This window comes from Ascaphus truei, chromosome 2, assembly GCF_040206685.1.
Source record: "Ascaphus truei isolate aAscTru1 chromosome 2, aAscTru1.hap1, whole genome shotgun sequence".
NCBI classification, from domain to species: domain Eukaryota; kingdom Metazoa; phylum Chordata; class Amphibia; order Anura; family Ascaphidae; genus Ascaphus; species Ascaphus truei.
Genome location: NC_134484.1, coordinates 195,075,793 through 195,219,971, shown reverse-complemented (window position 1 = coordinate 195,219,971; position 144,179 = coordinate 195,075,793). Strand labels below are relative to the sequence as shown.

The following is a 144,179-nucleotide window of genomic DNA, read 5'->3' as shown; positions in this document are numbered from 1 at the left end:
TACTTCTGAAGCGTACATTACAAAACAATGGTTTCTTGAGAAAGGGAAAATCAGGAATTTTGCTACAGGAAGGAAAATGTCTTGTTTCCTGTGCTGTAATGGGATAAACTTCCTACTGTGTACACAGAAATTTTCAGAGTACCGCATGCTGGTTATATATATTTATTACAATATATAGACTATGGCAAACTAATATTTTTCATAGTATTATTTATATTTGGTAGCTGAATAATCTAAATTCAAAGACACCATAATTAAAACATATTGTAATTTGTGTGCCACCATTTGCACATGCATGGACTATAAAGGATTCTTATCTACTTCCCTTCTCCTACCTTCACTTCTCAGTATAGAGACACAGGGTAACACGGGGTCTTTGATGCCTTCATTCAAATGAATGAAAGTTAATTAATTTTTATATGCACATTGTCCCACTTCTCACTATAGTGATCAGGATTAGAGGTGTGAGTGAATATATAGTACTGAGGTCTAGTAGCCACATTGGTCTTGGAGGATAAACATATGCTGAAGGTTGGAATACCTTTAATTGGATCAACATTCACTTTGGTTAGCGGGTGAAGATCACAGAAATGTTCTCTTCTCCGATTATCTCCATATGATGCACATAATGAGTGATAGATAACAAAAACACCACGTGGTCCATCATCTCTGCAACTCATTGATGGTAAACAACAGTAAACAAAGATGGCCTAATGCACATCAAAAATAATACATTATTTAGGTAACTTATACATTTTTTTAATTAATCAACAGATCTAAGCACACATGTAGTATTAGCCGTAGTCATTGAGAGATTTCTTCCCCCATGGCAAAGGTGGAAATAAATGTTTTATAATAATGTAACACCCTTCCCCCCCCCCCCTTAAAGGAGATCTGCATGCTACGTGTATACCAGTACTGGTTAGCTCACCTGCTGAAGGCCAGGAAGCCTGAAACTTTGCGCATTGTAGTGGGAGTAGCAACAGGACAGGCTGGTACTTCATTAGTGTAGCGCCTTCATCCTGCAGGGTAGCTGCTGAAGGCAGATGATATTCTCTACAGGAACCCTCTTTACACTAATGACACAGAGATTTGGAACGTTTCACCCTTTATTTGGCAGGTCAAGACCAGATTCCATCTCTTGCAAGAGAGGTACTTCTTACACCCAAAAATCATGAAACATCTTCCCTCGCATCTTGCATCACTGTTATTCCCTGACTAGGCCCCCAGGGGCTTGAGGCCCTTGAGACTAGTCGCCAACACCTTACCCCCTGATGGGGTAAGGCAGATTCCGCCTCACTCGCTGGGGAGCATGCTACATCCTGCAATTGTCTCTCTACATTTGGGTCAGGAGCCTCTTATATACCTGGGGAGGGGTTAGTGACCTTGCCCTAAACTGGACAGGTTTAAGAGGATGTCCCGGTGTCACACTATACTACGTGCGACCCATTAACACCCCCCCCCAGGCACTATGCTCCCAACTGCCACCCAGCCTGCACCTGGCTATGGCAACAATCTATCTAGTGTGCCAATGGACTCACATCCTAGCCCATGTGAAAGGGATTTGGCCCTGCCTGCACTTACCACGACTTACATACCAGGGCCAGAGAACACATAGACAGGAGCACTAAGCTACATACTACCCCTGGTGAAATCTCTCATGGCCCCGCTTATGCCACACTATTTTTATACCACCAAACAAATTGTGTGAAACAGGACATACATACTGTACATACATAACTTTATAACTGGGCACTCCTATACAGGAGAACCCATAACCCTTGCAGCACATATCTTGCTCTGAAATCGCACCTTGTTAATTTGCAGTACCGGTCCTTCTGTAATAATATTGGACATTCAGTAGTAGTGTTTTGGGTCAGGTTTCCGGACCAGCCAGACACCCCTATCCTCATTGTAATGAGCCCTACTACTGCAGCGGGTGGACAAATAATCCAGGACCACATCCCTGACCCATTCTTCCCTGTGCTCCTCGGCTTCCCTCATTATAGGCTCTGGCACATAAGGGTAGTCGTACCCATGGGACTTCCTATACGCTGGACCACTAGCCTGTCAGCCCTACTGTTTTTGATGCGGATGTTCTGCCCACAAGCCTGCCCTGGCAATACCCAGAATAAAGGCTCCTCTAATGGGGCCTCATACGTAACCATCCCCGGGCCAGAAGGTGAAATTAGCTCCATAGTCACATCCTTTCTGCGGTTCCTGATAATTTCTGCCTTTTGTTCTGGTGTCAACTCTCCCTCTCCCACCACTGATCTACCACTATGATCATCTACTACCAGCAAACATTGGGTCCTATGCAGCTGCGAGACATACCTCTGGAACCTAGAGTCCCACCAGTGTATCTCTTCCCCCGCATTAGAACTAAGTGACATAGCAGCACAATTAGATTTTACAAGGCCGATAGGAGAGGTGGTCTCTGAGTTAATGACCTGAAGAACCCACCTTCCATGGGTGACATAGTACTATACAGCATTATACTAGGCGTATCATCATCAAAGGACATATCTCTACCGGGACAACACGGCACTACCTCATCCCCATTTTGGGAAGAACCTTTTAGTTAGTCTCTGTGGTAATTAAAATGTTCTGAGTAGATCCCATCTTAGTGGTATGCTCATATGAGTACCCTGGTGTTCTATTTACCTGACGCCGACCGCGCCCAATCACTGACATCATATAAGCCCTCCCGTGCTCAGGAAGTCAATGGAGCTCAGGGACTATGGCCTCAACCACCGCGTCCGCCCACATCAGCTCCCGGGATATCTTCAGCTCTCTGTACCACAACAAAAACAGATCAACAGGAACTGGAGGGCTCACTGAAGCCGGAGAAGCAATCTTGGGATTCATCCGAGGGGATGAATCTCTTGTAACTTCCACAGGCAGCACCGGAGAAGTTGTAATAGTGTCCCCCTGACGAAGCACTCAGTTGCAAAATGTGTAGAGGTCACGTGAGGCTGTTCAGCGCACCTACCCATTGGCTGGTGCCAGATCACTGGGAAGCTGAAGTGGACGGAACATCAGCTGTTGATCGGTGCAGTCTGGACAGTCACATCAGAGCAGATCACAGCCGTCCCACTTTTTATCATTACCGGTTAGTATCTTGGCATCCCCCAGTGTGGTTTATTTGTTAAGTTTATTTTTATGTTTCCAACTGAGTTATTGGTTAGTTGTTTATTTGTACTCACTGTAGTTTTTAATTTTTATCCATCTGTGTTATTGTAGTGTTTGTGCGAGTAGTGGCAATCATCCTTAAACTTTTATTGTTAGAGTGTATTATTTTATGTATTAATAAATATTGTGTAATATTTTTTATATACAGTTTGTTGTCTCTGTTGAGCCTCATTTACATCATTGGTGATTTTTGTATTCACCAATTGGCAATATATATTATATATTTTATATTTGTACACTATACCTCTGAACACGCACGGATCTGCATAGTTCTTTATTAACCCCAGGTGTGTGCATCTCTGTTTTTTTCGTTACAAGGTAAGAATGCCCTAACATAGGATCGATTGAGATTACCTCCATGCATCCAGCAGCAACGGACTTACTTCATTTGACAACGTTTGACAGAACGTGTGTGCCTTCCCTGCTTACATTGTAGTGGTGAGAGAAAAAGTAACGGACGGTATCTCGGAAGTAGTTACCTCTGCGTTTGACAGCTGGGCTGAGGCACCCACGTTGAGCTGCTGGGCTGTTGCACCCACGTTGACCTCCCTACCGGGAGAAGGCATCATTGTTCCGTGCCACAGTTCCTCCACAGTCGCAGATTTCCTTCGCTAGTGCGGGTCGCCCTTGATATCAACGCCAAAGCACGCCGGATCTTCCTCTTGTTGCGGCCAGCCACCCAGACAATGCCGGAGCTGACATGGCGGCACTCCAGTAGTAGCAAGGAGATGGACCCCTTGCTTCAACCTTGGCCATCACAGAATTAGGCACGTTGGAGAGCAGAGCTTTACAGGATGCCATACTCGCACCGGCAGAAGGAGGTAATGGTCTTACCAAAGGCTCCGTAGGACAGGCATTGATCCGCGTGGCAGAGGATGCCGCCCACAGAGACCTCTCCACACAGCGGATGACATCCTGGAGGTAGTAGTCCTGTTCATGCACCATCAAGGAAGACGAGAAAGGTTCTCTCTCTCCGGTCACCTCAGCAGGTAAGTCACACTTATAGTTACAGCTTGGCCCGGCCTCACTCCCCAGAGGTGGGGCTCTGGAAGCGGGGCTAAGACTATAGAGTTCTGGGCCATAAGTGAGGGCAGCTACGCCGGGCATGGGGCAAAATAGTTTGTACAGCAAGTCCATATAGCTGTCTGCTACATCCCTAGATAATCCCCAAGGAGCCTCTTGAGTTGCCAGATCATCCGGAGAACGGTGTGCTCCATTCCCGGTTAAGCCATTGCAAGGTCAGGGCCTCTTGGCTGGAAGTAGGGAATGTCACATTGCTGGCAGCGGGACTTAACCTCCAGTTCCCCTCCAGAGCTATCACAGATGGGGCAAAATAATTGCAGAAAGTCCTTGCCCTACATAGTGATGAGAAGAACCCCTCTTGGCAGCTCAAGCCTTTGGGCTATTTGCTCAATCTTGACGGTAGACGAAATGGTGGGGAATTCGTAGACACGGTTCTTGACTGGGTGGTTACCACGTGTGTCTGCTGGGTGTGGTAGCTACATCCGGCTAAACCCCACATTGCGGCAATTAGATCTTCGTCTCCTCCCCCTGGTGGAACCAGGAGTCCAAGGCATTGTAAAAGGGTGCGGCTATGTCTTTCACGCCAAGCAACACAGACATTGCAGTTGCACAGCTTGCATTCTGCAAACTCTGCACGTGGTTGTCCCGATGTTGGCGGGAACCATGCTCTGACTTCCTCAGGGACCCTGAATTCTCCTCAGTGCATACTTGGAGTTCCATCTTGGGGGTGCTATATTGCAAGTGGTCACACCGGTTGGCATACTCTACATGCACTGTTATCTCCCCCAACTGCAGGTGGATAGTCCCATCTTGGTGGTACTATATTGTAAGTGGTCACACCGGTTGGCATACTCTACATGCACTGTTATCTCCCCCAACTACAGGTGGATAGTCCCATCTTGGTGGTACTATATTGCAAGTGGTCACACCGGTTGGCATACTCTACATGCACTGTTATCTCCCCCAACTGCAGGTGGATAGTCCCATCTTGGGGAAGCTGTCTTTCAAGCGGCCACAGTGTTGAGCATACTACCGCCCCTGTGCATTCTAGGACACAATATTTGAGCACACGCTTGTACTGTAGTCCCATTCTTGGGGTGCTGTCTTTCAAGCGGTCCATACCTTAGGCAGCCTACAACGTGTACTCAGCTGATACCATGAGTTTCAATCACATCTCAGCCCTGGAACATGTAACGATAAGAGTACCCCGCAGATAATTCCAAGTTGGGGGTGCTGTCTTTCAAGCGATCCACACCGCAGGCATATTATCCACGTGCACTCGGCTGATACCATGGGCTTCAAGCACATCTCAGGAAATTCAAAGGCCACAGTATAAAATTGGTAGTTTAGGATCAGAGAACTGCACCTGTACCTGGTTAGCTGCTGAGCGAGGGGATATTTTGTTATATCCCTGTTATATTTGTTGGGCCAGGCATAGAAGGCTCAACGTCTGGGTTTATCCGCTGGGACCGTCCCATCTCAGCTTGGCCTGGGACTGTTGGCCCAGTAATCCACCCCTAATGGTGGTCCTGGTGGTGGCAAAATGAACATATTTTGGCCAAAAGATTGCACTAAAATTACTCATTCTTCGAAGAAAATATAAAATGAACTAAATAATGTTTTATATTGGATGTGCTTTGGGGCTTCCTTGTGTAATCCTTCCTGTCTGGGTTCTATGGAGATTACATTGGTGTGTTATGTATTGCTACTCCGCATGGGTAACCTTGACTCACTGGCAAGATTCAGGTGGCTGGGTGATGACGTAACAAGGTTGTAGAATAAGGGAGCTAGGAACGTTTGTCATACAACAGTCTTTTATTCAGGTCCCCAGGCACAGGGACTGCACACCACACTTTACACAACATTGTATTGTCTCTTTATTTCTTTATTGTTATCAATGCTTTATGCACTTCCTTGAATGCCCAGTATTAACACTCAGAGGGAGGTATATCGCTTAGTTCCCTGAAGAAGTGGCATTGCGCCATGAAATGCGTTGGATTTTCCTATATTAATACTGAATCCTAAAGGCTTAAATTCCATATACTTGGGCACCATTGAAGCTTTTTTCCAGGATAAACTCAAAACCAGCGTATTAACTAGATCTCTTCTGCTCCGATCGCCATTGCTAGGCGTGTTCGAAGGTGAGATTACTGTATCAATGTGTATATGCAGTATACCTGGTGAGCTCAGATGGCAAGCAGCAACTAGTGTTTACCTATCACGTCGACCACTGTGACGTCATCTTCTGACGCCCGACTCGCGGGCTGTTTCCTCGATCGGCACGCATGCTGACAAAGAGAAGGGAAGGGGGGTCCGTGCCCACTTATGAATTTGGACATTGTTTCCACACTACAAGAGACTGTTGCCATCACGGAGAGGAACCAAACTCAAGGGGACTAATCACCAAGGAGGCCGAACGGTGTCATCATATGAGAGATCACCCACCTACCTGAGGTGCATCCCACAGTTCCAGAAGCAGGAGATTGCCATACCGAGGGTGGAGAGAGAGTGATCCCATCAGCCCCGTTCCAGTGTTTGGTAATCTGTGTCTTGGTACACGGAATGCTTGTTTTTTTAATCCTTGATGTACGCATAATTATTACCCTATAAATATAATTTTAATATCTTTACATGCTTCACTATTGCGTTGTTTTTCTTGTGTTTTTTCTGTAGTATAGGCGTGTTGAGCCACCCTAATATCAGTAGCAGCAGCAGACGAAAGCACATGCTCCTATTATATACTTAAGGTTTTGTATTATTATCACTAAAGTGGTGTTTACTTTCACAGTGGGTAATATTCATTCCAAGAATATAATTTGATGGTTTTCTAGTTGCGCACAATATCACTTTATTCTCTATATCTCTTAGTTGCTTAACTGTTTTGAGACCCCTCATTCTTCTTTTAAGGATAACCCGCTGTATTATCCCAGTAATGCTAGACCCATTGGGTATCTTAGCGGGTCCTGTACAAGTGACCCCATTACCTTTTGTCAGTGGGGGAACTGCCCCTTCCCTGCCGCCGCAGAGGACTGTTAATGCAGCTCTACGGTTAGAGACAATCTGCCGACACGCAGGACTCCTCGTTACTGAGGCCCTCTGTGAAATGATGTTTGCATACTTCAAAGCTTATATTGGACTTAATCTATTTATGGGATCCATCTATCTACAACATAATAAACAGGGGGGCCTGGTCCGAGCTATTATTTTATAAACATTACTTATCCACTCTCCACGAGGCTCCTCTACTCTAGTCCTACTGGAAACTAACCATGTCGAATTTTCCCCTCCCCTTATATACTCTCCGTAATATCATGATCCTATGACAACACAGGGTGGGGTGCGGTACACGCTAACCATACTAGGAACTCTTTAGAGGGGGTGTACATTTGTTTACTGTTGTATATTTGAAGTCACATTCCCAGTAACACTTCAGCTAGTATATAAATAAATAATACTGTGAATCTGTATTTTTTAGTTCAGCTAACATTGTTAGATAGTTACATAGTTACATAGTAGATGAGGTTGAAAAAAGATTTCCGTCCATAAAGTTCAACCTATGCTAAATTTAGACAACAGATACTTTATCCTATATCTATACTTATTGATCCAGAGGAAGGCAAACACAAAACCTCATTAAGGGGAAAAATTAATTCCTTCCTGACTCCAATAATTGTCAATCGGATTAATCCCTGGATCAGCATCCTTCCCAGGTATACTTATTTGGTATATCCCTGTATACCTTTCCCATCTAAAAAGATGTCCAACTTTTTTTTGAACAAATCTATTGTATCTGCCATCACAGTCTCCATGGGTAATGAATTCCACATTTTAACTGCCCTTACTGTAAAGAACCCTTTCCTTTGTTGCTGGTGAAATTTCCTTTCCTCCAACCTTAAGGGATGGCCACGAGTCCGTGGGATGAATTGTTCTTTTGAAAGCTCCTTGTATTGTCCCTGAATATATTTGTATATTCTTATCATATCCCCTCTAAGACGCCTCTTTTCTAATGTAAATAAATCTAATTTAGCTAGCCTCTCCTCATAAGTTAGAATGTCCATCCCCTTTATTAATTTGGTGGCTCTTCTCAGCACTCTCTCTAGTTCCATAATGTCTTTTCTTAGGATTGGTGCCCAAAATTGTACTCCATATTCAAGGTGTGGTCTTACTAATGCTTTGTAAAGGGGCATAATTATGTTTACTTCCCTTCCATCCATTGCCCGTTTGATGCAAGATAAGATCTTGTTTGTCTTTGCAGCTACTGCATGACATTGGGCACTATTGCTAAGCCTGCTGTCTACAAGCACTCCTAAATCCTTCTCCATCAAGGATTCCCCCAATATATCTCCATTTAATTTGTAAGTCGCCTTTTTATTCTTGCATCCCAAATGCATAACCTTACATTTATCTGTATTAAACCTCATTTGCCATTTACCTGCCCACGTTTCCAGTCTCTCCAAGTCCTTCTGAAGAAAAATTACATCCTGCTCTGATTCTATTACCTTACACTATTTAGTATCATCAGCAAAGATAGAGACTTTGCTCTCGATCCCAACCTCAAGGTCATTAATAAACAAGTTAAAAAGCAGGGGTCCCAGTACCGATCCTTGAGGTACTCCACTCACGACTTTAGCCCAACCTGAAAAAGTTCCATTTATGACAACCCTCTGTTGTCTGTCCTTTAACCAGTTTTCAATCCAGGTGCATATATTATTACTGAGTCCAATTTTCTTTATTTTGTACACCAACCTCTTGTGTGAAACCGTATCAAAAGCCTTTGTAAAATCTATGTAGACCACATCAACTGCATTACCCAGTTGCCTCCTCAAAGAAACAAATAAGGTTAGTTTGGCATGATCTATCCTTCATATATCCATGCTGACTATTACTAATAATTTTGTTTTCCATTAGGTATTCCTAAATATTATCCCGTATTAAACATTCAAGTAGTTTCCCCACTATTGAAGTCAGGCTTACAGGTCTGTAATTTCCCGGTTGTGATCTAGCTCCCTTTTTAAATATAGGCACTACATCTGCTTTACGCCAATCTTGTGGTACTGAGCCTGTGGAAATGGAGTCCTTGAATATTAAATATAATGGTTTTGCTATTACTAAGCTTAACTCTTGATAATTTAGAATTCATGGTATAATAGGCTCAGTGGTGTAACCACGTCCCACTATACCCCGCAATGTGGGTGGGGCTCGAAAGCGCAGGAGGCCCAGCCCTCCAGCACTGAAGATTGGGCCCAGCAGGAGGTCAGGCCTAACTTCCGCATCCAGCAGCCATGACCTGTTTGCTGCTGGAAAGGGGTCCCGGTCTCATGCCACTGATGATGTTGCACTGGTCGACGGTGTACTTTTCGATGCCGGAATTTGGTCCTGCCTGGAAAACGGGCCCAACTTCTGCATTTGCGCCAGGTGGCCCCATCTTCACTGATGCAGGACCGGTCTCGGAGGCCTCCCACCATCATACAACAGATACAATTCATAGAGGGGGTAGATTGACTGTGATGGGTAGGAGGATTGAGTTTGAGGGTGAAGGGGCTGCTTGAGTGTGAGGGGGGAATGAGTGTCAGGGGGATGGGGGCTTACATGTGTGGGGGGGGAGGGTTGAGGCCACGAAACCGGGGGCCCCGGGGGAAACTCTAGATTTATTTTGCATCTTTTATTTGGGGAGGCCCTTTAAAAAAATTGCTTGGTGGCCAAACATTTTAGCTAAGCCACTGAACAGGTGTCAGAGAAATTATACTCAAAGTGCTATTAAAAAGGAAATGGTACTGTGAATGAATGTAAGAGAGTGTAATTAATTTCTATTAAGACCAAATGTTTAAAACAGGTTTACTATGTACATATATAATAAGAACTGACAGGTTAAAAAATCATTCTAAAACTTTAAACCAGAATTGAAAGTTTAGGTATATAGTCTTACACTTTGACCATTGATTACAATTACTTAAACAAATGCTCAGTAAGCCAATCAAATACAGTACAAATCCTTAAGTGTTTGTTTAACAGAGATTCATTGAGCACTCCATCATAGCAAATTATCTACATGGCAGATGAAATGTGCAGCGAGTTGAATATTGATTTCCCCCCCCCCTTTTTTTCAGTGAAACGTTTAAAAAAGTTTACCTTTTTAAGCTTAGGTTTTTAAACAAGGTAAAAAGAAACTATGGATGTACTTGGTCCCTATGGGACAAGAGTTATTACACAGCTACCTAGCTGATCCACTTTTCACCTTCCACAAATGTCCCTCAAATTAATAATATCTCCATTCAAGCTGTCCCAATATACCATCGGTCACGAACAGCAGACCTGTGAGCACGTGACTTATCTATGTGACTTATCTATGTCTATACACACAGCTATCTAGCTGCCTCACCTTCACCTGCACACAGGTCCCTTGAATGAATAATATATACCCTCAATACGTCACAATATATCTTTAATCCACTGCCACCACCAAATAAATTACCAAAATATTAATTTGCAGAATTTCTGGTCCCTATTTATTAAGAAAACTATGCACTTAACACAAAAAAATCCTTTATCGCAAAATGTGTCTGAAAATGTAAATTGCTCTCTACAAAGCGTGCAACAGTGGAAATCAGAGCCCAAAGGATTACTTGTTTAACTTTAATATTAAAAAAGTACAGTGCTTAGGTTACAGAAAGATTATTACAAGTACATACAGTACAACATTGGAGACAGTTTCTTAAAATAATAAGATAAACAATCAGTATTCTCACATGTATCACGTTCTTCCCAGAGCGGTCGCTGGCGTAGGAAAGATGAGAATTCACGTGTCTGATCCCAAAACACACATCTGTTGAATTCTGATTCATAATCCCAGCTACAGGGTTTATATTCTAAATTCCCTTAATTGAAAACAACATAACCCCACCTTCTGGGGTGTGGTCTCTGATCCCTTTGATCAATCTCTCTACATTACATTTGTATGACTTTAAGGAAGAAAACCTTTCTTTTGACTTTTAAACTTTGCCTCAATATATAAAAGGCTTTATAACTTTGTTTCTATAATACATAAACAACCCAATCTTCACTGTTGTGTCTGTGTACTTTATAAGCACACCCAAATATGACAACCTAATTTCTATTTTTGCATGAGAAACAGATATCTGTTTTTTGCACCTCCTAATCATGAAGTGTTTGGCATCATTTGATTTGTCTCATTGCAACTGTTACAAATATCTATTTGTTATTCTTGCCAATTGCTTTCTATATATTCATATCCTTTGCTCAGCACATAAAACTGGGCATGGACAACGGTTTGTCCTGCCATAAAACAATTCATGTATTTTTAAGACCATTTGTAACCAACATTAACCTCTGATGTGCTAGATCAGTGGTCTCCAAACTTTTCAGTACGAGGGACACATCGTATATTCTACACATTTTCGCGGGCCAAAGAAAAAAAATATTTTTATATATTTTATAAATGAATCAATATGTTTTATTTTGATCTTTTGGGGGTAATCTGCATGATATGATTCAGAACAAAAGAGAAATGTGACAATTACAAAGAAAGGATGCCATGCTTACACTGGGAAATTATATATGATGAGCAAAAATATATATATTTCAAGTTGCTGCAGGCCGGATAAAATCTTGTGGGGGGCCTGATGTGGTCCCCGGGCCGTAGTTTGGAGACCCCCCTGTACTACATTGATCAAACTACCTAATTCTTTCTGCCATATTCATTACACATCTCCTTTCACTTCTTGGTTGGTTCTCTGAGAGGGTGTGCACAGTAAAGTTATGAAGATGTCATCACATGGGTGTGGTCAAACAGGTCTGTAGTGAAGGAAACAACTGATTAACAACTAATTAGACATCCCCTGAAAAGCCAATCTCATTTAGGTCCAGATCCCCAAGGCTCTGTTAAATCAGGGCTCATATTGTAATATTTCCAAAAACAGGAACTGACGTTACGTTCCCTGAATTAACATGGTGCCATCAACTCTTACTACAGTATATGCAAGAAAAGTTATAGGGATTGAGCTTATTAACATAGGTTTAATGAAATGTTATTGTTGCGTTACTTCCAATAACGTGACATTAAGCATGTCTTAGATCCAGACCGTGAAACTGGTCTTTAGCTCCAGTTGAAAAATAGAGGAGAGGGACATACAGTAATGGTATGTTAGTTAACTAATGCTTGAAGTGTTACACCCATTGAAATTCTGTAAAAGCCCTATTTCATGGTCTGGACGTGAGTAACGCCAATTTGGGCATCACCTATCTAAGGTGAAGTTACATTCCTGCGTTAACCTTAGCAGACCTTAGTAAATATACAATGCTATAATGCAACATTTGCATATCATCACGAACACTTATAGTAGTTAACGCTATGCTCTTTATCGGAGAATTGTATACTAAAAGACATGAATGTGGTCACAAGTGGTATTTTTATTTGCAAAATGAAAAGCAAAAAAATATGGGTTGAAAAATCTTTAATTAGTCGAACATGGAACATAAAAAATGAAGACATGTTGTTATATATTAGTTTTGGTCACATGCGGTACTGAAAATTCATTAAAAAAATCCATCCTTCTCTACACCAGGGGTGCGCAAACTTTTCCCCGTGCGCACCCCTGCCTGCTCGCGTGACCCCGCGACGGCATTTGATGCCCGGTTACCATGACGACGCGTCAATGGAAAGGAAGGTAAGCGTGTTATAGAGGCCTCGTGCGGTCCCCCTGGCAGTTATTTTAAATGCCTGGGGGGAGAGTGTGGGACATCTAACTGCTGCGGCTCCCTCCCCCCCCCCAGAAGATCTAGCGCCCCCCAGTTTCCGCACCCCTGCTCTACACATTGCTCTAAAAAAACAAAACAGTACTGTGATCTTTAAATGGGCAGCTGAACATAGCAGGTTAGAACAAATTTATGAAGCAGTTTATCAATACAATTAGTGGCTTTAGAAAGATGTATGTTTAAAGTAAAGTATCTTATTTATTTCTATCTTGTGGGAAATTAGTATGTATTGCTTCTTGTGGGAACACTGGATTCAGGCACTACTTATGTTTATTTGTTTCACTAACGATGACTTCATAATTACTTGGCAAACATAAGAACAGACCTAAGCTAACAACTGGGATGGCTAACTAATGTCTTTTGGTGATTAGAGTGTTTGCCAAATATTATAAAACCCCATACATAGCATTTGCTGTGTGCCTGTTTTTTTAATTTTTTTAAAGGTGTCAGATACATTTAACCAATTCAACATGCCACCATCCTTAGTTTACATGCGTCCTAGACAGGGCTGCCCCTTTAAAAGATTAAAGCACTGAATCCTTTCTCTGTCCAATATGCATTGCGACCCACTGAGGCAGTGAAGATGCCCAAGTGGTTTACAAATCTCTAATTGGTGTCCTGAATCACACCTGCAATTGAGAATAAATTGGTCTGAGGAAGGGACACATTAGTCCTGAAACGTTATCTGTACTAAAGCTCTGATGCTGTGAACACCTTATTGAAGTTTTTCAAAACTCAAATCAAGTCTCCTGTGTGCTCCTCCTTTCCTTCATTTTTGTGCCATTATCAGGTCCAGCCTTGAGACGCCGGGACCATTGGGAGGTAAGCACCAGAAGCAGAATTATACTTGCATGTCTTTATTAACAGTTCAACACCTTGAGAAAGTCCCTATTTTATCTGAAGTTGCCCTTAAAGTAATTTTTTCTGAAATAGTACGTTGGCTGTGCTTCTTTGCTCTACACTGCTTGTTGCTGACTCTACCCCTCAGGATTGCATGCTCTGAAACTTTGGAAAATCGGACTCATTCTGGATACCCCCTATGGGCAGGTAATGGGCATTAGCCCTTATATGCTTACCTTTTGACCCTACATTTGGGGATGCTTATACTCAATAGGGGGTTAATACACAAGGGCCCTTGGTTGCGGTAGTTAAGTGGACACCGCTAGGTCATTTGTACCCCTGGATACTTTTATGGACATTCAGCTACTATGGACAGTTCCAGCATGGTTTTTATTGCTTTGTCTACTATTGAGTGATATACTACTGTATATTCAGAGCACACACTTATATTTGAGCACCATTCTCGCACAACCTCTACATTTTTTATTTTTTTTTGCAAAACCAGCTCAAGCCAGAACCTTGCAGCACAGGACAGGGCTAGGGGAGTGAGGAATTTACCAGGCATTTACAATGAAGTTCTGTTTGTGTGTGTTGAAACCATGTAAAGCAAAAGAGAACTTTGTGTCACTTTGCACCATTTTGCCACTTCTGTACGCTTAAGCAATAAGCACATTTTAAGAGTGATAAAAATTCTTTTTAACAGATGCTTTCAAAATTACTGTCTTGCAAATGTTGGTAATTAGCAGTGGAGCGCATCCCCCCGCAGCAGTGTAGGTACTAAATAAATACTGCACTGCACATTTTTCAGCACCAGAGATTATTTAATTCTACAGTCTAGCCCAGCGGTGCGCAAACTGGGGGGCGATTAACTGCGGGGGGTGCGGGGTTTACAGAGGCCCCACGCGCTTCCCGAAGGCACTTAAATTAAGTGCCGGGGAAGCGGCAAAGGCCTCTGTAAACCTTACTTACCGTGGTTCAGCTAGCATCTGGAGACGCGTTGCCATGGTAATGGGGGGTCATGTGATGTCACGTTGCTATGGCAATGTGACGTCATAACGCCCAGACGCCAGGAACCACGGTAAGGAGTAGGGAGAGAGGGGGGGCGCGCGGAGAGCAGGACAGCCGGCAGGGGGGCACAGCGGAAAAAGATTGCGCTCCCCTGCTCTAGCCCTTCATTCCTACAGTGTCCTGCAGTCCACTGGGTAACATATGTTGGAAGCTGCAATACAGTGGAAGCACTTCACTGAGTGACAATTGTAACATTAGTTTAATAACTGCAGATATGCTGAAGAAAGGATAACCAGATTATTATTATTATTATTATTATTATTGCACGGCTGAAATTATATGGGAAGGGCATGGGTCAGTGCAGTGTTAAGGCACTGGTGGACTCTGGACCAAGTATAAATAACGGCCCAATACTAGTAAATATTGCCTACAGAAGGAGAATATATAATGTAGTCTCACGTAACAGTCTCTCCATTGTTTATCACAAGCACCAACATACTGTACCCTTAGTTGAAGAACTCTTGACTCCAGCAGCATTGTACCTGTTGGAAGCACAATCATTTCCTTTGAGGTTTCTACACATTTCGGACCTCGTTTACTTCAGTATCCCTGCAACAAAGTCTTATTTTCTTTAGGCCACAATGCAGGATCAGTGCATTCATACGAGGGAAGATCTTTATTTTCCACAGTTCCAGGCATAGCACTTACAGCAGACACAGGCACATTTTCCTCTTCACGTACAGTGGGGCTGTATACTTCAGTTTACTTCGGGTTGGAAGCTATTTCTTCTGTTGCCACCACAACCGACACCAAATTGAAATGATTTTAAAATAATCTTTATTAAATAAAATAAATCAAGACTGTTCCTCACACTCCCAATGTGACCACATTGCGCCCTCTCTCTATCGTGGTGGGCCCTGGACAGCGGTGGGACCTGGTCAACTGACAATTTTGCTGATTAGATTAAACGGACCTGACAGGGGTTCAAGGGCCTTGTCAAAAGTCCAGGATCCCAAATGAGCAGGGAACTGTAATGGTATCAATGGCCGCAATGGAACTGTAATGGTATCAATGGCAGCAATGGAACTGTAATGGACTATAAAGTGAGACTTGGCCAATTACTGATGCTTTTCAAATGAAATAATTCTTAGAAACGTTACAGCCACCCAACCAGTACAAATGTGTGTTTTATATATATATAAGACAGAGAACTCCAATGCAACATTCAAAATTACAAATCATATACTGTAGTTAAATACTTATCTGTTCTTTTCTCATAAGTGAGGGTCACTTAGTTTGGCCAAAGCATATGTAAGCTTGCAGACCATGTCAAAGTGTGCCCACTTTCTGCAAGTCTTAACACTATCTCTGCAAACATTCTCTTAATATATAGGACATGACCAAGATTGTGCCAACACTGCAGAAAGAGGGTCGCTGCACATGAGCAGGAAGAGGCAAAAGTCCAACTGGATCCCACAGACTGGGTGCAACCCCAAACTGGACCGGTACATTGAACGTTTTAAACACAGAGCCAAATCCACCATCCTGGATAAAGAAAGGAAACAAACGTATAGTCTGACACAGATCGAGAGGAGAGCCATAGAATCTCTAAAGGCCAACCACAACATAACAATCAAACCTGCGGACAAGGGAGGAGAAGTGGTCATAATGAACACCACAGACTACCTGCCGGAAGCGCACAGACAACTCTCTGATGCAAAGTATTGCACAAAACTGCAGGAGGTTTCAACAAAAAAGTACATGAGAACTCAATAGGATCATTAAAACACCCCCGATTCACACAAGAGAACAAATTCTGGGCCTGATACCAGCTAACCCAGTAGCTGGCATGTTCTACATGCTCCCTAAAATTCACAAAGAGGGTAACCCTGGGCGCCTATTATATCTGGATCTGGAACACTAACTGAGAACATTTGTGGCTGGGTGGAAGGCATTCTAAAACCACTTGTCACCCAGCTATATCCAGGACACCATCAACCTGCTAAACAAACTTAATACCATTGGCCCCCTCCCAACAGGAACACTACTAGCAACCGTGGATGTAGAATCCCTTTCTAGAAAAATCCCCCACGAAGATGGGATTTCAGCCTGCAGATACTTTCTGGGACAGCAGGATCCACGCACAGAGACAGTGACTCAATGCATAAAATGTATTCTCACCCATAACTACTTCACATTTGGAAATGACACATACCTCTAGACAACTGGGGCTGCTATGGGCACTCGGATGGTGCCACAGTATGGCAATCTGTTCTGCGCAAAATTGGAAAGTGATTTTCTTTCCACCTGTCACATGAAACCCCTTACCTTTGGTACATCGATGACATCCTTCTGATTTGGACCCCTGGTGAACAGGACCCCATACAGTTCCATGAGAACTTCAGTACGTTCCACCAGACCATCAACCTCAAACTCACCCATTCCCCGGACGAAGTACATTTCCTAGACACCATCATTACTATAAAGAACAACCAACTACAGTCCTCTATATACCGCAAACCTACAGACAGGGCAATCTATTTGAGGGACAACAACTTCCACCAAGGCCACAGTTTTATGAGCTTCTACACAAGAGAACTCTCTTCCCATGACTGCTAAATCCCATGTCTATAAATACTGCGCTATTCGAATACACATACCTGTGTCTTACACATACAAATGTACAATGTAATTATATCCCTATATACCAATAGTGACGACATAGTATCCACACACATTTATAGTAATGCAACACCCTCTTACATTTCAATACCCACCAACGCCATTGGTATACACTCCCCCTTCACACACACACACACACACACACACACACACACACACACACACACACACACACACACACACACACACACACACACACACACACACACACACACACATCTTTTGTAAAGCGCTGTATACACTGTGGGCAGTTTATAAACGTATATTTACACACATAAACACACACACTCTTACATCACAAACATTCAGGTACCATTTAACTTCTAAAATCATAAATTGCATACTGCACAGGGGGAGGGATAGGTTTCATTCACAGATAACATTCCTGGCTGTTTTAAAGTAAAACTTTTCTTGCTTTATCCATTATAACATCGCCCGAAGAAGAGATCAGTGTATCTCGAAAGCTCGCACAAATAAAAGCATTTAGTTAGCCACAGAACGGTATCGAGTATTTGTTTTTGATTATTAAGCTCGGCTAACATAGTACAGCTATATCTATATATGTATATATATAGTAACAGGGTATGTACAGCTCTGTACCTGTTTCTCCCCACAGTGTATCTGCTATAGTATGTAAGTCCTGTTAAGATCCAGGCATTAGCAGGTTAATCTGTGAGCCCTTGACCCCCCTTTGTTCATCCCCAGAAAGTGAAGGAAGGTAGGTGGTGTCTCATGGCCTCTGTACAGCCCCTTGTAGGTGGGTACAGTCCATGAGCCTGCCCCTTCCAGAAGTTTCTAAGGGGGAGTAGGCAAAAGTTAGTGAGATCCCCTCTACACCTCAGGGTGTGAGGAGGTGGATGGAGCAATTCCTCTTAACTCCTCATGGAGTGAGGAGGTAAAAGAGCAGTCTTCCGCTCCACCTTGGAGAGGATGTGGTGCTTGCCCGCTGCTCCTCCTGGAATAAGGAGGGTGAGTGTGTCCCTCTCTGATCCCTGGCTAGGGTGAAGGAGGGTGATGGATGGTGGGAACTGTGAGTCTTCCCCATTGCGGGGTAAGCTTGTTCACTTGGGCAGGCTAACCTAAGACCACCTGGTGCAGAGAAGTGTACAGACAAAGCATCGTCCAGAAGTCCTGGGGCGTATGCAGAAGATGATACTGCTGAAGTTGCTGTGTGAAGCCCTGAATAAAGCTGCTTGTTCACCCAGACCTCTGCCTAGTTGTTAGTTACTGGGCAGGAGGGAGACATCTGCAGTGATCTCACATCCTGGGATCCTGTCACGGCTGGAGGCGCTGTACTATGAGTGAGTAAAGAAATATGTCCCTAAAGCCTGTCCCATTGTGTCATGGAACAGGTATACCCCTGTCTACACTTCTGTTTCACCCCCCCCCCTTTTACCTCGCAGCCCTGCTTGTCAGCTTTCTTAATGCCAGCTGTATGTGTTTGGTTCTGCACACAAACATAGTGCTTGTGTGGTAAATGCAGTGCCATTTCCATTCTCCCAGCAGCTTGCTGCATTAAAGATGTAGCATTATTGCTACATGTTGTAGCTTCCCCAGACACTCCTGTGAGTTGCCATAGCAGCCCCAGCCTTTCTCTCAAATGGGCTAGTCTGCTTTCTCCCCCTCTGCTCTGCCCACAGATGGTCTGTCCCCAGACTATCTTATTCCCCAGCATACATTGCTTTTTCCTTTTCAACCATTGCTCTGGACTCGTGAGTACCTCTCTGTTACCCCTGTAATGGTGCTGCAGGATTATCTTTTCACCTCCCTTTACTACTAAGCACACACAGAGATTTAGACCTACACCTCTACACAAGAAACTGTTTTTACCTGCTTTCTCCAAAATAAAGTAAGAAAAGAAACAGACCTTGTCGTGCTTGGAAAAGAGGGCGAGTTGACACTATCTGAGCTAAGTCATCACCACGTGACCCTCTGGCTTCCAGAATAGTGAAAAGATATCGTGTGCCTTACAGACACTTACAGGAGCTGCTACTCCAGACTCCATTATATACAGAGCGGCCTCTACAGCAGTACAAGCAAGCAGCTTACACAGCTAATACAGAGCAGCCTCTACACCACACAAAGGAAGCACCAAGTAGCTCAAACTGCAAGCAGCCTGCAGCCTTAACAGACAAGCAGCAGCCTTGCAACATACAGTGCTTCTTACACAAAACCTAACTGCCTTTTTCTCTGTCTGAGTTCACCCTCTGCACAGCCCTATAGTGAGGAGCCACCTTCCCACCTACCCCTGCGCACGTTCCCACGGCCAGCGCCATCAAGGGCCATGCTGCCGGACACCCGCCAGGACACGGGTCAGAGTCAACGGACACCTGTGAGTACAGCTACCCCTACGCTGCACTCTGCAGAACACCGCTCGGCATTATCTGAGACAGACGCCCATCACTGACAAGGTAAAAGACCGCACGCCACACGCACTGGCAAAAGGCCTACACACACCTACAGCATGGCAGAACTCAGAGCCTCACCAGACATCACGCAGGAAAGCGATCACTCAGACACAGAGAACGCCGCGCAACCGCAAAAGGCGCAGGCAGGCGCAAGGCCTAAACGGACAGTCACACTGACACAAAAGGCCCGCGAAAAATATGAGGCTGACATTGGAGCGCACCGCTCTAATTTGGAGTTAGCCTGGGAAACAACCGCATTGGAGTTACGCAATGTTGTTAGTATTAGCGATAATGCACAACAGCTCGCGCAGGCAATTATTCAAATAAAGTCTGATCACTCGTGCTACCAATGGCTGTCAGAAACATACATCACCTACTTGACCAGAACCAACACCGGCGAAAGCCTGCACGAAAGAGACTTACAAAACAACATTGATCTTGCACGTGACAGCCGCGTACAGGCCGCCATCACAGATGCGCAAAGCGTGAGAAAAGAGCTCCTCCTGGAGACCGCGTCACAGCGCTCAAGCACATCCAGACATTCTTCAAGGTCAGCAAGATCAGCGCAATCTAACGCGTCCAGCGCAAGCACAAGCGCTACCATGGCGCGAGCCACCGCAGAGGCCGCACGTGCCAGGGCCGAATATGGTCGAAGAGAGGCAGTCGTAAGGGCAGAAAGAGCGCGCATAGAAGAGGAGGAGCAGAACGCCGCCGCTGCCAATGCCGCTGCCAATGCCGCTGCCAATGCCACCGCTGCGCGCAAAAAGGCCGAATTAGACGCGGATCTAGAGGCACTCAATCAAGAGAAGGAAGCCGCTGCCGCCATAGCCCAAGCCGAAGTCCTAGAAGCAGCTGCGATACAGGACGGCGGGGAGCTACCGTACAGACGGATAGCCTCAGAGGATCCAGCCCGACGCACTGAAGACTACGTAAGGAGCCTCTTCAGCGTAAACACCAGCGCACCATCTCAACACGGAGGGAGTGACACCACAGACACCAAAGACTCACTAGGACCACGAGGAGAAGACGCTGCTCCATCAATGGCACATGCTGCCTGGGATAGCCACAGCCGCAACAGTGATCCACACGCCAGCGCGCACACGGTTGCACCACAACAGGCTCGCAATCCAGGTACACCCACGCGGGAGAAAACAGCCCCTCACACTAGCCAGCAGCCATCACGCATCCACGCCAAGGAAGAGGCGACTGCACAGACCGTCCCAGCAACTACCTCAGAACGGGACAAACACGCCGATGCCTCAGGTCTGACAGACATAGCCAAGTACATGATCCGGTGCGACCTGGTACAAGCAGGGCTCATCTGCTTCGACGACCGCCCTGAGAACTACCGGACGTGGAAGTTCACGTTCAAAGACGCAATCGACAGCTTGGACTTCTCAGCAAAGGAAGAGCTCAACCTGTCAAGTTCCTGGGGAACGATTCCAGAGAGTACGCAAAAAGACTGCGGGCAGCGAACGCGCATCAACCCCAAGTAGGTCTGGACCTAGTGTGGGAAAGGCTGGAAGAATCCTACGGCAGCCCCAAAGCAGTCGAGGATTCGCTCTTCAAAAGAGTTGAAAAACTTCCCCAGGATCACAACTAAAGACTACTCGAAGTTACGAGATCTTGGAGACCTGCTGCAAGAACTGGAGTTCGCAAGGAAAGACCATTCCTTAATAGGTCTCAACGTCCTAGACTCAGCTCGTGGAGTGAGACCCATCCTGAAGAAGCTACCCTTCAACCTCCAAGAAAGGTGGATTTCACAAGGTTCCAAATACAAAAGGGAGAAGCAAGTCGTCTACCCCCCATTCTCAGTTTTCTTAAGCTTCATTCGCGAAGCAGCAAAGACAAGGAACGACCCCAGCTTCATCTTAGGAGCGCAAACCACATCCATCGCCAGCCACCCGAGGAACGAAAGGTCAACAGCGAGATACAAGGACTCCAGAACACCCATCTCGGTCCACAGGACGGACGTGCCCCCCACAACCCACGCGAGTCCCGGCCAGGCGGCTGACAGGAGCAAGAAACCAAGGGACCTCAACAAAGAATGTCCTATTCACAAAAGGCCGCACCCGCTCAACAAGTGTGTCGGATTCAGAATGAAACCCATAGAGGAGCGAAAGAACTTACTCAGGGAATGGGAGCTTGTTTCAAATGTTGTGCCTCCACAACTCATTTATTCAAGGACTGCAAAGAAGCTATGAAATGCACAGAGTGCGATAGCGACAGGCACATAGCCGCTTTACACCCAGAAGCTATGAAGCCCAAAGCAGGCAAGGCCCCTAACCCCCCGACGAAGCAGGGCGGGGAGGAAGAGGTGGGGGACACACCCCCCACTACATCGGTAGCGTCCAAATGCACAGAAGTATGTGGAGAAGGGAACGACGTCAGATCTTGCTCAAAAATATGTCTAAACGTAGAGATTGACGCTCATACAAGTGTATAGACTCACAAACTGTATTACAGCATATAGATAGATAGGAACTTCCATAAATAATTCCAGCAATTATATAATACTAGGTTAAGGGGGGACATGAACATGGGACCTAGCGGTCAGTCAGCGCGACTACCGCAGATATGGTTTACCCTGCTTACCCCCCTTACCATATACACTTCCCTAAATAGGGACCAAGGTAACATAGAATGAGGGCTACTGCCCATTACCTTTCCATTGAGTGTATAGGAATACGAAATCCATCCAGGCGAAGTTCCACTGCGTGCAATCCTGATCAGGGAAATCAGAGTGTAGGGAAGCAAGGAGCACAGCTGAAGTAGGTGTCACACCTTGATAAAGTCCCGTGGGACGAAACATGTCGGTGTGTGGGCTGTGTTTCTGTCCCTGTGCAATTATCCAATAAATCACCCTCAGTTTTAGCACGGAGTTGTGCCCCTTATTCATTTTTTCTACAGGACTCTCCCTGCAGATTTCTACTTCAGCTGTGCTCCTTGCTTCCCTACACTCTCAAAAATATGTCTGTTAGCCGTGCACCCAGAGGGACAACCCCAAAGAGCTAGAAGGATGTACGCGATCATCGACGACCAGAGCAACCGTTCACTGGTCAGGTCAGAATTCTTCGACATGTTCAATATTCAAGACAGTGCTTCTCCTTACACTCTCAGAACGTGCGCAGGGCGAATGGAGACTACAGGGAGAAGAGTGAATGGCTACACCATATGCTCGATAGAAGGCAAAGTGAGCATGCCCCTTCCCACACTCATCGAGTGCAATCACATGGCAGAAGATAGGAGTGAGATCCCCACACCAGACGTGGCGCGACACCAACCCCATCTAAAAGCTATTGTCGATCGTATCCCACCACTAGACGAAGGTGCCCAGATCATGCTGCTACTTGGCAGGGACATAATGAGAGCACACAAGATCCGCGAACAGCGAAACGGGGACCACAACGGCCCAACCGCTCAAAGGCTCGATCTAGGATGGGTGGTAGTGGGAGAAGTGTTCATAGACAGAATACGAGGACCCGACAACGTAGGCGCCCTACGAACAAACTTGTTGGAGAACGGACGCGCATCCCACTTCAAACCCTGTCCGAACCACTTCCAGGTCCACGAGAAGCTCGAGACCAAAAGGAACTATGGAGACGCACCCGTGGCAGGAAAACACCCCAATGGCCTAGGAGATACAGTGTTCCAGACCACAAAAGACGACGACAAACAGGCGCCATCAATGGAAGACAAAGAATTCTTGAGGTTAATGGATAAGGAGCTCTTCAAGGACGAATCAGGCAGTTGGGTGGCCCCACTACCTTTCCGCTCGCCAAGAAGACGCCTCCCAATTAACAGAGACCACGCCATGTCTAGGCTCGCTTCGCTCCGCCGTAACCTACAAAGGAAACCAGAGACCAAGGAACACTTCGTGGCCTTCATGCAAAAAAATCTTCCACAGTGGCCATGCAGAGTCGGCGCCCCCGCTGAAAGAAGGCGAAGAATGCTGGTACCTCCCGTCGTTTGGCGTCTACCACCCCCAGAAACCTGGCCAAATTCGAGTGGTGTTCGACTCCAGTGCTCAGCATCAGGGAGTCTCCCTAAACGATGTTCTCCTCACCGGGCCGGATCTGACGAACAGTCTTCTGGGAGTGCTGATCCGCTTCCGCAAGGAACCTATCGCCGTAACCGCAGACATTCAACAGATGTTCCACTGCTTCCTTGTGCGAGAAGACAACCGTAATTACCTAAGATTCCTGTGGTTCCAAGATGACGACATAGATAATGAAATCACAGAGTACCGCATGAAAGTACATGTCTTCGGGAACAGCCCATCACCCGCGGTGGCTGCCTACGGCCTCAGAAGAACGGCCCAAGACGGAGAAGCAGAGTACGGGAGAGACGCCAGGAGCTTCGTCGAAAGAGACTTCTATGTGGACGACGGGTTAAAATCAGTTCCCACCGAAGAAGAAGCCATGGATCTACTCAAGAGGACACAAAAGATGTTAGCAAAGGCCAGCCTAAGGTTGCACAAAATAGCTTCCAACAGTGCCACAGTGATGAAGGCGTTCCACGCAGATGATCAAGCAAACGATCTCAAGAATTTGGATCTGGGGACCGATACGCCTCCCATACAGCGGAGCCTGGGGATAAGCTGGAATCTTAAAACAGACACCTTCACATTCCAGGTAGCCATCGAAGAAAAACCCTTCACACGTCGTGGAGTCCTGTCCACCGTTAACAGTCTCTACGACCCGCTAGGATTCGTGGCTCCTGTCACTATACAAGGGAAGTCTCTCCTCAGAGAAATGTCCTTCGAAAAACAGGAATGGGACACCCCACTACCTCCAGAAAAACAGAAAGAGTGGGAAACGTGGAAGCACTCCTTGAAGGCCCTCGAGCAACTTCAGATTCCACGCCCCTATTCACCTATATCTCTCACCGCCGCATACAGCAAAGAGCTTTACGTGTTCTCAGATGCCTCCACCAAAGCTATAGCAGCGGTGGCCTACCTAAAAACCACGGACGTGGATGGAAGTTGCCACATCAGGTTCATCCTCGGCAAAGCTAAGCTGGCGCCACAACCCGACCATACTATACCCAGACTCGAGCTATGTGGTGCCGTGGTAGCAGTAGAACTAGCGGAGCTTATCGAGAACGAGATGGACAGCAAACCAGATACCGTCAAACTCTATACAGATAGCAAGTGGTACTGGGATACATATACAACAAGAAGAGGAGATTCTACGTATACGTAGCTAACCGTGTAGAAAGAATCAGGAAATCAACCCAACCAGAACAATGGCACCACGTGCCCACAGATCAAAATCCCGCAGATCATGCCACCAGATCAGTACCCGCATCTCAACTGCAGAATACGTCGTGGCTCACAGGACCAACGTTTCTTACGCAGCCTGCGGAAATGCCACCAACCCCAGTTGGCGACTTTGAACTCGTGGATCCCGAGAAGGATGCGGAGATAAGGCCCCCACAAGTATCCGTGGTACTCACCAAAGTATTGCACAAAAACGCAATCGGATCACATCGATTCCAACGCTTCTCAAGGTGGACGGCTCTTCTGCGAGCAGTAGCCCATCTCGGACATATAGCCTCCTCCTTCCGCCAGACACCAGAGGGTAAAACTACCGGCTGCCATGGCTGGCACATCTGCAAAGAGCTGCGCACCGTAGAGGAAATCACGAGGGCTAAGGAAATTGTTCTCAGTCATGTTCAGAGAGAAACGTATGCGGAAGAGATCAATTGCATTCGCGGAAAGAAGAGTGTTCACAAAAACAGTCTACTTTGGAAGTTGAATCCCTTCATCGACAACGACGGCCTCATGAGAGTAGGAGGCCGCCTCAACAAGTCCCAACTGAGCAGGGAGGAAACCAATCCTCTTATCATCCCTGGCCAACATCACATCGCTACTTTGTTGGTGCGCTACTACCACGAACAAGTCATGCATCAGGGACGACACTTCACCGAAGGCGCTATTAGGGTGGCGGGCATTTGGGTCGTTGGCATGAAAAGGTGCGTGGCAGTAATCTCCACAAATGTGTTAGGTGCCGAATGCTGAGAGGCAAAAGCCAAGACCAAAGGATGGCGGATCTACCTATCGACAGACTCAATACAGAACCCCCCTTTACCCATGTAGGACTCGATGTATATGGGCCCTGGATGGTCATCTCACGTAGGACTAGAGGCGGACTAGCAAACAGCAAACGATGGGCGGTACTCTTCACCTGCATGAGTACCCGAGCTATACACATCGAAGTTATAGAATCTATGGATGCTTCAAGCTTCATAAATGCCCTCAGAAGGTTCTTTGCAGTCAGAGGACCAGTTAAACAAATACGCTCTGATTGTGGCACCAATTTTGTTGGAGCATGTAAGGAATTACAAATAAACACTAAGGATAGTAGAGACAATTGTATCCAAAGATACCTGCGCGACCAAGAGTGCACGTGGACATTCAACCCTCCTCACTCCTCTCACATGGGTGGAGCATGGGAACGCATGATCGGAGTGGTTCGGCGCATCTTGGATTCTATAATGCTAAAAACCGATCTGACTCGACTCACTCACGAAGTGTTAACCACATTCTTGGCCGAAATATCAGCGATAGTCAATGCTAGGCCCTTAATCCCAGTGTCAACAGATCCAGAATCGCCAAGCATTTTGACACCAGCAATGCTGCTGACCCAGAAAGTAGGGAACGTCCCCACCCCAGTCGAAGGCTTCCACTCTAAGGATATGTACAAACGGCAGTGGAGACAGGTGCAGCGCTTGGCCAATACATTTTGGGATCGCTGGAGACGCGAGTATCTGGTGACATTCCAAGAACGCCATCAATGGCAAACGGTAAAACCAGATATCCAAGTGGGAGATGTGGTTCTGTTGAAAGATAAACAGGTGGCAAGAAACGAATGGCCCATGGGACTTATAATCAGAACTATCCCAAGCGAAGACGAAAGGGTTCGCAAAGTGGAAGTACGAGTGGCCCAGAATGGGATCGTTAAAACCTTTTTGAGACCTATTACAGAGACTATTCTCCTAATGCCCAAATTGGACTGTGATAAGGAAAAACTGATTACCAATGCCGTAGACTTTTGAGAGACATTGTGGTGCATCAAGCTAACCAAGAGCTGTGCAACCACCTGGCTTCCCTTACTGGAAGGTTTGGCCAAAGAACTTTGATGCCAGTGGTACCGGCCGGTATCCCCTTGCTATGGGAATATGGACCTTTGCATTGTTATGTTATGTTTGCATTGCACATATGTTCCACATAGCATGTTATATAGTGGTATCTACAGATACCAGACGGGGAGTGTCATGGAACAGGTATACCCCTGTCTACACTTCTGTTTCACCCCCCCCTTTTACCTCGCAGCCCTGCTTGTCAGCTTTCTTAATGCCAGCTGTATGTGTTTGGTTCTGCACACAAACATAGTGCTTGTGTGGTAAATGCAGTGCCATTTCCATTCTCCCAGCAGCTTGCTGCATTAAAGATGTAACATTATTGCTACATGTTGTAGCTTCCCCAGACACTCCTGTGAGTTGCCATAGCAGCCCCAGCCTTTCTCTCAAATGGGCTAGTCTGCTTTCTCCCCCTCTGCTCTGCCCACAGATGGTCTGTCCCCAGACTATCTTATTCCCCAGCATACATTTATTTTTCCTTTTCCACCATTGCTCTGGACTCGTGAGTACCTCTCTGTTACCCCTGTAATGGTGCTGCAGGATTATCTTTTCACCTCCCTTTACTACTAAGCACACACAGAGATTTAGACCTACACCTCTACACAAGAAACTGTTTTTACCTGCTTTCTCCAAAATAAAGTAAGAAAAGAAACAGACCTTGTCGTGCTTGGAAAAGAGGGCGAGTTGACACTATCTGAGCTAAGTCATCACCACGTGACCCTCTGGCTTCCAGAATACATTGCCCATTGAAATATGTCCCTAAAGCCTGTCCCATTGCCCATACCATCGCGCAGCTCAGCTTTTCCTGACATCACAGGTAGGCTTCAGCACCACACAGAAACAGTAACCAGTGTAGTTCCCAGAGGAGGGGGGAAACAGGGTTACATATATATACTCAAAAATAAATAGACGATACCGTTCGGTGGCTAACAAAATGCTTTTATTTGTGCGAGCTTTCGAGATACAGTGATCTCTTCTTCCAGCGATGTTACAATTAATGAAGCAAGCAAGGGTTTTACTTAAAAACAGTGCATCTTGGAATGTTATCTTTGACTGAAACCTATCCTTCCTCCTGTGTAGTATGCAATTTATGACTTGAGGTGTTAAATAGTCTCTGAATGTTAGTGATGTAAGAGTGTGTGTATGTGTGTATGTATGTAAATATACATTTATAAAGCACCCACAGTGTATACAGCGCTTTACAAAAGGTGTGTGTGGAGTGGGAGTGTATATCAATGGTGTGGGTAGGTGTGGAAAGGTAAGAGGGCATTACTAAAAATGTGTGTAGATACTATGTGGCCCCTATTAGTATGTACAGTAGGGATGGAATTACATAGTGTATTTGTATGTGAAAGAGACAGCTGTGTGTGCATTCATATACGTCATTAAGTATAGACATGGCCTTTTTCAGCACTCATGGGAATAGAGTTCTCTGTGTCAGAAGTGACTCATGAAACTGTGGTCTCAGTTTAGGCCACCGCTAAGTGTCCCGAACTATTGCATAAATTTGTATTCATGCAACCGTCTCTCTTCCGGTGTTCTAAAATTACCTTTGAAATATATATATATATATATATATATATATTATATTATTTTGTATCAATGTCATCACAATCTGAAAAAATACACATCAAATAATATAAATATGTTATAAAATAAAATGTATCAGCAAAAATCCACGACCACACAAATGCAGATACGGTATGTATTTCTGTGTGTGTGTGTGTGTATAGAGCGCTCTTCCCAGGTTTTCATTGCTTTGGTGCTCTGCAGCTCTTTGCATCTACTTTATTCATATAGAGGAAGGGTGATACCGTCCCCTCTGTGCCCCCTGAACACAGAGGAGCCTGTGTATTTAAGGAGGGTGCAGTGGGCGGTGCTGGGATCCTCTGCCTCGCACAGGGCATGTGACAGCTCTGAGAGTGTAGTCTTGCTCCTGCTGCTCTGACCTCAGTGTGGAGTGATCAGCATTCCTTGCATTGTAGACCCAGCCTCTCTCAGCGGATACACAGCAGCAGCAGCAGCAGCAGCAAAAGCAAAGTTAGAGACCGGGGAGCCCCCGTCTTCCTGCCAGGGCTCTGCAGTGAGCAGCATGTGGGAGAGAGGGAGGTACAACATTTTCAGTAACACAAGACACCCAGAGTCAGCCAGGGGGTGGGAAGCAAGAAGTTGAGCGGACACGTAGCTCAGCCTGCCCCAGCCCTCATCCTGACAGCAGCACCCCATGCACCCTCCTCCTCCTCCTCCTCTACTGCGGCTCCCTCACATCACAGATCATGGGATCCCACCAGCATCACACCTAAAATCATGTCTTTTTATGGTGATCGCTGCAAACTCTGAAGAAAAACTTCCTCTTGCACATCAATTTTCTTTTCCAAAAGGAGACCACGCCTGCGCATTTTCTGGGACATCTGTATTTTGTTTGAAGCAACAGGATAATTAGAAAGCAATTGGGCTGAGAGATTTCATGATGTGTTTTTTGTTGTCGTTTGTTGGTTCCCCGATAAAGCATGCAATAAAACAAACACACGCAGGCAGGGAAGGGACATCAGTAGGATTAGATGCAGCATTTGGTTTGTTTCCCTAGTACTAAAAAGAGGAGCCTCCTGAGTCTGCAGATTAAGTTCCTGGAAAAGCCACCCAACACCATCACATCACAAGGCAGAAGGAGAAGTTACAGAGCAAGCCACTGAGAAGAAGAACAGACACAAGGGCGGCTCTAGCGTAACCTTGGTGGTAACACTTTATCAATGCAACTGATATGGATGTTTGTTCACTGTGCACAGATCTAGTTACAATCTGATAAGGTCTGAGACTGTCAGTCGTCTGGGAACGGTGTGATCCTTTTTGGGTGGCCCCGGGTTGGTCACTTCTTTTGCATTGAAGACACATGGATTGCATCAGTGCAGAAGTCTCATCTCGGTGCTATAAGAGGGGCCACACACGGCAAATAAGCTAAGTTGCACAGTTCAAAGGGGGTGTCTGGTCCTTCTGTGCCTCATTTTGGGATGTGGGTGCCAGGGTCTGGCAAGGGGTAGCATGGCATCGTCGGTGTTTGAGGGCACCTCCTTGGTGAACATGTTTGTGAAGGACTGCTGGGTGAACGGGATCAGGAGACTGATCATCAACCGGAGAGGGGACGAGGAGGAATTCTTTGAGATCAGGACTGAGTGGTCAGACAGGAACATTTTGTACTTACACAGGAGTTACTCGGACCTAGGGCGTCTGTTCAAGAGGTTGCTGGAGTCCTTTCCTGAGGATCACGGGGAGCTGTCACAGTCATCACTCCTGGAAGGTTTGTCATCCTATGTGTTCAAGGGGCATACACATACATATATACATACATACATACATTACATAATACATACATACATCACACACTGTGTGTGTGTGTGTGTGTGTGTGTGTGTGTGTGTGTGTGTGTGTGTGTGTGTGTGTGTGTGTGTGTGTGTGTGTGTGTACTGTATATATAAAATAAAAAAATATATATAATAAAAAAACATATATATAATAAAATATATATATATATGTAGAGGTATCTGTACCATGTTAACCGAGCTTAATAATCAAAAACAAATAGTGATACCGTTCTGTGGCTAACAAAATGCTTTTATTTGTGTGAGCTTTCGAGATACACTGATCTCTTCTGTATCTCGAAAGCTTGCACAAATGAAAGCATTTTGTTATCCGCAGAAGGGTATCGACTATTTGTTTTTGATTATTAAGCTCGCCTAACATGGTACAAATACCTCTACATACATACATACATATATATATATGTATAAGTGTGTGTATATATATATATATCACACACATATACATATACATATACACATACACACACATATATACAATTACATGGAGGCGGGAGCTCAGGAATCCCAATAAGAATGTCACCCCAAGGTGAGTTGGTGTGAGAGGGGGTTCTTACCTTCTCCGAAGCGGCCCTCCTCCTGAACCGTCGCGCTATCATGGCAACCCGATGTCAAATGACACTGTGATATCACATGGTGATGCGTTGCCATGACAACGTGACATCAAATGACGATACATTCCCATGACAACGTGATGTCACGTGACGCCGCAACGTTGCAGGGGGAGCGCGCGCTATTCAAGGTAAGTACCCCCACTACTTCTGCCGGAGGGGCCCCGCTGCCAGCGTGTTGCCTTGGGCCCTGCAAACGCTATGGCCGGCCCACACACACACACATATATACACACACTAAATACACTCCACTCTCTTGTAGGTACAGTAGTTTAATTTTCTGTACTATATATGTATAATTGCATGGTCAAAAAGTTCTTGTTTTTTAGGGTAATTAGTTATAGGCTAAAACCCATTTTAAAGATGCTCTAAATTGTTTTAACAACTTGAAATGGAGGGTATTAGAAATATATACAATGTGCATCAGCGTGTACGTGCTTTGCTCCATGTGTGCAATTGTGGAAGTCATTACATGGAATATTTGAAGGGATTAGAAGTTAGTTGATTTCAGCCTTTTGTCATCTTTTATTGTATATTTTTGTGCATCAATAAAAAGTAACAAGTATATATATATATATATATATATATATAATAAAAATATTACTAGTGAGCACATTCACGTGTCTTAGACAGATCTGCAACCCTGCTTTTCACCATTATCACCTAGCATACATTGCTTCCACTGCAGCAAGAGATTCTGGGAAATGACATGCAAATGAGCACACAGTGCCACCATTTGCCTTACATCCATTATTACATAGAACCCTTAAGACAATGCTCGCTGTTTTAAACACAGCCTGGGATCAGATGCAAAGCCAGGTAACCCACTCACAGACAGCTATTTCGGCCTTTTGGGTCTCATCAGTGTGAGGTTGGTTGCACTATATATATATATATATATATATATATATATATATATATATATATATATATATATATATATATATATATTTTTTTTTTTACACACACTTATAACTATGTCTCCTATGGATATGTTTTGGTTTATGGTATTTACTGATGCTATATTTACAAAGTTTTGTCTCTGTCACCTTGAAGTTGCTTTGAAAACTTTAATCTGAACAACAAATTGAAGCTGAAGTGATCATTTGGTGTGAGTGGGAATGTACAATATCAAAGGTTGTGCTAATAGTATAGGTGCTGCTCACTTCTGCATATTGTGAAGTGTCACGGTTCTGGGGGTTACAGATTTAGCGCTACATTGTATTTTCAAACACAGAATATCGCAAGCTTGTTATTGACCGTTCCTCTTTTTATTTAAAGAAAACAGAAGGCTGGTATGAATCCCCTCTCACTTCCTGCTTTCTAAGCATACATATAGTTTACATCTTCCAAACAGCTTTTCTTCAATATTATTTTTTTAAGTCAGACACAGTCCCACTAATTTTAAGTCCCTTTGACCACTGCTGGAAATAAGTACCATATTTTACATGATTCAAAATGATAGACTTTGCTGGATTTTTTTTGGTTTTACTTCTACACCCCTGTAGGGTTCCTGTGTGTTGTTTTTGTTCATTTGTGCCTATCCTGAGAATACTTGAATTATGAAGGTGTGCCTGACACATACTACTGTTCCAGCAGAATATATACTCATGTCTCCCTTGACTCTACCTCCCTCCAGGTTCAAAGCAACAGAAACAATACAAATATGGAATGCATTATAACCTTGAATTTAATGTTGAAATAGCACCAGCAGTTCATATTAAACTATGTCTTAAGGGCATCAGGATCTACTTCTTAAAACCTTTACTTTTAAAACGTTAAGAATTAATTATAGATATGTTTGTATAAAACAATGAAAACATTGCTGGAGAAAGGCACTTTTGCATTTTCATCTTATTAGTGTGATTTCTGGATGGTGACCAACTTTGTACAGCTCCCTACTACATTCCAGCCATGTTCAAACAAGACATTCCGTTATTCAACAGTAATCCATACTGCTGGGGATTGAGGAACTCTTTTGATCAACTCACAGCCATAAGATCTACTAGTGTATGACTTCTGTGGTCATTACTCTATGACACTTGATTTCATGTATATTCATTTTTAGTCTTTCCCCGTCTAGTTTAGAAAAAGGCAACTTCTTCAATGGTGACGTTATTGATATGCGCCAGTGTAGTATGAAAGTGTTCTGGTGCAGAGGTTGAGACTCTGGCAGCTGTTCTCTCCGATGCTAGAAGACACTTTACAGAGCCATTGACTTTCAGTACCAGAAGATGTGCTATGAGAGAAGACTGCTTAGTAAATATGGGCCCGTGTGTCATTTTTACTAATGTCTAGGTGTGCACACCTGTGATTCTCAGAGCCACAAACAATAGACGAGGAAGACTTTTTTGCTCTTTTTCCTGAGGCCATGGGGCAGATTGGAGCCAAATGATTGCTACACTAGTGATCACAGGGCACTGTAATTGTAATGGCTCAAACACTCTGGTTAACATTTTTTTTAAGTACAGAAATTACCATTTGCTTTTTTTTATTAACAAGATTATGGCAAAAAAAGCTGTGTGTGCTGTGCACGCGCATAGTAAGTGAAACTTCTTTGACTTTTGTAACAGAAATTGTATTTGTGTTGGTGATGTTTTAATTAAAAATAAAAATACAATTCAATTGACAAAACGCAAATACATTTGACTTATAATGCACGTGCTTGGCACACATCCCCTGTATTAGCTATTTGCACTAAGTGTGAATTCCTCGTGTGTATGTGTGTCAGCCAGTGTGTGTATGTGTCTGTGTGTCAGTCAGTGTGTGTGTGTGTGTGTGTGTGTGTATGTGTGTCAGTCAGTGTGTGTGTGTGTATGTGTGTCAGTCAGTGTGTGTGTGTGTATGTGTGTCAGTCTGTGTGTGTGTGTGTGTGTGTGTGTGTGTGTGCCAGTCAGTGTGTGTATGCGTTTCAGTCAGTGTGTGTGTGTATGTGTGTCAGTCAGTGTGTGTATGTGTGTCAGTCAGTGTGTGTATGTGTGTCAGTCAGTGTGTGTATGTGTGTCAGTGTGTCAGTGTATGTGTGTCAGTGTGTGTGTGTGTCGGTGTGTCAGTGTGTGTGTGTGTGTCAGTCAACGTGTGTATGTGTGTGTATGTGTGTGTCAGTCAGTGTGTATGTGTGTGTCAGTCAGTGTGTGTATGTGTGTCAGTCAGTGTGTGTATGTGTGTCAGTCAGTTTGTGTATGTGTGTCAGTCAGTGTGTGTGTGTGTGTGTGTGTGTGTGTGAGTGTGTATGTGTGTCAGTCAGTGTGTGTGTATGTGTGTGTGTGTGTCAGTCAGTGTGTGTGTGTGTGTATGTGTATGTGTGTCAGTCAGTGTGTGTGTGTGTGTGTATGTGTGTGTGTCAGTCAGTGTGTGTGTATGTGTGTATGTGTGTCAGTGTGTGTGTGTGTGTGTATATGTGTGTGTGTGTGTGTGTATGCGTGTCAGTCACTGTGTGTATGCGTGTCAGTCAGTGTGTGTATGCGTGTCAGTCAGTATGTGTATGCGTGTCAGTCAGTGTGTGTATGCGTGTGTGTGTGTCAGTCAGTGTGTGTATGTGTGTCAGTGTGTCAGTCACTGTGTGTGTGTGTGTATGTGAGTGTGTGTGTGTATGTGTGTGTGTATGCGTGTCAGTCAGTGTGTGTATGCGTGTCAGTCAGTGTGTGTATGCGTGTCAGTCAGTGTGTGTATGCGTGTCAGTCAGTGTGTGTGTGTGTGTGTGTGTGTGTCAGTCAATGTGTGTATGTGTGTGTGTGTCAGTCAATGTGTGTATGTGTGTGTGTGTGTCAGTCAGTGTGTATGTGTGTCAGTCAGTGTGTCAGTGTGTCAGTCTGTGTGTGTTTGTGTGTGTGTGTGTGTCAGTCAATGTGTGTATGTGTGTGTGTGTGTCAGTCAGTGTGTATGTGTGTCAGTCAGTGTGTGTATGTGTGTCAGTCAGTGTGTGTGTGTGTATGTGTGTCAGTCAGTGTGTGTGTATGTGTGTCAGTCAATGTGTATGTGTGTCAGTCAGTGTGTATGTGTGTCAGTCAGTGTGTGTGTGTGTGTGTGTGTGTGTGTGTGTGTGTGTGTCAGTCAGTGTGTGTGTGTGTGTGTATGTGTGTCAGTCAGTGTGTGTGTGTGTGTATGTGTGTCAGTCAGTGTGTGTGCGTGTGTATGTGTGTCAGTCAGTGTGTGTGTGTCAGTCAGTGTGTGTATGTGTGTCAGTCAGTGTGAGTATGTATATGTGTCAGTCAGTGTGTGTGTATGTGTGTGTGTGTGTGTGTGTGTATGCGTGTGTGTGTGTCAGTCAGTGTGTGTATGTGTGTCAGTCAGTGTGTGTATGTGTGTCAGTCAGTGTGTGTGTGTGTGTGTGTATGTGTGTCAGTCAGAGTGTGTGTGTGTGTGTGTGTGTATATGTGTGTCAGTCAGTGTGTGTGTGTGTGTGTGTATGTGTGTCAGTCAGAGTGTGTGTGTGTATGTGTGTCAGTCAGTGTGTGTGTGTATGTGTGTCAGTGTGTGTGTGTGTGTGTGTGTCAGTGTGTGTGTGTGTTTGTGTGTCAGTGTGTGTGTATGTGTGTCAGTCAGTGTGTGTGTGTGTGTGTGTGTGTGTATGTGTGTCAGTCAGTGTGTGTGTGTGTGTGTCAGTCAGTGTGTGTATGTGTCAGTGTGTGTGTATGTGTGTCAGTCAGTGTGTGTGTGTGTGTCAGTGTGTGTGTATGTGTGTCAGTCAGTGTGTGTGTCCTGGCTATCACCGCCGCCGCATCTGATTTTTTTGAGCGGTTGGGATCATGTCAGTGTTGGGGTCGGGCTGAGCCAGAACACAGCCCGGCCTCAACTGCCAGCACTGACGTCACATCCGTTTCATTTCTGTCTCCACAATCCATTTTTGCCCCAGTTTGCCCCACTAAAAAAGTTTCACTTCAAAAAGGAAAAATATATTCTTTACAGAAACAAGATCAGTAAGGACTCTTACATTATTCCAGTTTTTTTCTCTTTAAAGTCAGCATTATTTTGTTATTTTGTACAGTATTTTTAATGCTCTCCCAATCTAGCAATGGTATTCATTATACTGGAAGAGGTTATTATAAACCTTTTTAAAAGGGTTAACATAACCTGCCTCTGGGTAACATAATGAAATATAAATATGCTGTTACTTTCTGATCAGATGTATTGATTGTCATAAGTGCATTGCTTGACAGAATACAGCCTTGTTCAACATTGCAAGCTAGTGGGTGCTATTTGGGTTTCTTATGCAATGGAGAAGGGGGGGGGGGATGGTATTGGATCAGTCATCATTGCTGGAGTTTAAAAGGTTACTGACAAGCACACAACAGATAAGCATAGGTTGAGTATTTAAGGCCAGTAGTGACCAGCTTGGGCACACCGTGCACTAGAAGGGTAAATAGAAAGTATCTGCACAGCTTGCTCAAATAGAAGGTCTTTTAAATAGCAGCAAAAGGTCAGGCTGTGTAATACCTTAACTGTTGGAAGACTCTAAAATACATTGCTCTGCACTGTAGGTGTGTCACGGGAGACCAGGCATTTACACCTTTATACCTGGATCATATCACCAAATAGTAAAACAAATTGTCATTTATTCCCTAGAAACAGATACACACACACACACACACACACACACACACACACACACACAGTGGCTTACAAAATACAAGAGAAAACACACTTGCTGGGGGTCTGGGCTACAAAACTAGCCTTTCCTAGGTGAAACAGTCCATAAAACAAAGTATTTAGTTTGTCCGCCACCACTGTATCTGCTCCGTAGATGCCGAAATCCCTTGACCGGGAGATAGTACCAAACATCCATGTACTCTTTTCGGCTTGCAGCTTCCAGCCGCGACCACTACGTTCTCTTTTCAGAACTTGGCTACGAAAAGTGGAACTTAGAAAATTTCTCGCCTTGAAATTTCTGAAGCCGGCTCGCTGGTATTTCTCTCAGAGCACCTTTTGGTGATTTCAACTTTGCCGCTGCGGTCTTGGTGCTTAGAATCTCTCGTCCGGATTGGCTGCAGGGTTTCTTATAGTATTTTGGAGTTCATTCACAAAATACTACAGCCAATCCCAGCGTGGGAACGTTCCAACCAACCAATCAGATGGCTGCCAGTCTTCTGAATCTGAGCAAGCTGATCTTCTGAATGAAACAAGGGCATGCGCGAGTTTGCCACCTTAGCCACTTGCTATGCAGAAGCCACCCACAGGGCTAGGTGCCTCCAGGTCTGGGAAGGTGAATGCTAGCCGGAACGGCTTGCATTGATCCCAGAACCTGGGTTCTTCACCTAGCCATCCTGCCCAAATGTCCTTCACACCTCTGGCAGCATCTGTGGCATTCAAGTCTGGGCCTCGAGTAGACACAGTGGCACCACAGTTTGGTAGCCCCCTGGCTCTCTCAGAATACCGGCTTTCAAAGTCCCAGCTTATTTTAAATATACTTTACACTTTTATTCTGTCTAATTCTTCTGGTTAGGAGAGAGAGAATGAGGCTCTTTACTTTTATTCCCACTAGCCATACCCATCACACACTGCAAACCTGACTTAGACTTTTAAAATCTGCACAGCCTTCTGTGCTATTAAAACATTATGAAACAAAATATTTTTTCCCATATTTTTTCTAAGTCCCGAGGTAGAATGAAAAAAATCGTAGGTTCATTCTCAGGGCTGTATCTCATTCCCTTTGGAAACTGGACTTAGGTTTCATAAAAACCCTTGCAACCTTATACATTGTTGGAGTACCTTCAGAACCCCTATACCAGGTTCTGGGTGAGGAGGGCATTAACTGGGCCCCCTTTACCATTTCAGGGCTACCTCACATCCCTATGCCCCATTTACCTTTCTGGTCTGTGCTGAAGCAGGGAGTCCTAGCGGTGAGTCGCACAAGCGTTTTCAAGTGGAGATTTTGCCAGAGAAATGTGTCTCAATGTATCTGAGAATCCGACCTGATTCCCGGGTACTTTTTTGGGGTATCCAGCAACTCTGGAACCCGGCTACCTAGACATATTCTGACAAAACTTTCTCTTTAAAACCCCCTTGAAACTCCAAGCCCAGCAATCTCTGCTTGCTGGCACTCCTGGAAAGGTAAAACACCGAAAATTCTTTATTGCCGCACAATTACATACATTTCATGTACAACAACCAGGTTCAAGAGCTGACACTCTAAAACCCCAAATATGGATCAGAGGTAACCAGCCAGGCATAATACCTTTATTGATGGCCTGGTTACCCCCTCACCGACACAAGGTGTAAGTTGAGTGATGATATATTGCAGGACATCTTAAAGACTTCAAGATTGCTATAGCAGTGAGAATGGGCAGTTAGCATCAGTTTTGCTCTAAATCTATTTACTGTATGTTCATGTATTAAAAAGATTTACTGCACTTTGTTGCCATAATTGTATTGGAGATGTGTGAATGTGTTAAAAGTTGCTTTGCCAAATTTCTTCACGTTTCGTTCTTAAATCGTTGTTTTTGCTATTTTCTTCCCCCCAAAGTTCTCATTGCTCAGAATTTCATCAATTTCACCAGAATACCTGCAGAATTTCTCCAGAATTTAGGGACAATGCGAGTATTTAAAGGGCCAAACGACCTGAAATATTTTAATAGTTGGCTAAACATTTTTCCACAGTTTACCGATTTTCACAATGTTTTTTTGCAAATTAAATCGGGTACTTTCGCCTGGTTTGTTAACATCAGCGGAAATGTCACACATCTCTAAATTCTATCATTTTGCTAATGCAGTTCCTTTGATTTTTTTTTGTTTCCCTTTAGCTCCTCATTGGCTAAGCCTCCAATAAAGGAGATGATTAAAATACTACTATTGACAGTATTCAATAACTACAGTAGGACCAATAGCGCCTGATTTGAGGAACTGCGCCAAACATTGGTTGAAATGTGATGATACTAGGGCAGGGGTCTGCAACGCCTCAAGGAAGGAGAGCTATTTTATAAAAAATTTCTTTCTCAAAAATATTCTGAGAGCCGCAGCACATGCTTGAGTATTACACCCCCCACAAACACATACATATACTGCACACACACTAATAGGTATATACTGTATAAGCATTAACATACGGGAAAATATGTGGGGGGTTTAAAATGCATCTCACAATAATAAGTTCCTTTATTTAGTTGTTTTCATTACTATACAGGAGAGATTCAGGCAAGCAGCTGGGGAGACGTTGGGCCCGGCGGCAACAAGAGGCCCGACCAGCTCTGGCCAGGCCTCCCCCACAACCACGCCAGGATAGTGAGGGAGAGAGGCAGCAGCTGGGGGTGGGCAACATGCCGCAAGTAGGAGCGCAAAGAGCCGCATGCGGCTCGGGCGCCGCAGGTTGCCTACCCCTGTACTAGGGAGTTAAGAGTACCACAACTTTCTTATTAACACACTCATAGGAACACTACTCTTTATTGACAAACTCACCATTCTGCTTTCTGTTTAATGAAAATTGGATTTACTTTAACACCCCACATTATTTAACAAGTTTTGGATTTCCTGAAATCAGGCATAGACTAGGTCCCCTTACCTCCTCTCTGGCCGGCCCCGGTGTCGTCTCGCTTCCTGGCCGTCTTCATGCTGTGAACTTCAAACTGAATTGTGTTCCCGTGCGGCGACACGGTCACATGGTGCGCCGGGAGCCAATCAGAGACTAGCATATCTGTGCTCCCGGCTTGCCAGTTGCAGCTGCGGATTAATTTTTGTTTCCCCTATTTCAATTTCCAGTCTGGCATTTGGTCAGAGGCAAAACAACATGATTCTGTAATTTTACTTAACTCCATTGCTCCCAGAAATGCCTGAAGCTCATTACTTCCCATAGCATAGCCGGTTACTCCCAGTATAAAGGGCTTATAATAGTAATTGTTGAATATTATAGGCTAAAGCTGGTAAATTCCAGGCATTATTGAAATCCCTACTCTCTGATTGGTTAAAATTCTGGGCATTATCCAATCAGTAATGGCCTGGAATCTTTGTCAGCTTGCCAAGTTTTTCAGCCTATAAGTTTTCAGTTCTCATTCACAAAGAGTGAAATGTACTCTTAGACAAGGGAGGTGATTGGACAGAAGGCAGAAGCAAGGCAATGACTCCTCCCCCACCCTGTCTGCAGAGTGCTCCGCACAGGAGAGTGAGGGGAAAGGTTTGTGTGTCTGTTTTAAGGGTGTAAAGGGGCCAGCAGAGTGTTTTATTAGTGTGTGTGTCTTCTGTTGGTGTGTATTTTGTGGGTGTAGAGGGGAGCAGTAGTATGTGTGTCTTCAGTCTGTGTTTTGTGGGTGGAGGAGGGGTGTAGAGTGTTTTGTTGGTGTGTGTCAGCAGTGTGTGGGTTTACATGGGGGCTGCAGTGGGTGTAGAGGGGGGCTGCTGGTGTGTATTTTATGGATGTAGAGGTAGGGTGACCAGATTTTGAAAATGAAAAACCGGGCCTTTTTTTTTTTTTACATAACAGTTTATTTATTGTAGTACACGTATACTTTATTACCATTAGTCCTTGTTACATGTGTATGTGTGTGTGTGTGTGTGTACCTCACTAATCAAACAAAAAAAACCCAGATGTGAATGATTCTGAACCCCTTAACCAGTGTCAGGATGCCCCCTCTTCACAATTACTAAAGCAGCAATCCCGCCTGGGATCTTACCTGATCCGCAGTCCCTTAAGGTACTATACAGAGGGGAGGTGTTCCCTACCTGTCTTCCGAGGTCTCCCGTGTGAAACTTGAGTCAGATCTGGAAGAAAGAAGGGTAGGTTACTTCGGTGTAGGTATATGGCAGTTAAGATAAGACAGGGAGGGTGAGAGAGACAGAGAGAGAGACAGAGAGAGACAGACAGAGACAGACAGAGACAGAGAGAAAGGGTGAGAGAGAGAGGATGAGAGAGAGAGAGGGTGCTGGGGTGAGAGAGAGGGTGACACACACACACACAGGTACACACTGGTACACACACACATACACAGGTACACACACACACACACTGGTACACACACACACACACACACACACACACACTGGTACACACACACAAACACACACACACACACACTGGTACACACACACTGGTACACACACACACACTGTTACACACACCACACACAGGTACACACACACACTGGTACACACACACACACACACACACACACACACACTGGTACACACACACACTGGTACACACACACACACACACTGGTACACACACACACACACACACACTGGTACACACACACACACACTGGTACACACACACACTGGTACGCACACACACACACACACAGACACTGGTACACACAAACACACAGTGGAGTACAGACAGAGGCAGCCACGAGCAGGTGGCTTCCAGCCTCCCCGGCTCCCCCTGCACCCACACCCGCACCCATCTCCCGCACCAAGGGGTGGGGGGGTGGATAGGAGCGTCGGGATGCAAAGGTACAAACTGCCGCCCCCCGTCCCCCGGCGGGCAGCCACAGGTTCCCGGGGCAGAATGGGGGGACACCACGCAGCCACCACTGCCCACCCCCGCGACCATTTCCCGCACCAAGGGGACCGTAGGGGAAGAGAGCGCCAGGACAGGAGGCAACGGATCAAAAACCCACCTCATATCACCCCGGGCGGACAGAGGGGGGGGAGACACCGCGCAGAGGAGCCAGGAGCAGGCAGAGACACACACCATGTGTGCTCTGCCGCAGGAAGCGGAAGCCCCGACTGTTCTTTGTACAATGCCGGGCCGCATCCAATCAGCAAGACCCATTTTCCACGTAACACAAGCCCAACCACTGGCATTAAAAAAAAAAAATACTTACCAGCCGTGCTGCTGCAGTCTCCTCCTCCGCGCCGCCGCAGACTCGCGCACCGTGCACGGCGCACCACAGCTTACTTGCGCACCGCCGGCGACAAAAAAAAAAACAGGGACACATTGAGGAAAACCCGGGACATTTCCGGGACACACAGGAAACCGGGACAGCTCTAGAAAAACCGGGACTGTCCCGGCAAAAGGGGGACGGGTGGTCACCCTATGTAGAGGGGGCAGCAGCCTGTTTTGTTGGTGTTTGTGTCTACAGTGTGTTTTGTGGGTGTAGCGGGGGGACTGCTGTGTGTTTTGTGAGTGTAGAGGGTGAAGGAGGGCTGCAGTGTGTTTTGTGGGTGTAGAGGAGGGGGGCTGCACAGTGTGTAGGGGAACTGCAGAGTGTGTCTGTGTGTATAGAGGGGGCTGTGTGAATGTACAATTTCCTTTTAATAAACTTGCAGTAAAAGAATAAGAATGTAGACAATCATGCTGATAAAAATCAATATGACTACAAAAATTTATCTTTTTTATGAAAAATTAAAATAAAAAAAAAATAAGCCTACATTTAGCCTATAATAGTAATAACTCCCTCAGAAAAGGGCATTACTGGCCAGTGATGCCCTGTTCTTTGGGGATTGTTACTTAAATAACCTATTGATTGGACTATGCACAATACATGTTTTCCAGCGGGAATAAACTCTGATTAATGCTTTCATTCTACATATGCAATAAATAATTGGTACTCCTCTTTAAATATGCACATTCGTAATCTGAACTGGCGCCTATCTTTTAATGTAAATGCACTTAATGGCCGCGCACACCCGCCCTGTTTTGGCCACGCTCCCGCACCTGAGAACGCGGCTTACAGACCGCAGATCGGGGTTTAGCGCTGTGCACGTGCCCGCCAGGACGTCAGGCATGCGTGCAGCAGCCTCCAGTGGGACCTTAGCCATAGCACCACTACTTATTTGAGGCCACTTCAGCTTGTTCTGCCAAAGAAGTATTTTGGTTTGAAAGTCATTACTGCTGCTAATTAGCGAGACTGCTTTGCAATGAATGATACTCAGAACTAGAGAGTTTTTGAAGTCCCGAGGCCTAAGTGGCTTAAGTCCTGAACTCTGGCACCAGAATAGCTTTTGAACCCATTGTAGGTGCTGCAAATAAAATGGATTATAGGAGTAACAACTAACAACGTCATAGCCCTAGGGGGCGAGTTGTGGAACAATTATAGTAGTTTTGCCTTTGACGTGTATAAGGAGAGAAGTCGACTGGTTAGAATACTTCACTAGTACATTGCAAGCCATTTTGGGTGGAGCCCAGGAATCATGTATTAGTTTTCCATAGATGTAAGGCCAATCTTTTTCCTAGCTGCATTCTTGAAATAAATAACCACTTAAGTACCAGCGAGCATCTTTCTAAGCTCTCCATTGCCATTGCAGCCCTTTGCAGAACCCCTCTGAGCAGCCGACTGGTTAAGACGTCAATACGCAATGTGGCCTCCTGGGAGCATTGATTTTATGGCATACTTTACTTTCCTGTCAAGTGATCTCCTTTGCCTGCTCCTGTAATATTTAAATCCATCTCTTTCACATTGCCACTTTGTGGCTGGGGGGGGGGGGGGGTGTGTGGGAGGGGAGGGGGATCACTTGTCTCAGTTTCTTCAAACTTGAAGCTGCTAATTTTTGTTGTTCTTTTCCAACTGCCTTGAAAGAGATCCTCCATCACTTGGCAGTGAAAGCCATGGACAATGCCAGCTGCTGACAGAGAGGCTTTGTAAGTGCCCTGCAGTTTGGCCGGAGATGCTACATCAGCCTAGATTTGAACTTCGCCCTTAAACCTTTTTGCACTTACAATAATTCCCCTTTCCCCCAACATATCCACCAAACAGATTTTATGTTTTTTGTATCCCCAACCCCACCGCAATGAAACAAACCTCTGTGACCTACAGTATTAAATTTATGATTTGAAGCATGCTGTCCATTGTTGGCAGAACATTACACCTATTCAGCATTATGTCACGATGTTCAGACAAATCCTGTGAAAACACAGAAATGTCCTGGTTTAGTGGGGCATGTATCAAATGTTCTTTTGTACCAAAGTAAAGATATGCATTTGGTTTCGTGTTCAGAGATCGGGATTTTATCTGCTATTTAAAAGGCACAAACCCTCCTAGTTCTAAAGTGACCCAAAGAAGTGAAGGGTTACTTTTATAGTGGAAGAAACCAGTTAGACACAGCTCTATTTGTCCTTTATTACCCTTAAACTGGGTACCAATACATTAGATTGCAAGTTCCATGTGGTAGAGGTTAATTGTGCGTCATCAGAACTAAAAAAACAATAAGAGAGAGAGAGGGGGGAGATGGGGGAGGGAAAGCGAGGAGAGAGAGAGAGGAGAGAGAGAAGCAGGGACACCAGATCTTGCAGTAATAATAATAAAAAAGAAGCTATATTAACAAAATCAATGTTTTGGCTCTCGCTGGAGCCTTCTTTAAGCCTTGAAAAAGGCACCAGCGAGAGCCAAAACGTTGATGTTTGTTAATAAACCTTTTTTATTTTTCAGTAAGACCTGGTGTCCCTGATATGCGTACGGTACAGTGATTTCAAATATTTTTGGGGGGAAACAGAAAAATCAGAATTGTCAACCTGGCTCGATGTCAACATGAGACTTTCCTCCAGTTCTTGTATCCAAACTCTAATATAAGTGCATTCTGGTTCTAGTCCTTTATGTCTATGGATAAAGTAGACCTGGAGAACCACAAGGGGACTCCGTCAGATGATGACAGTGTTGGGAATACTAAAAAAAAAAAAAAATCATATAAAACCTTTAATCCTATGGGAGCAGGAAGAGTGCCATCAGCCTTCCATGATCGCAGCCATGTGATCAATTGGTATAGTGATCATGTGGTCCCAACTGGCCCCCATTGACGTGATCAGGTTTGGAGTGTGTTCCACTTCAGTTCTGATCACGTTCACTGCTCCAACTTAGTGGTATCTTGGTGGAGAGAAAACTACTTGGTTAGTTTTTATGTTCTGCTACTATAGACATATTTGAGTCCATGTGGGAGATTCACTAAGGTTCGATGAGGTCTATCTAAGCTCGATTCTGCATTAAGTGCTATTCAAGGTAATGGCAGTTAGTGAAGAGTTGAGGTCCAATACACCTTACCTGGACTTAGTGAATCCTTGCCTATATTATTGGTCCTGTCATTGTATGTGTCTGTGATACTGCAACAGGATTTTCACAGATACTGACGGTTTACTTGATCATGTTCTTGCCGGAAGGCCTACAACATATTGCAAATGGGTTTAACCAGTGCATTCTGATACAGTATATTTTTAGTTTCTAGTTCTGTTTTTGTAAACCGTCTTCCTCTAGTAACCTCTATAAGAACTAATTACTAGTTTATCATTAGTTTATCCCATTAGTTTATCAACAACTAAGATCATTAAAATAAATGATCAGAAACTGAAATAAAATACCTATTTACAGTACAAAAAAAAATTGTAATGCTATAATCAGTTTTTATAAATGTAATTGTAAATTCCTCTTTTATAGTTTAAATTATTATATTATGAAAAAAATTAAACAAACAATAAGCACTCTACCTACACTTGTGGTTAGTAAACCATGAATAAAGAGTGAATTAGAATGAATGTGATGGCATATGAATTAAGCCAAATATATGAAATATAATGGAAAGAACAAATAATGAAAATATATAGTATATAGTGTAATACAATTCACATTTAACATACACTCATGACCTAGAGTAACACTCACATGATCCACGGTCTTTTGTGCCTTTTAAAACTTGCTGTCCTCAACATAAGATACAGAGTCCTGGCGTCCTACAGCTGGGGTTTGCATCGCTCTCCTTGCAGCGTGTCTCCTGCCCCCTTTCACCGATGTCGTCACTGTAGCTCTACCTGCTCTCTCTCTGTAATGCTGCGTCTTTAGGCTCCATCTAGGGTGTGCTCTAGGTCTTGCGTGCATATTAAATCTGAACTGTTTTACACTATAAATACCGTATTTCCTCGATTTTAAGACGCACTTTTTTTCCGATTTTCACATGTCTGAAATAGGGGTGCGTCTTAGAATCGATGTTTAAAAAAAATGACTAACCCCCTCCTCCTCACTTACCATGTTTCACGGGAGGTCCCATGTCAGCGGAGGATGAAGCGCGCTGCGGCAGGACAGGTCTGCAGAGGATTGAAGTTATAAGATAGCGGGCAGGCGGGCGGCGGTGACTATCTTATAACTTCAATCCTCTCCAGACATGGGACCTGTCCTGCCACCGCCCACTTCATCCGCCGCTGATATGGAACCTCTCCCGAAACATGGGAAATGAGAAGTAATTTTCCATGATTGTATGTGCCAAATTGATGGTGCGTCTTACAATCCATGGCGTCTTACAATCAAGGAAATGCAGTATTTTCACTATTTGTAGGGATCAATACACTCGTCAATCGGGAGCGAACTGACAAAAAAAATATAAAGAGAGGAACTACACAGGGCTGGTTAAAGATATACAAAACTACCTAATATCACTTGACTAAGTGGAAGTAGGCATTTATGGTCGTCTCAGGGACTCTGTGGACAACATATTGCATTACGGTTTCCCTCTCTATTTATTCTACATGTCACGTACGGCACGCCAGTGAGCATGTGACCTGCATACTGGTCAAGGGTTAATACACAGCTCACAAGCTGTCCCATTTTTTACCTTCTCAAAGATCCCTCAAATGGACAATATCTCCCCTAACTCCGTCCCCATATACCATCTGTCACGAACAGCACATAAGGGAGCATGTGAATTTGATATGCAACCAGGGTTAATACACGTGGCTACTCTAGCCAACTCACATTTCTACTCCGCAAGATGCTTTTAATGAGTAAATATTAACCACTTACTCAATTGAAATAATATCTATAAGCTGCCACAACCCGAGAAATTATGCAAATAAAATATGTAAAATTAATACTGTATCTGCCAGGGTCTCAGGTCAATGTTTATTAAAGAAAAAGCTATGCACTTAACACACAAAAATCTGTTGTAGCAAAATGTGTCCAACAATGTAAATACTCTCTCCAGAGTGTGCAACAGTTCATTCATACCCCAAAGCATCACTTACTGTAGTTTTATATACTGTAACAGGGGATTTATCCCTGTTCAGGAAATGTACCTCTAATCCAGCAGTGTGGTGGTTAACTGCTGGTAGTCAATTAACCAACACCACCTGGCTGATTAGGTTTGTTAGAAAAGCCTGCCTTTGAGACAGGAAGTCTCAGTGAGATTTTTCCTGAGTCTCACAAGTTGTGGGACTGACCATAGGAACAGACGTCTTGAGCCTGCCAGAGACTGCACGCTGCCAGCAAGACACAGGGGAAAGGACTTCTAAAACCTGGAGAACAAAGAAGCCTTCCCCTACAAGAAACAGATAAGACTTTACTTTCTAAGACTTTTTGTATATCTGCACATATCAAGGTATATGTTTGGGGCTGGGAGACATGCTAATCTAAAGGGAGTTGTTTACTGCATAGGTTTAACTAGAAATACTCCCAAGTGGAACAGAAGCTTTGTTTGACCCCTTATTTGCATACGTTTGGATGATTTTCTTGTGTTAAAGAAACAGGCGCAATAAAAGCCTTATTTAATTTCACCTTAAAACAGTCTCCATTGCATACCTCTGCACATGTCCTCTTACATATGGTGTCAGAAGTGCGATGAGAGGTGACCCTTGAAGTTAAAAGGGGCCCCGGAGATTGCCTGTGAAATTATTTTGTGCTTTTTGCCTACAAACAGCCTGAGCAACATAAACAAAGATCTCATGCAGCAGAGACCAGAATTAAATGGATACACATACAGGCAGGAAATCTACACTGCACTGAATAAAGCCACAAAACCACAGACGGATTCTTTTCCCCAATCCCAAGAGGAGAGAGAGAGAGACTGCTGAAGCAGGTAAACCTTACTTGCCTATCACAATAAAGTGTAATATGGTCATTGAAATAGGGGTTTTGCCTTCCAGCCGTAGTCAGGCTTCAAGAAGTAAGTTAGCCCTTAAAAGGGATAGGCGTTTGTTGTTTTCAAATGTATGAGCGGTACTGATTCTGCAAGTAAAGGCTGCCACACCGCATAGGACTACCAGCTGTGAATGGAGTATATGCAGAAAAGTGTGAAAATTGATGCAAGACTGTGCTGAAGCAGGGGAATTTTCAGTAAACATGTGCTGAGGGTAAAATTGCCCTACCGGGGAAAAAGGAATTGCTGAGCTGTGTAAAAGGTATCCAAAAGCCAATTGCTGAGTGTTGAGTCGCCCTGCTGGGAGTGAAAGAAATATTCCACTGCAAAGAATATATATATTTTTTCTGCAAGTAAAGTCTGTCTATGTATTTTGAGAGTAAAACAGGCACCCAAAATGTGAAGAGTGAATGTCATAATACCCAAAGTTGAGACTGAAAATTACTGAACTCAAGCAGAAACCCACATTATTTTGCTGAAGCGGAGGGATTGCAGCTAGCAAGTAAACGGTGTAAAGCAAATAGAAGTTTTTACCTAGCAACTGCACATCAGTATACCTAATGAGAGAGAATGCGTGCACAGTACTGCTGATATTGTAAAACTTACCCAAGGAAAGAAAAAGTCTACAGAGATGCTTGTGAGAGCTACGACCTCTACAAGCAAAATATGCCCACCTGTAGGACTATCACAATTTGGGGTTCTAGCAAATACAGTGGCAACAGCTGCAATAGCGCCTCCTGAGGTCAGGAAGAAAATTACACCTGATAGTCCCAAAATGGAGGACAAGATGCAGCGTTCCTGTAATGAACCCTACCCCACGGAAGAGTGGCCCTTCCAGTCCAATAAAGAGGAAGACATCTCTTACGGGGAACCCGAACCCAGTCACACCCACAAAACACACCAAGAATGGTGGGGGTGCCTGAACTCGGCACGAACCGAAAAGACCGCTCTCGATGATGACGAATATGATCGGCAGGAGAAAGAGCGGGAGAAGCAGATCACCAAATATTTCTGTCAGCTAACGCAACTGCAAGAAAAGCCTGGCGTATACAAGAAGGAGACCCCAGTATTCATGATAGGACGGAGTCATCCAAAACAAAAAGGCGGAAAAAGAAAAGCGGTTCTTCACTTACCGTGGAAGGAACAGACACGTCCGCAGATCCTGTGGAGGAAAAGGGGGACCGAGTTGCCCTGCAGCCTAGAGAAAATGGAGAATTCGTCTCGCGGATAACCGAATATCCAGAGGGCCCAAGGCAGAAGTCGTGTTCCCAAAAGCAGTGTCTGTCCGGTGCCAACAGTGAGGAACCCTCAACCAACCATCCCAGGGAAGCGGAGCCGGAACCAGTGAGTGTCGATCCCTTGACCAGCCTTGAAGATGCCCTGAAAAATGCCAGGCATGACTGTGATATGCTCCGTGAACAATTGAATCAAAAGAAAGATGACTACAGAAAAATAACGTGAAGCTACAGAAAGATGTGCTCACAATTTACTCTTTGGCCAGGACAGAATTGAACGATCTCAAGACTGAGCTAGATGCTGCAAACACTACAAAAGCCACCATGGTGGAAAAACAGAGCCAATCCGATAAAATGATGGCTAAGCTGAAGCGAAAGTATGAGGAGGCACTGAAGGAGATTACAGTCTTTCAGCAAGAGGTTCACGGTCTTCGCCTAGAACTGAAGGCCTCACAACAAGAGGTCAACAGTGTCCGGACAGAGGTGGACGTTTCCCAGAAGGAGGTTCATACACTCCGCACAGCACTTGATGCCTCACACCACGAGATCGGGACCTGCCGCACAAATCTGGAAGTCTCTAAAAAGGAACTTCACAGTCTCCCTGAGGAGCTGGACATCTCTCAAAAAACTAACCTCAGTCTTAATATGAATCTCAAAATCTCTCTGAAGGAGCTTCAGACCCTCAACCTAGATATGGAAGTCTCCCGCCAGGAGACTGCCATTCTCAAAGCAGATGTGCGTAAATGGAAGGAGGGATACATGGAGGCCCTGAAAATTACAGAGACTGCAAAAAGAGAAAACTTAAAACTGAAAGAAGAAAATTCTCATTTGACAGACCTTGTCAAGGAAAAGAATGAAAAGCTGCACGAGCTTAAAGAAATAAATAAACTTTTGGAAGATGAGAAGTTTGAAGCAGAGCACCGACTGCAGAACCAACTGCAAGGTATGCGTACGCACCTCCAGAAGGCAGAGGAGAAGCAGCAAACTCTGCAGGTAGACAATCTGCAGGCTGTTAAAGAAGTACAAGTGCTACAGGAACGTCTGATTACCCAGTATGTCCCCGCAAAGCAGCATGAGAAACTGAAAGCTACCCTGACCATCACCAAAGCATCGCTAGGGGCCAAGCTTAGAGCCCAGGTGACTCGGCACAAGAGGGAGCACAAGAAGGTCCAGAAACTGAGACAAGTAACTGTGGCCCGAGCAAAGAAATTCACAGTGCTTCACAATACAATGAAAATGTGGAAGCAAGCTCAGAGAAAGCAAAGTGTGCAGATAAATTCCCTGAGAAGAGATTTGCAAGACGCACTCAAAAAACAGGGATCTCTCGCGGATGAGATTACAGTTCTACAAGGACAAGTATTGACCCTGACCAAGCGTCAGTATCCGACAGCCACAAAAACCCATAAAGACAAGGGTACAGTGTGAGCTGGGAATACCGCTCGTCTGAAAAACAAGGTTGCAAAATTTGAACCACCTAAAGAAGCACTAGCAAAACCTTCAGCCACCCAACAGGCAACAAAAAAGGTACACGTGCTGAATCAAAACCAGAAGAATCCTTAGCTGATGAAGTGGAAAAGATGGGACATTCTCTGGAAGTGGATGTAGAATTGCAACTCAATCCCAAAGAAGCTGAACTAGCAACTCCATTGAGTGGAAAAAGTGCAGAGAGACAGCTTCAAGAGCGGAAAACCCAAAGGGCTGTTTTTAAACTCTCTGCAACTGTTGCCATACAGTCTGCCTACAATAAGAGGAGCACCCGACGCAAGGGAAATCTCATGACTGCGCACGCAGTAAAAAGACTATACTTGGAAAAGTCCTCCTCGAGCGACTGAGGAGTGCTGATCTCAAGCACCTTCGGGAGGAGACACGAATAAACTGGAGAAAGGGCTCCAATCCCAGCGGGACTGAGGCTTCTCTTCCTCCATCCACTCCCATTCAAGTCACAGAGATATCTCGAATGAGAGTGGAAGGATGGGCTTTGGCCGTGGCAAGCCCGAGCTTCCCACAAACAGGGGAGGTATGTAACAGGGGATTTATCCCTGTTCAGGAAATGTACCTCTATTCCAGCAGTGTGGTGGTTAACTGCTGGTAGTCAATTAACCAACACCACCTGGCTGATTAGGTTTGTTAGAAAAGCCTGCCTTTGAGACAGGAAGTGAGATTTTTCCTGAGTCTCACAAGTTGTGGGACCGACCATAGGAACAGACGTCTTGAGCCTGCCAGAGACTGCACGCTGCCAGCAAGACACAGGGGAAAGGACTTCTAAAACCTGGAGAACAATGAAGCCTTCCCCTACAAGAAACAGATGACTTTACTTTCTAAGACTTTTTGTATATCTGCAAATATCAAGATATATGTTTGGGGCTGGGAGACATGCTAATCTAAAGGGAGTTGTTGACTGTATATGTTTAACTAGAAATACTCCCAAGTGGAACAGAAGCTTTGTTTGACCCCTTATTTGCATACGTTTGGATGATTTTCTTGTGTTAAAGAAACAGGCGCAATAAAAGCCTTATTTAATTTCACCTTAAAACAGTCTCCATTGCATACCTCTGCATATGTCCTCTTACATATACATTAAAATATTTAATGCTTAGATTACAGAAAAAAGATTACAAGAACATACTATTACAGTAAATGCAGTACAGTTTCTTAAAATAACAGGATAAAACAAAAACAGAAATCCCTATACACTACGTTACCATGCAGTATGTCAGGATTTTCTCCCAGAGACGTCACTGGCGAAGGATTAAGAAATCACGTATTTGTTCCAAAACACACCTCCGTTGAAATCTGATTTTCATAATACTTTGCTCAGATTTAAGTACGATTTTTCCCCATTGAAACAAGATAAGCCCACCCCTGTCGTAAATCAGCTGTGAGAATAACAGTTTTATGTCAGAGTAAAAACAACCTACAAAAATTATGTTTAAACTTTCCCTCAGTATATAAACACACTCATAACTTCCCTTCGGTTGGACCTAGACACATTTGAGTCAAATCAATAGATTCCTAAATTTGAGGGACAAATGGATATCTGTCCTTGGCACCTCTTACCCATGCAGTGTGTAATCTTGTTACATGCCACTCTGTGACACGATTACAGATCTGTAACTCTTAGTATGTACAATAGATGACCTCACCTGATATTCTAATTTTTAATAAAGCCCTCAAACGAAAGCATAACCTGTGTGTCACCTCTCTCTGGAATGTTCCAATAAATATTCACGAATGTTGAGGCTTCTTTGAGGCTGAGTGAAAGAAAACTTGGGCGCTAACTCAAAGAAGGTAGATACAGGATAAATAGTCTCAGATATTACCTTATAGAAATCCCCCAGGTGAACCCTGAAAAAACGGGGGCACTTTTGGGGAAATAGGCTCCTGCGACTCAACCCCACTAGGATCTATCCTGGATACTTAAGTAGAAAGAAACATAGGGGAGCACAGGATCAGTCAACACAATCACAAATTAAGACCCAATGTATAGATAAATAGCAATGATCAGTAATGGAATGGCTAGTCATATAACCAAGCCACCATACACTCAAATTAGTGCACAAGGGTTTCGCCGTCAGTTCGGCTTCGTCAGGCTCATAAGTCAGGCTTCTAAGCCTGATGAAGCCAAACTGATGGCGAAACGCATTGCTCTATTTTTGTCCAAAGGAGGCCACCGTAGTTGTCCTGAAACACTGAAATTTCATCAGAATTAGTTTTTTCCCTGGGTACCTTTCAGTCTGAGAGGCCCTTAAGTGACAGGATGGCACCTGGATTGAGAAACACTATTCTAACCTTAACCATTACAATAAAGCAGCTTGGAGTCCCTCGGCGACTGGGCACTTCACCACTGGGGCTAGTCTCCCCTCTCCCCCCCACCCCCCTTCCTCACATTTGGTGCAGCTGAACCATGTGCTATTTCTCCCCCCCCCCCCCCCTCCTCACCGTGTCACGGAATGACGTGGGGAGGGGGCGGAGCTAAGGGGATTCAAAGGAGGGCAGGGTTAGGAAAGCATTTTCCTCCATGCCAAGAAGTTCCCGCCCACTCATCCATTTGCTTTTTGTGTTACCATGACAGTTTTATGGTTATATTGTTATATTGTTGTGTTGTATCTTGATGTCCCCTTTCCCCCCAAAAATGAAAAAATAATAAAGGAAGAAAGTGAAGGGAAGACCATGATGTGAGGCATGTCTGAGATGGGCATTCCAAGGTGTGTGTTGCTTTCATCGCAGCGTCTGTTAGGGTTCGTAAGTGTGCGTTAACCTTGCCATCGGGTGCTCTATGGTGCAGAAAAGCCCTGTGGTGGCTGGGGGTGGCGAGTGGGCAGGGCTCATTTTTGTGTTATTCCCTGGGGCTCAGTCTCGCTAGACGGCCAGGCTGGTGGGTCTTGCGGGCCATGGTTTGGGTACCATGGGCCTTTACCCGGGGAGGAGCACGCTGGCAGGAGTGGCACTTACCAGGGTTTATTCTTTGTGTATAGTAAGTGGCAGCCTTTGAACCTCCAGACTTTTGCAGGCTCCAAGGTCAAGCAAAAGACTAGGAAATGCAGAAGTTGGATCCATCTATTTAGAGCAGGAAGAGGGGAAATCATTACTATTTTACTTTATTAATTAAAATAAATTAAAAAATAATTTTCTTTCCATTACCCGTTACCTTCTGATAATGGAAAATTGCAAATGAGTAAAGGTGCTATATTTAGTCACAATTAACCTGCCTGCTTGTTGTATTGCTTTCAGTGGGTCCATGCATGATTTAATGCCTTATTGTTTTCTGCTATTGCCAAATGTATGATAATTGAACCTGTTTTATGGCTTACTTTAAAAGTAATGAATAATTAAACCGCACTAATCTACCCTTTTGACAAGCTCCCAAGCCAAATTGAGAGCTGGAAGTTTTCACAGGAAATCTAGATATATAAAAAGAATTACACATTATTACAAATTTTTAGCACCGGATACATCTCATGTATATATTTAAAAGAAATTGGTTTTAAAGGGCACTTCTTGCGTTTATTGACATTTAAATTAAATTGTTAAAGGAGGTTTATCAAAGTTTTAATATCACCCATTTTTAGTACCCCCTTAGATCAGATTCAAGTCTCAGCCTCTTTCGCATCAGGGATCACTGTAAAACACAAAAAAGGTTTCAGTCCAAAAAGGACGGACAGAAACGAGTGTATTTAAATAAATGAGTTTATGACTGCACCGCAAAAATAACTTAACAAGCTATGATATTAATGAGTACTTATAGAATGTGTGGTCCCAACTCAAAGATGCAGCAATGTAGCAAAGAAAGAAACTGGAGCATACTGTAAAATTGCTAACCGTACACGTTATTGAGCAAAATACATAATTACACAAATCCCGTGGTTGTCTAATGTTTGCATCCAAAATATTGCGGTTCATTTTGGGACCGTAATGTTAGACAACCAAAGTTTGCGGTCTTGTTGCTTTCTTTGGCCCAGATCCACTAAAGGGTGCTAAGCTTCAGCACGCTCTCCCCCCTCCCTGTCGGTGGCCCATCTCTCTCTCTTCAGATAGAGACAGGCAGGGGGAGATGGTATGCGGCGTCGGCGGCCCTTGGCGTTAAACAGAGGATACACTGGCAGAGGAATTAGAAGTTGCTACAGAGGCAGAGCAGGACAACAGGAGAGGAGCGCGCCCCAGCAGTACGACCCGAACGTCTTTCTTACTTCCGGTGTCTATGCTGCCAGAGCGCGTCCCTCGCCTCGCGCCGTCCTGCTCTGCCTCTGTAGCAACTACTAATTCCTCTGCCGGCTTATCCTCTTATCCGGGGGGGGGGGGCACTGCTGCCGCATACCATCTTCCCCTGCCTGTCTCTATTACCACCAACAGGTAGGCATGGAGGAGGGAGAGAGCTGATGATAATGAGGGAGAGAGCTGATAATGGTGATGATGATTGATGATGGGGGGGGGGGGAGAGTTGATGATGGTGATGATGAGGGGGAGAGCCGCTGATGGTGATGATGATGATGATTGATGATGATGGGGAGAGCTGATGATGATGGGGAGAAAGCTGCTGATGGTGCTGATGAGTGGGGGAGCTGATTATGTGATGATGATGAGGGGGAGAGCTGATGGTGATGAGGGGAAGCGCTGATGATGATGCGGAGAGAGCTGATGATGATGATGGGGAGAGAGCTGATGATGATGATGGGGAGAGAGATGATGATGATGGGGAGAGAGGTATGATGATGATGATGATGATGATGGGGAGAGGGCTGATAGTGATGATCGGGAGAGAGCTGCTGATGACGACAAGGAGGGATAATGAGGAGGGATGATGAGAGAGAGGCTCAGGGAGAGGATGGAGGGAGGGAGAAGAATATTGCAGCCAGTATTATCTTATATTACTATGCTGATTTATTTAAAGTGTATAGTGAATTTGAAAAAAAAAAAAGCCGATATTATTTGAGAAAAAAAAAGCTGTTGAATCTCATTGTGGATGGGTGCAGAGAGGTTCCCATCCTTTACTTTACCCTGTGGCACATTTTCCATTAGGCCCATTAGGTCCGAGCCCAGGGCGGCAAAATTTGGGGCAGCAAAAATGTCCGCCCCATATACATTTGCAGCGCTCTCGGGCCTAAAGGATCACATCATTGACGTGTTTGCTGAACGAAAAGTGCGTAAACTGAACTTCTGACTTAAAAATAAATGGTGAGTACATGAGTAATCTATATTTTATATTTAATCTATATTTGTATGTGTGCGGTATATTTAATTTTGAATCTACGGAATACGTTCACTCATAATGGGGCCCTGAACATTTTTTTTGCCCGGGCGCCCCGCGCATTTCTAGCTACGTCACTGAACCTTACCTTAATTGGGGGGCTCCCTTGGAGCTGATTGGTGGCCCCCGATGTCCTGGGACACCTTCGGTTTAGGAGCTACGAGCAGAGGTACACCAGGCAAATTGGAAGACTCCAAATGGTGGTGAGGGGAGGGGGGGGGGGGGGGTCTGGGCTCTCTCACGCAGCCTTTAGAAAAGTTGACATTGCAGCTTTCTATTGGTCACGCCCTGGCCATGTTTGTAGTTTTCTTGTGCCAAAATCGGCATGCAAAAGAATAATAAATACAGATATCTCGAGAACCAATGGGTCTCCGGACACCAGGAAATCTCCAAGGGACCCCCCAGTTCAGGTAAGCAAAACAGAACAGTTCTCAGGTAGGATTGCTGCTTTAACCCTTTGAGCACCAGAGGGCCCACAGCACCAGCGTGTCCCCTTCCGGCACATCGCAATCACGTGATCGGGCGTCACAAATGAGAAGTGCTCAGTAGGAGCGCAGAATGCAATCTCAAGTTAAAAATCGAGCTGAAAGACCATGATGTAGTCACTACACAATGGGGGCCCTTGAGTGCCAGAACTTATGACGTGGCGGTTAAATCATGGGGCAGCCGAAGGGTAAAGCATAAAATATTAACCAATAAAAATCATGTGGATTCGGGAAATATGAGGCTGTATAATGCTTTCAATACATTGTTCTCTTTGCAATAACCAAGGTTGCATTTTTGATAGAAGGCACTAAGCTTCTATGATACTAAAAGCTTAACTGTTCCTGTATTACAGAAAAGTCACTTAACACATAAAAATCAATGGTTTGACATTTTAAGCCAGCTGAAGTGATCCACAAGGTGTGATGTCTCTCTGGTATATGTCTAACACTTCCAGGATTTCTGGCCTGCTTTACAGCTTTCTTGGTGACAATGTCCCTGACTCTCAGTAACCCATATAGATTATGTTTACTCCTGATAGCCAAAACTTTTGCAGCCCATATGGCCTCCCTTTCACTGGTCTTATTCAATATAACAGCCCCTCATTTCTTTCCATATTACAATGCTGGTGTATCCACAGGGCACACTGAGTCAAATGTTGCTCAGGATATCTTACAATGTAATGGAGGAAATCAGATGCTCAGTCATCTAATAGGGTGGCCAACTCCAGTCTTCATGGGCCACCAACAGGTCAGGTTTTAAGGTTATCCCTGCTTCAGCACAGGTGACTCAGTCCGTTGCTCAGTTGTTGATTGAGCCACCTGTGCTGAAGCTGGAATAATAATAATAATAATAATAATAGTTTTACGTAGCGCTTTACAGAGACATTTTGCAGGCACAGGTCCCTGCCCTGTGGAGCTTACAATCTATGTTTTTTGATGCCTGAGGCACAGGGAGATAAAGTGACTTGCCCAAGGTCACAAGGAGCCGAACACCGGAAATTGAACCAGGCTCCCCAGCTTCAAACTCAGTGCCAGTCAGTGTCGTTACTCACTGAGCCGCTCCTTCTCCCTCTCCCAATATATCCTTTTAATCTGACCTGCTGGTGGCCCTTGAGGACTGGAGTTGGCGAGCCCTGGTATAGAACAATGCAGATAGCTACAGGTAGACGGTGCTTTAGTTTCAATCTAAATATGTCTCTGCCCTGATTTAGAGCAGTGGATTGTGTAATAGCAACCACAGAGTCTCCCTGATACAGTGGCAATTTTAAAGGAGCAAAGCCATCTATTTTTGTTACATAATTGAAACCAATGGTCGTTCGGAGCTGAACTTCGCTATTTTGAGCTCCAGAAACCAGCCCCCCATAATGCAATGCTTACTAGTTAAGTTGCTGGTGTTACTACCCCCTGTTGGGACATCAAAATGGCCCCCAATTCCTGCGGATCTTGCAGGCCCACAGGAAGCCACAACGTCATTGGAGAGATGAAGTTGCGGCCGCCTTTTGCTTGACAGCGGGCTCCATCCAGGATGTAACACAGGCAACTAAACTGGTTTCTTGGAAACCAGAGTGTTCCTGGAGCAACAAATAGTGCATTTTGTCTCTGGAGAACCCCGTTTAGAATTATGTAAAAATATCTATAGGTAAAATGGGTGGGATTTTCGTTGTAAAAGAAATGTAGGGAATTACTAGTAATAAGCCACTTTTTTCATATGATGTGTTTAACTCAATGCTGTTTTGGCTTAGGTTATACCTTTAAAAAGTACAGATCCTTATAGCCAACCAAAAAAGCAACATTTTGTAAACAATTTAGCAATCTTACTTGTTTCCATAACACACTTCTAACTGTACTAGAAGCAAAGATTGTATTTTGTTTCTCTGGAAATTCATTACAAATTACATTTCTTATGGGCCTCTGAATAGGGAAGGTTTTGTCAATCAAGGGTTTTCTTTCCCCTTATCAAACAGCCAATACAAATACTCTTGTTGAACACAAAAAGGGAGCAGACAGAGGAAAGCAACCCCTGACAAGGCTCAGCTCACCATGTTTGCATAATATATACAAATTGCTGAAATATGATTACAGGTGTCAGATTTTGGTTAGGAAAAAAAGGCATCAATCACCCAGGTGTAACTGATTAAACATGTCACAGGCATTAGTACACTTTGGTGCTGAGAGGAATTGCCCCTTTAAAGTAAGCAATCCCCATGGAACTCTAAATAACTTTACCTTATTTAATGTTAGTATGTTTCCCCCTGAGCGTGTGCTGCTCTTTTAAAATAAAATGTTTTACTAGTGTTAAAAAACATGATTTTAATCTCTAGCTTCTGCAGTTGCCATGGTAACCTTTAGATTGAATGGCCTCTGGGGAGAGCTTGATTTGAACATCCTGGACACTTAATGTTTCAAACACATATATCCCGAACAAAGCACCAGATTAACAAAATAAAAACCACTTTGGAAATGTTAAGAGAGCTTTTCAAGAAAAAAAAACTGCTGCATTAAGAGGATTTATCCCATTTCAGATATAGTGCCGGTTATGTATGGCTGAGAAGATGACACATCACTAGTGCAGAAAAGCAGCATCAGATTTATGAAAGAAAAATAAATCATATCGCTTTTAATGGGATTTTTGCTTTGATAAATCTCCTGGGTTTTTTTATAACCCAATTTGCCCTACTTCTGCAGCCGGTAGGTGTTGATAACCAGGCATGTGTTGCACTGAGGTTTACAAAAAGGGAAGCACTCAAATAAATCAGCATTTTTACTTTGGCAGTCTTAATCTTGAGAGTGGCGGGGGACATGCGACATCAGAGTGCTATCAAACCTCCAACACTTCCGAGCTCTACTTCTGTTGAGATAAGGCTGACCTTTCTGTCAGAGCGGTCAGTCCAATCACCCCCTAGAAAATGAGCAGGTGCCTATGATAGACCTGGTATGTCATAAGGTGACTGCGACTGTTAGGGTTACTGCCAATGACCATGCTGTAAAATTCAGAATGCCTGCACAGCTGATTGACAACTTCTTATAGCACCGAGACTCAAAAACGTTTCTGTTGTCCTTTTGATTACCCGTTCCCACCTATAATGCCTCTGTGGAAAGCGTAAATAAAAAACACAGTCTGAGGTTATTTTGAAACAGAATAACACGTGAATTTATTCAAGTCAAGTGCACAACGGAGACAGCTTCAAAACAAAAGCTCTCCAAATAATAACACGATATGCCATATATTTATACCCTAAATCCAAAAGCTCCACCCCTTTATGGGGGGGCTTGCATGTCACTAAACATTACCTCATTTTGTAATACATAACAATATTAAAGTTGATGTCATTTTGTAATACATAACAATATTGTATAACTACCTGTCAGCTAGAAACCATTCTGGGGTTAAATGGGATGTGCTTATTCTGTCGCCTAGCAATATGTTATGAGAATAAATTCTACTGCAAGAATCTAACCTTATCTCATGGGTTCTCATAACTTTTAGCCTGTTTACACTTTCAATTTGAAGCTGATTGGATGAGGAAGAGTCAATAAGAGCGAAAACATTCCTTTCTCTGCTTCACACATTTGTTTATACAGAAATGAAACACAGAAATTAGACTCACAAAGACAAGACAAGATGGCGGATTGAAATATTCACACAAAATGGCTTCATCCTAAATGCTGTTATGTTGTTATGCCAGACCCCCTAATGTCTCAACTTCGTCAGTCCCTCCTCTGATTCTTTAAAACATTGCTTTTTGAGAATTATTGGTATGATTTTAGTCCAGAAACACGTTGGGAGGCACAAGGGTGCTCCATCATCTCATAATGCTGCTTGAGGGTATAGGACAGTGCACGAGGGTGCCTGCCAAATGTAGTCATAGTCTCGTAGTATGGCGTTATAGCCAAATTCTTTTCGAGAGTTAGAACATTGTACTTGGCATCTTCTTTCTTCAAGGGACTGCTGTAGATTGGTTCAGCAAACAATGGCATCATGTCTGCAGAGGGGGTTGCATATTTGTGGATCATGCCTTTGACAAACGTAACACAAACATAGAAGACAACAAGTATCACAATCATACACATTCAAAAATTTCGCTCCTAGTGATCCCACCAATCCAGTCAGCCCCAAAGGGTCCCAGTCTGTGTCACCTTCCTTCCTAAGTCTTTCTTGAATTTCTCCTATCTTATCTAACTCATGTTGTACCTTGCCACTCTGGTCTTGGATGAAAACACAACATTGTTCTTTAATTAGGGCATATACACCTCCTTTTGATGCTAAAATATAATCTAAAACCATTCTATTTTGTAAGGCCATAAGCCTGATCTAAACCTGTCAAAATTAAGGCCACATCCTTCCTGTAAATTGTTATCTGACTGAACATACATTTTTACACAGGTTTCATTGGTTGGTGGAGACACTTGACCCATAAATTGATTCTTGTTCCTAGTGTGTGATACACCCTTTAAAGAGGTTCCCTTAAAAAAATGGAAAAATACAGAAATTATACACATAATACTAAAAACCTTATTTTATGCAAGCAACCTTTCTTTGGGTATGCAGTTGCTAGATAAAGGAAATTGCATCTATCTCTATCATCATATACTTTCAGCTATTACTGAGAATTGAAGGGGTTTGGTATCTGTGGAAGCGAAATGCATGATCCTCACCCCTGCACGCATTGTATACATAATTCACTCTGAATATCAGAACAGACAATGTCTGCGATGGTCAACATGGCTGACTTATGATCCTTTCCTTGTGGCTGACACACCCCCTGGGTGACCCCCTCCTCTCGGTGGAGGTGCAACACACTTCTGGATCAAAGTTTTGCTGCATATGACACATACATAGAGAGTGAAGAGTACTGCCAAAACACATACAAGAGCTTTCACAAGCCACGCTTCCAGGAAACCAATCCTCCCATCAAGGCTCAATTCTACATACACCTTAAATTTCTAACTTAAACACACTCTAAAGAATAAAAATATTGAGTCTCTGAAAAATGAAATGTTCTGATAGAAATCAGGAATATTGAGTCTCTAAAAAATAGAATGTTTTGAGTCTTTGAAAAAATTAAATGTTCCTGATAAGACCAGGCCTCTGCCTGGTATCTTATTTTCCTCGTTGGTTAACGGTCAAAGTTTATGTCTCGTCAAAACGTTAACTTGATGCGGCTGTGCTTTAGATGACTTTGGTCTTTGGTGGAGCTGGAATGAGCTTTACTGTACTTTGGGTCCAGGGAAAGAACTCTGCCACTTTAATTGCTGTATTGGTGGTTAGTATGGGCCCTTTCATCTGGGATGAAGAGCATGCTTGTTTAGGAACTACTTGACCTTTAACTCCGTCTCGTGTAGGTGCACTTTTATCATACCTTATGCCTAGAGAGACTCAAAAAATATATTAGTGGCATACAATACTTATTAATTGTTTTATTACCAATAGATGGTCCTTAATTTGTTCCTTTGAACTACTGATAGCCATAAGTCATCCCATAAGTGTCTCATAGGGAGATAATTTATACCTAGGAACAAATTCTTGTATCAATGTGTTTACTACTGTCTTAACATCCGCATATAGACAGAGGTATCTCCTATTAATGCTCCTCATATTTAAAACTAAGCAGCTAATGTGGACTTTACTGTACTACAATCTAAGTCCCTAAGGCTTTGGGCCTCAGTCATTGTCAAACCAATTGCTTCCATAATCAACTCTATCCTGTCTACAGGCCATATCCCTAAGACCTGGAAAACTACCAGAGCTGTCCCAATCTTCAAAAGTGGGGACAAAAACACTGTCTCAAACTACAGACCAATATCTCTTCTCCCAATACACACTTGCTCTCATTCATGCCTCACTATCATCTCCTCCGATGCAAATGGTATCAACCTTTTCATAAAATACTAACTAACCTTAAAACTTGCCCCACAAATTAAACATCCCAATAGCCTGCACTCATGGCTATTATTTCACACACAGTCACTCCTACACACCCATTGTGGCCAAGCACTGCCATCAACAGCACTTATTCCCTCACCTGCTATCTCTGTAAATTTCCCTTAAACCTTAGATTGTAAGCTCTTAAGGGCAGGGATTTCCTTTCCTATTGTCTGATTTTGCTGCACTTACTATTCTATCATAATTCCCTCTACTGTATTCTTTGTGAAGTGCTGAGTACATTTTTGACGCTATATATATAAAGTCATACATTGCAATACACTACTATCCAAAGTCATGGACAAAAATGTGTTCACTCCCAATTAAACAATTACTATACTAAGACAAATACCCCTAGCCAATTCCAGTCAGGCCTCCACCCCAAACACTCCATTGTAACTATTCTGCTAAAATGTGAAATGCCTTGCATATAATATATACCCTGCTCACTTATGTAACTGTATTTGCCACTATATATCACCTGTCCTTTAACTCTATACCTAGAACATATCCAAAAACGAGAGGTGACTCCCAATGCACCACTTTGTCAAAACATTCTACAAATATTTTAACAATAACTACTGCTTATAATAAAATTGTACACCAATGGAAAAATAAATGGTTAAAAGTTATAAAATATATCACATATTCAGTTAATAGACAAATGATTTTGTATAAGACTTCACACTAATGTCTTGCTTTATATAATCTCTTTGCACAGTGCTGAGCACATGGTCAGCTTTATCATTTTAAAGACACTCTGCATATTCATCTGACTAAAGAAAAAATATTTTCTATAAGACTTGTTTCCGGGCAAAGAGCCATTTTGTTTCTGGGCGTTTCGCCAATTGACCCTGAAAAGATAAGATAATGACACACCACGGCTTCTTCCTGAAAAATAATTATTATTGGATTGGAACTTTTGCTTAAAGTTTAAATACATGGAGCTTTATACAGAGCCCTAAGAACTACATTTTTTTATGACCTTTCAAAAATTAACCAACGGGCTTTTATATAGCTGAGGTTCATATAACTTCTTAACACACAAATAACGCCACACGCTCATGCTATCTCCCTCCACTCAGTTCTCTTTAATGCCTTCTGTATGAACTTTCATAGTTTCACTGATTTAATTCACTACAAATTTATGCTATCCTGTTGCAATTCTGTCCTTTCTCAAGCTACACAAATCTATTTCTTTCCATTAATCAACACTCATAAGTCTACCCCACACAAATTCTTCCTTCATCTCACCTCAGGACTTTTGCTGACTATTTTTAAGAAAGAGGTTGAATCCATACACCAGAACATTCCCTCTTTTTCCTCCTATCCTACTTTGCTTCCAACTCTCTACCTGCTTTCCTTGACTCTTTTTCCACTGTCTCAAAAGAGTGTCACCATCACTGTTGATCTCCTCTTCTCCCTCTAATCTGCTACATTTCCATTCTCCTTCAAACATGTAATAGTTATACCATGACTCAAAAATAGCAAGCTTGACCCTACCTCTCTTTCTAACTACTGAACTTGTCTTGCATTCTCCTGCTTGCTCCATTTTCTCACACCCATTCTCTCCTTAACCCTCTACAATCTGACTTCTGCACTGCTCCCTCCATGGAGACAATTCTCACTAAAATAACTCATGAACTACATGCTGCCCAAGACAGAGGTCATCACACTCTGCTCCTATTACTCCACCTCTCTGAAGCATTTGCCTCTGTGGACCACACTCTTCTCTTTTCTCTGTACACACTCTCTCTAGGTGACCTAATAACATCTCTTAGGTTTAAATATCACCTCTATGCTGACAACACCACCATTTACTTTTCAATCCCTGACCTTACACCTGCCATACAAACCTACGTTTCTGAATGTCTCTCTGTTATCTCATCCTGGAAGACCCTCTTTCGCCTTAAATTTAACATGGCAAAAACAGAGTTCCTCATACTTCCTCCCAAACCTGACCCTATTATCTCCTTCCACATTACTCTTGAATCTTCCATCCAGTAGCTCAAGCACGCTGCTTAGGGGTCACTCCCAACTCCTCTCTCATATTCTCCTCTTTCATTCAAAACATTTCTATAACTGTCGCTTTTTCCTCCACAATATCACAAAGATACACCTGTTCCTCTGTTGCTCAACTATTAAAAACTGATTTAGACCCTCATTCTCTCCCCTCTTGATTACTGTAATCCCCTGCTATCCCAGCTTCCTGACTTTCACCTGTCTTCCCTACTATCTATCCCAAATGCTGCTACGAGAATTACTCTACTCTTTAAACTCTGATTCTGCAATTCCCCTCCTGAAATTCCTCTCCTGGTTTCTAATCAAGTCCTACTGTTTCTGTATGCTCTCCCTACCTACCAAGTAGATTGTAAGCTCCTCAGAGCAGTGACTTCTCTTTGCTCAACTTTTACTTTTATGTCTGGATCACTTATTCTATGACCTCTTACCTTTACCATTTGATAACTATATGATTACGACGTGAACCACTCCTGTGAAGCGCTGAGCCTATTAATGGCGTTCTATACATGAAAACATACAATACAATATATACTTCAAACAATGCTTATGAGCTTTTACCCATATTTTTAAACACAAAATATTCCATGTGTTTTTACTGGTTACACACAATACAGAACACACACAATACAGACACCCAAAGAACATAGACACAAACTTCTCTCCTACACAGCGAATCAGCTTCTCATATAAATAACCTGCTTTTATTCTCTTTCTAGTTGCCATTAGAACAGAAGGAAAAAGAATATTTTCTGGTTCAAAAGACCTATTCGTGTGGCCAGTACGAACAAATCTTTTCAATTCCATTCTTTTTCTTCTACTCTCTCTCTCTTAGGGCTGCTCTGCAATTACTGGCAACATGTCCTACCTTTTTACACTTATAACACTTTATGTCCCTTCCAAACACTTTCTGTCCCTTCCAAACAATATACACACAGTCTCTAATTGTATCCCAATTTCTGCATATAAACCTGTCATAAAAATAACCCTCAATATCTACTTCCTCAACACCACATATGCCTTAATTATCTATCGGCAAATTCACTTGCTATTTCTTTCCTATTCACTTTCTTTTTCACTTGTTATTATATTAACTTCTGTCCTGGCAATAGTAAAAATTAATACAGCGGGACCCTTCTGTCCCTCAACAGAATTCTTTTGACCCATATTAACGTAAGGTATGTTTCCCTGTGGGATTCAAAAACACACGAGACGGCGCTCCCTGAGCTTATCAATCCCACAGAAAAAGACCCCTCTTTCGTTTAAACATCTGCGCAATTAGTTTATAATAGTACAAACAAAAACAGTGCCATTCACTGGCCAACAAAATATTTATATTGTCTCTTTTCGTTCTCTGTATTCATTCTTTATTATTTTCGTCTGCAGACACACAATCCTTTGAGAATTTTTGGTTTCCCATTATTCCCCTGTTACAGAAATCAAATTTAATTGACCTGTACAATACTTCGGCTACAGCAATCAACTGTTAATTGACCTGTACAATTTAGCGTTACAATAATCAACGCAAGCTGATTACGTACAACTCTTTTGGCTTGTTATTGTTCTGAATAGTGTAAATATGCAGATAAGGACCTGTCACGAGACTGTTCCCCAATCACATTTTCTCATTATAACTATACCAAAGAAAAACTTGAATCACTTCAGCGGGTCCAACCCAGTCCTGATAAACCTTATACTTTTATAACATGGATACAGATAAGACCTTCTAACCAGATATCCATGAACTCACTTGGTATGTAAATGACAAAACAGAGCAAATGTACAATCAGGGACCCGTCCTGCTCAGACAACAAAAATATTTATCACAACCCAGGACAGTCTGAAAACAATCCCTTTAAGCACAAAAACACTCACTTTCATCACCAAAACACCAAAACCTTTAACGGGACTCTTACCTTAGCCCCTAACAACTCTTAACAACTCTTACACTTTAAAATGAATACAGGAACAGAGAATAATAAATTCACGTGAAACTGCTAGGGATTCTTACTCGTCACATCAGATAAGACACCGTTCAAAAATCAGCTCCCCGCACCACTCAAAAACTATTTAATCAGGCTGTTTGTCTAAAAAAATGCAGGTAGCCTTACCTTGATTCATATGTGAGCTCAGGTTTGAGTGATGGAGGAGTGATTCATCCGGGTGCTCGATTCCGATGATATTGAGTCCCTACTTCGGATTGCGCCATCTGTGGAAAGCGTAAATAAAAAACACAGTCTGAGGTTATTTTGAAACAGAATAACACATGAATTTATTCAAGTCAAGTGCACAACGGAGACAGCTTCAAAACAAAAGCTCTCCAAATAATAACACGATATGCCATATATTTATACCCTAAATCCAAAAGCTCCACCCCTTTATGGGGGGGGCTTGCATGTCACTAAACATTACCTCATTTTGTAATACATAACAATATTAAAGTTGATGTCATTTTGTAATACATAACAATATTGTATAACTACCTGTCAGCTAGAAACCATTCTGGGGTTAAATGGGATGTGCTTATTCTGTCGCCTAGCAATATGTTATGAGAATAAATTCTACTGCAAGAATCTAACCTTATCTCATGGGTTCTCATAACTTTTAGCCTGTTTACACTTTCAATTTGAAGCTGATTGGATGAGGAAGAGTCAATAAGAGCGAAAACATTCCTTTCTCTGCTTCACACATTTGTTTATACAGAAATGAAACACAGAAATTAGACTCACAAAGACAAGACAAGATGGCGGATTGAAATATTCACACAAAATGGCTTCATCCTAAATGCTGTTATGTTGTTATGCCAGACCCCCTAATGTCTCAACTTCGTCACCTCCCAATCCCCTACTGGAATTTCAAAGCCCAGATGAATTTATTCAGAACCCCTTCAGCCTACCTTGCCCCAAAGATAGACAGCCTTTGGCAGCAGCCAAAGGGTGTCAGCTGTTTGCTGCTGTTCGCTACTCGGTTACTGGGTTGGTCAGGTCTTGTAACATAACACATTGCATGCCTATCCTAGCTCTTCTAACACAGTGTTAACCTTGTCTGCAACTGCTATATACACCCATAATCATACATTATCTCTAACTGTCCATGAAATGTCTGTAAATTGAATGTATTACCACTTTTCATTTAATGTAACAATGTATTGTCATCATAACTCTGTACCTAGGACACACTTGAAAACGAGAGGAAACTCTCAATTGATTTCTTCCTGGTAAAATATTTTATAAATAAATAAATACTTCAACCACTGAAAGGGACTGTCCCCTTGTTAGTTAAGGTTATTTAAAAGTATATGTACAGGTATTGTAAATGCTTGCAACATTTTGAAATATATTAATTTTAAAGTCTTTAAATATACTGTATCTAAAATGACATTGTAATACGCTTGTGCCTTTCTACTCCTAAATGTTTTCTGATCTGGTCCCTTTGGAGAACCAGTTGAAGAGCCCTTACCTACAGTGCTATCTTTTTGGCTAATTGTGGCATCATAATTACTTTGCACATGCAAAGGAACAAGGAAAGATAATTGTCAAATTACCTGTATATTATAATATCTTACAAACCGTCTTATCAAAAAAAGAGATTAATTAAATATTGAGAAGAAAAAAACAGCATTAGGGAATGTTACAATTTTAAACAAGATTTTAAATTCTTATACTAGTCACCTACATTTAACGAATTAATCATGACATTGTCATTAGTTCATTATATTCCCTGTCTGTGGTGGAGATATGGGCTTGGTTAAAATGTAACAGGAATGTAAATTATTATACTAGAAGTAGCTTAAAAAGTTGTGCTACAATGCTAATTAAAAAAAATCTCCATTTATTAAACTTTGGTGCAAAATCTGTGAATCATATTTTAGAAAGATTTAAAGCAGCCGTTACACTTGCTGTTTTTTTTTTAATAGCTAATCTTAACCACACTGATGTGTGCAGACATCTCGGTTCCCAAACTTTGTCGAAGGGCATTTCCGCCCGAAACGCGTCAGAGTGACTTTTGTACCCTATTTTTGATGTCTCTACCTTTTTGTTACCCAATAAATTGTTTTTATCGCATTTTGGGTGTGCCGGATCCCCTGATATTCCTCGCTTGCTGTGCTCCGCACCCCTCCTCTCAGGATTCTACCACTGTCTACACTCTTCCTGCTGGGCGCATGCCTGTGGAGCCATCCTCTCATCTAACTAAGAGTTTGCTAATGGAGGTTTTGCCTGCTGCAATCTACGTCATTGTGGCCATTTTACTCTAAGTAGTATCTCTTATTAGTGTGGTGGTTAACAGAATTGATTTGCTCTACTACCCTTTTCTTTCCTTATTACTCCATAAATCCCACTTAGAGAATTACGCCTTGCTATATGGCTACTACTAATTTATGAGTCAATTGTTGGCATTTGATATTTGGCTAGCCTGAATCAGGATCTGATTAGCTACTCCATTATACCTCATTTAATGGCTCAAACCAGAGGACATTAAAGGACATTAAGATAAAGATTTATACCCAGCCTGTTCATGCTCTGTCGCACTGATACTTGGACACTATTGTTTGCTCGGCTATATTTGTATTTTTTTTTGAGCCGGCAAAATGACAAATGAGGCTGCAGAGGGCTTTTTTATTGGCTGCTGGAGAGAGCCCCAAACCCTGTGGTCATTTTTAATATTCCAGCTTGACCGGTGTGCAGACGGCTTGGCCGCTCCTGAACCAAGGGGTCAGCTAACATCGGGGGACCACGGATGAACTCTGAGGACCCCAGTTCAGGGAAGTTTAAAAGAATTCAGATGTGATTGCGGCTTTAAGTAATTCTTCTGTTGTAATAATAGGAAAGGTTGGGGCTTTGAAAATGATGAACTGCTACTGCTTTTTATAAATAGAGTGTTATTGTCCCACGTTTACTATTATGGGTTAGGTTCTAGACTGACATAGGCCGCTGGGGTTCGTTGGAGTCTTTAAATTGTGGCCTCCATTCCAAGCGGATGTTATGCACCATTTTCATTTCATCTCAATGGTGAACTATTTACACTCGATATACTGGAATTTGTGTCCGGACCCCATCCACATTCATATCATACCCTTGAGGATCATTACATTATATACAACAGACGACAGAGAAGCCCAATGCTACATCCAACATGACAGAAATACACAGCAAAATCACTACCAGATAAAATACTAATATACCTCTATTAGGATTAAAATTCTCATTTACCTCTATTAGGAGGGAGAAAGACCACAGTGGGTCTATATCCAGCAGAATGAGGCACTTGCAAACTAGCTGGTGGAGGTTAGTGGCTCCTCCTTCCCAGGTTTTAAGCCCGCCCCTCCCCACTTCCCTAGTTTGCAAGTGCCTCATTCTGCTGGATATAGACCCACTGTGGTCTTTCTCCCTCCTAATAGAGGTAAATGAGAATTTTAATCCTAATAGAGGTACAGTATATTAGTATTTTATCTGGTAGTGTTAGGCCTTGCGAACAGGTGTCTGCCTTGACGTGGCTCACAAGGTTACAACGCTTTGGCCAAAGGGTTAAACTAAATGACCCTATTTCAAGAGAATATATAAGAATTTTACTGTGTATTTCTGTCATGTTGGATGTAGCATTGGGCTTCTCTGTCGTCTGTTGTATACATATGCCACGCTCAATAGCACTCCATTTTGACACATATACATATATATATTTTGTGGGGGCTCAGGGGTTCCCAAAAAGAGCTTACTGGGGTTCTGTGTGGTGTGTGTCATTACATTATATGACTGAGTGAGTTTGGTGGCCCAATCAGTTTTAGACTCACGTCTGACGCACTCTGACACTCTAGCACCGTATTTTGGGATTCATTTCCTATGTCTTCTTTATTTTCTAAAATTAATCCCTATTCCTTTAAATAAAAAAACTGGAATTGTACATTTGTATAAAAAAATAAAAATAATACTGGGCGTGTAAATAATAAATAGTGATACTCTGAATCTGAATCACAGTTTGACCACTGATTAGACATATAATAAATGTCCTTTCTCAAGGACATTGAATCTGAAATGCTAGTTTTATTCCATCTTACTTGCTCTTGGTTCTTGGATTAACTCACAAATTACTATTTTTACACCCCGACCCCACCTATTTGTTGAATTCATTGACTTAGAACTTGTATGCTGTGTTAACAGAATAAGGAATTGCAAATACTTCATTTTTGCAATGTTCGTAAAGCTAAGTTCTCTATTTAATGAGTGTAAATCTTTTCATAAGGTTCTGTGGTAGCATATGCTTCCAATTAAGCTAAAGTGAATCAGAGATAGAGCAGCGAGACACATGACATCACAAAGACAGTAACAAAGAGACATGTTGTGTAACTAAAATATTAAAACATGATATAACTGTCTCATTTGACCACATCCATTATAGAAATTGTTCTCTATTTGTGGTGTAACATTGATTTGTCTAGTCTCCTGTGTCTTGTGAGGCAGAATCTGGCCCCAATGTTATTGCCCACAAAAAATCCCTCAACATGTTATGATGACTTAACAGGTCACAGCTATCAAGTCAATGCTGCTTGCAATGCATGTCAAGGTAACTCGGCTTCGCAATCATCCATGCCCAACATTATTGTATATCAGTAATGTCAAGTTAAATATTAAAATATATTTTATATATATATATATATATATATATACAGTGCTTGACAAATCGCCCAAAAATCTACTCGCTGAACCAAAAAATCTACTCGCCACCTAGTTCCGCCCCAACCCCTCCCCTAGTCCCGCCCCCAGCCCCGCTTTTAAAAAAATACATAAATAAAATAAATTGAATACATTCCTAGTAAAAACAACATTCGTTTTTGACATAAGTTTATTTATTGTATTACATTATACTACAATTGAAACAAAGGAAAAAGATAAACCGGCGCCTTACAAGTCCAATGTGATGGCTAGCAGAGTCCAATGGATGAAGGGTAATGTCCAGACAGTGACTCAAATGATACCAACTGGTGAATATCCCTCAGTGGACAGGTGAACATGTGAAAATAAACACAAAGAAAATTATAGTGCAGTATGTCAGTGAATTGCACACTTACACATGAACATATCAGGACATAACAATACTGACAAACAAGACTAACTAAACAAACAATAGCAAGGCTAAAATATGAATAAAAGCTAATTTAATATAATGTAAAACAACATAAATGAAGAGTACAGGGGGACTATGAGTGAACCAGGTCCGGATGATGTAAAATCAGAGCCCTACTTACAAAACTCAAATCACAAGTAGGCATTGATTGAACATGGGAACGGCACGATAACTCCTGCTTCTCCTCTGCACCACGCCACTTGTGAGACCTCCTGCAGCTCCCTGCTTGTTCCGGGTAGATTCTCCGTCACTATGGGGCAGGTCCTGTGGATGCGTGCTATGGCAGTATCCTCCGTTCACAGTTTTAGTCCGGCCGCGTCACTCAAGTCTCTCCTCAACAGATACAGCTTTAAAATGAAACTTCCCAACGCGTTTCGTGCGCATGCGCACTTCCTCAGGGGTTGTGGTGATGCAACATAGGTCGTGATATATATACACGAACCTTGGAATTGATTGGCTTATCATACCTATTACTAATTGCCACAATAATTGACATAGTAGTGACACCACCACAAATAGCCTTGCTAACATTAAAAACAACATGACACAATACATAAAACAATAAATAATAAAGCGAATCCATGAATTTAGATGAAAACACATTGAAAATATACTCATTTACAAAAATGCCTTCAGTTCAAAGTCTATGTTCAGGCCACCTGGAGAAAGTGTTCTGAGTTCATAGATCCAGTATGCTTCACGCATACTGGCTTGTTTCAATCTATTGCCACCTCTCCAGTTGGCCTGAACTACCTCAATAGCACAACATAGCAATCCTCTGGGGTTTTTATCATGACACATATGAAAATGGTGTGAAACACTATGGGTGACCAGTCCCTTCTTAATGTTATAGATGTGCTCGTATACTCTCCTCTGAAAGGTTCTCCCTGTTCTGCCTACATACTGTAAGCCACAAGGGCATTGCAGCAAGTATATCACGAACACAGATTGACAATTAATAAACGACTTAATGGGATAAACCCTAGAGGTTACAAGCGATTTAAATGATTTAACATTATGACTGTAAGAGCACGCTACACATTTAGCACATGTAAAAAAACCTTTAGCACTACCTGTGTGTTTCTGTCTAGAATGGTTTAATGGACAGCTAGGGGCCAATTTAGATTTTAAATTGTTGGCCCTGGTGAATATAATACTCGGTTTATGTGGAAGGATTTCCGCCAGAGTGTCATCTTTAAGTAGTATTGGCCAATATTTACCAAAAATTTGTCTTATCTTAGGCGCCATCTCGTTATACTGAGTGATAAAAGAGACCTGCTGATTACACTTGGTCACCTTTTCATTTTTCTTATACGTTAGTAATGTGTCTCTTTTGATACTATTAACTTGTCTTAGAGCCTCATCTAAGAGACTCTCAGAGAACTTTCTTTCAATAAATGTATTTTTTAAATCTTTCGCCTGAGTTTATTATACTACAATTAGTCCTTGTTACGTGTGTGTGTGTGTGTGTAAGTGTAAATGTCGGATCTAGAAAAAAAAGCCAGATATGAATGACTAGTTTCCTGAAGCCCTTAACCAGTGTCAGGACGCCCCCGCTTCACAATATTTAAAGCAGCAATCCCGCCTGGGATCTTAACTGATCCGCAGTCCCTCAATGTCCAGGTACCCTAATTCCCGCAATGTTATATGTTGGAGGGGAGGTGTTCCTTACCTGTCTTCTGGGTTAGGGGGGATTCCGATTTCTCCCGTGTGAAGCTTGAGTCAGATCTGGAAGAAAGCAGTATAGGTTATTTTGGTGTAGTATAGGGCAGTTAAGATATACAGGGTAAATAAGATATCCAGATTCAGAGTGTGATCCAGAGAGAGTGTGGATGAGAGAGAGACAGAGAGAGGGTGAGAGAGAGAGGGTGAGAGAGGGAGAGAGAGTGAGAGAGAGGGGTGAGAGAGAGGGGTGAGAGAGAGGGGTGAGAGAGAGAGGGGGTGAGAGGGGGGGTGAGAGGGTGTGTGTGAGAGAGATAGAGAGAGAGAGGGGGAGTGAAAGGGGGTGAGAGAGAGAGAGGGTGAGAGAGAGGGTGTGAAAGAGAGAGAGAGGGTGAGAGAGAGAGAGAGAGAGAGAGAGAGAGAGAGATAGGGCATGAGAGAGAGGGAGAGGGTGAGAGAGGGGGTGAGAGAGGGTGAGTGAGTGAGAGAGGGTGAGAGACTGGGTGATGTGATGTGGGTGGGGTGTGACTGATTGGGGGGGGGGGTACTTCTGGTGTCTTACCCACACACCCTCTCTCTCTCTCTCTCTCTCTCTCTCTCTCTCTCTCTCTCTCATACACACACACACACACACACACACATACACACCCTCTCTCTCTCACATACACACTCATACACACACTCATACACACTCATACACACTCTCATACACACTCTCATACACACTCTCATACACACTCTCATACACACTCTCATACACACTCTCATACACACTCTGTGGGGGGGGGAAGCAGAGAGGGGGGGAAGCGGAGACAGCCACGGGGACCGGGGGGGAATACCCCGGCTGCCATCTCCCGGCGTGTGGACCGGAGGGGAAGTGGAGACCGGGGGGAACACCCCCACTGCAATCTCCCACCGAGTGCGAGCAGCCACGGGGACTGGGGAGGAAGCGGGGACCGGAGGGGAAGTGGAGACCGGGGGGAACCCTCCCCCCCCGCTACACTGTGGCACTGTGTGCTCATTTGCATGTCATTTCCCAGAATCCCTTGCTGCAGTGGAAGTGCTGTGTGCTGGGTGATAATGGTGAAAGGCGGGGTTGCAGACCTGCCTAAGACATGCAGATGAGCATACAGTTATATTTCCATTTGATATATATATATATATATATATATATATATATATATATAACCACCCAGAGGCAGAGGGTGGGAAAATGAGTTATCTACACGTAATGAGTTTTCAGGGTTCACAAAGTTTATATTACTGATGTTGTCTGCAGCTCATTTTAGGCTGCTTACTCTCCTATCCTGCGCCACTGTCACTCTTGCTAGACCAATTTCTTTGGTGCCTGGCAAGAAGGAGTGTTCTGCAACATCACTGCAACTCCCTATGACATCATGGCATCACACAATCACAAAACCACCCTTCCGCCAAGTTATTCCTCACTGCCACTATATTCAGCAGCAATGGGGAACAGTGGCTATGCCAATCATTATAGATGTAACAATTCATTGGTAATTCTTTATTGTAATGGGTTAGAGGTTTTATTTGTACATTTGTTTTGTATTACCTACACCAAGGGGTCCCCCCAAAGTCTATCCATGGACCCTCTCTAATAGTGAGTCTGAGATAAAATGCACTGTAAGGAACCCCAACCCTTTCTAATAGCGTGTCTGAGATCAGATGCATTGTAAGGAACCCCAACCCTCTCTAATAGCGTGTCTGAGATCAGATGGATTGTAAGGAACCCCAAACCTCTCTAATAGCGTGTCTGAGATCAGATGCATTGTAAGGAACCCCAACACTCTCTAATAGCGTGTCTGAGATCAGATGCATTGTAAGGAACCCCAACACTCTCTAATAGCGCATCTGAGATCAGATGCATTGTAAGGAACCCCAACCCTCTCTAATAGCGTGTCTGAGATCAGATGCATTGTAAGAAACCTCAACCCTCTCTAATAGTGAGTCTGAGATCAGATGCATTATAAGGAACCCCAACCTTCTCTAATAGGGCGTCTGGGATCAGATGCATTGTAAGGAACCCCAACCTTCTCTGTAAATTCTTCTGTATTTTCAAATGACCTGAAAATTGCACTGAAACCTTTAGGGAGGCCCAGGGCACCCAAGGATTGTTAGGAATGATGGTTCAAAACCACTGATCTAGCCCTTCATATCCTAAACTTCCAAATTAAATGTAATATATTTTGGATACTTTTTCATACAAATGTTTAGAAATGTTGAACAGATAGAAATAAAGGGATCCCATTGATATCCTTCAGTAAAGCCATGTTCAACTAGTTCACTGCTGGAAATGCATGCACCTGGCATTTAGAAAAAAGGGGTAAATAAAATCTAAGGCCCTAGGGGCAAGGGACTGTCAGACTTCACCAACGAATCTGTCATAAGAATCTCATGCTTTTACAATAATTACAAAATATGTTTGAACAGAGTAAATGGCACCACAGCAGGAGAAGTGTGACAAGAGAATGTGGTGTACCAGGCTGACAGTTTGTCATTCTATCTCTGTGTGCCTCCTTTTACATGCAATACTTACCTGCCATTATGTATTGAACGTGTTACTATTACTGTCATATCCTGTTTCAGGCTTATATTGCATTGTACCAGAAGGTAACAAGACATCCTATTAGAGAGTTAGTGCACTAGTCTCCTGTATCGATCGTAAATGCTTTGGCTTCAAATCCTGGTCGGTTTCTCTACAGAAATCGAGGTTGTTAGCATTATCCGAATACAATATGTTCCAATGTGCTTACGTTACCATTTTTACGCCAATCCATTATTTAATAATTCATGATAATGTATTATGTTCCAATGAACAAGGATCTGCATAGCTTAGAGAACCAATGATAACCAATGAATGTTACTTCATTTGCGGAGTTACAGCTTTTATCAATAAAAAGAAAAAATCTCGTTGTCATTAGCTCAATGTTGAACCTACGTGGGAGTGAACCTTTAAATGTATGCCAACTAAGAGAAGAGTAAGTAACGGCAGCAATTTGATTAGTTTGTTACATCTTGTTTATTGTGTGGTTCCTTTAGAATTGAGTTTTTTGGGAATGTTTTTTCTCCTATTTTCTGCCTTTTATTTGGATTGCTGCATGCTACAATCCCCTCCCCAGTTGTTACAGGATATATGGGTATTTCTAATTATGTAGGTTGAGAGCACAAGGTAAATTATAACCTCTTTGCAGACTAAATTAAATCTTACAGATTTATATCACTAAGATTAAACACTGACTGCACCTATAAGGATTTAAATTACACAGAGTACTTTGTTGACGCTCCAACCAATCTCAGCTGTCAGGTGGCTGAAGTGTTCTGTATGTAAAAACAAGACTCAGTATTCTGGGACATGTAGAAATATTGGGGGTTATTCATTAAACTACGATTGTGCAGAAGGGGGCGCTATCACACGGAAACTCCTATCAACTTCCCTCATGCTATATTTCCCCCCGATTGGCAGTTTAATGAATAACCCCCATTATCACCACAGTGAAGGGTTAGAGGCAGATGTGCTTCATATAGTCACAATAAGAATTGGTGCAGGCTGTGACATTAAGCGGTTAAGACATGATTATTTGAGAATTTGCTTAATGGAGGAAAAGCTCAATGCACGTGGTATAAAGTAAGATCTGTGCTCAGCTCCAGCACAGTATATAAGCCATGAGGGATATGCATCCAGAGTGGCAAATGGGCACTGTAAAATTCTCAAAACTGGCACATTTTGGATGTTTGCAAATGGCAAAACCGTTGCAAAAATAGCAGAATCTATCAAAACAATCAGCATAGCAATCAGTATACGTTCGCAGTATGCTAATATGGGTGTTTTTCTAAAAAAAAAATGGTGGTTATTTGCAGCCACTTTTGGCAGCGTTTGCTAAAAGACACATTGGCAAACATTGCAAAAGTTTGCTCTGTAAATGCTGATTAATCGGACCTTGTTTAGAGGGAAATCCCCATGGGGCTTTTCGGACGTAAATGGCCTGAGTGACTGCGTCCTACATAAAATTATCCCCTACATAAAATTATCTAATTTAGGACATATGATAAGATAAAAAGTTAAGGAGTTACAGGTCTTTCTGCAGAATTTCATGTTAAGCAAGAAACAAATACTCTTGTTAATGAACTGGGGATTTGGTAAAACGTTGAGAGTTCAGTACTGCTTTTTTTTTTAGTAGTAGATGACCTTAATTGGGAAACGAAGGGCAATTAATGGTGTAAACTATCCAGGAACAGTACCAGGAGGTGACAGATACTTCAGCTTGTGCTGATCTGCCTGCTGAGCCTGAGCATGATAGTCAAGACAATAATTAAAACACTAAACCAAAGTGTTGGGGGCAATGACACCAGAGAATAAACCCTGCTTCTTATTTTTTGACACCATCAAATATAATAACTGATATAATAAACAGATATATTAATATTACCATATATTTTCATATATAAAGGTAATGACTGTAATTACCTATAAGATTTGAAGATATATATATATAGATATATATATATATATATATATATATATATATATATATATATATATATATATATAAACGTGCTTGCCATTAATTTATTTTCTTTGTTTTTAGGACTTATCACAATTAAAGATGCTCATGAAATCGAAGCAAGACTTAATGAAGTGGAGAAACTTCTGAAGACCATCATAAACATGCCATGCAAAGTAAGTTTTCCACAAAATAGCCCTCATATATGAGTCTTTTCTTGCAGCATTTATAGGCGAGATCTTGCTAGTGTTTGGACAGCATGAGTATGATGTTGCCCGTTTCAGAAATTTAAAAATTGATCTTTCTTCCGGGTTCATGAGGATCATAGATTAACCGGTATGATTATTATGGACCATAAAATGTGCCAAATTCTAATTGTGTTAGAAAAAGAACATGAGAGCATCAAGGAGTCATTGCAAGTTTAACCACCAATCAGAAATCGGAAGCCTTTTGTGCCTAATCGTGGCTACTAGCTCTGAAGGGGTTACAAGGAAGGCGCAGATTTCAGAAATAACGTGAGGCTGAGCATGACTTACGGAACTAATAAGGCAGCAGCATACTGTATTGTGTTTCTCACCTGCGAGGATTTGAGTGCTGCAGTCTTGAGTTATAACTAATATTGCCAGGGCAGCTATTGCAGAAGCAGCGGGCCCCATGTTTACATGCACACCATGGGTGGGTCTATTGCATGTTCAGACTAGTTACATGTTAGTATGCTGTATAACCACACTCTTACTTCTAGTCACTTCCCCCGCTGTGACCCTGATCTTTTTTTCTATACAGTCTCACGCATCTTTCCTTCCTGTTTCTTTTTTAGTATTCAAAGTCAGAAGTTGTGCTCACCTTCTTTGAGAGGTCTCCACTGGACCAAGTGTTAAAAAATGATAACGTTCACAAGATTCAACCAAACTTCCAAAGCCCCATTAAAATATCTGGTAAGCAATTTTGTTATATTGTATTCTTCTGAGTTCTGCACTGTACATCATTAAACAACACATACAGTGTCAGACACTTAGTAGTCTATGGACTAAGCGTTATAAATTGCTTTTTTGGCTCAAAATCAGTGCAGGGAAATCCCATTTTAAATTGAGCTTGTGTGCACATATATACTAACCTGACATTTCTGTATGTGCGCCATCCGTGTAATTTTTTTTTTTTGGAGCACAAAAATGGACAGAGCTAGAGGTACATGTTAATGGTATGTACTAAAAAGAATGCTTCTGTGCGCCAGAACAGGACAAAGTGCGTCAAAACCGGCTGTCATGATCAACTTGGTGTAAACCCTAAAAGTCTGCTTATAGAGTCAGTGCAGAATTGCTATGTATCAACCAAAAATGTGTTTGACGCAGCAGGGGTGTTTGATTATATGTTCACTAAATGTATTATTTTCACAGCATTCTCACTATAAATAATATTACATTATTAATATTTATTTACTAATACAAGTAAAAAAATTAAAAAATATACACAATTCTGTTATAATTTCAATTGTATCAATCAGGTATTTAACATGACACAATGTGTCAACAATTTTTCCGAACAACAAATGATGTGTCATGTATGAAGCCTTCATACATACGATGAACATATTTTATTACTTTGTGGTCCGTGAAATTGTGACACACAAAAACATGTAAAATATAATCTTGGAACAGTACAAAGGCCTTAGTCTGCCAATTGTATACATCTTTTTCAAATCCACTGCTGCTTCCTGCTCACATTGATGGATTTACAGTATTTACATTCTTTAAAGGAGTAGTTCCGCCTGCACTTCTTTTCCCCTCAACCCAGCCTTTTGTTTTGTATCTATAGGGTCCTCCGGAGCTGAACTGCATTAGTTTCAGCTCTGGGGAACCCCTGCTTCCCAAGAAACCGACTAGGTAAGATGCCACCGATAGCATCCCCTACAGATGAAACAAATGGGGATTTAAATGTCTTGCATCAAGCGGTCCAATAGGAAGCCGCAACTTCATCCATCGCGGCTTCCGATTGGCCCATGGGACGCGAGGGATTTAAACCTTCAGGAAGTACTGGTGGCATCTTCCCTGGTAAGTATGTCAGGAACCAGGGAGTCCCCAGCGTAGATATGAATGCAGTTCTGCTCCGGAGGCCCCCTACTTCCCATACATGTTAAAAAAGTGGGGTGCGAGCAAGGAATGGCACCTTTAATTTGCGAAAAAGTGTGTGTGCACATTTGTTGTGTTGATGCAAAATGTAACACTGGGGTCTAGAAATGTAGAAAGTAAGACAACATTTACAAAGCAGGACCAGATAGCAACTTAAGGCCTATTATCATGAATAGGATGTAAGCTGTCTTACAGCTTTGCACTGCATAGTAAAACTGGGCCTAAGTGTCTTGGTCAGTAGTTAGAGGTTCTTCAAGGATCCAAGGGAATTGCACAAAGTGGAGGGGAAGTAATGTGGGGGAGTTATGTAAACTGTAAGTCTCACGCCGAATTCTAAGAGTTGGAACTTTAATTGAAATATTTTATTTTGTTTATCACAGCATGATAACATTCTAACAGAACATTGTGGTCAATTTTTTTTCAAGTGAAACGTATTTTCATTTATTAACACACCTATTAATTTTAAGGGAGTAAACAACAATCCTAGAACATAAACCAATTGTGTTTCCCAAAAGGGAAAAAAAATACTTCCTGACTTGACTAAATCACTATCCGATTTTTCCCAGGATTGGTGGTCTGCCTCTTTTAACCTGACCTGCATATCAATTAGCGTTTTCTTTCTCTCTTTGCTAAGACGATATGCAGTGGTTTTGAACTAACACATACAGTGATTACTATATCAATAGGGATTAAGCTGCACATTTTCCCAGGATCTTACAGTAATGTGCCCTTTCCATTTTAACAGGCGACATATTTTGTTTTACTCTCAGAGGAAATCAGAGATTAACCTTGATCATTTTACAGCCCGCATATTTAAACCTGCATCCTCTACAGGAACTTAGCGTTGAATGGAAATGTATTGTCTATATTAGTCCTTTCCCTCATAAGCTAGCTTTATACAAGGTGAACAATTCTTATTTGTGTAGCCTATCCTCATGTTTAGGAGCCATATTTTTCAACTTAGTGGCAGTATTTCTTGTTATATGAAACCGTAGTACAGGATTCTTCAACTGGGGGCCCACGAAGGGCCTTGGTGTGACCGTTACACTCTCTGCTCTGGCTAATTTTATAATTTTTGTTTAAGAAGCTAAGTGCAAATGTTCACACTGAAACATACTTATAAATTAAGGTAATGGAAATATACTGTGTGTATATGTATGTATGTATGTATGTATGTATGTATATATATATATATATATATATATATATATATATATATATATATATATATATATATATATATATATATGGTAAGAGAGAAGAATAGGCCCTAAAAAAGCACTCTAGTTTGTTTGAAAGTACAAATCACATAATGTTTATTTATATATTGTCACAGAACAATTATTAAAACAAAGCACAGAAATTGTTAAAATGAAGCATGGATCCCCTGTTCATTACAAAGCTTGACACATCCTCCAGACACATGCCCTCATGGGTACAAAGCCAAAAGTCAAAGTTGACTAAGATGATATTCTAAAGTACCTGACAAGGTAAATCTGGTATAGCAAGTAAAAAACTTAATAACTGTGGCTATGGCTACGTGATCATAAGCAAGAAATCAAAGCATACTACTATCCCCTACAGTCTAGGGTTTGTCTATAGTGACAAAAAATAGCATGTGAGTAACAGCAAAGATACACAGTATAAAGCCAAAAAAAGCACATTCAGGCCTGCAAACATGGAGAGTAATACATCACCTATGGTCAGGTACAAAAATTAGTGGGTGAACGGAGGAGACAAGAAGGAATGCTCAAAGCATAATAACGTGACCCAGAGGAGGGACAAACCAGGGGATCCTGCCTGCTAGACCTGCTCCTACGCGTTTCGGCCAAAAGCCTTCTACTGGGAGTGGTGATGTAAGCAGGGTGACATGCTAGTTTAAAAAGGAACCTAATTGGGGGCGTGTCGATGACGTCACACAGGACGGTCGGGTGAAGGAAGAGCTCCAGAGACCCTTCCGACTAAACTTTAATTTGCAGGAGTTTGAACCCGACCAAAAACTTCTCAAAACCCACAAATAAGTCCCCAAACCTACCAGGATGACAACTAAGGGGAAAAATCCCCCAACCCAGGGAGTGGGTAGCTTCTTCACACCCGCTGATTCGGGAGGTAAGAAGCAAGATGGCGCCCAGACCCCAGGCCAGCGAGGCAAACAAGGCCCCCCGGATCCATCAAGCCCCGCTGAGACCACCCTACCCGTGGACGGAGGCATCACGAAGGAATATCTGGAGGGGTTGCTCACCAAGCTCCAGCGCTCCCTGCAAGCCAACATTAAAGAGGCGGTGGCTGAAATCAGGCAGGACATCCACGGCCTGCAGGAGCGAGCTACCACACTGGAGACCAGGCTAGATGAGGCCTTACACCACCAATCTGAAGCAGACGATGAAATCATACGCCTGGGCCACGAAATAAACGCCTTAAAAGACGGCCTGGAAGACCAGGAGAATAGGGATCGCCGCCAGAACCTGCGCATCCGCGGCATCCCTGAGGCTGTGCTACCCTCGCACCTGCGGGACTACCTGTCGGATTTCTTCCTCCTCCTATGCCCTGAGCTCGAGCCGCGGGACCTAGAGATGGACAGGGCGCATAGAGCCCTGGGCCCACGCGCTGAAGACCCTAACCGCCGGCGGGACGCGATCGTGCGCCTACACAGTTATTCAACTAAAGAAAGGCTGATCACGGCAAGCAGAGGGAAGAACACGATCGCGTTCCGAGGCGAGCAGCTGCAGGTCTATAATGACCTGTCCAAGCGGACTGTGGACCGCCGCAAAGCCCTTCGCCCTTTGACACTGCTCCTCCGTGAAAAAGGGATAACCTGTAAATGGGGGTTCCCCTTCAAACTGGTGGTCTCCCACAAGGGCAAATTTCTCACACTGCGACACCCCGAGGACATGGAGCACCTTGCCAAAGTCCTGGGCCTCCCAGTGGAGCCCTTCCAGTCAGAACACCTACCGGATGGCCAGCCACGAGAAAAAGATGACATCCCCGTACGAACATCGGAGAGGATCGCGGGACAAAGGCAGTCCCGAGAAAAATAAAGGACTGCTCAGTACAAATCACGGCTCACACCTGAGGAACCCCTAACTCACACAATAAAACAACATGCAAAACAACACCATAGGAAAAATATATACCCCTTAAAATGGCGCCGGGATCACCCATACCTTCACACGTGGCCACACCTCAGTCCAGAGATCGCCGGAGACCGCATCCGGGCACAGGTCCAGTATCAAACCCCAGCCACATCACTGAAACCACAGCGGCAACGGGGCCCCGAACAGCTGACTCCGGTGCTCACAGAGGAACATGGCTCCCGTCCAGACGAACGCCGCCTCAAACTCCAAGGATCCCCCAGGATCACTCAAGATGGCGACGGGTGAGTCCATTCCTTCCCACGTGGATCTTCTTCACCCCGCGGCTGCCCGGCTACCTCCACAAAATGGCGTTGGGGGAGGACTCATACCAACGAGACGCTCCCCGCCGCCCCAGACGAGCACTGGCTGACGTCATCGGAAGGCGCGACAGGTTCCCGCCTGCGACGACGGCATCACCAGAGCAGGACTACGGCTGCCCGCGAGGACCACCAGGCTCCGCCCAACGGCTACCCTCTGGACGTCCCTTCTCCGCCCATGCCTGGCTCCTGGTTCCCGGTTCCGGTCTCCCCGGCACCCTCCCCCCCCTCGATCGCGGGGAGTTCTGCCAGCTTTCCTCTCCCTGCCCGCGACACACGGATCCCTGCCCCCTCCCCCCCCCCCACGCAAGAACCCGGACAGCACAAACCTGGACAGACACCCAACAGACGATCGCTGGAAGACCGGGTTGGTACAGCTGTTGCACCTCAATGCACCCATCTTTGAAAGACTTGCCCCCAAAGCACATTGAACTAGATGTGGCCCCTACCCTCTCCCCTCCCTCCCCCCTCCCCCCCCTCCCCGCTACTCTTCCCTCCTCGCCTCCTCTCCCCCCCACCCCTCTCGCCCCTCCCCCCTGCCGCCCCCCTTTCCCCCCATCCCTTCCCTACCCCCCTTCTCACTCCCTCCCCCCTCCCGCAGCCCCAATAGCTAGTTTAATTAGACGAGGCCCCTACCCTACCTCCCCACCCCTAGCCCCCCCGAACTCCCTCCCCCCTCCCCCTCCCCCCCTCACCCTATCCCCCCCCTTACTCCTCCCCCTCACCTCCACTCCCCCCCCGTCCCCCTCCTCCCTCCCCCCCCTTTCTTTTTTTTCCCCCCTCCCTCCCACCTACACAGACGCGGAGCACTCCCTTGTTAAGCCACCCTTGAACTTTCCTGCTCCGCAGGACCCCAAGAGATGATAGTTTCCTCTCCGGAATGTATATGTCTAACTGGACTATCACTGTATACACTCTGTTTGCTTGATAAGCGGTATATTGCATGAAAAGAATCTGGTGTAAAATATATACGCGAAAAGTCCCCTCCCCCACCCCCTACCCCCCCCCCCCCCTTTCCCCCCCTCTCCGGCCCCCCCTTACCCACCCCCCCTCCCTGCCTCCCCACTCCCCCCAGCCCCCCCTCCCCTTCCCTCTCCCCAGCCCACCCCCCTACCCCTACAATCAATCCTCCCCCCCTCCCCCTCCTTCCCCGTCCACAGATCACCCCCCTGTTGAGACACACTTGAATCTCACCGCTCCAAAGGAGCTCCAGAGCATGCTGCTTCAGCTCAATATTGTATATACCCAAACTGTCTGGATCTGTATACACACTGTCCACCTGATACGAGATATAATGTTTGTAATGAACATCATGCAGGAAATATGTTCGAACTGTTCTCTCCCCCTTCCACCCCTGATTCCCCCCCCCATCCCTCCTTCTCCCCACGTCCCACACCCCTCTCCCCCCCCCCCCTCCTCCCCCAGTCCCTCCCCCTCCTCCCCCCTCCTCTCCCTTCTTTTCCCCCCAAGGAACAAGTTCTGGAAGAAATTGACCCACAATACCTATACCTATCCTCAATACTCATTGCAGGGTATTTAAATATGGCTCTCAACCCAAAGGAAGACAAATCGAGCCAACCAGGACGACAACACTCTACTCAGTCACAAAGACTGGGGAAAAAATTCAAGGACATTATGGGGGACTTTTCTCTTTTGGACATTTGGAGAACACAACATCAGGGGCAAAGGGATTACACCTTCTACTCGGCCCCTCACCAGACATTTTCCCGTATAGACTACTTCCTTGCTACCAAGAACATTCTAGAAGCCACCTTAGACACAGATATCGGCCCAATCACGTGGTCAGATCACGCTCCTATCACCATGACCCTATCCATTCCATTCGTGAAAACAATCTCATATTGCTGGAGACTTAACGACTCCTTACTGAATCACTCGGAGACAGTACGGGAGCTCAAAAAATCCCTTAAGGAATATTTCCGGATAAATACAGGCACAGTCGCCTCTCCAGCAAGCCTGTGGGAAGCCCATAAGGCGACAATCAGAGGACATTTCATCTCGATTGCCTCCCATCGGAAAAAAACTAAACTCAAACAAACCAAAGAGCTAACAGACAAAATAATCAGCTTAGAACAACAACATAAAAATAACCCCTCCCGGAAAATGTATAACCAGTTGACTTCAGCTAGAAGCGACTTAAGAATAATTCAAATGGAAAATGTAGAAAAAGCTCTTAAATGGACGGGTCAGAGGTATTATGATAAAGGGAACAAGGCCGACAGACTTCTTGCTAGCAAGTTACGAGACATACACAAAAAGGTCACAAATAACGGCGATCCGGAATAGTGCTGGTGAGCTTCTATATAACGGAAAAAAAATTGCAGAGGAATTTACTAAATTTTATTCTAAATTATACAACCTAAGGGCCCACTCTGCTAGCCCCGACCCGAAGGAGCTATCGGCTGCCATTGACTACCTAGCTGATTGTGACCTCCCCTCACTAACAGAGGAGGAAAGCCTTCTCCTGAACGCCACAATAACGGCGGAAGAATTAGAAAGGGCCGTCAAGGCCTCCAAAATCTCTAAAGCACCGGGCCCTGATGGTTTCACAAATGCCTATTACAAGAAGTTTCTCCCCATTCTGTCCACCCACCTATTACAATTGTTCAACTCATTTCTAGAAGGGAGTCCTATCCCATCTTCAATGTCGTCCTCCAATCTGGCCATAATTCTCAAAGAAGGGAAGGACCCCACCCAATGTGGAAGCTATAGGCCAATCTCACTGTTGAACAACGATCTAAAACTATATAGTAAAATATTGGCGAACAGACTTAATCCAATCCTCCCGAGACTAGTACACATGGACCAGGTCGGGTTTGTCCTGGGCCGCCAGGCCTCAGACAACACCCGTAAAATCATTAATTTAGTTGACCATGCCCACCTTTCAGACTCACAAGCTATGTTATTAAGTTTAGATGCAGAGAAGGCATTTGACAGAATTGACTGGCTATTTCTAGACCAAACATTAAAATTTTTTGGATTCAGGGACTCTTTCCTGAAGGGTGTCCAGGCGCTTTACCAAAATCCATCTGCCTCAGTTAGACTATCAGGTGGAGGATCGGAACAAATCCACATTAGAAATGGAACCCGACAGGGTTGCCCCCTCTCCCCTTTCCTCTTCGCTCTCACGATTGAACCACTGGCGACTAAAATAAGACAAAATCCGAACATCCAAGGTATTCCCATTGCCACTGAACATTACAAAATTTCCCTATTCGCTGACGACATTATCTTGACCTTGACCAGACCCCTAACTTCCCTCCCCAACCTCCAGATGGAACTGACGGAGTTTGGAAAGGTATCAGGGTATAAAATAAACAGCGACAAATCAGAGGCCCTAAATCTTAGTCTCCCCGACCCCGTAGTCAAGCTCCTTAAACTAAATTTTAGCTATCGATGGTGTCCCTCATGCATTAAATATCTGGGAATTAATGTATCTAGGCACTATCGGGACCTATAAAGGGATAACTACCCGAAACTAAGGGACCAGATCAAAAAAGATCTAGATCGGAGGGAAGGTTATCAGATCTCGTGGATCGGGAGGATAATCTCTACCAAGATGAATATACTCCCAAGAATGTTGTACCTTTTCCAGACACTCCCAATCCAGGTTCCGGCCGCCGATCTAAAATATATACAGAATAGACTACTCCACTTCATTTGGCAGGGTAAGAGACCCAGAGTCGCCAGATCAGTTCTGATGACCGCTAGATCCAGAGGAGGGATGGGGGTACCTGATCTATATAAATACTATCTAGCCGCACAGCTCAGGCAGGTAGTAATGTGGAACTCAGACCCGACCCGATGTTGCTGGGTAAAAATGAAGACTCAAAGTGCCAAATTGCCTTCTCTGCAAGCCTGCCTCTGGAGCCTGGACAGAGGAGATGGGCACTTACACAATCTTAAGCTACAGGCCTCACGATTTACGTGGGACACCTGGTCAAGATGCAAATATAAATATAACCTCTCCTCCACAAGCTCACAACTCACCCCCCTCGTTAATAACCCCAAATTCCCTCCAGGATGCGGATCTAAACTGTTCGCCCACCTTAACACACGGGGTATAGAGGCGATTGCCGATCTACTGAGCCTAGGGAAGCTCCTGAGCTACCAAGAACTGAGGAACAAATTTAAAATCACAGAATTGGACACCTTCAAATATCTCCAAATTAGAAATTTTGTCAGAATTACCTGCCCTCTACCAGAATACCCCACTCTCACTACGTTTGAGCACCTGTGTGAGGTCAAGACCTACCAGAAGGGACTTATCTCGGATATATACAATGCACTAATGCGCTCAAAGTCCCCCACACAGCATGATTACATGCTCAGATGGTCAGCTGACCTAAATGTTAATATCGAAAGAGAGACTTGGGAAGAAATCTGGCAGGCAGCCTCAGAAACTTCCATTTGCACCACAATTAAGGAAAACATTTATAAGATCATGTTTGGCTGGTATCTTACACCAGCACGATTAAACCAGATCTACCCTCTGGCTTCAGACCAATGTTGGAGAGGCTGTGGTAATAGAGGGGACATGGCCCACATCTGGTGGACCTGTCCAGAAATTGTGAAATACTGGGCCAAGGTCCAAATTCTGATAAAAGAGGTCACCGACCTAGAAGTTCCTATTGAACCACTGACCTTCCTGTTGGCCGCACCCATGCCGAATATTGTTCGGCCCACCAGGAAATTAATATCCTTCATTCTTACCGCGGCAAGATGCTGTATTGCGGCCTCCTGGAGGAAAACAACTACGCCTGCGCTGAACACGATTAAAAAAAGGATTGGGGAAGTGATGATTATGGAGAGGCTTACAGCCACCATCAGACAAAAAACCCCGGCCTTCGAGGCTATCTGGGAACCCTGGTCCCATCTCACTAGAGCGCGCCAACCAACCCAGGCGGGAGTGAGGCCTATCCTTCCTCCATAAGGGAAAACTCAAACGGTTCTCACTAGAGAAGCCTCAACAGCCAAATGGGACGACCAAACCCCCCCCCTAACCCCCCCTCCCTCACACCCCCTCCTCTCTCACACCCCCCCCCTCTCTGCCTTCCCTCTAAGAAGGCACTCCCCTTTCTCTCTGACAACTTAGGTTGCCATTCTGTTTCCCCCCAAAAAATATGTTTTGGAAAATTGTTAGGCCATGATATGTGTCAGGACTGTTGTATTGTCTAAATGCCTAATAAAAACATTGAAAAAAAAAAAAAAAAGGAACCTAATTGGGCTAGTGAGTGTGATCTCCTGGCAGAAAACAGGCTGACATAAATTGTGCAAAAGACAAACAGGTGTGTGCTAAGGGTATGACTGTATGAGTCAATGGTGGTCACAGTTTCTCAGCCAATAGTGAGATCTTATTATGGGTGCACTCACACTCCTCCATACTTGGCAGTAATTACATAAATACCTTCCTGGTGTGTCCAATGCATAGCTGTAACATGATGCCTGTTCGCAGGCTGTTGCACATAATCTACCTAAGAGCCACAGGTGTAACGAAGGCTCTTTCAGGGCATATTGTGTTTGAGGGCAAGAAACGGGCCTCTTGTATGTCACTGCGCATGTCCGTGACGTCATAACGTCGCGTCCTGAAGACAGGACGCCCTGTGTCTAGTAGTAGACACTTACGAAGCAGAAAGTGTCTATGGGCAGATCACTGCGCATGCGCGGCTCTGAGTCAGACATGTCCGTGTAACAGGCAGGCTGAACTAGCACTGCTTCGCGTCCTGCGCATGCACGCCTGTACGTGAGGGAAGCTCATATAATGGGCAGGCAGAAACCACACATATCCGCTCACCACGATCACGCAGCGCCCACGAATCAACTTATATGGCCACAATGTACATAAAGGCACAGTCAGAGTCAGCCCAGATACAAATGAGGCCCAAGGATATAAACAATCATAAAACTCACAAACATAACGGGAAAAAAAGCATTCATGAGTAATACTCAATCGCCAGCCAGGAAGCAGGATGTCAGCAGCTCCAAGACAACCATCTGATATGGAGGAAAAACAGCAGCACTGCAATTTCACTCCATGTACCGGAGCAGGTAGGAGGTGTCTCTCTACTCCAAACCCTTCGTCATAGCAATGGACCTCTGGTAGAAATCTATGTTTGTGAGTGTGCATTTTTACATATCCTACTCCATATACATTTTGTAAACTTTCTACGCTATGAGTGTGCCTGTTTTTTGTTTGTTTTTTTTTGTAGATATATATATATATATATATATATATATATATATATATATATATATACATAGTGACAAACGGCTTACTCCGGGTCTCCGCCGTCTGTCCGGGACTGTTAGAACACGGTCTTTTAGGGTAGGTTAAATGATGAGGCGTCACGTGCTGTTCCTTTAAACAGGCTATGCCTGGTTTATTCAGTCCCAGGCACTGAGACTGCCACAGTGCATACAAAAGAAACACAAGCAAAACAAAAGTCTGCTCACCTGAGCAATAACTTAACTTAGGTTTTCCCTGACTCAGGGTTGAAGTGGCTTTTCCACTTCCAACAACAAAATAAGGAACTTTGCAGTTTTAGAAAAAAGGAGCAGAATGATTTACCCTGTTTGGGGAGAGGCTTTCCCCTCTCTGCCTTCCTGCCTCCAGGCTCTTGGGGAGAGGGAAGAGGAACCAGGAAATCAGTCTTAAATACCTGATTTCTAACCAGCAGGACAGGTGACAGAAATCAGGCAGCAGACAAACTCTGGTCTGGATCCCTCATCCCTCAGTTCCAGCACTTGCCAAACTGTGGGATGGAGTGCATGTATTATGAGGCTGCACTTTCCAGCCTAAACAGGATAGAAACTGTTCAATATCCTGGGATCCCTATATATGGAATTTATTACCATCCCCTGGTTTCTGTCACTATATATATATATATATATATATATATATATATACAGTGTTCGACAAACCTATACATTTGCTCGCCCCGGGCGAGTGGATTTAACATTGTGGCGAGCTCCTATTGGCCCAAGCAGCACACGTGGCGAGTAGATTTTTTTGTCCGGCGAGTAGATTTTTTGGTGATTTGTCGACCACTTTATATATATATATATATATATATATATATATATATGTGTGTGTGTGTATATATAAAATCATCACATTTTAAGTTATTATGGGTGAAAAAGGCAACAAGAAACCTCCACCGTATAGCATATAGCAAATAAAAAGATCACTTGTGAGCACATTCACATGTCTTAGACAGGTCTGCAACCCTGCTTTTCACCATTATCACCTAGCATACAGTGCTTCAACTGCAGCAAGGTATTCTGAAAAATGACATGCAAATGAGCACACCGTGTCACCTTTTGCCTGAAATCAACACAACAGGGTTCCATGTAAAAATGGATTTCAGGGAAAAGGTGACACGGTGTGCTTATTTGCATGTAATTTCCCAGAATCACTTGCTGCAGTGGAAGCACTGTATGCTAGGTGATAATGGTGAAAGGCTGGGTTGCAGACATTTAAGACATGTGAATGTGCTCACAAGTTATCTTCTTATTTGCTATATATATATATATATATATATATAAAACATATATTAGTACAGATGCTATTAAAGCTTGCAACATTTTGAAATGTAATAATTTTCAAGTGTTTGAATGTATCTATAATTCTATTACCGTAGGCTTGTGGCCCTTCTACTCCTAAATTTGGAGATCTATATGTAGTTGAAGAGCCCTGTCCTAGTAATTTAATGTAAAACAATATATATGTATGTATATATCCTTGTAGTTTTTGGGTGTGCAAAATCAGTTACAGTGCCTCCAACTACAGATGGGCGAACTTGATGATGTCCAACCTGCGATTATTCGCACAAGTTTCGTCAATCTTTGCAAACCCACGAACGTTTATCTGCACAGTTTTTATATACAAATCTGCACAAAATCCTCCTGAAGCCTCAATTTCACGTTCGTAGAAAAAAAATGAAGTTATTCTGCAACCATTTTCATTTAGAAAGTTTGCACACACTAATTAATAATAAAAAAAAAAGAAGAACAGCAAGGCATTTCGCTGCCGCGAAGATGAAAGTTCGGGCAACAGAAGTTGGCACGGGACAGAAAATAGCGGCAGATTGTTACAGACAGCACAGTCATCTATGCTGTGCTTACCTGCATGTGTTCACAGTTTATCCAGTTATTTCTGGAGAGAACTTGGATTGACAAAGCGCCTATGCGAAACGTGCGTCGGGATTTCCCGATGACATCAACTCTGTCAGAGTTCTTCTGTCTATTCAGACAGCGACCGGCGGCTCTCCGGAGCCACGAGCAGCGCACAGGGCCATTGGCAGGGTATCTGAAAATGCTCCGAGACCGGCCTGTGCATTTCAACACTGTAGCATTATTATGATCTTACACAGACTAAGGGTGTTCTTTACCCCCTCCGACCCCTGTCCTCTCCACTTTCCCTTATTGCAAGGCTTAGATGAGTGCAGAAATTAGCTGCATCAAATAGTTGATTATCCGGTGCAGCATTGCACTGGCGCTGTTTCTATTGTCTCTCCTTCACTGCACTTAGTCTGCCTCGTACAGCTCATTGAGACACATCAGCATCACTAGTCTATGAACTGTGCTACTTTGTGTATCTGATACATTGTGGGCAATCTGCTCACCTACACTCCCCTCTTTTTTCCCCTGAGATTTACTACAAAGGAATCAATCATTGATAGATACTGTGTTGCTGATACACTGTGAGTAATTGACTACTGGACTGAGTGTTGTACAGAATGGTTGTGCAAATATTGCAGCGTTGTAAATATGTTACCTTTGTGTGTGATCCCTCAGTCTTTTAGTTTGTGTAAATAGCACCATATTAAAGATTTTTTACTTTAACATTCTTATATACTCACTTCTACTACTCAATTAGGGGACTAGTTAACCCTTTGCGCACCATATTGACCATTACTGAGATACACCATGTGAATCACATCCTGTGATTCATTGCATAATCATTTTTTGGTTCTACCGTAACTGATTTTATACTAGGCTCCTGTGATTCTTGTCAACACAGGACTAGTATAATCCTTTGATGTATTTATTTTAAACATAATTTTCATTAATTACTATACTATTACTAACTACGTTGGTTAGAGTTTATAAAATTGTTTTTTCCCTCTCTCTTTGGAGGGCATACTTTCTTTTTTGTTATATTCATTAATAATATTGCCCCATTTGCTAATTGCACATATATCCCAGGTCCCCCTCTGGGCTCCCTCTCGGTCCTCGGTCCTCAGTGTTTCCCCGCTTACCTCCGCTTCAGCGGGGGAACCACAGGTGTGTGTGGAGAGATGCCGAGGTGCCGCCGGAGTGGCAGGCGACCTGGCACAGTAGTGGAGAGCGTGGCGGCAGTCAGGGAGCGCTCCGGTGCTCCGGAGGGTCCACGGTGGGATGCCAATAGCGCACCGCCATGTTTTACATAGCCGCGTATGGGCTGTGTGAATTTGCACGTGCGCAGTGTCTCCAGGGTGCGGCAGCCATTGTCAGAGGCGCGCGCATGCACCAGAGATGGGGACAGCATCGGGCATTGTGAGAGGCTCCGCGGGGACTACATGTCCCATCATGCACAGGGGTTGCAGGAACACGTGAGACCCAACAGCCAATAGGGCTCAGAGCTTCCCCTGCACAAAGTAGATAGAATTGGCGCGCTTCAACCACGCTATGGAGTTGGAGCCAGGACAGAGAAGGGGAAGGTAGGGTCTGAGTGTCAGTGGCACTCAGACTAGGCCAGAGTACCCCCTTTAGGTCCCAGATAGGCCCCACTTAAGTGAGATTGTGGTTGCTTCAGGATAGGCCCTAGATAGGGTCGTTTCCCCATTTACTGAGTAGTGTCAGGGACACAGAGGAAGATGCTGCGCGGTGATTGCGACTTGTGGTCTTGGACCAGACCACCTTTGTACAGAGACTCTTAAAGGTGGGACCCTCCTACCGGAGACCACCCAACTCAGAGGCGGAAACCATCACGGAAGGTCATGTCGCTGGATCAGTGGATTCCCATCGCTAAGTTGGCCACACCGAGTACTGGAGTACTCGGCAGGTACCTCACAAAGTGCACCAACAACTCATGGGGTAGCGCTACTCCCTACACTCTTGGGTGGGCCCGGACATTGTGGCAAAAGGATATCAGGGTATTGATTCCTAGCACCTAATGTACTTTGGGGACACTCATTGGTGATACAGAGTTGGGGTTGTTACACTGTGTGGTACAGGGCACTGTTTATGGTTCATGGTAAAGGTTGTTATTATATATACAGACGTGTGTGTATTACTGGTATTGTTCCTGGGAGGGGCTTATCCTGCTGCGTCAGGATCCCTGTCAGGTGGAGGTGCTGCATTGAGGTGGACATCTGATCACCCCAGGCTCCCAGTGGCGGAGGCTCTGGCCTTTTGTGAGCCTATAGGTAACGGCAGTACCGGTAGACTCTTTAGTAAGGGGAAAGAGGGCTACACACAAAAGTAAGTAAGCCAAAGATATATGTCAGTGTCATGTTTCATCCACTGATATTAATCAGATAAAGAACACTAGTTATTGATAAACACTTTTTTTGTGTTTATGAATAGCAGCAATCACTCCCTGATGCCTATATGAGTTTAACACGTATAATGTTAGCATCTCCTGCATCACGTGCTCATGGCGCCAATGATGACATGAAAAAAAGAGGTCTCTTCAGTCCATCTCTAGCCAGATCGTGTTCAGTGCTCCTTGGGAACTGAACGCGATCTCCCCTAGAAAAAACATGACTTCATCGGGCCCCTGGAGTACCAGAGCCCATGATGTGGTGGCTATACTATGGAGCACTCAAAGTGCTAATCTCTAGCTTCAAAAGTTAGCGTGGTAATCTTAAGGTCGTGATTATACTGTACCAGAAATTGCCGGCAACTGGAAAACAAATGGCTGAAATCCGATGAATGTGTACATACCAGCACGCCACCTGGAGCTGCAAGGTGGCAGTCTCCTGAAGAGACTTTCAAAATTATTATTGGCCGTGTTATGTGAGCGGTTCAGCCAATGGGGGCGAACTGCTCACGGCCACGCCTCCGCCTCCTCTCCTGCCTCCTCTCCTGCCTCCTCTCCTGTCTCCTCTCCTGTCTCCTCTTCTGCAATAATCAAGATGCCGCTCGGTGGCAGCGCAGGGTGACATCACCGGATCACGCTGCCACTCAGCGGCATCTGAGGCCTACGTCTGCACTAGGCTGTATTTCTTATCCTCAGAGCTACAGTCTCACCTTCTCTCCCTCCATTGCATTAATCTCTCTTCCCCTTTCTTCTACCACTTCTAAGGCCTCGGCCAGGGTGGCGCTGGGCGATCTGAAACACATTGAGGCAATGTGTGTGGCCAGCGTTAGCAAGCGCCTGCGCCTGCTCGGCGCTTAGGCACGTTCTATAGTGCCGGGCGCGTGCTACGCCATGCGCGCGCATGGATTTTTAGTTGGCTGGCGTCAGTCAATCATTCTATAGAAGGGCCGCGCGCGCACGGCAGGGAGAGGGGAGCCAACAGACAGCAGTGAGGATGAGGAAATTCATCTTTTTGCGCCGCTGCCTGCGCTCAAATGTATGTATGTGTATGTGTGTATGTATGTATGCATGTATGCGTGTTTGTATGGATGTGTGCGTGTGTAAATAATTGCAGAAGTAAAAAAAAAAAATATTTATTAAAGTTTTTTTTCTTTAAAAAATCTTATCTAGGACTTACTTTCACTCACACAACCCATGCACACATATACTCATACATACACATACACACACATATACACACATATACCTTACCTGCAGCTCCCGGCACTATATACACCAAAAGCATACGGCATGTGCACGGGCGTTCGCATAGGAACGCACGGCCGCATGCTGTATATTACAGCCCTTAGATGCTTGCAGAGCAAGCAAATTCGATTTTGCCGCTCGCAAGCGTGTCACGTGAGTGGTTCGCCCAATGAGGGCGAACCAGCTTTGTGACATTGTAGCCGCGCCGCCAGACCATTGTAGCTGGCCACGAATCACCCGGCCGAGCAGGGCGCAGTGCACGAGCACCAGCTCCCTGCCTGGCCGCAGCCTAACACTTTAATCTCTCTTTGAGTCTGGCTCCCCCATCTCCTTTTTGTTCACTCCAGCGTACATCTGTGTTGCCCAAAGGCGCACAGCCTGATGGGGCCCTCCCAAGAACTGCTCCCCTCTGCACAGGACCAGCGTGCTAAGGGTTAACATGTGCTTGATCTTTGTTGAATCAGCAACCCCACCCACTGGAATGTTAATGAGCCAAGGGGGCAAAGAAAAGATCTTTTTGTTCACTCCAGCGTACATCTGCGTTGCCCCAAAGGCGTACAGCCTTTGGCGCAGCCGAAGGGCAGCCAAAGGGCGTGAGCCGTTTGCTGATGTTAGTTGATGTTAAAGCTGCTCTATCTAAGCCCTTTATCCCCTGTACCAAAATTTCCTACTTTATCTGTCCATGAAATGTTTGTGAAGTGACTGTATAACCCTGTTCTTTTATTGTAACCATGTATTTTTTTTATAACTCTGTGCCCAGGACATACTTGAAAACGAGAGGTATCTCTCAATGTATTACTTCCTGGTAAAACATTTTTATAAATAAAATAAATCTCACTCACTCACTCTGAGTTTAGATCTAAATGCTTGTTAAAGGACATGGCTGTTTCAAGGTAATGGGGTCAGTGTATATATAGGGTGACCAAATGTCCCGGTTTAGCCAGGACAGTCCCGTTTTTTTAAGGTCTGTCCCGGCTGCCCGACATTCTTGAAAATGTCCCGTTTTTTTCTGACTGTCCCGGTTTTGACCATCAGAGAGGGGGGGGGGGGCAGCAGAGAGCAGAGAATGCTGGCAGAGAGGAGAGCAGGAGGAGAGCGTGGAGCCCCAGCAGTGAGACCCGGAAGTGAGTCAGTGTCTGCTGCCAGGGCTCAAGATAGCTTTCCTCCCACCCATGCTCCACAACAGTTACAGGTAGGGTGATGAATGGGGAGAGAGAACACACACACACACACACACACACACACACACACACACACACACACACACACTCTCTCTCTTTCTATAGGGAGAATGACAGAATGGGGGGAGGGAAAGAGACACAGCATGGGGAGAGAGACACAGCATGGGGAGAGAGACACAGCATGGGGAGAGAGACACAGAATGGGGGGAGAGAGAGACATACACAGCATGGGGAGAGAAACAGACACAGAATGGGGGTAGAGAGACAAAGAATGGAGAAAGGTAGAGAGACAGCATGGGGAGAGATAAACAGCATGGGGAGAGATAAACAGCATGGGAAGAGACACAGCATGGGGAGAGATAAACAGCATGGGAAGAGACACTGCATGGGGAGAGAGACAGCATGGGGAGAGAAACACAGCATGGGGAGGGAGACAGCATGGGGAGAGAGACACAGCATGGGGAGAGAGACACAGCACGGGGAGAGAGGCAGGCACAGAATGGGGAGAGAGAGACACAGAGAATGGGGAAGAGAGAGACACAGAGAATGGGGGAGAGAGAGACACAAAGAATGGGAGAGAGAAAGATACACAGAATGGGGGAGAGAGACAGAGAATGGGGAGAGGGACAGAATGGGAAGGGTGGAACGAGAATGTTGGGATGGGGGGAGAGAGAGAGAATGGAGGGATGGGGGAGAATGGAGGAATGGGGGTAGAGAATGGAGGGATGGGGAGAGAGAATGGAGGGATGTGGGGAGAGAGAGAGGATGGAGGAAGGGAGAGAATGGAAGGATGGGGGGGAGAGAGAGAATGGAGAAGGGGGAGAGAGAATGGAGGGTTGGGGGAAAAGAGAATGGAGGGATGGGGGAGAGAGAGAATTGAGGGATGGGGAGAGAGAGTATGGAGGGATGGGGGGAGAGAGAATGGAGGGATGTGGGGAAGAGAGAGAATGGAGGGACGGGGGTAGTGATAATGGAGGGATGGGTGGAGAGAGAGAATGGAGGGATGGGGGAAGAGAGAGAATGGAGGGATGGGGGGAGAAAGAATGGAGGGATGGGAGGGAGAGAGATAATGGAGGGATGGGGGGGGGAGAGAGAGAATGGACGGATGGGGGAGAGAGAATGGAGGGATTGGGGGTGGGGGGATAGAGGGAAAATGGAGGGATGGGGGGTGGGGAGACAGAGAGAGAATGGAGGGATGGGGGGAAGAGAGAATGGAGGGATGGGGAAGAGAGAATGGAGGGATGGGGGAGAGAGAAGGGGGGGATAGGGGAGAGAGAATGGAGGGATGGGGGGAGAGAATGGAGGGATGGGGGGAGAGAATGGAGTGATGGAGGGGAGAGAGAGAATGGTGGGATGGGAGGGAGAGAGAGAGAATGAAGGGATAACCAATACATGTCACTTTTAGTGGGCTATCCAGGATACCCCCCACCCCCCCATTTAAAGCTGCAGTTCAGTCAATATCCTGCATGTGTGTTTTTTTTAATAAATCAGTTCTGTAGTAAGAAAAAATACTTTTAGCATTTTCTGTTTAAAAAACAACAACTTTTAAAGACCAATTTTCTTGTATTCTATTTTAACAGCCATTTGCTAAGGCACTGCCCCTTCATGTCCTGTCACAAGCCCTGGCACACCCCTTGTCAGCCCTGCCCTCCCTCTAGCACATGTCAGTGCAGGAGTGCTCATGAATATTCATGAGTTTCCACTGACAGACAAGCAGAATATAAACAGATCCCTTCACTAATTATGTCACCAAATTTCGACCTATCAATACATGGAGAACGAATTGACCTGCAGCTATACAGTTCTTTAGGTAATTAGAGATTGCACACATAAAACTATTGAAGTAAAAAATTAAATTAAAAAAAAAAAAAAAACTGAACTGCAGCTTCAAGTTCTGTTTGAAGCCCAGAACAGACCCATGACAAGCCTGGACCTGTCATAAACCCAATATATTGTAATTTTAGACCCAACTTGTTGCACCATTAACCCCTGAAGCTCGAAATGGATTAAAATACATAATATCTCATGACATTATCATATCATGTATGATCATATCATTATCCTATCATGCATCATCATATGCAGGGCTTGACAAATCCGGTCGCCCGGGGCGACTTCCTTGTGGCCGCTGTTGACTGCTTACCTGCAGCGGTGTCCCCAGCGTCTCCCGGTCTTCTCCGCCTTGATCTTTAAAATCATGTTTTTCTGCTGCAGCACTATCCAAATGGTCGCGCGGCCTCTTCTGACATCGCGTTGCCATAGTAATGGGATGCTGCATGACGTTGTGAGGTCACGTAGCGCCACTTTTTGCGGCGCTTTGTGATGTCACAGCGTCCCGTTGCCATGACGCCGCGTGCCCATTTTGAATAGTGCTGCAGGAGAAAAACCTGATTTTAAAGGCGACAAGACAGCAGAAGGCCGGGAGACGCCGCCAGGACCCCACAACTGGACCTCGTCCCAGGTAAGTGTGGGGGGGGGGGCGAGTGACTTTATTTGGCGGGGGGGGGGGAGAGAGGCGAGTGGGTTTTGGCACAGTCTGTCAAGCCCTGATCATATAAGACTGTTTTTTGAAAAGGCAAACCTCTTTGTTTTTTTGTTTTCCGTGCCATTTGATGGGGCATTCCTCCACATTCCTGCAGCCCCCCCCCCCCCCCAACACCTAAACTTCCTTGTATCGTTCTCAGTGGCAGAAAGTCCTCCATAACGTCTTTGCTAGAACAACATGGCAGAAAGATAAAACTTTGATTGCAGTGCGATGGTCTCACTGCTAATAAAAAGAGAGGGGACACACTGCAGGTATGAGGAGAGGAAACAGCAGCCATAGAGCCTCTTGTAGACACTGGCAAACCTTAATACTAAAATAGTGAATGTCAGTAAATAAAGAGATTATTTTGGTAAAGAACTGGGTTTGTATGGCAGGCATAAGCGTACAGGGGTCCATGTTAAAATGGATTAGAAGCAAAAGGTGACACTGTGTGCTCATTTGCATGTAATTTCCAGAATCCCTAGCTGCAGTGGAAGCGCTGTATGCTAAGAGATAATGGGGAAATTCAGGGTTGCAGACCTTTCTAAGATGTGAATGTGCTCACAAGGGGTATTTATATTTGCTGTACCCGTAGGCCCAAATCTACAAAGCTCTTGCAAGTTAATAGACGTAATGCATTAACCTAACTTAATGGCACATTAACACTTAACGATGTATCTTCAAAGGACCATAACATCATGTTAAGTCATGCTTTCTAGAAATGACATGCAAATGAGGCATCATCATAACCTAACACAGAAGTCTGTTAAGATTAAATAGGGACTTAATGTTACATTGGTTAGGTCATATCTAAACTTAAGATAGGTCCATGAAGGGGCCAGAAAAAGATCCTATATTATGCACTCAGTGCGGGATAAAATAAATGGACTATATAATATTGTATTGTATTGTATGTCTTTATTTATATAGCGCCATTAATGTACATAGCGCGTCACAGTAGTAATACACATGGTAATCAAATAAATAACAGATAATATAAATAACAGATCATGGGAATAAGTGCTTTAGACATAAAAGTAACATTTCGGAAGAGGAGTCCCTGCCCGAGGAGCTTACAGTCTAATTGGTAGGTAGGGAGAACGTACAGAGACAGTAGGAGGGAGTTCTGATAAGTGCGTCTGCAGGGGGCCAAGCTTATGTATCATGTGTTCAGAATATCCACAGTGCTTCTTTAAGCAAGTGTGTCTTAAGGTGGATAGAGAGGGTGCTAGTCGGGTACTGAGGGGTAGGGCATTCCAGAGGTGTGGGGCAGTCAGTGAAAAAGGATTAAGGCGGGAGAGGGCTTTAGATACAAAAGGGGTAGAAAGAAGACATCCTTGAGAAGAACGCAAGAGTCTGGATGGTGCATAACGAGAAATTAGGGATGAGATGTAAGGAGGGGCAGAAGAATGTAAAGCTTTAAAAGTGAGGAGAAGAATGGAGTGTGAGATGCGGGATTTGATCGGAAGCCAGGAGAGTGATTTCATGAGGGGAGATGCTGAGACAGATCTAGGAAAGAGTAGAGTGATTCTGGCAGCAGCATTTAGGATAGATTGTAGGGGAGACAGGTGTCTCCCCTACAATCTATCCTACTTGTTCACTTGTGTATATATCATTTTGATGCTATTAAAGTTTTATTATTTTTCCTTTTAGTCCTATGTGGACATATATTTGGTGTATGTCAAAGTATCTCAGCTATGGGTACTGACCCCCTTGTAGAGAAATTTAGTTCTCATGGGCTAATAGTCCATTAATTTTTATCCCACACCGAGTGAATCATATAGGACCTTTTCTGGCCCCTTCTTGGGACCTACCTTGATAAAATATATATATTTTCCTATTTGCACCGTGTTATACATAATACATTTATTATTTGCGTATTAGGTAGAGCGGTTAGGTCACCATCACTTTTAGGTCACCATACTATTTTCATTTCATATCATTGCCATCTAAACTGCAGACAGACAAAGAGAGATTTTACAGGGTCTGGTTGCGTATAGCACTATCGTTAGACATCAATTAACTAACATAGTGCCTTTTCCCATTGTTATTTCCCTCTCATCTCTTTCCTCAGTGAATATAATGTCTGTTCATATGTTGGGTAACGTTATGAGCTTTGTGGATCTTGCCCTATATGTGTTAAGCACAAAGTTGACGTTAGGCTGAGTTTTATTTTTAAAGCAGCAATACTACATCCCCCTTTTTTTATTTCTCTTTTCTTATTTTTATATGTAAAGCATGTGACATACTAAGCTGGCAATTGTTTGGTGCTCGTGTTCTAAATCTGTAAAATTCCTGATTGTGGGCCTAACATAATGGCCGCTTCAGTCAATGTATCTCAGCAGCTACAATGTATCTTATATTACTAAGGTATCATATATTGTAACAGTTTAAGCTCAAACTGCATTGGCAACAAATTATCCCAAACAGGAAAGTGCTATAAAATATCTTGCACTGCTGGGGAGGTGGGATAAAACCTGCTATAGAAATCAAAGGATGCTTTAAAACTAATTCAAGATGTGTTTAAAAAAAAAAAAAAAAAAAACATGTAAGATTTCACATATTTTGCTGCTTTGAGAGTCCTGCAAAGCATTGCTGGGTAGGTAAGCTTTCTCCATACCTTATCAGATAATTTGCTCTTAAAAATGACAATGTGTACAGTATGAAAGTTTTTCTCCAGTTAGTCACAAGTATAAAAATGTATTGAGTGCTACACATATATTGTATTGTATGTCTTTATTTATATAGCGCCATTAATGTACATAGCGCATCACAGCAGTAATACAAGTGGTAATCCAATAAATAACAGGTAATATAAATAACAGATCATGGGAATAAGTGCTTTAGACATTAAGGAAGAGGAGTCCCTGCTCCGAGGAGCTTACAGTCTAATTGGTAGGTAGGGAGAACGTACAGAGACAGTAGGAGGGAGTTCTGGTAAGTGCATCTGCAGGGTGCCAAGCTTTATGTGCCATGTGTTCAGAATAGCCACAGTCCTATTCATATGCTTCTTTAAGCAAGTGTGTCTTAAGGTGGGTCTTAAAGGTGGATAGAGAGGGTGCTAGTCGGGTACTGAGGGGAAGGGCATTCCAGAGGTGAGGGGCAGTCAATGAAAAAGGTTTAAGGCGGGAGAGGGCTTTAGATACAAAGGGGGTAGAAAGAAGACATCCTTGAGAAGAACGCAAGAGTCTGGATGGTGCATAACGAGAAATTAGGGCTGAGATGTAAGGAGGGGCAGAAGAGTGTAAAGCTTTAAAAGTGAGGAGAAGAATGGAGTGTGAGATGCGGGATTTGATCGGAAGCCAGGAGAGGGATTTCATGAGGGGAGATGCTGAGACAGATCTAGGAAAGAGTAGAGTGATTCTGGCAGCAGCGTTAAGGATAGATTGTAGGGGAGACAGGTGAGAGGCAGGAAGGCCGGACAGCAGGAGGTTACAGTAATCAAGACGGGAGAGAATGAGGGCCTGAGTCAGAGTTTTAGCAGTCGAGCAACAGAGGAAAGGGCGTATCTTTGTTATATTGCGGAGGAAAAAGCGACAGGTTTTAGAAATGTTTTGAATGTGAGGGGCAAATGTGAGAGAGGAGTCGAGTGTGACCCCAAGGCAGCGTGCTTGGGCTACTGGGTGAATGATCGTAGTTCCAACAGTAATGTGGAAGGAGGTAGTAGGGCCAGGTTTGGGAGGAAGTATGAGGAGCTCTGTTTTAGCCATGTTGAGTTTAAGGCGGCGGAGGGCCATCCAGGATGATATAGCAGAGAGACATTCAGAAACTTTGGTTTGTACAGTAGGTGTAAGGTCGGGTGTTGAGAAATATATTTGTGTGTCGTCAGCATAGAGGTGATAATTACATATTTGATATTATGATATACACATATTTTAATGTAAAATGAATTAAGACTTTGATTTTTTTTTTAAACCCTCTAGTAGTTTTTGTAATAACTACTACAAAATAAGTGCCTTTTATCATTTTCTTTTTAACTTCATTGCTTGTATAATTGTGCCACCTACAGGTTCGATCTGTTTGTAGTTTGTCAACTCCGCAGTCTCTACCCTATACTGTAGTTCAAATAACTTGATACGCACTTCTTATTTGACAGGCAAATACACACAGTTTTTTTTTTTGTTTTTTTTAAGTAGCAGACCAAGCAATAGCCTACATGTGTGTGTTTTTTTTTAAAATAAATCAGTTCTGTACTATGAGAAAATACTTGTAGCATTTTTTTCAAAACAATTCTGAATTACATGTTTAAAGTATTATAATATAGCAAGCCTTTTTTGTTTCTATAGCAACCATTTGCAAAGTCACTTCTTCTGAAACGGGCTCTGGCACACCCCTTTTTGAGCCCTGACCTCTCTCTAGCAGCGCAGAACTCAAGTATGACTTCCTGGTCAGATGATCTTCCCCACAGAACTTTGTCATTAATATGCAAATGATTTCCACTGACTGCAGAATACTCCTCTGCAACCATTTAGTGAACCCTTGAGCCAAATCTTCGCCGGTCAATCACAGGAGAACAGATCAATCAGCAAATTAGCTAATTACTTATCTTTGTGTGGATTGCATTGATGCATATATTTAAGGGGGGGGGGGACAGCAGCTTGGACTGCTGCTTTAAAATGTAAATTCTGGACTTTAGTTAGGCAATAGCTTGCTATAAGGATAATACAGATCCAGCAGACATTATTGCACCAGTTAACACAATGCATTGTGTTAATGCTGGCACGTTATTTAAAAGTAGTGCTATTAAAAACAATGGTTAACGAGTAAATTAAAAGGTGTGTTAACGCATTATTTTGTCTGTTACTTCGCGTTAATGTGGGCAATAACGTCTGTTACATCTGTATATGCTTAGTGCACATCCTTAGCTTATCAATGTGAACCTAATAATTGTCCTTAGTTTTTCAGTTGCCTTTGCACAGTGATAACCTTCTCTCAGGCACAGTGCTTCCTCTCCAAGTCACTAGGGATTATTCATTAAGGAGCGATAGCGCTGATTCAAGACTACCCCACAGAATTTCCCATTCAAGTCAATGGGAGCTTTGGGGCAGCACTGCCCAATCGGCACAATCATACTTCAATGAATTATTCCTACTGTATTTACCATTGTTTGTCAGTCTTTGTCCATTTATAAAAAAAAAACAGAGAGAGGTAGAACCCCAAGGAGAGCACTCTACCAATGTGTAGCCAAAATGTATCAGAACCTAGTAAGGTGGGTGAGTAATGAATTAATTAAAACCAGAAACTTTAATTGAGTCTTAACTCTAAATATAAAATAATATGGGGAACACTATAGGTCAAGTAATATACTAATGATAGCCAGTGTACAGTGAATTAATTGTCCATTTATACCAATGTTTCTCAGTCTGACCCTCAGTGTATTTCAGCCACATCAGAGTAAATGAATGCCTTAGTGAGTCCGCGTGTGCTCTTTGCTGACAAGTGAGTGGAATCTTGGTTGGTTCTCTCCTAAATAGGGTATGGATTGAGTCTACTGAGTATAAGCTAAACAACCACCACTGCAGACTCAGCAGCTGTAAACATCTGGTTACTAGACTTTAAATACAGGCTACATCCTTTTTTTAATTTTTTGTTGTAACCTCAAAATGTCCAAAAATACATGTTAACAGTATAGCATTTGTTCAAAATGCAAACTCAAATTAACGAGATCTCCCCGTTTTCTTCTCATAAGTTAGGCATTAGCGGCTTAGCCATTAAAGTAAGTATCACATATGGTACTAATTTCTCAGCTTCGTCTTGAGGAACAGCACAAACCTGTCAACCTGTCTCAATTTCATTTTAAAAAAAAATGAAGGCGATCAGTGTAAACCTTTCTTTAGAAGTATGGAGAGAAAAAAAATGAATGTTTTATTGCTGTGATCTGGGCCATGGCATTTAGATTTAATTAGGTTGCTTAAACACCTTTTTTTTTAAAGTCCAATTAGAGTTATTACTATCTACAAAGATCATACCTTCAGCCAATGTAGACGTGCACATTATTTGTAATGTAAAGGTTACTACTCGCACACCATCTAAATATTACTGTGTATGTAAGGCGGTGACATCATGTTCTGCAGGGAAGGATAATGGAGATTAAGTGTCTAAAACTCCAATTAGTTATTATTATTATTATTATTATTATTATTACTATTATTATATACTGAATGGTAAGAGAGTTCTGTTCTGGTGACCATACAGTATAAAAAGGACGACTGACTGAATCATATGCATTTTAAAGTTGTTTTAATCATATCCATCTTTGGAAGGAGGTATATTGCAATTGTTTGTAGAAGAATGATCAAAAAGCAAGGGAATACTGGACAATATTCTGTGATAGTTGATATACCAGTTGTCTCAAATGCACCACTGGATGGCACCATACATCAGAGAATTGCCATTTTACCTAAAATGTGCAACAACCCCAGTGCTGCCAGAGGGGTAAGCAACATGTTGATTTCCTTTGGGTTCTCTTTTTATTCCGTTGCTGAAATGGCATTAAAAAGTAGTAGTTCTGAGTGAGATTGAAAAAAAAAAAAAACCTCTTTATTTAGAATTTTATAGAATATACTAAACAGAAAAAAAAAAGGTAAAAGGGGAAGGGAACTAGGCAGCCTGGTAGTAATCGGATCAAACTAAACTTCTAGGTAAGTTGTAAGTTATTGAGATTGCCTCAAAAAAGAGGGGGAATTGGTTGGTGTGAGACTCCCTCATTGAATTGGAACCAAAATTCCCAGGTCAGTGTAAAATGACTTTGTGTGTCTCTGGGAAGACTCGTTAGCTTCTCCATGACCATTACTCTCCCTATGGATCTCTTATGTTACCGGAGAAGGTTTTTTAACATCATGCTCTTGATGTCTCATGTTTGTGGAAAATAAGTTTTGTAGTATATTTGTCTGAACTTGGGATGCGTGGACAATAAAAATATCGATGGGTCAAGAGGACTCTAAATATGAATGATCAGTAGACAGGGTCAGACTGGCCCACTGTTGAACCTCCGGCATAGCAGGGCCACCGACATTTGGATGTCAGAGGCCCAGGGAAGGAAGGGGCTAAATAGCCGAGCTAAACAGCCGCACAGAGGGGAGCCCCAGTCTGATAATGGTATCTGCGAACTCTACATAAATGACCACAGATACTGTAGAACAAAGGATATAGTTTCATAAGACCCTCTTACACACAGTGAGTATGGTATTCCTGCAACAACCCAGAATATACCAACACATGGTTCTGGGACTTGTAAGTCTTACTTTGCACACTGATTCCAATAAATCGATAGAATCTGAATTCAAATTAACACTCGAATAAGTGGAATATTATAAATATGTCTCGGCATACAATTTTAACAGTACAGTAAAGCAGAATAGAGTAATGTTTGGGAGTAATCATTAACTATGTATCAAATGCTTTGCTGCAAATTTGGGAAAACTGAGCCAGATTTATAAAAATTTAAATACTATTGAAAGAAATTGTTTTTTTTCCCCTTTGATAAGTATTTTTTGTTCTGCAGTTTTGTTGCAAAGATAATTTTGTACATGATCTGTAAAACAAAAAGTGAAGCACCGAAACCTAATACTCTCGTGTCTCACTAAATTACATAGATATAAATATATATACTTCCCAGCTCCTCGTTGAGACGCAGCTCCATATTCAGACTATACAAAAAGCCTGCGCAAAAGGTATCCAATGTGGTAAATCCGGTCACGAAAAAACTGGGGTATTTTAAATGGATCAAAGACCCTCTCTGCAGTGGATGTCGTTACTTATTCCATACCAAGGGAAAGATCCTCAGCACATACGGAAAAGAGAAATAAAAGAGAAAAAGAGAACATGGCGTAAGACCATTTACTAATCAAAATCAGTAAAAAAAATACATTTCACTCACAAGTGTAGGTGAGTATAAAACCTTTAGAGCGTATAGAGATCGACCCGGAGAGAGATGGGAGAGCTGTATTTGGGAAGCACCGAGGATTCCTTCTACATGGCGAATGACCGTCCATGTGATGATCGGGGAGCCAGCAGAGGTGATTGTGGTGATTGTGGGAGCAGAGAGTGGAGCACCGGGAGAATAGCGAAACCTCATCCGCACCCACAGAAAGCACAGGATGACCTTTTAACGGTCTAAAGGCTTTATTCTCCCCTACACTTGTGAGTGAAATGTATGAGTTTGTTACTTATTTTTATCAGTAAATGGTTTTACGCTATGTTCTCTATTTCTCATCTCCATATGTGCTGAGGATCTCTCCCTTAGTATAGAATAAGTGATGTTATCCACTGCAGAGACTGGTTTTGACCCATTTAATATACCCCACTTTTTTCCGCTCTCGGATTTACCACCTTGGATACCACAATGACCTGTAACTGTAATATATATATATATATATAGCAACTGTAAATATTCCTGTATATTCATTTGCATGTCTTAGACAGGTCTGCAACCCTGTCTTTCACCATTATCACCCAGCAAACAGCACTTCCACTGCAGCAAGGGATTCTGGGAAATGACATGCAAATGAGCACACAGTGCCACTTTTTATCTCATGCTCACATTACATGAGCAACCCTTAGCCAATACATGCTGCTTTAAACACAGCTTTTAAGCAAGGACTTGGGAGATGCAAAGTCAGTTAACCCACTCACAGACGTGTTTCAACCTTGATGGGTCTCATCAGTGTGAGGTTGGCTTACTGACATTTGCTCAAATGAGATAAGAGTAGGTAATCACCACGACTATTAAGGTTATGGTGGGTAACCTTAACCTTAATAGTCGTGGTATATATATATATATATATATATATTTATATATACACAGTGCTTGACAAATCACCCAAAAATCTCGCCGAACCAAAAAATCTACTCGCCACCTAGCCCCGCCCCACCAAAAAGAGAAATTGAACAAATTCCTAGTAAGAACAACATTAGTTTTAGACATAAGTTTATTTATTGTATTACAGTTATACTTTACTACAATTAGTCCTTGTTACGTGTGTGTGTGTGTGTGACTAGTTTCCTGCACCCATTAACCAGTGTCTGGATGCCCCCGCTTCACAATATCTAAAGCAGCAATCCCACCTGGGATCTTACCTGCTCCGCAGTCCCTCAATGTCCAGGTACCTCATTCCCGCAATGTTATAAGTTGGAGGGGATGTGTTCCCTACCTATCTTCTGGGTTAGGGGGGATTCCAATGTCTCCTGTCTGAAGCTTGAGTCAGATCTGGAAGAAAGCAGTATAGGTTATTTCATTGTAGGTATAGGGCAGTTAAGATATACAGGGTAAATAAGATAATAAAAGGGGAGGGAGACAGAGAGGGGAGGGAGACAGGGAGACAGAGAGGGAGAGAGACAGGGAGGGGAGAGAGACAGGGAGACAGAGAGGGGAGAGACAGGGAGACAGAGAGGAGAGATAGACAGGGAGACAGAGAGGGGGGAGAGAGACAGAGAGGGGAGAGAGACAGAGAGGAGATTGACTGACGGGGGGGTGACTGACTGACTGGGGGAGTGACTGACTGACTGGGGGGGTGACTGACTAGGTGGGGGTGACTGACTGACTAGGTGGGGGGTGACTGATTGGGGGGTACCTCTGGTGTCCTACACACACACACACACACTCTCCCATGCACACACTCTCCCATGCAAACACTCAAACATTCTCCCACACACACACCCTCTCATACACACACACGCACACACACACACTCACTCTCTCTCTCTCTCTACACACACAGGGGGGGAGTAGAGAGGAAAGGCTGCGACCAGAACCACCACCACTGCCCCCCGCGCAAATGTCCTGCCCAGCGGGGGCGCCGGGACGGGGAGAGGAACACCCCCGCTCCCACCTCCCACCCCGCGCGGGTAGTGGGAGCGCTGGGGACAGAGAGGAACACCCCCGCTTCCACCTTCCGCGCGGGCAGCGGGAGCACCGGGGACGGGGAGGAACACCCCTGCTACCACCTCCCGCCTCGCGCGGGCAGCAGGAGCGCAGGGGTCCGCATGGGGGCAGCGGGATGCAATGAAGCAATGGAGTACTAACCAGTTGAAGCTGAAAGGAAGACTGATATGCCTGCGTGGCCTTATATAGAGCCTGGCTGAAAAAAATCTTGGCAGCCCGCCAAGTCCCATCAAGCGAATCAGTTTTTTTTTTTAACAATTCATAGAACCGCGTGTGCTACACAGCCATTATCGCCACGGGGGTAAATCTGTTTGCCCATGGTGACCGGGCAACCGGATTTGTCGAGCGATATATATATATATATAGATAGATATATATATCCTACATCTGTCTATATATTCATATATATATGGTGGCATTATGGTAAATAGTAAGGATATATTGGGATGGTAATTCTCAAACAATCCTGCTACCTCCTTCCACATTACTATTGGAAATACGATCATTCACTCAGTAGCCCAAGCACGCTGCCTAGGGGTCACACTCGATTCCTCTCTCTCATTCTCCTCTCATATTCAAAACATTTCTAAAACTTGTCGCTTTTTCCTCCGCAATATCACAAAGATACGCCCTTTCCTCTGTTACTCGACTGCTAAAACTCTGAATCAGGCTCTCATTCTCTCACGTCTCGATTACTGTAACCTCCTGCTGTCCGGCCTTCCTGCCTCTCACCTGTCTCCCCTACAATCTATTCTAAACGCTGCTGCCAGAATCACTCTACTCTTTCCAAAATCTGTCTCCGCATCTCCCCTCATGAAATCCCTCTCCTGGTTTCCGATCAAATCTCTTATCTCACACTCAATTCTCCTCCTCACTTTTAAAGCTTTACATTCTTCTGCCCCTCCTTACATCTCAGCCATAATTTCTCGCTATGCACCATCCCGACTCTTGCGTTCTTCTCAAGGATGTCTTCTTTCTACCCCCTTTGTATCTAAAGCTCTCTCCCGCCTTGAACCTTTCTCACTTTCTGCCCCGCACTTCTGGAATGTCCGTTCCCTCAATACCCGACTAGCACCCTCTCTATCCACCTTTAAGACCCACCTTAAGACACATCTGCTTAAAGAAGCATATGAATAGCACTGGATACTCCTGGACACATAATACATAACGCTTGGCCCCCTGCAGACGCACTTACTAGAATTCCCTCCTGCTGTCTCTGTACGTTCTCCCTACCTACCAATTAGATTGTAAGCTCCTCGGAGCAGGGACTCCTCTTCCTTAATGTTACTTTTATGTCTGAAGCACTTATTCCCATGACCTGTTATTTATATTATTTGTTATTTATATGATATGTATTACTACTGTGAATCCCTATGTACATTTATGGTGCTATATAAATAAAGACATACAATACAATACAATCCTTACACATTTCTAGCTAAACTATTCTTTGACATATCTGCAGAGCTTTGTGGCAGAGATTGTGGAAAAAATGAGTTTTTGTGTTATTGGAACTGTTCATCAGCCAGGTGTTCTGTTTTAAAGTCTGTGTAGGAGCCAGGATTTTAGCAATCAAAGCTTTGAATGAATCCGAAAGCCTTCTTCATGCACTTCAAAAGTATGGTAACTCGCAACGAGAGGGTTTCAGTGGGACTATGGGTGTAGAGAGTACTTCCCGACTTGCACTGATCATAATTCTCATATCATACGTGCTGACCTTGGCCCCCTGCAGATGCACTTATCAGAGCACCCTCCTGTCTGTAAGTTCTCCCCTACTTACCACTTAGATTGTAAGTTCTTCAGGGCAGGGACTCTTTTTCCCAATGTTACTTTTATGCCTGAGGCGCTTATTCTCATTATGTGTTATATTACTGTGACATGTATTACTGCTATGAAGCGCTATGTTTCTTTTTCTATAGGTTTATCCATATACAGTATTTTTCTGCTTTTTGATTGAAGTACCAGAGTCTTGTGGTTTTTGAGATACTGGATGTTAAACTTCTGCTTCTTCTTTCTTTTTAGAAATCATGCGTTCAAATGGATTTTGTTTAGCGAACACAGAAACTATAGTCATCGACCACAGCCTTCCCCATGTAAAAGATCCCGATATGGATGTAGATTCATCGGATCATGTGTAAGTATATTGCATCTCATCGCAATTACAATGATTCTCTTTGCTGTCATCTTGCCATGCTATAACCTTGCCAGTCCATTTCCCATCAATGACCTTCTGTTGGCATCCCTTTGCATTTCTCAGTGAAAGAGGAGAGTAATTGTTCATCTCGCTTTTTGCCAAAACGCCCCCTGGCAATTTGATGATTATCAGAGTGGGAAGTTGTTATACATTTGCATATAATAAAAAGCACAACTTGCCTATATCCTATAGCTAGAGTCCAAACTCTAAAACATTAAGAGTGTTTTTCACTTTTATAAAACAGTGTACAGAAAATAAAAATATCACTTGGTGAGCACATTCATAAGTCTCAAACAGTTCTGCAACCCTGCCATTCCACATTATCTCCTAGCATACAGTGCTTCCACTGCAGCTAGGGATTCTGGGAAAAGGCATGCAATGAGCACACAGTGTCACCTTTTCACCTTTCCTGTTATTAAACAGTGGAACCCTTAAAACCTTTTTCTGATTTTGAAAAACCCCAGCTCAGCAATCTTATGCACCTAATATTTAATAACTGTACTAGGGACTATGTGTGTGTGTGTGTGCGTGTGTGTGTGCGTGTGTGTGTGTGTGTGTGTATATATATATATATATATCTATATAAACTGACAGAGTGCAAACAGGCACAGAGTGAATAAAATGTGCTGCACAATACCAGTGAAATGAATGTGTTAAACACAGATGGTACTCAAAACAGTGAATGACGACCTACAGTACTCACATTAGGAGGGTTGGATTCAAACAATAAATTAATCCTTAACAGTAACTTGGTAATGGATATGCAATGATGATCATGATGAATACATGAAAAAACAAAATTCAAGAGAGAAGGGCATAGTGTGATACTGTATTGAATTAAAATACACAAGGCTGTACAGGTTACACTCACAATTAGCCCACAGGCAAAGCACAGATAGCCCACAAAGTCCTCCTCTCTGTGCTGTGGATGCACGAGTCCTCAGTTTCAGAATTGTGGTGTGTATAGTTGGGAAGTGTCGGTAGGGGATGTTTTGATGCCTGAGATCCATAGTTCGTCCGCCGTACCATCTCACCTGTTCTGTCCCGAGCTGCGTGTCCGCAGACAAAAATCTCAAATAGAATCGAACACATATTATAAATGTACATTTTGGTTTACCCTTAACTGTACATCTATTAGTCAACAAACTGTCCTAGGGTGCCTGCCCTAGCTACTCTAGATCCTAACTTAACTATATATAGCGGGGTACTCCCATGCTACTATTCTACCCAATGGGCTAGCAGTAAACCCTGGTATTTACAGGCTTGCCAGTAGTTGGTAAGGGGTTTCCCCTGCACCTTTGGTACTGCACTTGAGTGACAGCAGGGGGTGGTACATCCTGTTGTAGTTGGGACAATGGGGGCCTGCCTTCTGGCTGTACGTAAGGGCAGGACCGCCCTAAATTTGGAGGTTGTTCCTTCCCTCTGAGGAAGGCAGGTCACACGTCTGGGAGCCTGAGATTGGGGCCTACCCATGTGCTCTTCCCTGCGGGGACGAGTGAGTGTGATTATACCTCTGCCTTGCTAGAGAGGTTGGGAAGAGTTGGGACGGCTGCAGGTGCCCTTGGCCTGTAGTGACTGTCCAGAGACCATCTCCAGTGAGAGCTGATCTAGGGAGACTGTATCCGGCATAAGGCTGCTGAGTAACTCTTGTGTTACTGCAAAGTGAGTAGTAATAAACCGTTCATGTTTGCAATTTACCTCCGGCCTGGTTTGTGATCTAACTGGGGGGGAGAGTATAAATTCTACCGTGGGAAATCATCTCCATACATCCCTGGAGCCTACGGCAGATGAAGCGCTGCACTGCTAAGTATTATCTGGGGTATTGACCCCAGAAGCTTGATCCTGTGTCCCAAAGTCATCGCGGATGACTCAATCCCCTTGTTACCAGCAGGTATGCACCACACACACCCTGTAATGGCCCCTATCTGTGATGGGGGGAAACACCATTACATATAACATATACAAAAAGAGAAAACGGAATCATTCTACATTGTTCGCTTGTGGTCTGTATCAACTTGTAGACTGTGGTCGCCATTCAGTTACTCTCCTGATCCTAGCTATCACTGTCTCTGGATTGCTAAAATAAGAGTCCATTTAATTCTCCACGAGTACTCAATGTTTCTCTTCCTCTTTTTTTCTCTCTTACGAGAGAGTCTCTTCCTCAGTGTGCTGGGTCTGTCTCGGTCCTGGGTGTCCTTGGGTCCGAGTCACTTTCCTTTGTCTTTGCCTCAATCCTGTTCCACGTCTCTCTCCTCGGAAGGGGCTGTGTCTGTTGTAACTTGCTGCTATTTCAGGAGTGACCTCTATTCCCAGAGATTTAATAAATGCTAAGCCTTCCGCTGGTCTTCTCATCATAGCCTGCTTACCGTTATGTGTGGCTTGGAGACATGTAGGCTCACAATTTCTCTCAGGCCTCTCCTTTTAGCCAATGTTATAGGCGCAATATCTGTGAAGATCTGGATATCTGCTTCTTCAAAACAGATTGTGTCCAGGTTTCGGGTTTTGTGGAGTATTTCTTCCTTCATTGAGAAGTAATGTAGTCTGGTTATAATGTCTCTAGGTCCTCTTCCCTCATAGTCTCTGGGTCTTAATGCCCTGTGTGCTCTGTCCATTTCCAGCCACTCTATGGTGGCTTCAGGTAGTATGCTCTGGAACAGCCTCTGTAGATAAGATTTGATGCCACCTGTCTTATCGTATCTGGGACATTCCTTATTCTGATGTTGTTCCATCTGGATCGGTTCTCTGCATCTTCCTGTGCCTCTTGTAGCTCTTTATTTCTTCTTTGAGCATCTTAATATCTGAGTCCATATTGATCTGGCTTTCTGTAACATTCTCCATCGTTTCTTCCAGACTTTTGGTTCTCTCTTCCACTGACGAGATGTCTGATCTTAGGCCTCTCATGGCTCCTTGTAGTTCTTCATGGAATGTCTGTTTAATTTCTTCGACCCATGCTCTCATGTCTCTCTTGAAGCTTTACTCTCTCTCTAGTTCTGTCTCCGATTCTGCCTCCTCCTGCCCTTTAGGTGAGGCTCCTGCCTCTTTTCTTGGCGAGGTCGGATAAAGTAGTTTTTTTGTTAAAGAATATTGATGCCTCTGGTTTTTGAGTTTTTTTGGGAGGGGCCATTCTGGTGTTGTGTTAAGCACTCTTATTTCGCTTTGTTCGATCAGTGTTATCTTTTTTTTTGGGGGGGGGGGGGGAGAATGTCTGTTATTTCTTTGCTATGCTTAAATGCCCGTTTGGAACCAGGATCTCAGATTGTCATTCTACTAGTATTGCGCATGTCTTGCCTGTAGGGCCGTCTCCCATCCGACTATTTTGCTTCCCCAGGTGTTGTATATATTAAACTTTCTTTTTTAACACTCGCTATTAATGTTGGTCTTGTGATTTCGGACTTTGCCTTCTCTTCCTTTCTTTCTGAGCCTGTACGTTTAAATATCTACAGTTCCCTTTATTGGTCTGTGTGATTGGATGGCTCCGGTGTTCCTCACTCTGGGTTATCTACTTTTACCCTTGTGTTGATCATTCAACTAGGGAGACCGAGCAGTGTGCAGGGGGGGAGGGGTAAAAGCACGTGCAGCCAGCCAGTGATGTGGCCCTCTCTCTTTTTCCTTCCCCCCCCCTTATTCTACTGGCTTCCGGTGGCCATCTTATGTTCAAATCAGGCCTGTCCCTGGTCCGGTCCCCTCTCTCCCCCCCACCTGACCCCGTCTGCCACTTTAGACCTCTGCAGTGATAGTCTCTTCTGTCTGCCACCCGTGAATGAAGCCAGCCTCACCTCGTTCTAGCGTCTCTGCTTAGCGGTTTAGCCGCCCCACACATGGGAAGATGGCCACCACATCTCGCCTCGGTACTTCTCTCCTGCCCGTATTCCCCCAGGCAGGGGACACAGGGGGGCTGCGGGTCGCTCGTCTCTGGTTTCCTCCAGGGGCTCTCTCTATCCTAGCTCGCAGAAGTCTTCGCTCGTTGGAGCAAACACGGCCCTGCGCTCGCCGCTTTACCGGTCCTCCCGTGGGTCCCCGGGAGAAGACGGCTGTCCCTCCTCCTGACAGGAGTTTCCTGCGGCTGCAGCTGACGGACCCGTCGGGGATTTCGATGGGTATTGTATTGTTTATTGAGTCCGGGATTTGCGGTAATTGTGGCGATCGGGGGGGGGGGGGAACTTGAGGTCACGTGACCCCGTGTAAGGAGGGGGGGGCGCAGAACCGAGAGGAGCAGGCAGGGGGGGCGCACCAAAAAAGTTTGCGCACCCCTGGGTTAGAGGACAGAAAGTAAGGTGGAAAATGACTTAAGTTTCAAAGGGCAAACAAAATTTTAAGTAATAATAAAAGATATACAAAATGTCTTCAAGGTCCAGAGAGGGGAGCTTTACAAATTGCTACAGTCCATCTACAAGAAGCTAATCTTAGCTTCAGCAGGCAACCTCAGGCTTTGTTCAGAATCCTGCTTTTGAAGCTTTGATGCAGGAACCTTCATCTGTGAACGTGCTCAGAAATATCTTAGTAGTGTTCAGCTGTAAATGTCAAGTTGATAAACATGGATTGCAGAGCAATGATTGCATTAGTAAGGGGAGTCTAGGAGCTTAGGATAGGGGGTTTATGATTGGGGTCTAAGTAACTCCTGTGGTAGAATGTTAAAAGAGCAATCCTCCCTATGTAACCCCCTGGCCGGACATGTCATCAACAATACACAACCAATCACCAAAACCTGTCTTACTTGGAGCCGTGGGGGATACAGTGACTATCCTTCACTTAGCAAATGCCACCACAACAATATAAACTCCTCTTCTTTCCTGACATTTCACCCCCTTTTTTTTTTTAATACCCTGAAACATTGCCCCCAACCCTTTTTTTTCTTTTTTTTTAGCGACCATTTTACAAGATTGGAAAATGTTCTGGTTTCCCACTTAAAAATAAACATGTTACTGCACAAAGATATTATGACTAAAATATCCTAAACTATGTTTTGTTAAAGATGCATTCTCATTTGGCCTTTTTTTTAAATATACTAAACAGTATTACATGTTTATTTTTGTCTAGTTTAGTTTGCTAGGATGAAGAGTACAGTGATTTAAAAATAGGCCGTACTCATTCATATTGAGACTGTTGTCATAACGATGCTTGATTTTGACACGCTTGATATCTGTACTGCAGCCCACTTAAAATCACTCAAATTAATTTAAAGTACAAATAAGTATTCTGAGACGCATTGTAATTTTCTATTAAAAAAACATATACGACTTTGCGAAATAATGCTGTAATTTATTTATTTAGCCATGTGCCCCGACTACCCTTTCACAAGAGCTATATTCATTGCACATATGATGATTGCTATAGTGCTGTTTGCACGACGGCTTTCTGGCCTAAACATTTAAAGATGTTAAAAATGTCTTAAGTCATATAATAAACGTTAAGTATAATGACATTTTTTTCTGTTCAGTTCTGACTGCACTTTTAATCTCTTCAGTGTAGATGAATACAATACTGTCCTCTCTAGCACTAAAGGGTTAAAGCAGCAATCCTACCCATTTTGTAAACTGAATTGGGGGGCTACTCGAGAGCTAAAAACTCGCCATAGTTATCTGTGTGGGACCTGCTGGTTCCCGAGATACTTCCTAGTTTAGTTGCCAGTGTTCCTTCATTGGCATTTAAAGATGGCTGCCGCAGTCATCCAATTGGAAGTTGCAACATACAGTATTTCCTCAGAAGATGTTGTTTCTTCCTATTGACCCATGGGAACAGAAAGATTGGGCAACAATTTTGATTTCCCAAAAGCGAGCTCAAACACCGACACCAAGCCGGTAAGTATCTCATGAACAAGGGAGTCCCAGTAGCTAAATATACTGCGGTTCAGTTTCGGAGGACCCTCCAATTCGACTTCTGTAAAAAAATAAATATATATATATATATTATATATATATAAAATATATATATATATATATATATATATATATATATATATTTTTTTTTTAAGTCAGCTACATTGCTACTTTGAACATCGCAAGGGCTTTTAAAGCCTTTACTTTAATTGTGTCATTTATATCAAATGTAAGTGTACTCAATGCAGTTTTAAAATTAAAAGTAATTATCAGGGATGGATCTGCAGAACAAGTTGAATCACCAAACAAAGCTCAGAAACTTCAATTTCTGTGTATGTCCAGTGTTGACATGAATGATGAATAGAGAATGTGATCTGCATACAGATTGTTTAATGCTAAGTGTAGAGAAAAGTGTCTTCTCAATAAAGGAAATGCTGAAAAGTACACAAAGCTATGTGCTGTATCCCTTCTTTTTGCAAACATTTCACACTTCCTTCTATGGAAGGAAGCTCATTTGCAGCTCATTTCCAATATTCTTGATGACAAATAATTAGCCTGATCCCCACAACAATGCCTTAAACATTGCTGTTACAATGGGACACGCTGTGGCACCGCATTGCCATGACAACACGATGTTGCATGGCGCTGCAACGCCACGTGCTGTCATGTTGCCATGTCAATATTGCAGAGCCATGATGATGGGATTCTGAGGACATGCCGCAGGAGAAGGTAAGGACACATATTCCTGCACCGAGCCCCGCAAACATCCCAGCCGACCCTGTCCGGCAGGCCCATTGTGACAGGCCCATTGTGACAGGCACCTCCGGCAGGTTCCCTGTCACAGGCACCTCTGTGGGCTCCCTCATGCAGGCCTCTAGAAGGCCCCCTCTATCTTCCATGGCTGCAGGTAGGCACACTCGGTCCCCCTTTTCCTCGGTTTTGCTCACCCTGCCTTCCATACCATACCTCCTTCTCCTCTCTCCCCTGCCAGGCACATAACTACTCACCACCAGGCACATAACTACTCACCACCTGGCACATAACCACATCCCCCAGGCACATAACAACGTACCTCCCTCCTTCCCAGGCACATCATTCACGACATCCCCTCCCCACCTCCCCGGCACAGTTACCTTCCTTCCCGCAGGCGCATAAGTACCCCCTGCCCGCCCCCAGCTACACCTCCCCTCGCCCCCTCAGTTATCCAAATTATAGGACTAAAAACCTTTGTCACTACATGTTAAAAAGAGTGTAATTAAAAAGCGGTGATCCTTCCTACATATTCCCGTATCCAACTCCTGACATATATATGTATGTATGTATGTAACACGTGTTCCCCCACTCTAAGGGGGATTCACTGTTGTTACCTGGTGTTGGTGCTACCTGTTGGTTCACAGGAAGGCCCAGAGCATCCGCCGGTGTTGTTTGGGGATAAGCAGGACAGGCTTTCAGTGCTGGGTGGTTCTTTCTCTTGGTACAGCACCTCCATTCCCACAGGGCCTATCATAGATAGGAGACTAGCTATGGAAAACACTCTTTCCTCCCCCTGAAGAACTGCAGCCCAGGCGGGAGTATAATAAACAGCATCTGGCTCTTTATTCAGCAATTACAGCATTGTCAGCCTACATGTTCGTTCTTGGGTCCCTGGACTCAACCCCTAGGGCTTGAGGCCCAAAGGTCTACCCCGACTCCCATATGGGGTAGCTGTTCCCACTCCCCGGGCTCCACACTTCCACACATATACCATTTTATTTTCTAGTTTCATGTTCCCTTCCCATAAGTTAATAAGGCCCTTGGTGAGACAATACAAAGCTGAAGCGTTATCTGATGTAACGCCTGCATGCCAGCAGACCTGGCCAGTCCCCAGTACTGAGGGCATGCCCGGAGTGTGGTAATGCGTTGCTGGGCCTGGTAAGAAAGGGTTAACATATACTTGCTGAGTCCGGGGTGCCAGAGATCGGAGAGTAATGTCCGTGTGCCAGAGTTCAAGGGTTGGAGAGAGCAGGGCAGTGATGTCCTTAAGCCAGGGTTCAAGGGTTGGAGAAAGCAGCGTAGTGATGTCCGTAAGCCAAGGTTCAAGGGCAGGAGAAAGTAGAGTAGTCAAATCCAAAGCAGTACACAAGTTCAAACCAAGGGAATCCAAACAGGGGCAGGGACAGGAACCAGCGCTGAAACAAACAAGGGAGCTAGGCATAGACACTGCACACACAGGAGCTACAGGAAAGCTATGCAGAGCAATGACTAAGAGGACAGAGAGGGGTTATAAAGGAAGGAGGACCCATAGGGAAGAGAGGAGGAGCAGAGGGTTGAGTAAGAGTTTGCAGGGATAGGTCTGAGAGAGCAGGGGAGGAGACAGGGAAATAATCAAGGGAAATAGCTTGTAAGTCACGGGGGGGCGGAGCTAGAGTTTAGGGGCGGCAAATAACTGCAGCGGGTGCGCGCGCCTTCTGTAAGTGTGTTATGCGCGTGCACCGTGCGTGTAACAGGGCGCGAGGGACGCAACGCCGGGAGGACGTTTGGCACCGGAGGCGGAAGGGAAGGAGGGGCGGAGGAGCCAGGTAATGTAAGGGCTGGGGGGACAAGCGTACGCCGAGGGGTGCTGGTACCGCGGAGGGTAGCGAGTGGCCGGGAACGTGCGCGCGCAGTGCGGGAGCTGCGCACGTGACCCGAACGTGCGTCAGGGCAGGCAAACCACGCCGCGGAGGAGCGAGCGCGAGAGAAGGAAGGGAGAGAGTGAGAACGCAGGAAAGAGGGGTGATTGGAAGTCGTGGGAACAGAGGTGACGGGGACACGCTGAGAAGCGCGAGTCCCCCGATCCGTTACATCTGAGCCATGTTGTTGCTCCCGGTGCCCATCTTTTACCAGCAGATAACAATTTAAATGAACTACTGCATTGTTACAGCTCAAACTAGCAAAGATCAGCTCAAGAGAATTTCCATAGTCAAATAATGCAGCGCAGCTTTAAGCCGACCTACTACATTTTGAGCTTAAATACCGTTTTCATAAAGAGATACTAGCCTCATTAAGGCAAACAAAAAAGACAAGGTGGATGTTATTAAACTGCATTATTAGTGACAAGATTTCCATTTCTTTGCGGACAGTTAGGTTGCAAATAGAGACTCCTGCATCTGAAATCAAAGCAGAAGCTGTTTCTCTGTAATAGAACAATGGGAGGGACCGTGTAATTTATCCAATGTGGTAAAAACATGACAGATGTGTTGATTCCATTCCACACCGTGATCCAGGAATTTATTTTTCATCAAACCATGACTGAAATAGCAGCATTCCACCTATAGTCAAATATATGCATTTTGTATATGTACCAGTATAAAAACCAGTGTCCTCTTGAATTGAACCACAGCACTCAAAGCTCCTTCCAATTGTTATGATATTTATTTTTGCCAGTACGGTACATGTATGTATGTATGTATATCTTTATTTATATAGCGCCATCCAGGTACATACATGAAGCGCTTCACAGCAGTAATACAAGTGACATAATAATAAAACACATAATGGGAATAAGCGCTTCAGACATGAAAGTAACAATAGGAAAGGGGGTCCCTGCACCAAAGAGCTTACAATCTAAGTGGTAATTAGGGTGAAATAACAGAGACAGCAGGAGGGTGTTATATGGTCAGTGCGTCTGCAAGAGGTCAGTGCATCCGAGATGTATAGTGTCAGTGCTGGTAAGATGACTTCTACTACCATATGCCACTTTAAAGAGATGTGTTTACTTGCGAGAAAAAACAAAGATGGCTATAGCCACCCAATTAGAAGCTGCAGTGTCATCTCATGATGATTTTACGGCTTTCTATTGGCCTTCAGGGTAAGTCTGACCCTAGTGTCATATTGTATCTACTGGACAAGAATACTTCTAAGGGAAATTCAAAAAGAAATATCGCAGGAGCAAGGAGGTCCCTGCAGTGCTGTGCGTGCTGTGGTGCAGCTCCGGGAATCCCTTGTTTCACATAAGGTTTAAAAATATATGTGCAAATCTATACTAAATTTCTAAGTTTGTTATTCCGTTTGTTTGTATGTCCGAAGCATCGAAATCTCACAAACGGCACGACGCAGCACAACAAAACTTTTACTGGACATTGTGCTGCGGATTTGTAGGTCAATGCAACTATTTTGAGCTTCCAATATGACTCACCTCCCAAATAATGGACATTCTAAGTTTCCATCGGGTGTCCTGCAAAAATGTTAGAGCAGGGGGAGTGGCTACTAAGGGAGGGTGTATGTCCTTAGCTGGATCGGGGCTGTGTGTGTCTCTGTGTGTGTGTGATGTGAGATGTGTAGGGAAGATGTGCCGACGGGGAGGGGGGAGATGTGCCAGCTAGCCGGGGGAGAGATGTGCTAGCTAGCGGGGGGAGATGTACCAGCAGGAAGGGGGGGGGAGATGTGCCGGCTAGCGAGGGGAGATGCGGCAGCAGCACGGGGAGATATTCCGGTAGCGGGGGGAGATGTACCAGGAGGGGGGCGGGGAGATGTGCCGGCAACGAGGGGAGATGCGCCAGCAGCGCGGGGAAATGTGCCGGCAGCGGTGGGGGAGGTGGGGCGGGGAGATGTGCCGGAAGCGAGGAGAGATGTGCTGGCAGCTCCCCGGGCGAAGCCGGGTACAAAAGCTAGTGTATGCATAAAAACAAAACAAGAAACATAGATAATTGCTGTAAAATGTACATGTTTTTTTCTAATTATTTTTTTAAAAGCGCTAACATTCACACCTGTTTGATATCTGTTTTCTCATAGATTTGGGAATGGAACAGAGTTTTCTCCAGAACCAGAGATCATTGATGACCCTTCTGCTTATGTTACCAATTTGTCCTACTATCACCTGGTTCCATTTGAGACTGATATATTAGACTGAGTCTACCAACATACGGAATGATCTGTCCTCTTTATGAAATCTCCTTCTGAGTGCTGCTGTCCTTTTGGCCTGTACAGCTACGCAAAAGTAATGCCTGCTAGCAACTAGCACACACAGTGCACACTGCGTAGGTGCAGTAGAATGGATTGTACAACCTGCCCCAATGTTTCTACGTGACCAAGAGGCAGAAAACAGCCCTGGAAAGCTTGAAAGTTTGCTTGGGTTAATTCTTAGCTGGCCTGGTTACCACAGGCACACAGGCTCATACAAGTGCATGATCGGGATGTCTTATTACTACAGATGTGTTATTAATTAATCATCAGTTCTTCAAGTGTACGGAAAAAAAACATGCAAATGCCGGCAGTAAACATGAACCGTGATGCTTCTTTTTGTTACAGTCACTGAAGAAAGATGATGCTTTAAAGGCACAATAATGATAGGAAAGCTCTGAGAATGTGAGAAGAGAACCACAGTGTAATGAATTGATAAATGATCCAGGATAGGTGCACCTGAACTTCGTTTGTGTGTGTCAGACACTTGGGTGTCATTGGAAACTTGAATGAATAGGTGCAATGCTTACAAGGCAAAATAATATTTTTGTTTGTATCATTTTTGCAGTCCTATAAAATTTTGGACATCAGTATGTTTTAGGACATGGCAAATGTACGTGAGCTGAGAAGACCCATATTTGGACAAATGCGTATACCACTTAAAGCGTTGACATCTCAGCTGAGGCTCTGTGCTACCGAGCAGTGCAATATTAACCTTTCTACCACTCATCAAACATTTAATAAGTAATTACTACAATTCATTTTGTAAAGTGATTTCCGTCAGGAAGGATGTTTTCCTGAGCTGCGCGCGGACTTATTTGCTGATAGCAACATCTCTCTGTTCTCAGCTTTGTATACTAACAGGAACTACATTCTAATGTGAATAATAGTAAGTTATTGAAAATCTTAATTCTTTTATACAGTATGTTTTAAAATCTATTTTATTGAAATGAAAAAAATATTACTCGCATTAAATATATTTAATATCTGCAATTTTAAATGTAGTGGTCCTTTTTTTTCTATCACTAGAATACATTTGCATTGACATTTTTGTGTTCCAGAAAATCTGATTTTGCTTTATTTTAACAAAAATGTATTTTCTATGTATTTGGTTTCTTAAATGGTGAATGTAAAGTATTGTATTTTCCTTTTGTGCCTTTTTTTCTTGTGTTTCCCTCAGCAAATCTACAATTATGCAAAATGAGTGGTGGCCAACAGTACGGCCTCTTAACTTGTCTTCAATTTAAGCTGGTCCCTTTGTCCCTCTGTCAGAAAAAGGGTTAAATGTTATTAGAATATGCAGACTGACTACAGATACCTATAGTTAACTAGTGTTGTTTTATGCAAACCTTCTTTAATCACTCCTCAAATTTAATCAGTAGTCAGTGGCTTCAGGCTTTTAGTGCATTTACCCCTATGTGCCCTTAAATCAGAAGCTACAGTTGTGTGAGTATATGTTTGCTGGAGATGGACGACCCAAAACAGGAAACTCTACATAAAAATGGAGTAGTGGCTTTGAACCGAGTTTCCAGCATGTAACCTTGACAACAAAGAGAAATATGCAATGGCTAAAATGAAAATCAGTTCACTCATGTTGGATTTGGATGAGATGCTTGGAACTGAATATATGCAACAAAACCTACCCTTCAGAGGTTGGGTGATCAGCATAAAGAAAAGAGAGCCACAATATAAACTTCACTGAGGAATTCTTTTTTAGATACAGAATGTGGGAACATTACACTTTGGGGGGTTTTCTGTCCATAACATCATGACAAGTGCCCTTGACATTTTCTGTGTTCACAACCTGTATCTACTAGGTACTGTAATATGCTACAACGCCATTTTTTCTAGTACTGGGGAACAGATGATCGCTGTTGTAATGAATAGGACTCGTGGGGAAGACCGCCTCATACCATATCCTTGGAAGCTTGTATTATGCTGGGAGGTTTTCCTTGCTCATCACTTAAACTCTTAAGTACAGTTTGTGGCTTTATTTTAGCATCCGTTCACCTACATGGAATTGCAGTACCAAAATCAGTTCTGAAATAAGGTGACAATGCAAAATGATATGCAAAAGAATAACTTAATGTCCTGTAGTATAAATTGGAGAAAGGTGAATTGCAATTAATTGGAAACATGTGTGCTGACAGTGAATATGAAGTAGATAGGTGGTAAAACACACACAAGGTTCTAGATCAAAGTAAGCATTTTGATCAAAAGATCGGCGGCTGGAATCTGGTGCGGTCTCCTTACTCCTCTCTCAGCTGGGCTCGCGTCGTCCATCTCCGTGCTTCCAGGTGGAATCCCCGATGATAGACAGGAGGCAGGTCTGCAAAACAAGTGCTGTGTGTAGCCTCCCACTCGATCGTGACTGGATCCAGTCTATCTTTTGATCAAAATGCTTACTTTGATCTAGCACCATGTGAGTGTGTTTACCATATATCTACTTCATATAAGGTTTTATCATTATTTTTGCTCTTCTTGTTCCATTGCACGAAGGTTCCTATACCTGCTGATATTCCTGGTACCGCACTGCAAAGAAACCTTTATATGCACTTAAAGATTGAGAAATTTGTAAGTACAAATTTCGTTGGATTTTGGAGAAATCTACTTACCCGATTTCACTTAAAACATATTGCACCATTCTTTGTATGTTTTTCTTCACATATACCTGCGCTCCCCAAAACACCTGGACACCTGAGAAATACATGAATTGCGAAAGCAATCTACAATAGGGGTTGAGCTGCAAATCATTATTTTGTTTGTATTTGGACGTTTATTTCAGTTATATATTCACTTCACAACCATATGTATTTTATGCACTAATTATAGTGAATTAAGCACTACTTAATTTATATATATATTCTTAATTAAAGTAAAGTTAAAAAGAGCTCCAAAATTGTGCCGGCACCAATACATGGGCCCCTCATAATATGGGGGACTTGGGAGAGACATTGGTACATGACTGCATAGCATTTATAAACACAGTAATATTATGTACATGATATTCTGATTGAGGATCACGGTTATGTCTGTATATCTGTGGTAATAAGAGGTATATATTAATATGTTTTGTTATTCAAGGCCTGGTGTCATGTCCTATTATCTGACCTATGGGCTGTGTGCCAAGCTGTAGCCTCCGCATCAGATAACCTTAAATGAAACAAAAAAAGAGCACAAAGAGCCCCAAAAGACAAGCAAAAAACTAATAAAGTGTTAATATATTGAACCAGAAATAACATCCGTCTTCTTCCAACAAGATGTCCGAAACTCTTCTAGCTTTCAAGCTAGCACACATAAAAAAAAGAGAGAAGAGGCAAACAGTGTAAAACAGTACTGAGACATATACTGTACACACAGGCAATCACAGATAACACTTACAAAATGTCCGTGTATAGCGAGCCTTGGGTAGTAATAAAGGGGCACATTTTACTAAAAAAAGAAATGATGATGTGTGATGATAATGAGGATGATGATTGCTGCTGGGCAGTCTCTGACTTGGCAGCCTCTCACTCTGCTTGCTGACAGGCATTCTCTGAAGAGTGGCCACTTCGTCTGTGGTTGCACGGAGAGCCAAGCTGTAGTTCTCGATGCAGAAAGAGATGTTGTCGTCCTGTGCAAATGAGAACATGTGGGCTCTGAGGGTAACCCTAAACCTAATGGGCTCAAGCAGCCACAGAGGAAGGCTCAGAAAGAAGCCAGAGAGGCTGCCAAATGCCATGCAAGAAGCTGCAGAGCATCAGTGTGAGGAAGAGCAACAAGCAGCTGAGCATGAGGCAGAGAGGAGATACCGGCTGGAATTTGCCAAACTCCAGAGGGAGATACAAATGCCTAGTAGCAGAGAGTTTGAGACGTTAAGAGATCTCATAATAAGGAGCAGTTCCTAAAGCTGTGCTCACCAGTAGTGAAAGAGTGGGTATTGGATAGGATGGAGATCTTTCAGATGCTTATATGGCTAACGGCACCAGAAGCTAAAAAAGTAGTCCAAGGATGAAAAGGGGGGCGGACAGGAGACACGCACTGGCATTCTCTTGTTCAAGCTGCTGAGGCTTTATTAGGGGTGGCGAGGGGCAGTTTGCATACAGGCCGGGGGATACCCGTCTGTGTTTTGAGTGCAACCAGGTGGGATGCATCAGCTTGCCTGCCTGGGGTGACCACTTGCAGTCAATCTCTGTGGGGAGAAAAGTGACCCAGGGCATGAGGAACTCTGATGCCACTAGGCATGATCATGTGTACCATGGCACAAATTTGTAATATGAAAGTAGAAATTGATAGAATACTGCTATGACAAGTAGCAGATAATTAGTTTAATCCTTAAGGTTATAGAGAGTGTAATGTCTAGCTTAAACAGTACAAGCAAGTACTGTACCTTTTAGAGAATGACTGAGGTAAACAAAAGGACACATGGCAGCCATCTTGGAAGGAGGAGTTTTAACCTGCTGCTGTTGCAGATAGACACAGCTCTATGCAGCTGCTGAGGCAAATCACTAAATATTCTGTTCTATTCTGTCTATGTTTAAATAAATAATTTTATTTCATACTTAACCTGTGACCAAAAAGTGTCTCAGTTGGCGCTTCCCAGTGATTAAATAATAAATATATTAAAGTGACAGTACTAAAGGGATTTCAATATATAGTGATATAAATGAATGTGACTGTGATAATATAATATATACAGCTCAACCCTGTTATAGCGTGATCCGCTACAACGCAGATTTGCTTATAATGCGGTCTGAGTGTGGCTCCCGATTTAAAAACATCTCCAAGGTTTTTTTTATATTTTTATAATTCAATACTTTATTGCTAATGGACACACATATACACACACCCTCCCCCTACACTAAGTATTTTACCATACCATGCAGGAATCGAACCATGACCCTTCATACACTGGTAGCAATTCTCTAGCTGCTACACCATAGGATTGGTGTGATGTCATTGACTCTATCAACAAACTTAACTTCTACTGCACAGTATTGCCTTTCAGTACTGTGCAGTAGAAGTTAAGTTTGTTGATTGAGTCAATGACATCACACCAATCCTATGGTGTGGCAGCTAGAGAATTGCTACTAGTGTATGAAGGGTCATGGGTTTGATTCCTGCATGGTATGGTAACATTGTGTGTGTGTGTGTGTGTGTGTGTGTGTGTGTGTGTGTGTGTGTGTGTGTGTGTGTGTGTGTGTGTGTGTGTGTGTGTGTGTGTGTGTGTGTGTGTGTGTGTGTGTGTGTGTGTGTGTGTGTGTGTGTGTGTGTGTGTGTGTGTGTGTGTGTGTGTGTGTGTGTGTGTGTGTGTGTGTGTGTGTGTGTGTGTGTGTGTGATAAAAAATTGAATGTTATAATACAAAAATTAAATACAAAAAACCTTGGAGATGTGCGCCGTGCATGTGGATGCAGCCTGATGAAGCAGGGAGAGAGGAGAGCTTCAGATGCCGGGTAAGTCCTCACACATCCCGGTTATAACACGGTTTCATTATGTGGACCCGAGCACTGCGTTATAACAGGGTCCAGCTATATATATATATTATCTATCACGTGCAAATAAAAGTGCAATGGCACACTAACAGACAGTGAATAAATATATTCAATCAGTGACAATAAAAGTGAATATATATATATATAAATAAAAAACATATCCCTGACTCAAACTCAAAAATTGAACCATCTCCTTGGTCCCAAACACATGTAGAATCTCAAAGTTTAAGGGGAGCAGTGGATGTATGTAGTCCAATATGTGAGAGAGAAGAAAACAAGAAAAACCAATGGTGCAATATCGTCACAATAGGTATGTGGTCTGCAAATTCATCTGAAATGTTTACTCACATTATAATTGGATTAAATAACCATGTCCCAAACTATGGGTCCATCTGTGAACTGTAATTGATCATGGTGGAAAGTGGAGAAAAACACAATTACAGATAGTATAAACAAACTTTATCGGAACAAAGTGTAAAAATGCGCACTCACATAGAAAAAAACTTTTAAAACATTCCAAAGAAAATCTTCAAAATGATAGCCTCACTGCGATCTCACAGCCCCCACTACCTTTTGATGTCTCGGCGTTTCACATGACCGCAATCAGCACTTCCGGTTTCGGTCGTCTGGGAAACACAGACGTGTCTCCTTAGTTCTCCCTGCAAACCAGGAACTCAGATATTTTTTACATTTGTTCAGATAAAGTTTGTTTATACTATCTGCGTTTCTCTCTTTTTTCCCCCAAGATCGATTGCAGTTCCCAGATTGACCCACAGTTTGCCACAGTACGGGATATACTTACCTGTGTCTAGCAATTGTGCTTGGCAGAAAGTTAATTAACTCTTTCAGTATAACTGAGAACATAGCAATGGCAACGACTAGTGGATAAGATGCCCAGAATTAAGGACAGATAACTGTTTCAAGGCAAGGTAAAAAAAAAAAAAATCTCTATCAAACAAAAACAGCAGCTAACAGTGACTATAACTGAAAACTAAAAGTACAATTATGTCTGCAAAATGAGCAAAGCTGTACAGTGAGAAAACAAGGGCAGTGTGGCTGCAGAATTCAAATGTTAAAAAAACAAACCAGTTTGAAAATGCTCCTATAAAGGCAAGTAACAGATTTAATTTGGTAATGAAGATAATACAGGTGTACAATCCAGTTTGATCTATAGCTGGTAAGAAAAAGCAACTAACGCGTTAGAACACTAATTTTACAACTACACTATAACTAGCAGACACATAAAACAAACTGTGTTGCAGGGTTCTTGTATTCGGAATCAGGTAAGTATCTTAATCTCCTTGCAGCTTCCTTCTCTGTGCAGTTGCTCCACACTGCTTGGAAGAGAGTCAACCCTCAACGGAGTCTTCAGAAACGAGAATGATAGAGAAGGAGGGCACAGGAGATTAGTAAAATTGTACAAATGTTCATAAAGTATTGTAACCATCCCATGATAAAGTCCGTCACAAGGTGCACTATCCACTGGACTCGCAGCGTTCAAGACTGCTATCACTCTGGAGGAGTAAGGCTGCGTCCCTGCTAGCGCTGAGCGGGTGGTGGTTGGTGAGGTGACATGCATATATATATGCAAGTCCCCGCTCACACGATGCGCGCACGTATGCGCAGGCACACACGCTCACCGGTGCTCGGGTACACAATTTTTTTAAACTTTCTAGCACGCTCAGCTACCCCTGCAGCGTAACCCCCCACCCCTCCCCCAGCTCTCATGCTTGGAGAACTCTCCAAGCATGAGCGCGCTCAGCGCCAGCGGGGATAAAGCCTAAGCTTCCATTGTCCTTTGCTGAATACCATACACAGAGGTTGCATCATCGCCTCTGCCATTGAAGCTGTGCATATTAATATTTTACTGCTCTGTAAGTAATTGATACTTGCTTTTATTTCATACATTTACAATTTTTCTAATCTCAGTTTGCTTCTTCTCATTTCCCATTTCTGGAAACAGCACAGGTGCTGTGAATAACTGAGTTACATCGTACTTTGGACCGTGTAAATGCCAGAGTATTTTCATCATCAGGATCTGATTTTTAGAGTGATCCCTTGATCTGTATTCATGACATCACTTCCTCATATGATTCTTGCCTTGGCAATATACAAGAATGTCACTGCAGATATTCGTTTATACTTCAGAGTCGCAACATGAAAGTAAAGAACATGAGAGACAAGGCAAATTAAATTATGCGGGAGGAATCAAATGAACTACATTCATGAAAGGTTTGGGATGTGTAAAAGAGAAAAGTTGTCACTCAGTTTGGCACTTTTGTATTTGTACCTCTTTACAGAAGGGTTTGAGGCTGTTGGCAGCCTACAGCCAATTATACTGTACTTGTTTTGCTCCCATATGAATAGTTCAATAAAAGGGTATACAGTAAACTATGCGCAGCTTCCTACTTTTTCCGAGCCAAACGCTTCTGATGTTATTTTTGTACCTACAGTTTCAATGCAAACAAGTTTTTTCAGCTGAAAGCCCTGCAGTGCATTGCTTTTATTGATGTTACAGGCAGTTAAGTGGGTCAAAGCAGACGTGATTCAAATAAAAAAAGCTTACTTGATGATGGTGACTAAGAAGAGTACCTATTCTTTTTTTTAACACCTTTACTGCTTGAAGGATAAGCATGGGGACTAAAGCACTAGTTCATATTTAATGTATCTACAAAAGAAAATATCTTTTTATCAAAATGTAACCTTCATTAAACACCTTCAAAAGTTCTCAAAAGTACATTATCTCCTGACTCATACTAAAATATTCTCTGAGTGCGAACTCATTCAATACATTGTGGCTACGAATAATTATTAGTACAGTCTAATTTAGCTTTGATTCATTATGGTCTATATCCCTTTTGGGAACTACTTTATATGCACAGTTAAGTTTGTACAGTTTTTATTTAGATAAAGTGCTCTCGGGAAGGGCATGCAGGACTTAGAGGCAAATGGTCGCATAGTGGCTCAGTTCTGTTGGAAGAACCACTAAAAAACCTGATATTCTGCCCAAAACCTGAAGCAGACTGGCTACTCCCCTAGCTAATAAAATAAAAGGGCATGGCACTCTACTAGTTTTTATGAAAAAATAAAGGATTTAATAAGGTGGAAGATCGATGTTTCGGTCCACACTAGGACCTTTATCTTCATAAAGGTCCTAGTGTGGATTGAAATGTCGATCCTGCTCTTTAATAAATCCTTTACTTTTCATGAAGCTAGTGGAGTTCCATTCTTTTTCATCTTTATTTGGATTTATTAACCCTCCTTGCATGCGGTTTCAGTTGGATGGGCATGCATGGCAGTTTCTATAGCACCATGAGTGCTCCGTTCCTTGGATATGAACTCCCCTCACTAAAACACTCCCTGACCAGAATACCTCAGAAAACTAGAAGATCGGCTTCTCAGGAGGTGTCAGCAGAGTCAGTTGAAACAGGCTGCAGCTGGAAATGGTGGTGCCTCACGCTTGCCCTTGCATGTTTCCTTGGAATCTGACCTAGAAACAGAAGAGGTGCAGGTCACAAAAAAGGACCTGGATATGCTACAGCAAATATTACAACAACACTGCATACAGAGTTATAGAAGGGGATAACTGAAGTGAAACAAGAAATTGCCTCCCAAGTGAGAGAATAAACCATCTGGAGCACAGGATGGAGGAGTCCCTACAAATGCAAACAAGCATGGACGATGAAGTCCGGGGGCTTACTGACACTTCAGAGGACCTGAAGAACTGGAAAAGGAGAGAGAGCCTCAGATTTAGAAATATCCTGGAATCCATTTCTACTGAAGAAATCTAAGAATATGTAAATCGCCTGATAACATGCATTGTACCCTCCCTTTCGACTGACCAGTTGCTAATGGATAGAGCCTACAGACAGACCTCATGCCTCAATACCGAACAAAAACAAAGATATTATTGTGAAATTTCAATATTTCACTTCAATAGAAAAGATCCTCAATGAATGCAGAACCACAGATCTGAAATTAAATTTGAGGGAGCAATGGTACAAATATTAAATGATCTTGCCAGAATCACTATCATCACGATGAGAGAACTTTGTCTCTCAGGATAGCCGTGACCAGTCTAAGGTAGCAGGTATCACTGGCTATGGATTTCCTTTTCGACTGATCGCTTTATAAGAAGGCAAGCAATTCTTCCTTCAGCACGCCTGAAGAAGCTGACTATTTGCTGGAAAGTCTGGGCCTTATCCCACGAAAGCACAGTACAGAGGCAACCCAGCCACTGGACCCAGATCGAGGCCGGTGTAGAGGAAGACACACGTGAGAATAACCGTGGAATTCATCCGAACTGAATTTTTTTTGCTGACTTTAATATAATATGTCTAGTGCTCTTATTGCTCCTACGGCCGCCAACCACCCACGGTTACCTGCTTTGATTCCTCATTGTTGAGGCACAGGTATCTGGATTCGTCTGCACCTTTCCCCAACCTTGATATGCATCCTGTAGCTTTCTGTACCTAGAGAGCTCTGTCTCTCCAGTATACGGTCCCCAGGGTTGGATGATGAACTGGGCTCGACAAAGGGTAACTTATGTTTTCACTCCATGAGCAGGGGTGAGTCATAATATTATAGTAAGCTAAGACAATCAGAAGGCAGAGGCAAATTGAGAGATTGACAAGAAGATGCCAGCAAGCAGAATGGGACACCTTACCACAGGGCACCTTGCCACTGAACATCTTGCAGCCGATCAGATCTCCCCGATGGCCCCTGCCATTTTGAAAGATTCCCCCGATGGCCGTCGACATCTTTAAAGTTCTTCCCACGGGAAATGTCCTGGCGACGTTGGGAGCCATGAGCGTACACAGAGCCCCCCCCAAAAATGACGTTGGAGTGGCAGCCGCATGAGGTGCCCTGCGGCTGAGGACCTTTAAAGGTGGGGAGATCTGATCGATAATGAGATGTTCAGCGATGAGGTGCCCTGCGGTAAGGTGTCCTGCGGTGAGTAGTACCAACGGGGACTTGTGTTGCAGCGTATTTGCTTATAAGCAGCAATCTTTTGGCTGCAGCAGCCCGAACTAATCACCTGCATGGGTCTCGCTCGGATGACGAAACAGACAGAGACATTTCAGCATGTCCTGCAGGTGAAACAAGTCGCAGTCCTTGAGACTCCGTTCAGTGCCTCCAGTGCTGATGCCCTGCGAGTAGCCCTGATCGGGTGAACCAACGACTTGCAGCAGTACCTCCACCCGGTGACCATTGGTAGTAGGATGGCTGCTGGTCCAATGGGCACCACAGTAAACCTTGTGTGACGTGATATGGTCGGGCCGGAGCACCTCTTACCTGGAGATGTATGCAGGTGATGCTGGCTGATAGACCCCCAAGTCCCTTAAGGTGGCCTGTATTTTCCTCAATTGGCACGAAGGTCGGGTCACATGATGTGGGGGTTCTCTCAGGGCTGGACTCCTGTGGCGCTGGACTCCTGTGGTACAGCGAACAGACCTCTGAGGCTCTGTATCGATCATTGACCAGTTGATTGTAGCCCAGGCATACCAGGCACAGCTGTTATGCTTGGCACACGAGATCCCGGTAGCTGGGCACCAGGGAGTTACTCACACGAAAGCCAATGCACAAATTCTACCGGCGAGGGGTATCAATGTATCAAGCCATCAATGTTCTGTCACCCCTGAAATACCTGCCAGCTAATTGCACTTGGATGAAGGCCCCCCTGAGACCGCTACCAGTGATTGGGGAACCCTTCCAGCAGGTAGCGGTGGATATTGCCGGCCCCCTTTTGATTTCGGGTTGGTCTGGGAAAAAGTATATTTTAACAGTGGTGGACTTCTCCACCTGGTATCCAGGGGCAGTGGCACTCTCCTCTATTGAAGTCCAAAGGGTAACAGAGGCACAAATCACTATTTTTACTTGGGTAGGTTTCCAGTGCAAGATCCTAACCGATCAAGGAGCCCAATTCATATCTGAACTGCTCCAGTGTCTCTGGACTTCATGTGGAGTTAAACCTCTCTGCACGGCCCCCTACCATCCTCAAATGAATGGACTGTGTGAGCAGTTCAATGGTACCCTAAATCAAATGCTGCTAGCATTTGTGGAGGTCAAAGGGGGAGACTGGAAAGTACACCTGCATCACCTACTGTTTGTGCACAGAGACGTGCAACAAGAGTCTACCGGCTTCTCACTCTATAAACTTTTATACAGGCACCGCATCTACGAGGCCACTACAATGGATACATTACTGATCCAGTATGTGATGGAGCTCAGAGATCGGTTAGTTGGTCTGATGGCATTACTGTTTCACTAACCTACAGGCAGCTCAGACCAAGCAGAAGCGTTTATATGATAGTAATGCCCGTAGGCGAGAGTTCACCGTGGGGCAGAATGTGCTTGTTCTGAAGCCCACTTGCTGCCTCGTTTGGACCGTACCCGATACTCCAGGTACCATTCAGAATGAAGAATGCGCCTACTACCTTCAGCGACTGGTCAATTGTTTGCTGTATGGGATGGAGAAGTGTGCCCGGATTTACCTTGACGACATTGTCAGTGTTTAGTGAGACTTGCGAGGATTACCTCATTCATATGGCGGCGGTCTTAAACCAGATCAGCGAGCCAGGGCTTACTCTGAAGCTTACTAGGTGCCAGATCGATTGGCTAAGGTGGTATACCTAGGGCATATGGTAGGTGGAGAGCATCTTAAACCCGAGCTGGCCAAGGTGTAGGCTAGCGTACCCGGAGATTATAGGCCTTCTGGGAGGATGTGTGAGATTTTTATGTATTTCTGGTTGGAAGTAGAAAATAGGGAACATGGGATCTTGTGTGATAAGAAATTAGAACTCATGTTCCTCCAATATACCCTGTTTTTTACCATCTTCTAATAGGGTTAACAACTCCTTTTTATAAATCTCCGGAATAGGGTCACTAACAGCTAATCTGTCTGAATTCATAGATAGTTATTTGCAAGAAATAGTCAAAGAACAGAAATCCTATCTAAAGGACACTAGCGATGTGATAATGCTATTAAGAGATATCCAATGGCAAGATAATTATTTGCTTGTTACCACAGATGTGACGGCCCTATATACATCAATAAAACATGTTGATGGATGTAGAGCCGTCAAGACCTTTTTGGAGAAGGGTGGAAAATTTCCAAACATACAAATAGAATTTCTCATTAAATGTATAGACAAAGAAAAACCTGGCGCCAAAAGTTCATTGGATAATCCTGTACTCCTCAGGGGGTAAGCACACTTGCTTGACAGGCCATGTGGGGGAAAAAACACAAACAGACACAGATCATAGTGCAACACTGTAGGGTTAAAACAGGTCTTTACTATAATACACATACTGTACATATAACATAGTGACTCCTAGTGACTATAAAATCTATTTATTAAATAAAAAGAACTATGCCATAAAATGGTATGGACAAATGAAAACACCGCTGGTCATCAATGCAACAAAGAGTCCTCCGGGTGCTGCTGATGTCTTTGCAGAGATGTGATTCCTGCTGCACCGCGACTCTCGTGCTGACTCTCCCTCCAGGGGTTAACAGGAACAGTGGCAGTGTCGGAGGCCCGCTCATGGGGCTCACAGCTCTACTCCACGTGAGGCTACTCTCCTCACTTCCTCCTCCGGTTACACAGGCTGTCTCAGAGAGTGCCCGTGCCCTTAAAGGGACAGTACAAGCGTCCTGTATGCCAAGAACTGATGGCTCAATGGGGCTCAAATGTGACCAAGTGTCCCAAAAAGTCCAATACCAAGCTCAAAGTGACTGTGTCACCTGCCCTACGCGTTTTGTGGATGTTACTCCACTTCCTCAGGGGCTACAAAGACTGACACTGAATGACATATACATATACCCTAACCAATTAAAAATTAATTGCCCAATTAGGCTGTATAGCCTGCATGTCATTAATATCAAATCACTACGTCTCTAACAACATAATACACATACAATACATTAAACAACATTAAAAACATTCAGATATCAACTGATAACCGTATATCCCAAAATTGAGGCCAGATGTAATATCATAATAGGCATTGATATATACCAAAATGCCAAATTGTGGCCAAAGGATAAACAAACCTGCTTAAGCCACTTAATATGCTACTGCTGGTACAGAGTCAAATGGATAAGGTGTCATCCATTAAGTAATGGTTGCACTTAACTTAATGTTTGTTTGAGCCATCTCATCTACCTAAAAAGGAGCCCAGTTCAAAATCAATATTGAGCCCATATGGGGATAAAGTCTTAAGTTCATAGATCCAAAAGGCCTCGCTCCTATTGATGTGTTGAATGTTATTACCACCTTTCCAATTGAGTGTACACAATTCAATGGGTTGACAGATAAGGCCCTTTGGATTTTTGCCATGATGTACCAAAAAGTGGTGGGACACACTGTGTGATGTTAAACCCTTTTTGATGTTGTAGATATGTTCATATATACGTCTTTGAAACGTACGACCAGTGCGACCCACAAATTGCAGGCCACAAGGACACTGCAACATATAAATGACAAACTCCGACTTACATGAAATATGTGACATGATTTTGTAGTTTTTGGCGGTGACATTAGATTTGAATTCTGTGCTACAACAGCTGTACTTACAGGCTATACATTTACTGCATGGTTTAAACCCATTTTTAACCTGATTGATGTTCATTTTTATTTCACCTTGGTTTAAAGGGTAACTAGGTGCCAGTTTGTTCCTAAAGTTACCAGCTTTCTTAAAAACAATAGATGGCTGTGGTGTTAGTATCTGTGACAAAGTTGCATCCTGCAACAATATAGGCCAATGTTTGGCAAAAATATTCCTTATTTTGGGGGCCATAGCATTATATTGTGTTATAAAGGAAATATTATTTTTCCCTTGGCTGTCCCCGTTGTCCTTATAGTCCAGGAGTTTGTTCCTGTCCATATCTTCAATTAGACTGGAGGAAGGAGAGGGATCATATATTTCCAGAGGTGAAAATCACAAAAGTTTTAAAACCTCCTTTAGATTCAATGCTTCATATGAACATCCACAAGAAAAGAAAAAACGATTCAGGGGGAGAAGAGGAGGTAGGAATAAGAGATGCAACGTATCTCTGATAGCAGAGAAATGTGTCAAAATATATTTAACATTAGGAAATATTCCCTAAACAATATGGAAAGAGAGTCTTGGGTAAGGGCCATACATTCGCCCCTGTATGTGGGCCCAACAGCTTCAATCTGTTTATTAATGTGCAGAAGTTTGCCAGAAAGTTGGCCTTAAAAAAGTATTTCGCCAAAGACGCCATCAGTAACCAGATTGAATCTGTAGGAGTGAGTAATGTATATAAATCTACTCCATTTAAAAAACAGTCCACTTTTAATCCCAAGTTTGTCCAAGACCACTTTGTGAACACCTTCGTAGAGATGGTTTCTAGAGATCTGGAACAATCAAGTCGCACCTTTAAAATCAAACATGACAACCTCAATCAAGAGGAAAAACTGGCTGTAAAGTCACTGGCCAGTAACGATTTGATTGTTATCAAACCAGCCGAGAAGGGTGGGGGAGTAGTAGTGACGGACAGTAATTATTATGTCCAAGAATCAGGAAGACTTCTTGGTGACACTACTACTTACCTCCCCCTTGCCAGTGACCCAACGGACATCTATCACTCTGAATTAGTTACCCTTTTAGATACGGGACTTGCCAATCAAGCTATCACGCAGGATGAGTTTGACTTTTTGAATAATTTGCACCCACGTATACCTTTATTTTACTTTATTCCTAAGATTCATAAAGATCTTACACCCCCCCGGTCGTCCTATTATTTCTGGAATACAATAATTCACGTCCAATTTATCTCAATTTATAGATTATTATTTACAGCCACTAGTAGCTAAGTTAGATTCACATTTAAAGGACACTACACAAGTCTTGCAAATCTTGCGTGAGATGGATTGGAGGTCAAGTTATGTATGGGTAACAGGTGATGTCACATCCCTGTATACAATAATAGACCATCAACTGGGATGTGAGGCCATCTGAAGGGAGTTCGAGGAAGACAACAATTTATCCTCTGCCCTTAAGGCCTTCTTGATCGATGGGATTAGATTCATATTAACACACAATTATTTTTGTTATAATTTACAGTATTATTTGCAGATATGTGGTACCGCCATGGGCACGAGGTTTGCCCCAAGTTATGCAAACCTTTTTATGGGGCAATGGGAGAAGGAGGCCATTTGGAACAACTGCCCATTTGGTGCAAACCTCGCGCTATGGCGGCGCTACATAGATGACGTTATTTTTATTTGGGATGGGGAACTGGATCTATTAGATCAATTCATTTTGTACCTTATTGACAATAACAGAAATTTGAAACTAATATGCCAATATGATAAAACCACCATTAACTTTTTGGATTTAAATATTAGTATTGTTGATGACCACATTCATACACAAACATTTTTTAAGCCTGTACAGGCCAACAATTATGTTATGGCCAACAGCCATCACAATCCGCAATGGATTAGGAATATTCCGAAAGGACAATTCATCCGATTTAGGCGCAACTGCTCCAGGTTGGAATCTTTTGTAGAGCAGGCGGATCAACTCAAAAATAAGTTTCTAGATCGGAATTATCCCATAGACGAACTAGAGAATACTATCTCTTTAGTTCAAGATATGGACAGGAACAAACTCCTGGAATATAAGGACAAAGGGGACAGCCAAGGGAAAAATAATATTTCCTTTATAACACAATATAATGCTATGGCCCCCAAAATAAGGAATATTTTTGCCAAACATTGGCCTATATTGTTGCAGGATGCAACTTTGTCACAGATACTAACACCACAGCCATCTATTGTTTTTAAGAAAGCTGGTAACTTTAGGAACAAACTGGCACCTAGTTACCCTTTAAACCAAAGTGAAATAAAAATGAACACCAATCAGGTTAAAAATGGGTTTAAACCATGCAGTAAATGTATAGCCTGTAAGTACAGCTGTTGTAGCACAGAATTCAAATCTAATGTCACCGCCAAAAACTACAAAATCATGTCACATATTTCATGTAAGTCGGAGTTTGTCATTTATATGTTGCAGTGTCCTTGTGGCCTGCAATTTGTGGGTCGCACTGGTCGTACGTTTCAAAGACGTATGTATGAACATATCTACAACATCAAAAAGGGTTTAACATCACACAGTGTGTCCCACCACTTTTTGGTACATCATGGCAAAAATCCAAAGGGCCTTATCTGTCAACCTATTGAATTGTGTACACCCAATTGGAGAGGTGGTAATAACATTCAACACATCAATAGGAGGGAGGCCTTTTGGATCTATGAACTTAAGACTTTATCCCCATATGGGCTCAATATTGATTTTGAACTGGGCTCATTTTTAGGTAGATGAGATGGCTCAAACAAACATTAAGTTAAGTGCAACCATTACTTAATGGATGACACCTTATCCATTTGACTCTGTACCAGTAGTAGCATATTAAGTGGCTTAAGCAGGTTTGTTTATCCTTTGGCCACAATTTGGCATTTTGGTATATATCAATGCCTATTATGATATTACATCTGGCCTCAATTTTGGGATATACGTTATCAGTTGATATCTGAATGTTTTTAATGTTGTTTAATGTATTGTATGTGTATTATGTTGTTAGAGACGTAGTGATTTGATATTAATGACATTCAGGCTATATAGCCTAATTGGGCAATTAATTTTTAATTGGTTAGAGTATATGTATATGTCATTCAGTGTCAGTCTTTGTAGCCCCTGAGGAAGTGGAGTAACATCCACGAAACGCGTAGGGCAGGTGACACAGTCACTTTGAGCTTGGTATTGGACTTTTTGGGACACTTGGTAACATTTGAGCCCCATTGCAGCCATCAGTTCTTGGCATACAGGACGCTTGTACTGTCCCTTTAAGGGCACGGGCACTCTCTGAGACAGCCTGTGTAACCGGAGGAGGAAGTGAGGAGAGCAGCCTCATGTGGAGTAGAGCTGTGAGCCCCATGAGCGGGCCTCCGACACTGCCACTGTTCCTGTTAACCCCTGGAGTGAGAGTCAGCACGAGAGTCGCGGTGCAGCAGGAATCACATCTCTGCAAAGACATCAGCAGCACCCGGAGGACTCTTTGTTGCATTGCCTGTATTTGCCTTGCTGCTTGTAAGTAGGGCTCTGATTTTTCCCATCTGGATGAACAGCGGTGTTCTCATTTGTCCATACCATTCTATGGCATAGTTCTTTTTATTTAATAAATAGTTTTTATAGTCACTAGGAGTCTCTATGTTATATGTGCAGTGTGTGTATTAGTGTAGACCTGTTTCAACCCTACAGTGTTGCACTATGATCTGTGTCTGTTTGTGTTTTTTCCCCCACATGGCCTGTCAAGCAAGTGTGCTTACCCCCTGAGGAGTACAGGATTATCCAATGAACTTTTGGCGCCAGGTTTTTCTTTGTTTTCACTTTTTCTGTTAGTACTGACAGTATTACTAGGCAGGCTTTATATATATATTTTGTACTTGTCACACTGGTATTTTAGTCTTTAGCGCGTGTTCACATTTTTTCTTTTTTTTCATTAAATGTATACAATTTATCCTTCACACGAATTTCTTTTGGTTCAATGAAGATTTTTACCTACAGTTGTGTGGGACCGCCATGAGGACCAAGTTCACGCCCAGCTACGCCAACCTACTCATGGCCATGTGGGAAGATCAATACATATGGTCATGGGCGCGAGCTTCGTCACATGGCGGAGATACATAGATGATATCATCTTTGTTTGGAGAGGCACACGAGAGGATCTTAATATGTTCCTCATTTACTTAGATACTAATGAATCTACTATAAATTTCCTGGATCTCACCATCTACATAGAAGATAATCTTATTAAAACTAAAAATTTCTTTAAAGATGTAGATGCAAATAATTTTATCTTACAGTCAAGTTGCCATCTTAATAAATGGATTGCAAACATCCCATACGGACAAACCGTTGATTGAAACGCAACTGTACTGTACTGACAATCACATATTTGAGGAGCAATCTGCTACACTGGCGACACACTTTATTCGAGCTCGGCTAGTCCCACGAATTCGGGTATACTCGGGTGTATTGAGGTTTGTGACTGTTTTCTGCCCGAGTGCATTGCGTTATTTTCCAGGCAGGGATTGAAGCATTTTATTCCCGCTGGCTGCAATACTGCACAGTATATATATATACTGCATTACAATTCATGAATTTATGCCATCTGGTAGACACGCGAAGCATTGCAGCCTATTAAATCCTAATCATTATCATTTAACAGATCAGCCGTCCGTCAGCCAGGCTTGAACCATGGCTGGGAAGGCAAACGCAACGGGGCTTGTCAGAGGTGAGGAGCGGCGCATTCCAGGTATCTGCCAGGTACATACTGGGTATTTGCTCGAATAAAGTGTGTCGCAGCAGTATATTGTCCTGGAAATTTGCAGAGAGACACTATGATGCTAATATTACACAACAAGCATTGGCTAAAATCAATTCAACATCTAGAGAATCTATATTGATTTCTACTAATAATTATAAAAAAAGATTGGAAAATAATATTCTAAAGGTGCCCTTCATCACACAATACAATAAGGATGCTAGTAAAATAAACAAAATTCTCAACACACATTGGCCCATATTAAAGAATGACCCAATTTTGGGTAAACATCTACCAGATAGAGTGCAGATGGTCTATAAAAAGGCTCCAAATATTAAAAACAAACTGGCCCCCAGTGCTATGAGGAGACAACCTGTAACCAACCACTCTACCTGGCTAGATCCACCAAAGAGCTTTTTTGATTGTGCACAGCCTGCCAATATAGTTCAAAAGTAGGTAATAATTTTAAGTCTACCACCACACAAAAATCCTACAAAATCAAACAGCATCTAAATTGTAGATCTAATTTCATAGTTTACCTCTTAGAGTGTAACTGCGGTCTACAATATATAGGCAAAACTATACGCCCCCTCAGAACCCGTATATTAGAACACCTTGGCAACATTAAAAAGAAATTAACCACTCATAGTGTTTCTAATAATTTTTTATTATTTCATAATGCCAATCCCAAAGGTCTCACATTTAACGCCATAGAACAAATTATGCCCCACTGGAGAGGGGGAAATAGAAATTCAGCTCTTATAAAGAGGGAATCCTATTGGATGTTTGAACTCCAAATGACATCCCCCTCAGGTTAAAATCTAGAATTTGATGTCAAACAATTTCTATAATGTAACTCTGATATTGTGTGAACTAACTACAGTCTTTTGTTCTTTTCTTAGATTCATCTATAGCTCATTTATTTAAATTAATTCCCCACTAGATCGCTATGCTATGTATATTATAAGTATATATTTATGTACTTAATATTGTATTATATTGTTTTTATTATATAAACTTTATCAATATTATTAATGTATTATGTTCTTATAAATCATTTTACTGTTCCCATTTGAACTCCATATATGTGTGAAATGGAGGTAATACACCATACTATTGGCTATTTTTAGCTATCTCACTCACCCAATTACCCAATTAGATATCAACCTATGGGTTTAAAGTTTAGAGTATATTAGGTTCTCAGTATCCAGTCATCGACACTCCTGATGAAACCAAGGAAGGTGAAACGGGTAGAGTGTCGCTAACAAACGAATCCCACAGCTGACCGGAACCTTGGATCCTGCTGACGTCACTTCCGGTATCGCTGAAACGCATCCGTGAGACGCACGCCACACAGACAGGCAGATCACAGAGGAAGCAGAGAGTCTACTAATCCTACAGCCGAGATCCAGTTTGTGAGATCTAAATGCTTGTTATTATCTTTTATCATGTGAGTGCATTGCATTTTACTTACTCCACATAAATGTTTGCATACAGTCTGCACTATGTCCGGTTTTCTTTTGGTTACATAAGGTACCAGAGGACTTATTGAGGTTAACACCCTAACCGCAGCTGGCAATACATCATTGCAAAGATACCATTACGTGTACATATTCCACCTCACACTTGTGAGTATTCTACCTATAGACTTTAAGAAAACATCTCCACTTTTTATTCCAACAATACTGCACCATCAGAATATATTTGTTCTATTTTCACATGTTTGCGCTTCCCAACGATCAACACTTCATCTACTTCACATGGGATTGAGAGAGAGATCCCACCACCGGGTCACAGCAGCATTCATCATATGTGTTTGTATAATAATTGTTGTTTTTCACTATTGCACTGATTTTTGTTGCACATAGATAATTTGAGCGCCACTATTGATATTTTTGCTTTTCACAAGTAAATTACTGTGCCTGCTTGCAGAGAAATGCTAGCAACACAAAGGACAATGCTGGCTGCCTTACTAACTGTATGGGGAACATACTACAAGGGAATAAAGTGTTTTTTACATACAATCCCCATTCCCCAAGAAATACACATTTCCCCCTTCCAGATATCACACAGTTATATACTGCTCATCTGGAAGAGGTTACACACAATAGATCATACACAGGCCAAAATTAGCCTCACTGCAGTTCCTCGTGCACTGGAAGGGTTTCGGCCCAGAAGAAAGGTCTTGGGTTCCACTTCGTGATATCCACGCTCCGGTTCTTCTGAAGACTTTTAGGAAGAAGTTTCCGAACAAACCATTTAAGGACCATCCTGAGGCCGTTCCTGAAGGGGGGGGGGTACTGTAAGGAATCTGGTGTCTCAGCGCCGTCTGCGCGACCAGTGCTCACCCCCCGTCAGTACTCAGGCATCCAACCGCCTGCAGCGCAATTCCCACATACCTCCGTTGTCTGCCACTGACACTCAGGCTCCTCGCCATCACAGGATTGCACCAACCGAAGAGGTGCCTGTTGAACCGCAGCCTCTGCGTGTGTCTCCGGCTCCATGCTCTATGCGCACACGTGCATCTGTCACTGACCCCATGCACATACGCGCGTCAGTCACCGAATCCACGCACACACGCGTGCCAGCCCCAGACGTTATGCGCATGCATTCCCAGCTTACAGAGCACACGCCTAACAGAGCACTTTTAACCGCTGCTCCTGCAGTAAGGCGTCGCCCCCAAGCTTCACACAGTTCCATTCAAATCAATGACTACACTCAGCTGGGCTGTAACACCTCCCTCCTATCAGGGAGGACTCCTTGCAGTCCTCCAGGCATGCCCCCTCTTCCCATTGGCCTGCCCAGCTTTATTATGCCTGTGCTTCCCATCACTCGTCGCTCGACATAGTTCTGTATGGAAGCATTTGAAGTGGTGAGTGGTGGTTGTTCTTCGTGATTGCTGTGTGCCATGTTCCTTCTGATTGAGGGTCCGTTAAGGAAGAGTTCGAGCGAGCCGAGACACCAAGGGTCTAAAGCTGCTGAGTATTAGGCCGTAAGTCACGAATCCTGCGGAACGGTCCGAGGAGTATCGGGAGGCTACGGGCTCCCTGGCGCAGCATGTCGGTTGAGAGCGAGAGGAACCAAACCGATCAGCGTCTGTAAGTAGAGCTGATAGAACCATAGACTGGTGGAAAAATGCCCTCACACCGCTGCCAGGGGTGATGGAAATCGAAATCAAGACCCACTCCGAGAATAACCTCGGAGGTGGGCCACAGGGTATTGCCGCCCTAGCTCAGACCATCCTGTCGGCCGAGTGACTTGGAGGGAAGGAGAGGAGGAGGTCGCGGGGAGTTGAGCAGGTTGTACTTGGCTCTGGCGATTGTTTTATGGCTGCTGGAAGCCTTATCGTTGGGATATCGTTGCCCTGTCAAATAAAGAGACTGTTCTGCACCCGTAAAGACTGTGTGTGATTTGGAGAGTATAACCCTGGGACCCGAGGGGTTCTTCTATACCGGTCCTATCCCATTACCCTGGGAGTATAGAATATGGAGGCGCTGCACCACTGAGGTAATATGGAGGCTACCACCCCAGAAGCCCGGTCCTGGCTCCCCCACAACATCGCGGGAAGCTCAGGCCCTCCTGTTCCTCACAGGTACGCACCACTACACCTGTAACCAGACCCCATGCATCCCTCACACTCCCTTAGAGATTGAGGGGGGGGGGGGAACAGGGTTACAATTGTTTAACATAGTTTAATTTATAGATGGCCTGCTATTTTTAACAATAAAGCTGTGCTCCACAAAATGACTATTCCTTATTAAAAAGTGTTGCTCTCAGTCAAATGCTTTACTGTTTTATAAACCCACAATAATAAATATAATAGCTTGATGTATGGAAGGATTCTACACAAATAACAGGAGTAGACCTGTGTGCTCTCACTTGTGTAAGGCACGTAGTGAAGATTATAGATGGTGCTGGTCAAACAAGAATACAGGGTTCCTC

At 43.5% G+C, this 144,179-nt stretch overlaps 1 protein-coding gene and 1 long non-coding RNA gene across 4 annotated transcripts; one reads left to right on the top strand and one right to left on the bottom strand.

Annotated features, from left to right (window-relative positions):
- The first annotated feature begins 29,013 nt into the window (after positions 1 to 29,013).
- PXDC1 (PX domain containing 1) lies at positions 29,014 to 122,407 on the top strand. The gene is made up of 5 exons (XM_075585764.1): positions 29,014 to 30,363; positions 77,607 to 77,698; positions 78,340 to 78,457; positions 110,501 to 110,612; positions 121,241 to 122,407. Exons 1-5 carry the CDS (start codon positions 30,108 to 30,110, stop codon positions 121,356 to 121,358), a joined length of 696 nt encoding a protein of 231 aa, XP_075441879.1. The 5' UTR covers positions 29,014 to 30,107; the 3' UTR covers positions 121,359 to 122,407.
- LOC142487070 (uncharacterized) lies at positions 122,358 to 125,864 on the bottom strand. Of its 3 annotated transcripts, none has more exons than XR_012799125.1 (3): positions 125,778 to 125,864; positions 124,024 to 124,105; positions 122,358 to 123,448 (listed from the first exon to the last, which is right to left on the bottom strand). It is a non-coding gene; the product is annotated as an uncharacterized LOC142487070 (long non-coding RNA). The 3 variants fall into 3 exon arrangements; XR_012799126.1 differs by lacking the exon at positions 125,778 to 125,864 and adding an exon at positions 125,308 to 125,706; XR_012799124.1 differs by lacking the exon at positions 125,778 to 125,864 and adding an exon at positions 124,790 to 125,239.
- Positions 125,865 to 144,179: the final 18,315 nt, after the last annotated feature.

Coding starts and splice junctions, on each gene's coding strand:
- PXDC1 (XM_075585764.1), top strand. CDS start 30,108: ATGGCATCGTCGGTGTTTGAGGGCACCTCCTTGGTGAACATGTTTGTG. Junction 30,364..77,606: donor ACAGTCATCACTCCTGGAAG/GTTTGTCATCCT, acceptor CTTTGTTTTTAG/GACTTATCACAATTAAAGAT. Junction 77,699..78,339: donor TCATAAACATGCCATGCAAA/GTAAGTTTTCCA, acceptor TTTCTTTTTTAG/TATTCAAAGTCAGAAGTTGT.